The 124,793-nt window shown below is 52.8% G+C and overlaps 3 protein-coding genes across 10 annotated transcripts; 1 reads left to right on the plus strand and 2 right to left on the minus strand.

Moving 5' to 3' along the window:
• Window positions 1-5,432: 5,432 nt before the first annotated feature.
• On the plus strand, window positions 5,433-38,388 carry SLC27A1 (solute carrier family 27 member 1). 2 transcript variants are annotated; one of them, XM_064737857.1, is made up of 13 exons: window positions 5,800-6,587; window positions 15,044-15,438; window positions 16,697-16,858; window positions 17,647-17,716; window positions 18,407-18,498; window positions 19,433-19,542; window positions 22,486-22,695; window positions 26,317-26,443; window positions 30,182-30,319; window positions 33,094-33,258; window positions 35,014-35,160; window positions 36,767-36,930; window positions 37,109-38,388. In XM_064737857.1, the coding sequence occupies exons 1-12, from the start codon at window positions 6,421-6,423 to the stop codon at window positions 36,922-36,924; spliced, it is 1,941 nt and encodes a 646-aa protein (XP_064593927.1). In that variant the 5' UTR covers window positions 5,800-6,420; the 3' UTR covers window positions 36,925-36,930; window positions 37,109-38,388. The 2 variants fall into 2 exon arrangements, with proteins under 2 accessions (XP_064593928.1, XP_064593927.1); XM_064737858.1 differs by having other exon boundaries at window positions 5,433-6,587; window positions 36,767-38,388.
• Window positions 38,389-42,501: 4,113 nt separating this feature from the next.
• LOC135460891 (PDZ domain-containing protein GIPC1-like) lies at window positions 42,502-55,510 on the minus strand. 2 transcript variants are annotated; one of them, XM_064737859.1, is made up of 6 exons: window positions 55,212-55,510; window positions 53,128-53,313; window positions 49,349-49,529; window positions 47,359-47,474; window positions 45,866-45,947; window positions 42,502-43,363 (listed from the first exon to the last, which is right to left on the minus strand). In XM_064737859.1, exons 1-6 carry the CDS (start codon window positions 55,479-55,481, stop codon window positions 43,212-43,214), a joined length of 987 nt encoding a protein of 328 aa, XP_064593929.1. In that variant the 5' UTR covers window positions 55,482-55,510; the 3' UTR covers window positions 42,502-43,211. The 2 variants fall into 2 exon arrangements, with proteins under 2 accessions (XP_064593929.1, XP_064593930.1); XM_064737860.1 differs by lacking the exon at window positions 55,212-55,510 and adding an exon at window positions 54,618-54,750.
• Window positions 55,511-59,311: 3,801 nt separating this feature from the next.
• Window positions 59,312-119,532, minus strand: EVI5L (ecotropic viral integration site 5 like). Of its 6 annotated transcripts, none has more exons than XM_064737863.1 (20): window positions 119,375-119,511; window positions 113,914-114,022; window positions 109,383-109,572; window positions 104,318-104,521; window positions 100,532-100,606; window positions 98,657-98,782; window positions 96,202-96,345; window positions 89,947-90,036; window positions 87,046-87,143; window positions 86,564-86,624; window positions 86,105-86,158; window positions 84,206-84,238; window positions 79,663-79,794; window positions 77,001-77,129; window positions 74,645-74,746; window positions 73,096-73,242; window positions 70,482-70,628; window positions 67,600-67,695; window positions 65,299-65,394; window positions 59,312-64,092 (listed from the first exon to the last, which is right to left on the minus strand). In XM_064737863.1, the coding sequence occupies exons 2-20, from the start codon at window positions 114,012-114,014 to the stop codon at window positions 63,895-63,897; spliced, it is 2,223 nt and encodes a 740-aa protein (XP_064593933.1). In that variant the 5' UTR covers window positions 114,015-114,022; window positions 119,375-119,511; the 3' UTR covers window positions 59,312-63,894. The 6 variants fall into 6 exon arrangements, with proteins under 6 accessions (XP_064593933.1, XP_064593932.1, XP_064593931.1 ...); XM_064737862.1 differs by having other exon boundaries at window positions 73,096-73,224; window positions 104,297-104,521; XM_064737861.1 differs by having other exon boundaries at window positions 104,297-104,521.
• Between the last annotated feature and the right edge of the window lie 5,261 nt (window positions 119,533-124,793).

A 124,793-nucleotide genomic window follows, 5' to 3' on the forward strand; every position in this document is an offset into this window, starting at 1 on the left:
GCGCCCACCCCGGGAACAGCGACCACGCCATGCCCAGGGGGAGGGTAATTAATAATTATAATTTCAAAATAAAAATAAAAATAAAAATAAAAATAAAAATAAAAATAAAAATAATAATGGCGGAAAATGGGGGGGTTGTCACAAAAAAAAAAAATTTTTTTTAGGGCTGAAAACGGGATTTTTTTCAAGGTAAAAATGGGATTTTTAGAGGGAAAGCTGGGGGGTTTAGAGGTGAAAAAACCGGGGGTTTATTCCCGAAAAAATGGGAATTTATTGCTGGAAAAAATGAGGGTTTAGAGGTAAAGATTGTCCAGGCTCCCGCCCCGAGAACAGCGACCACGCCATCGGGGTAATTAATAATAATAATTAATAATAAAAATTATAATAGGAATAATAGGAATTTAAAAAATTATTTCAAAAAACATTTAAAGGATAATAATAATAGTGATAGTAGTAGTAATAAAATAGTAGTAGTAATAGTAATAAAAATCGCAATAATTTAAAATAATAAAAATTCTAAAAATAATAAGAGTACGAGTAAGAAGAGTAGTAGTAATAATAACAATAATAATAAAAATCAATTATTTAAAATAATATTTTAAAATAATAATAGCAGTAATAATAGCAGTAATAATTAAAAACCAGTAATTTAAAAATTTGTAAAATTAAAATGTTAATACTAAGAGTAATAAAAACAGAATCACAATAATTGAAAATGACAAAATTTTTAAAAATAATAATAGTAATAATAAAAATACAATAATTTTAAAAGAATAAACATTTAAAGATAATAGTAGTAGTAATAATGAAAACAATCAATTATTTGAAATAATAAAAATGTAAAAAAATAGTAATAGTAATACTAACAGTAATAATAATTAACATTTAGATAATCTAAAAATAATAAAATTATAAAAAACAATAATAGCAATAATTCTAGTAAGACTAATAGTGGTAATAATAGCGATAATAATAAAATTATAATAACATATAATAATAAAATAATATAATAATACTAGCAATAATAACAACAATAATAAAATTATAATAAAATAATAAAATAATAAATAATAAATAATAATAAATACAATAAAATAAATAAATATAATAAAATAATACAATCAAAATAATTTAAAATAATAAAAAATAACAATTAAGGAAGTAAAAAATGAATTTTTAGCGCTAAAAATGGGGCGGGGGGGTTTATCCCTAAAAAATGGGGATTCCGAAAAAATAGGAGTTTATCCTTAAAAAAAGAGGGGTTTAAACCCTAAGAAATCCCGGAGATTTTTTTCCTTAAAAAAATGAGATTTTTTTTTTCCCTAAAAATGAGGATTTATCCCTAAAAAATTGACATTTTATCCTTAAAAAATGAGATTTTTTTCCCTAAAAAATGGAGATTTTTCCTCTAAAAAAATTGAGATTTTTTTCCCTAAAAAATGGGGATTTATCACGGAAAAAAAATGGCCCCGTTGGAGGAAAAAGGATGGAAAAATGGGAATTTTTTCCCAAAAAATCGCGGCCAAAAGGAGCCGCAGCTCCCTCCCGGCTCCCTGCTGAGCTGGGATTAACTGCGAGCGGATTAATGAAGGGATTCATTAACGGGTTAATTAACGGCGGGGGAGGGGGAGGGGCGGGAGGGGCTGGGGGAGGGGCCCCAGGGCCATGGGGGGGCCAAAAATGGGGAATTTATCCTAAAAAATTGGGGAATTTATTCCAAAAAAATGGGGAATTTATCCCCCAAAAATGGGGATTTTATCCCAAAAAAATGGGGAATTTATCCCAAAAAAATGGGGAATTTATCCCAAAAAAATGGGGATTTTATCCCAAAAAATGGGGAATTTATCCTAAAAAATGGGGATTATTATCCTAAAAAATGGGGATTTTATCCTAAAAAATTGGGAATTTTATCCAAAAAAATGGGGATTTTATCCCAAAAAAAATGGGGAATTTATCCTAAAAAAATGGGGAATTTATCCTAAAAAATGGGGATTTTATCCTAAAAAATTGGGGATTTTATCCCAAAAAATGGGGATTTTATCCCGAAAAAATGAAATTTTATCCCAAAAAAATGGAGATTTTATCCCCAAAAAATGGGGATTTTATACCAAAAAATGGGGATTATTATCCTAAAAAAATGGAGATTTTATCCCAAAAAAATGGGGAATTTATCCTAAAAAATTGGGGATTTTATCCTAAAAAAATGGGGATTTTATCCCAAAAAAATGGGGATTTTATCCCAAAAAAATGGGGAATTTATCCCAAAAAAATGGGGAATTTATCCCAAAAAAATGGGAATTTATCCCCAAAAAATGGGGATTTTATCCTAAAAAATTGGGGATATTATCCCAAAAAATGGGGATTTTATCCCAAAAAAATGGGGATTTTATCCTAAAAAAATGGAGAATTTATCCTAAAAAATGGGGATTTTATCCCAAAAAAATGGGGATTTTATAAAAAAAATGGGGAATTTATCCCAAAAAATGGGGAATTTATCCCCAAAAAAATGGGGATTTTATCCCCCAAAAATGGGGAATTTATCCTAAAAAATTGGGGAAGTTATCCTAAAAAATTGGGGAATTTATCCAAAAAAATGGGAATTTATCCCGAAAAAGGGGGATTTTATCCCCCAAAAAATGGGGATTTTATCCTAAAAAATTGGGGATTTTATCCCAAAAAATTGGGGATTTTATCCCAAAAAATGGGGAATTTATCCTAAAAAATTGGGGGGGTTTAACCCAAAAGTGGTGAGTTTTTATCCCAAAAATGGGAGGTTTATTCCAAAAAGTCGGGGATTTATCCCAAAAAGTTGGGGAATTATCCCAAAAATGGAGATTTTATCCCAAAAAATGGGAATTTATCCCGAAAAAGGGGGATTTGATCCCCAAAAAAATGGGGATTTTATCCCAAAAATGGGGATTTTATCCCAAAAAAATGAGGATTTATCCCAAAAAAATGGGGAATTTATCCTAAAAAAATGGGGATTTTATCCCCAAAAAATGGGGATTTTATCCAAAAAAAATGGGGAATTTATCCTAAAAAATTGGGAATTGTATCCTAAAAAAATGGGGAATTTATCCCAAAAAATTGGGGAATTTATCCTAAAAAATTGGGGATTTATTCCAAAAAAATGGGGATTTATCCTAAAAAATGGGGAATTTTATCCCAAAAAAATGGGGAATTTATCCCAAAAAAATGGGGATTTTATCCCCAAAAAATGGGGATTTTATCCTAAAAAATGGGGAATTTATCCAAAAAAATTGGGGAATTTATCCCCAAAAAATGGGGATTTTATCCTAAAAAATTGGGGATTTTATTCAAAAAAAAATGGGGAATTTATCCTAAAAAATTGGGGGGGGGTTTAACCCAAAAATGGTGAGTTTTTAATCCCAAAAATGGGAGGTTTATTCCAAAAAATGGGGGATTTATCCCAAAAAGTTGGGGAATTATCCCAAAAATGGAGATTTTATCCCGAAAAATGGGGGATTTATCCCAAAAAATAGGATTGAAACCCCCCAAAAAAATGAATGGAAATCCCAAAAAAATGGGATGAATACCCCCAAAAAATGGGATTAAACCCCAAAAAATGGGATGAAAATCTCCCAAAAATGGATGGAAAGCCCTCAAAAAAGGGGGGAAAAGCCCCCCAAAATGGATGGAAACCCCAAAAAATGGATGGAAACCCCAAAAATTGGGATGGGAACCCCAAAAATTAATGGGAACCCCTCAAAAACGGGATGGAAACCCCAAAAAAATTGGATGAAAACCCCAAAAATGGATGGGAAGCCCCATAAAAAGGGGCAAAAACTCCTCAAAAATTGGGATGGAAATCCCAAAAAAATGGATGGAAACCCCCAAAACCTAATGGGAACCCCCCAAAAATGGATGGAAACACCAAAAAATTGATGTAAACCCCAAAAAAATTGGGTGAAAACCCTAAAAATGGGATGGAGATCCCCCCAAAAAATTGGGATGGAAACCTCAAAAAATTGGGTGAAAACCCAAAAAATTGGGATGGAACCCCCAAAAAATTGGGTGAAAACCCCAAAAAATTGGGTGAAAACCCCGAAATTGGGATGGAAACCCCAAAAAATTGGGTGAAAACCCTAAAAAGTTGATGGAAACCCCCCAAAAATGGATGGAAATCCCAAAAATGGGATAGAAACCCCCCAAAAAATTGGATGGAAACCCCTAAAAATTGGGTGAAACCACCCAAAAATTGGATGGAAATCCCAAAAAATTGGGATGGAAATCCCAAAAAAAAAATGGGATGGAAATCCCAAAAAAAAAATGGAGGAACCCCCCCTAAAAATAAAGGATTTTTTAAAGGGTGGAGCCACCCGGGGTCGCTTCCGGTCTCGGATTTGGGATTTGGGATTTGGGATTGGGGCAAATCCGATTAACGGCGCGGTGGGGGAGGGGCGGGACGGTGGGGGAGGGGTCCCTGAGGCCCTGGGGGGGGGCGGGATTGGTTGTGGGGTTTTGGGGAGGGGGTCTCGGTTTTGGGGTCCCGGCCTTGGGGAGGGGTCCCGGTTTTGGTTTTGGGGAGAGGGTCCCGGGGTTCTGGGGTTTTGTGTTTTGTGGGGTCCCGGTTTTGGGGAGGGGTCCCGGCCTTGGGGAGGGGTCCCGGTTTTGGTTTTGGGGAGAGGGTCCCGGGGTTCTGGGGTTTTGTGTTTTGTGGGGTCCCGGTTTTGGGGAGGGGTCCCGAAGCTTTGTGGTCCCAGTTTTGGGGTCTCCAAGGTCACGGTTTTGTCTCGAGGTTGTGGGGTTTTAAGTTTTGGGGAGGGGGTCCCCGTTTTAGGGGGTCCCCAAGGTCACAGGGGGTTCAGGGAGGGGGTCCCGGTTTTGGGGAGGGGTCGCAGGGCTCTGGGGTCCCCATTTTGGGGGGGTCCTAGGCCTGAAGAGCTCCCAGTTCGGAGGGAAGGTTCCAGGGCTGTGAGGCCCTGATTTGGGGGTCCTGATTTTGGGGGTCCCGGAGCTGTAAGGTCGCAGTTTTGGGGTCCCAAACCTGGAGAGGTCCCGATTTTAGGGTGTCCCGGTTTGGGAAGGTCCCCAAACCTGGAGCTCTCCTCATTTTGGGGGTTCCAGGGCGGTGGGGTCCCGATTTTGGGGGGTCCACAGATCTGGAGAGGTCTTGATTTTGGGGGTCCCGATTTTGAGAGGGGGTCCCCCCAAACCCGCAGGGTTCCCGCCCCCCCTGCCCCGCTAGGGGGCGCCAACAGCGCATGGCTCAGTTAACCCCGCCCCATATTTGCATAACCCCGCCCCATCTTCCATTCTAGCCCGGCCCTCTTTTCCCCTCCTCTCGCTTCACCCAATCATCTGCCCCCAGCCGCGCTGCCAACCAATAGAAATGCGCCGTTGCTCCGAACCACGCCTGTTTTGGGCGTGGCCTCTCCTGAGGCCGTGGCGGCGGGGCGGGAGCGGCGGCAGCTGCGGAGCCGCGGCCGCGCCGGGAGGGCCCCGGGGAGGCCTCGGGAGCCCCGGAGCGGGCCCGGGGAGAACCGGAACGGGCCCGGAGCCCCGAACCGACCACCGGAGCTACCGCTGAGGCCTGAACCGGCCCCGGAGCCGCCTCCCGGATCCCGCCAGAAGCCCTGAAGTCGGTGTCGAACCGATCCCCGGAGCCCCGAGCCGGCCCCGCAGCCTCAGCCCGGTCCCTGAGCCTCAGTGCCGCCGCCGCCTCTCCGAGTCCCGCTCGCTGCCGGTTCCCGGCTCCCGTTCCCCCATCCCGGTTCCCTCCCTGAGCCCCGAACCGGGCGCTCCTCCCCGTCCCAGCTCCGTCCGGGTCCCCGTTAGCGACTTCACCCCATCCCGGTCTCCGTTCCCCATCCCGGCTCTCAGAGCCCCGTCCCGCTTCCCCTTCCGAGCCGCTTCCCGTTCCCCATCCCGGTCCCCTTCCCCTCTCTGAGCTCCCGTTCCCGGCCGATTCCCCGTCGTTCCCGGTTAGTCCCTTTACCCCCCTTATCCCGTTACCCCGTTATCCCGTTACCCCGTTATCCCGGTTATCCCCGTTACCCCCAATATCCTGGTTACCCCCGTTACCCCATTACCCCCGTTATCCTGGTATTTCCGTTATCCCCATTACCCCCGTTATTCCCGTTACCCCATTATCCCAATTACCCTGGTACTCCCGGTTACCCCCGTTATCCCGTTACTCCTGTAATCCCCGTTACCCCGTTATCCCGGTCACTCCCATTATCCCCGCTACCCCGTTACTCCCGTTACCTGTTATCCCGGTCACCCCGGTCACCCCCGTTATCCCGGTTACCCCCGTTATCCCATTGCCCCGGTTATCCCGTTAGACCGGTTACCCCATTATCCCAATTACCCTGGTACTCCCGGTTACCCCCGTTATCCCGTTACTCCTATAATCCCGGTTATCCCCGGTGTTCCCGGTGTTCCCGGTGTGCCGGTGCCATGCACCCCGCGGGGCCGTTGGCGCTCTCGCTGGGCTCGCTGGGGCTGCTGCGGCTCCTCGGGGCCCCGTGGGGCTGGAGCGCGGCGGCGGCGCTGGGGCTGGGCCTGGGCACCGGGGGATGGCGGCTGCTCCGGATCCTGGTGAAAACGGCACCGAGAGACCTCTTGTGAGTCACCGGGAGGGGTTCGGGGACACCGGGGGGACGGGGCTGGGCCTGGGCACCGGGGGATGGCGGCTGCTCCGGATCCTCGTGAAAACCGCACCGAGAGACCTCTTGTGAGTCACCGGGGACACCGGGAGGGGCTTGGGGACACCGGGGACACCGGGGGGACGGGGCTGGGGACACCGGGGGGTGGCGGCTGCTCCGGATCCTCGTGAAAACGGCACCGAGAGACCTCTTGTGAGTCACCGGGGGGGTTCGGGGACACCGGGAAGGGCTTGGGGACACCGGGGGGACGGGGCTGGGGACACCGGGGGGTGGCGGCTGCCCTGGATCCTCATGAAAACGGCACCGAGAGATCTCTTGTGAGTCACCGGGGACACCGGGAAGGGCTTGGGGACACCGGGGACACCGGGGATACCGGGCGGCGTTCGGGACATCGAGGACAGTGAGGGGACACCGGGCAGGACCCCCCCGGTGACCCCGCTTTGAGCCGCGCTGACCCCTCTGTCCCCAAGGCCGGCACTGACCCCGCTGACCCCAAAGCCTGAACTTCCCTCACCCTCCTAAAATACCTCAATCCCAAATTCTGACCCCAAACCCCAAACTCTGACCCCAAACCCCAAACTCTGCCCTTCCTGACCCTCCTGAACCCCCTGACCCCAAAGCCCCAATCCCAAACCCCCTGACCCCAAACCCTGAACTCTGACCATCAGAAACCCACTGACCCCAAAGGCCCTGACCCTAAACCTTGAACTCTGGCCCTCCTGAACCCCCTGACCCCAAACCCCAAACTCTGCCCTTCCTGACCCTCCTGAACCCCCTGACCCCAAATTCCCTGACCCCAAGGCCCCGACCTCAAACCTCTGACCATCCTAAACCCCCTGACCCCAAAGCCCCTGGTCCCAAACCCCAAATTCTGACCCTCCTGAACCCCCTGACCCCAAACCCTGAACTCTGACCCTCCTGAACCCCCTGACCCCAAACCCCAAATTCTGACCCCAAACCCTGAACTTCTCTGACCTTCCTGACCCTCCTGACCCCGAAGCCCCAATCCCAAAGCCCCTGACCCCAAACCCCAAACTGTGACCATTCTAAACCTCCTGACTCCAAACCCCCTGACCCCAAACCCCAAATTCTGACCCTGAACCCCAAACTCTGACCATGCTAAACCCCCCTGACCCCAAAACCTTAAATCTGACCTTCCAAAACCCCCTGACCCCAAAGCCCCTGGCCCCAAACCCTGAACTCTGACCCTCCTGAACCCCCTGACACCAAAACCCCCAAAACTGACCCTGACCCCAAACCCCTGACCTTGACCCCAAACCTGACCCCAAACCCCTGACCTTGGCTCCAAATCTGACCCCAAACCCCCAAAACTGACCCTGACCCCAAACTCCCAAATCTGATCCCAAATCTGACCCCAAAATCCCAAATCTGACCCCAAATCTGATCCCAAAACCCCCAAAACTGACCCTGACCCCAAACCTGACCATAAATCCCCTAAACCTGACCCCAAACCCCTGACCTTGACCCCAAATCTGACCCCAAAATCCCAAATCTGACCCCAAACCCCCAAAACTGACCTTGACTCCAAACCTGATCCCAAACCCCAAACACTGACACCAAATCTGACCCCAAAACCCCAAAACTGACCCTGACCCCAAACCCCTGACTCTGACCCCAAAACTGACCTAAAAACCCCAAAACTGACCCCAAGTCTGACCCCAAACCCCCAAACCTGACCCCAAAACTCCAAACCTGACCCCAAAACCCCCACCTTGACTCCAAATCTGACCCCAAACCCCCAAAACTGACCCTGACCCCAAACCCCTGACTCTGACCCCAAAACTGACCTAAAAACCCCAAACCTGACCCTAAAACCCCAAACCTGACCCCAAACTGCAAACCAGACCCCAAAACTCCAATTCTGACCCCAAATCCCCAACCTTGACTGCAATCCTGACCCCAAACCCCCAAAACTGACTCTGATCCCAAACCTGACCCAAAAACCCCAAACCTGACCCCAAATCTCCAATTCTGAACCCAAAACCCCAAAACTGACCCTAAAAACCCAAAACTGACCCCAAAACTCCAAACCTGACCCCAAATCCCCGACCTTGATCCCAAACCTGACCAAAAAAAACCCCAAAACTGACCCTGACCCCAAATCCCCAACCTTGACCCCAAACCTGACCCCAAAATTCCAATTCTGACCCCAAATCCCCGACCTTGACTCCAATCCTGACCCCAAACCCCCAAATCTGACCCTGACCCCAAACCCCTGACCTTGACCCCAAAACTGACCCAAAACCCCCAAACCTGACCCCAAACCCCCAAAACTGACCCCAAACCTGACCCCAAACCCCCAAACCTGACCCCAAACCTGACCCCAAAACCCCAAACCTGACCCCAAACCTGACCCCAAACTCCAATTCTGACCCCAAATTCCTGACTTTGACCCCAAACCTGCCCCTGCCCATTCCATGGATTTTACCCCCCCCCCCAAAAATCAGGAATTTCCCTTTTTTTCCTCCAAATTTCCAAGGATCTGGGGCTTCCTAAAATCAGGAATTTCCCTTTTCCCCCCAAATTTAGGGTTTCTTCAGCAGGAATTGGGATTCCCTCTAAAAATCCCCTTAAAATTGGGATTTGCCCCAAAAATCCCCCCAAAAAAATCCCCCAAATCTCACAGATTTCATCCCAAAAAAACCCCAAATTTTCCCTTTTCTCCCCCTGGGAACCCCAAAAAACCCCAAATCTCAGAACAAAACTCCTTTTATTTTATTTTTTTTTGGATCCCTCAAAGGCTCCTCTGTTCCCTCTGCCAAAAAATTTCAGCTCCAAATTCCCCGGGAGCCCTAAAAAAAAAGGAATTTGGGATTTTTCCAACTTTTCTGGCCTCGACAATTCCCTGATTTTCCGGGTGGGAAGAAAGAAAAGGAAAAGGGAAAATTCCCAATTCCGGCCTTTTTTTGGGGTCCTGATTAAAATTTGAGGGGAAAAACTCGGAGGGAAAATTTAGGGGGGTGAGGTTTTGTTAAAAACAGCAAAAAAAAAGTGGGAAATCGAGAAAAAAGACAAAAAAAAAATGGAAAATGTAAGAAAGTGGCCAAAATAATCATGGAAAACACCCCAAAATAATGGAAAGTGTAAAAACTCCCAAAAATATGGAAAAATGGGGAAAACTCCTCAAAACAATTAAGGAAAATGTGGAAAAATACCCAAATTATCATGGAAAAAATGCCCAAAAATCCCAGAAAAAAAATGAAATTCTCCCCAAAAAATCATGGAAAATGGGGAAAATTTCCCCAAAAATGAGTTTATAATGGGAAAAAGGCTTGGAGAGCTTAAAAATGGGGGAAAATAGAGGAAAACCATGAAAAAATAATGGAAAATGTGGGAAATCCCCCCCCAAAATAATGGAAAATTTGGGAAAATTTATTAAAAAAAAATTCCTGGAAAATTCCCTCAAAATAATGGAAAACATTGAAACCCCCCCAAAATCAGGGAAAATGTGGAAAAGTGGCCAAAATAATCGTGGAAAACCTGGAAAAATCCTCCAAAATAATGGAAAGTGTAAAAACTCCCAAAAATATGGAAAAATGGGGAAAACTCCTCAAAACAATTCAGGAAAATGTGGAAAAAATACCCAAATTATCATGGAAAAACTGCCCAAAAATCCCAGAAAAAAATGAAATTCTCCCCCAAAAAATCATGGAAAATGGGGAAAATTTCCCAAAAATGAGTTTAGAATGGGAAAAAGGCTTGGAGAGCTTAAAAATGGAGAAAAGTAGAGAAAAAACCACAAAATAATAATGAAAAATGTGGGAAATCCCCCCCAAAATAATGGAAAATTTAAAAAAAAAAAAAATCCTGGAAAATGTGGAAAATTCCCTCAAAATAATGGAAAACATTGAACCCCCCCAAAATCAGGGAAAATGTAAGAAAGTGGCCAAAATAATAATGGAAAACCCCCAAAATAATGGAAAGTGTAAAAACCTCCCAAAAAATATGGAAAAATGGGGAAAACTCCTCAAAACAATTAAGGAAAATGTGGAAAAAATACCCAAATTATCATGGAAAAATGCCCAAAAATCCCAGAAAAAAAATGAAATTCTCCCCAAAAAATCATGGAAAATGGGGAAAATTTCCCCAAAATGAGTTTATAATGGGGAAAAGCCTTGGAGAGTTTAAAAATGGAGAAAAGTAGAGAAAAAACCCACAAAAAATAATGGAAAATGTGGGAAATCCCCCCCAAAAATAATGGAAAATTTTGGAAAATTAAAAAAAAAAAAATCCTGGAAAATGTGGGAAATTCCCTCAAAATAATGGAAAACATTGAACCCCCCCAAAATCAGGGAAAATGTGGAAAAGTGGCCAAAATAATCATGGAAAACCTGGAAAAATCCCCCAAAATAATGGAAAGTGTAAAAACCTCCCAAAAATAAGGAAAAATGGGGAAAACTCCTCAAAACAATTCAGGAAAATGTGGAAAAAATACCCAAATTATCATGGAAAAAATGCCCAAAAATCCCAGAAAAAATTTAAATTCTCCCCAAAAAAATAATGGAAAATGGGGAAAATTTCCCCCAAAATGAGTTTATAATGGGAAAAAGGCTTGGAGAGCTTAAAAATGGGGGAAAATAGAGAAAAACAAACATGAAAAAATAATGGAAAATGTGAAAAATCCCCCCCAAAAAAATAATGGAAAATTTGGGAAAAATTTAGTTCCAGCCCAGTTTAACTGGAATTAATGAAATAATTTTAATTCCAGCCCAGTTTAATTTGAATTAATTCAATATTTTACTTCCAGCCCAGTTTAATTTGAATTAATTCAATATTTTACTTCCAGCCCAGTTTGATTTGAATTAATTCAATATTTAAATTTCAGCCCAGTTTGATTTGAATTAATTCAAAGATTTTAATTCCAGCCCAGTTTAATTTGAATTAATTCAATATTTAAATTTCAGCCCAGTTTGATTTGAATTAATTCAAAAATTTTAATTCCAGCCCAGTTTAATTTGAATTAATTCAATATTTTACTTCCAGCCCAGTTTAATTTAAATTAATGAAATAATTTTAATTCCAGCCCAGTTTAACTTGAATGAATTCAATAATTTACTTTCAGCCCAGTTTAATCTAAATTAATGAAATAATTTTAATTCCAGCCCAGTTTGATTTGAATTAATTAAATATTTAAATTTCAGCTCAGTTAATTTGAATTAATTCAAAATTTCAATTCCAGCCCAGTTTAATTTGAATTAATTCAATATTTTACTTCCAGCCCAGTTTAATTTAAATTAATTCAATAATTTTAATTCCAGCCCAGTTTAATTTAAATTAATGAAATAATTTTAATTCCAGCCCAGTTTAACTTGAATTAATTCAATATTTTAATTCCAGCCCAGTTTGATTTGAATTAATTCAATATTTAAATTTCAGCCCAGTTTAATTTGAATTAATTCAATATTTTAATTCCAGCCCAGTTTGATTTGGATTAATTCAATATTTTAATTCCAGCCCAGTTTAATTTGAATTAATTCAATGATTTTAATTCCAGCCCAGTTTAATTTGAATTAATTCAATTATTTTAATTCCAGCCCAGTTTAATTTGAATTAATTCAATATTTTAATTCCAGCCCAGTTTAATTTAAATTAATTAAATAATTTTAATTCCAGCCCAGTTTAATTTGAATGAATTCAATATTTTACTTCCAGCCCAGTTTAATTTGAATTAATTCAATATTTTAATTCCAGCCCAGTTTGATTTGAATTAATTCAATATTTAAATTTCAGCCCAGTTTGATTTGAATTAATGAAATAATTTTAATTCCAGCCCAGTTTAATTTGAATTAATTCAATATTTAAATTTCAGCCCAGTTTAATTTGAATTAATTCAATGATTTTAATTCCAGCCCAGTTTAATTTAAATTAATGAAATAATTTTAATTCCAGCCCAGTTTAATTTGAATTAATTCAATGATTTTAATTCCAGCCCAGTTTAATTTAAATTAATGAAATAATTTTAATTCCAGCCCAGTTTAATTTGAATTAATTCAATATTTTAATTCCAGCCCAGTTTAATTTGGATTAATTCAATATTTAAATTTCAGCCCAGTTTGATTTGAATTAATGAAATAATTTTAATTCCAGCCCAGTTTAATTTGAATTAATTCAATGATTTTAATTCCAGCCCAGTTTAATTTGAATTAATTCAATATTTAAATTCCAGCCCAGTTTGATTTGAATTAATTCAATATTTTAATTCCAGCCCAGTTTAATTTGAATTAATTCAATATTTAAATTTCAGCCCAGTTTGATTTGAATTAATTCAATATTTTACTTCCAGCCCAGTTTAATTTAAATTAATGAAATAATTTTAATTCCAGCCCAGTTTGATTTGAATTAATTCAATATTTAAATTCCAGCCCAGTTTAATTTGAATTAATTCAAAATTTCAATTCCAGCCCAGTTTCATTTCCTTCCCCTTTAATTTAATTTTAGCCCGGTTTAATTTTAGCCCGGGGTCACCTTGAGCCGGGGGTTGAATTTAACTCCAGAGTTAAAATTAAATTCTCCCTGGTCTAATCACAACTTTCATCCCGACTAATTCCAATTTTGCTTGAGTTGAATTCCCAATTTCCCCCCAAAATTCCCATGAAATTCCCAGAAATTTGCCCAAAATTCCCAATTTCTCCCCCCAAAATTCCCATGAAATTCCCAGAAATTTCCCCAAAATTCCCATTTTTTCCCCATTTTCCAGCAGGCTCTGGGTGCTGCTCTGTCACCGGCTCCGCTCCACAAATCCTGAAAAATCCCAAATTTCAGTGCAAGACCCCCGAAATTCCAATAAAATCCCCAAATTTCACTCCAGACCCCTCAAATTTCAGCCTAAAATTCCCAGAATTTCTCTCCAAAATTAGTGGAATTTTACTCCAAACCCCTCAAATTTCAGCCCAAAATTCCCAGAATTTCTCTCCAAAATCCCTGGAATTTCACTCCAGAAGCTCCAAATTTCAGCCTAAAATTCCCAGAATTACTCTACAAAATCTTTGGAATTTCACCCCAAAATCAATGGAATTTCAGTCCAAAACCCCCAAATTTCTCACCAAAATTCCCTTTTTTCCCCCATTTTTCAATGGACTTTGGGTTCTTCTCCGTGTCCGGCACCGTCTCCAGTTCAACCCCAATTTCTGCCCAAAATCCCCATAAAACCCCCAAATTTCACCCCAAAACCCCCAAACATCCCTCTAAAATTCCCAAAATTTCACCAAAATTCCCATTTTTTCCCCATTTTTCCCAGTAGCCTTTGGGTCCTGCTCCATGTGCAGTTCCAGCTGTCCCGGCACCGCCGCTGTTCCAGGGCCCTGAATCCCCGTAAAAACCCCAAATTTCACCCCAAAACCCCCAAATTTCACCCCTAAACCCCCAAATATCCCTCTAAAATTCCCGAAATTTTACCAAAATTCCCATTTTTCCCCCATTTTTTCCCAGTAGCCTTTACGTCCTTCTCCGTGTGCGGTTCCAGCCAGTGCCGCTCGGTGCCGGGGCTGTTCCAGGGCCCTGAATGCCCATAAAAACCAGAAATTTCACTATAAAACCCCCAGAATCTCACCAAAATTCCCATTTTTTTCCAGCAGCCTGTACGTCCTTCTCCGTGTGCGGTTCCAGCTGTCCCGGCACCGCCGCTGTTCCAGGGCCCTGAATGCCCATAAAAACCCCAAATTTCACCCCAAAACCCCCAAATATCCCTCTAAAATTCCCGAAATTTCACCAAAATTCCCATTTTTTCCCCATTTTTTTCCAGTGGACTTTGGGTTCTTCTCCGTGTCCAGCACCGTCTCCGCCGGCTCCAGTTCAACCCCAATTTCTGCCAAAAATCCCCATAAAATCTCTGTAAAACCCCCAAATATCCCTCTAAAATTCCCGAAATTTCACCAAAATTCCCATTTTTCCCCCATTTTTTCCCAGTGGCCTTTGGGTCCTTCTCCGTGTGCGGCTCCATCTGTCCTGGCACTGTCGCCGGTGCCGGGGCTGTTCCAGGACCCTGAATCCCCCTAAAACCCCCAAATATCCCTCTAAAATTCCCGAAATTTCACCAAAATTCCCATTTTTTCCAGCGGCCTGTACGTGCTGCTGCGTGTGCGGCTCCAGCTGTCCCGGCACCGCCGCCGTGCCGGGGCTGTTCCAGGGCCCCGAATGCCCATAAAACCCCCAAATATCCCTCCAAAATCCCCGAAATTTCACCAAAATTCCCATTTTCCCCCCATTTTTTCCAGCGGTCTGTACGTCCTGCTCCGTGTGCGGTTCCAGCTGTCCCGGCACCGCCGCTGTTCCAGGGCCCTGAATCCCCATAAAAACCCCAAAATTTCACCCCAAAACCCCCAAATTTCACCCCAAAACCCCCAAATATCCCTCTAAAATTCCCGAAATTTCACCAAAATTCCCATTTTTTCCAGCGGCCTGTACGTCCTGCTGCGTGTGCGGCTCCAGCTGTCCCGGCACCGCCGCCGGTGCCGCTCGGTGCCCGCGCTGTTCGCGGCCGTGGCGCGGCGCGCTCCGGCCAAGGCGGCGCTGGTGGACGCGGCGTCGGGCGCGGTCTGGACGTTCTCGCACCTGGACCGGGTGTCCAACGCGCTGGCTCACCTGTGCCGGGACCGCGGGCTCGGTGCCGGCGCTGTGGTCGCCGTGTTCATGGAGTCCCGGCCCGAGTTCGTGGCGCTCTGGCTCGGCCTGGCCAAGGCGGGCGCGGAGGCGGCGCTGCTGAGCTCGCACCTGCGCAGGGAGGGGCTGGTGCACGGCATCACCTGCGCAGGTGCTCGGGCAATCGTGTTTGGGACTGAGCTGGGAGAAGGTGAGAGATGCTGGGCACAGGTGGGCAGGGAGGGGCTCAGGGTGGGCACAGGTGAGGTGGGGAAGGGGCTCAGGTGAGCAGGGAAGAGGTTTAGGAGGGGCTCAGGCGGGCACAGGTGAGGTGGGGAAGGGGCTTAAGTGGGCACAGGTGGGCTCAGGTGGGCACAGGTGGGCACAGGTGAGGTGGGGAAGGGGCTCAGGTGGGCAGGGAGGGGCTCAGATGGGCACAGGTGGACTCAGGTGGGTTCAGGTGGGTACGGAGGGGCTCAGGTGGGTTCAGGTGGGCTCACAGGTGAGGGAAGGGCTCAGCTGGCACCTGCGCAGGGAGGGGCTGCTGCACGGCATCACCTGTGCAGGTGCTCGGGCAATCGTGTTCAGCACTGAGCTGGGAGCAGGTGAGAGATGGTCAGGTGGGGAAGGGGCACAGGTGGGCACAGGTGAGGTGGGGAAGGGGCACAGGTGAGGTGGGGAAGGACTCAGGTTGGCTCAGGTGAACTCAGGAAGGGGATCAGGTGGGCACAGGTGAGCAGAGAGAGGGGCTCAGGTGGGCACAGGTGAGCTGGGGAAGGGGCTCAGGTGGGCACAGGTGGGCACAGGTGGGCACAGGTGAGGTGGGGAAGGGGCACAGGTGGGCACAGGTGAGCAGGGAGGGGCACAGGTGAGGTGGGAAAGGGGATCAGGTGAGCACAGGGAGGGGCTCAGATTTGCTTAGATGAGCAGGGAGAGGCTCAGGTGAAATGGGGAAGGGGCTCAGGTGGGCTCAGGTGGGCTCAGGTGGGCACGGAGGGGCTCAGGTGGGCACAGGTGGGCTCAGTTGGGCTCACAGGTGAGGGAAGGGCTCAGCTCGCACCTGCGCAGGGAGGGGCTGGTGCACGGAATCACCTGCGCGGGGGCCAAAGCCGTCGTGTTCGGCACTGAGCTGGGAGCAGGTGAGAGATGCTGGGCTCAGGTGGGCACAGGTGAGGTGGGGAAGGGGCTCAGGTGGGCAGGGACGGGCACAGAGGGGCTCAGGTGGATTCAGGTGAGCAGGGAGGGGCTCAGGTGAACTCAGGAAGGGGCTCAGGTGGGCAGGGATGGGCACAGAGGGGCTCAGGTGGGCTCAGGTGAGCAGGGATTGGCATTTTTAAGCAATTCCATCCCATTTTCCAGGCAATTCCCCCCATTTAAAAACCAATTTTTTTTTTTTTTTCACGATAAATCCAATTTTTCCAGCACAATTTTTCCCCATTTTTAATGAATTTTCTCCCGTTTTTTTGCAGCTCTCTCCGAGGTGAGCTCTGCCCTGGGCCCCAGGCTGCAGAAATTCTCCTGGGGCCCCCCGGATTTGGGGCCCATCCCAGAGGGGTCCCAGGCCCTGGAGCCCCTCCTGGAGGGAGCCCCCAAAACGCCCCTGGAGGACGGGCCCGGCAAGGGCATGGACGGTACCAAATTCCCACCATTTCCCCCATTTTCCCCTCATTTTTCCCAATTTCCCCTGATTTTCCCACATTTTCCCCAATTTTTCCCAATTTCCCCTGATTTCCCCTGATTTTCCCCCATTTTCCCCTAATTTTTCCCAATTTCCCCTGATTTTCCCCCATTTTCCCCAATTTTTCCCAATTTCCCCTGATTTTCTCCCATTTTCACCAATTTTTCCCAATTTTTCCTGATTTTCCCCCATTTTCCCCAATTTTTCCCAATTTCCCCTGATTTTCCCCCATTTTTCCCCATTTTTCCCCAATTTCCCCTGATTTTCTCCCATTTTCCCACAATCTTCCCTGGATTTTTCCATAATTTTCCCCGATTTTTCACTGATTTCTCCCTGATTTTCCACAATTTCCCCCTAATATTTCCCTTGATTTTCCCTGATTTTTTTCCAATTTTTCCCCTGAATTTCCCCTGATTTTTCCCAGATTTTCCCTAATTTTCCCCCATTTTTCCCAAATTTTCCCCCATTTTTCCCAATTTCCCCTGATTTTCTCCCATTTTCCCACAATCTTCCCTTGATTTTCCACAATTTCCCCCAATTTCCCCCTAATATTTCCCTTGATTTTCCCTGATTTTTTTTCCAATTTTCCCCTGATTTCCCCTGAATTTCCCCTGATTTTTTCCCAGATTTTCCCTAATTTTCCCTTAATTTCCACAATTTCCCCCATTTTTCCCCAATTTCCCCAATTTCATCCCCGTTTTTCCCGATTTCCCCTGATTTTGCCCCATTTTCCCGTCCCAGACCGTCTGTTCTACATCTACACCTCGGGCACCACCGGCCTGCCCAAGGCGGCCATTGTGGTGCACAGCAGGTGAGGGCGGGGCCGGGGGCGTGGCTATGGGCGTGGCCACCAGTGGGTGTGGTCAGCAATGGGTGTGGCTGTAGATGGGTGTGTCCATGGGTGTGGCCATTGGTGGGTGTGGTCACAGTGTGGTCAGTGATGGGCGTGGTCAGTGATGGGTGAGCTCATTGATGGGCGTGGTCAGGAATGGGCGTGGTAATTGGTGGGTGTGGTCGAGGGTGGGTGTGACCATGGGCGTGGCCATCGGTGGGTGTGGTCATGGCGTGGACAATTATGGGTGTGGTCAGTGATGAGTGTGGTCATTGGTGGGTGTGGTCATTGGTGGGTGTGGTCATTGGTGGGTGTGGCCTGTGACTGGTGTGGTCATTGGTGGGTGTGGTCATTGGTGGGTGTGGTCATTGGTGGGTGTGGCTTGTGACTGGTGTGGTCATTGGTGGGTGTGGCTTGTGGCTGGTGTGGTCATTGGTGGGTGTGGTCAATGGTGGGTGTGATCAGTAGTGGGTGTGGCCTGTGATTGGTGTGGTCATTGGTGGGTGTGGCTTGTGACTGGTGTGGTCAATGGTGGGTGTGGTCAATGGTGGGTGTGGTTGTGGATGTGGTTGGGAATGGGGTGGTCATGGGTGTGGTCATTGATGGGTGTGGCCATGGGCGTGTCCATCACCTGCCCAGCTGTGCCCAGCTGTGCCCCTCCCCCCCCAGGTATTTCCGCATCGCCGCCTTTGGTTATTTCGCCTTCCGGATGCGCCCCGATGACGTCATCTACACCTGCCTGCCGCTCTACCACTCTGCAGGTGCTGCTTCCTCATCCTCATCCTCATCCTCATCCTCATCCTCATCCTCATCCTCATCCTCGTTCTCCTCTTCCTCTTTTCCCCCCTCTTCTTCTTCCTCCTTTTCCTCCTTCTCCTCTTCTTCCTCTTTTTCTTCCTCTTCTTCTCTTGCTCCTCCTCTTCCTCCTCCTCCCCTTCCTCCTCCCCTTCCTCTTCCTTCTCCTCCTCCTTTTCCTCCTCTTCCTCTATCTCTTCTTCATCTTCCTCCTTCTCTTGCTTCTCTTCCTCTCCCTCTCCCCCTCCTCTTCCTCCTCTTCCTCTTCCTCCTCTTCCTCCTCTTCCTCTTCCTCCTTTCCCATTTCCATTTCTTGTTTATTTTCTCCATTTCCTTTCCCTCTTCCTGTCTCCTCCTCCTCCTTCCCCCTTCTTCCACCCCAAATCCATCCCAAATTTATCTCGAATTGATCCCAAATGTATCCCAATTTCATCCCAAATTTACCCCGAATTGATCGCAGTTTTATCCCAAATTTATCCCAATTTGTTCTGGAATGTTTCAGGGAACATCCTGGGGGTTGGGCAGTGCCATCCCAAACACCCCAAATATCCAAAATTTACCTCAAATGTGTCCCAAATTTATCTCAAATCCACCCCAAATTTATCTCAAATCCACCCCAAATTTATCTCAAATTCACCCCAGTATATCTGGAATTTGCCATGAATTTACCCCAATATATCTGGAATTTATCCCAATTTTATCCCAAATTTACCCCAATTTTATCCCAAATTTACCCCAATTTTATCCTAAATTTACCCCAAATCTATCTGGAATTTATCCCAATTTTATCCCAAATTTTCCCAATGTTCCAGGGAACATCATTGGTGTTGGGCAGTGCCTGATGCACCCCAAACACCCCAAAAAACCCAAATTGACCCCGAATTTTCCGGAATGTTCCAGGGAACATCATTGGTGTGGGGCAGTGCCTCCTGCACGGCCTCACCGTCGTCATCCGCAGGAAATTCTCGGCCTCCAGATTTTGGGACGATTGTGTCAAATATCGCTGCACGGTGAGCCCCAAAATCCAGGCTTTTCCCCTTTTTTCCCCCTTTTTTTCCCATTTTCCCCTTTCTCTACATTTCCCCTATTTTTTCCACATTTTTTCCATTTTTCCCCCATATTTTCTTCATTTTTCCCCGTTTTTTCCTCATTTTTTCCACATTTTTTCTCTCATTTTTCCCTCATTTTTTCAATTTTTCTCTCATTTTCCCCTCAATTTCCACTCATTTTTTTCCACATTTTTTCCATTTTTTCCCCATATTTTCTTCATTTCTCCCCGTTTTTTCCTCATTTTTTCCACATTTTTTCTCTCATTTTTCCCTCTTTTTTTCTTCATTTTTTTCAATTTTTCTCTCATTTTCCCCTCATTTTCCACCCTTTTTTTTCCACATTTCCCCCAATTTTTTTCCATTTTTTCTTCATTTCCTCCCGTTTTTCCTGCATTTTTTCCACATTTTTCTCTCATTTCTCCTTCATTTTCCCCCATTTTTTCTCATTTTCCCTGCATTTCCCCCCATTTTTCTCAATTTTTTCTTCATTTTCCACCATTTATCTCTATTTTTTCCATTTTTCCTCTCATTTTCCCCCATTTTCCCCATTTTTTCTCTTATTTTTCCTTAATTTTTCCCTCATTTTTCCTTCATTTTCCCCACATTTTCCCACATTTTTTCTCTCGTTTCTCCCCACATTTTCCCCCCATTTTCTCTCATTTTTTCCTTTATTTTCCATTTTTCATTCATTTTCCCCCATTTTCCCTCATTTTCTCAATATGTTTCTTCATTTTCCCCCATTTTCCACATTTTTCCATTTTCCCTTCATTTTCCCTGTTTTCCCTCATTTTTCCTCTTATTTTTCCTTCATTTTTCCCATTTTTTTTCTCATTTTACCCCATTTTCCACCCATTTTCCCCTCATTTTTTTTCTCCACTTTTTCAATTTTTCCTATCATTTTTCCAACATTTTTTATTTCATTTCCCCCATTTTTCCACATTTTTTTCTCATTTTTCTCCACTTTTTCCTAATTTTTCCTTCATTTTCGCCCCATTTTCTCAATTTTGTCTCCATTTTTTCTCTCATTTCTCTCCCATTTTTTTTCAATTATCCCCATTTTTTTCTCATTTCTCCCCCATTTCCCCCCATTTTTTTCTCCTTTTTCTTTCCATTTTTTCCCTATTTTTTTCCTTCATTTTTTCCCATTTTCTCCCTTTTTTTTGGGCATTTTTCCCCTAAATCCCTGATTTTTCCCCCATTTTTTGCCCAGCTGGTGCAGCACATCAGGGAGCTGTGCTGCTCAGCCTGGCCATGACACGAATCCCATTTTTTTCACCCCCAAATCCCATTTTTTCAGGGATTTTTTTGCCCCAAAATCCTATTTTTTCACCCCAAAACCCCATTTTTTCACCCAAAATCCCAATTTTTTTACATTTTTCCCCATTTTCCTGTGCAGGTGGTGCAGTACATTGGGGAGCTGTGCCAGTACCTGCTGGCTCCTGCCTGGCCGTCACACAAAATCCCATTTTTCACCCCAAAACCCCAATTTTTTTTGGATTTTTTGCCGAAAACTCCATTTTTTTCACCCAAAACCCCAAATTTTTCACTTTTCTCCCCAATTTCTCCCCCAGGTGGTGCAGTACATTGGGGAGCTGTGCCGGTACCTGCTGGCCCAGCCCGTGACTGACTCTAAATCCCAATTTTTGATCCCAAAATCGCAATTTTTAGTGATTTTTTGCCCCAAAACCCCATTTTTTCACCCAAAATCCCAATTTTTTTACATTTTCCCCCATTTCCCCATGCAGGTGGTGCAGTAAATTGGGGAGCTGTGCCAGTACCTGCTGGCCCAGCCCATGACTGACTCCAAACCCCATTTTTGATCCCAAAATCCCAATTTTTAGTGATTTTTTGCCCCAAAATCCCATTTTTTCACCCAAAATCCCAATTTTTTTACTTTTCTCCCCATTTTCCCTGTAGGTGGTGCAGTCCATCGGGGAGCTGTGCCGGTACCTGCTGGCCCAGCCCGTGACTGACTCCACATCCCATTTTTTCATGGATTTTTTTCTGAAAATCCCATTTTTTTTTTCATTTTTTCCCAAAATCCTGTATTTTCCCCCCATTTCCCCCGCAGGTGGTGCAGTCCATCGGGGAGCTGTGCCGGTACCTGCTGGCCCAGCCTGGCCATGACATGAACCCCATTTTTTTGGCATTTTTTTTGCCCAAAATCCCATTTTTTTCACCTTAAATCCCAATTTTTTTACTTTTCTCCCCATTTTCCCTGTAGGTGGTGCAGTCCATCGGGGAGCTGTGCCGGTACCTGCTGGCCCAGCCTGTGACTGACTCTAAATCCCATTTTTTGATCCCAAAATCCCAATTTTTGACCCCAAAATCCCATTTTGGGAGGGATTTTTTGCAGAAAATCCCTTTTTTTTGCATTTTTTACCAAAATCCCCAATTTTCTCCCCATTTCCCCCCCAGGTGGTGCAGTCCATCGGGGAGCTGTGCCGGTACCTGCTGGCCCAGCCCGTGACTGACTCCAAACCCCATTTTTTCATTCCAAAATCCCATTTTTTCACCCCAAAACCCCTTTTTTTTTTCATTTTTTCCCAAAATCCTGTATTTCCCGTGTAGGTGTGCAGTCCATCGGGGAGCTGTGCCGGTACCTGCTGGCCCAGCCTGGCCATGACATGAACCCCATTTTTTGGCCATTTTTTTGCCCAAAATCCCATTTTTTCACCCCAAATTCCATTTTTTCACCCCAAAACCCCAATTTTTTTGCATTTTTTACCAAAATCCTGTATTTCCCCCCCAGGTGGTGCAGTACATGGGGGAGCTGTGCCGGTACCTGCTGGCCCAGCCCGTCACTGACTCCAAACCCCATTTTTTATCAATTTTTTGCCCCAAAATTCCATTTTTTCACCTTAAATCCCAATTTTTTTACTTTTCTCCCCATTTCCCCCGCAGGTGGTGCAGTACATCGGGGAGCTGTGCCGGTACCTGCTGGCCCAGCCGCGCTCCCCGGCCGAGCGCCGGCACCGGGTGCGTTTGGCCGTCGGGAACGGGCTCCGGGCGCCGCTCTGGGATCCGTTCCGGGAGCGCTTCGGCATCGCCCACATCGGGGAGTTCTACGGGGCCACCGAGTGCAACTGCAGCGTGGCCAACCTCGATGGGAAGGTGGGGAAAATTTAGGGGAAAAATGGGGAAAAATGGGCAAAAAATCTGGGAAAAATTGGGGAAAAATGGGCAAAAAGTCTGGGAAAAACTGGGGAGAAATTGGGGAAAATATGGGGAAGTAATCAAGGAAAAATGGGAGTTCTACGGGGCCACCGAGTGCAACTGCAGCGTGGCCAACCTCGATGGGAAGGTGGGGAAAAATTGGGGGAAAAATGGGGAAAAATGGGCAAAAAATCTGGGAAAAATGGGCAAAAAATCTGGGAAAAATTGGGGAAAATATGGGGGAGTAATTGAGGAAAAATGGGAGTTCTACGGGGCCACCGAGTGCAACTGCAGCGTGGCCAACCTCGATGGGAAGGTGGGGAAAATTGGGGGGAAAATGGGGAAAAATGGGCAAAAAATCTGGGAAAAATTGGGGAAAATATGGGGGAGTAATTGAGGAAAAACAGGGAAAAAATGAGAATAAAATGGGATAAAAATGGGAGTTCTACGGGGCCACCGAGTGCAACTGCAGCGTGGCCAACCTCGATGGGAAGGTGGGGGAAATTGGGGAAAAATGGGGAAAAATCTGGGAAAAATTGGGGAAAAATTGGGGAAAATATGGGGGAGTAATTCAGGAAAAATCCCTTAAAAATGGGAGTTCTATGGGGCCACTGAGTGCAACTGCAGCGTGGCCAACCTCGACGGCAAGGTCAGAGAAAATACCCAAAATATCCCCAAAATTCCCCAAAACATCCCAAAAGAATCCCCCCAAAATCGGGGAAAATATGGGGGAGTAATTGAGGAAAATTGGATAAAAATGGGAGTTCTATGGGGCCACCGAGTGCAACTGCAGCGTGGCCAACCTCGACGGGAAGGTGGGGAAATTGGGGGAAAATGGGGAAAAAATCTGGGAGAAATTGGGGAAAATATGGGGGAGTAATTGAGGAAAAACAGGGAAAAAATGATAATAAAATGGGATAAAAATGGGAGTTCTACGGGGCCACCGAGTGCAACTGCAGCGTGGCCAACCTCGACGGGAAGGTCAGAGAAAATACCCAAAATATCCTCAAAAAATCCCCAAAACATCCCAAAAGAATCCCCCCAAAATCGGGGAAAATATGGGGGAGTAATTGAGGAAAAATGGGATAAAAATGGGAGTTCTACGGGGCCACCGAGTGCAACTGCAGCGTGGCCAACCTCGACGGGAAGGTGGGGAAAAATGGGGAAAATGGGGAAAAAATCTGGGAAAAATTGGGGAAAATATGGGGGAAAAATCTGGGAAAAATTGGGGAAAAATCGGGGAAAATATTGGGAGTAATTGAGGAAAAATCCCTTTAAAAATGGGAGTTCTACGGGGCCACCGAGTGCAACTGCAGCGTGGCCAACCTCGATGGGAAGGTGGGGAAAAACTGGGGAAAAATGGGCAAAAAATCTGGAAAAAATCTCAAAACAATCAGGGAAAATATGGGGGAGTAATTGAGGAAAAACAGGGAAAAAACAGGAAAATAATCCTTTTAAAAATGGGAGTTCTACGGGGCCACCGAGTGCAACTGCAGCGTGGCCAACCTCGACGGGAAGGTGGGGAAAAATGGGGAAAAATGGGCAAAAAATCTGGGAAAAATTGGGGAAAAATTGGGGAAAATATGGGGGAGCAATTGAGGAAAAACGGGGAAAACACGGGAAAAATGGGAGTTCTATGGGGCCACCGAGTGCAACTGCAGCGTGGCCAACCTCAATGGGAAGGTGGGGAAAATTGGGGGAAAAATGTGCAAAAAATCTGGGAAAAATCTCAAAAAAATCGGGGAAAATATGGGGGAGTAATCGAGGAAAAACGGGGAAAACACGGGAAAAAATGGGAGTTCTATGGGGCCACCGAGTGCAACTGCAGCGTGGCCAACCTCGACGGGAAGGTGGGGAAATTGGGGAAAAATGGGCAAAAAATCTGGGAAAAACTGGGGAGAAATTGGGGAAAATATGGGGGAGCAATTGAGGAAAAATGAGATAAAAATGGGAGTTCTACGGGGCCACCGAGTGCAACTGCAGCGTGGCCAACCTCAACGGGAAGGTGGGGAAAATTGGGGGAAAAATGGGGAAAAAATCTGGGAAAAATTGGGGAAAATATGGGGGAAAAATCTGGGAGAAATTGGGGAAAAATCGGGGAAAATATTGGGGAGTAATTGAGGAAAAATCCCTTTAAAAATGGGAGTTCTACGGGGCCACCGAGTGCAACTGCAGCGTGGCCAACCTCGATGGGAAGGTGGGGAAATTGGGGAAAAGTGGGGAAAAATGGGCAAAAAATCTGGGAAAAATTGGGGAAAAATCGGGGAAAATATGGGGGAGTAATTGAGGAAAAATGGGATAAAAATGGGAGTTCTACGGGGCCACCGAGTGCAACTGCAGCGTGGCCAACCTCGATGGGAAGGGTGGGGAAAAATTGGGGAAAAATGGGGAAAATGGGCAAAAAATCTGGGAAAAATTGTGGAAAATATGGGGGAAAAATCTGGGAGAAATCGGGGAAAATATGGGGGAGTAATTGAGGAAAAACAGGGAAAAAACAGGAAAATAATCCTTTTAAAAATGGGAGTTCTACGGGGCCACCGAGTGCAACTGCAGCGTGGCCAACCTCGATGGGAAGGTGGGAAAGATTGGGGCAAAAATGGGCAAAAAATCTGGGAAAAATTGGGGAGAAATTTTTGAACAATTTTTCCCCCCCAGGTGGGCGCCTGTGGGTTCAACAGCCGCCTCCTGCCCAACGTTTACCCCATTTTATTCCCTAATTCCCCCATTTCTCACCCAATTTTCTCAATTTTTTTTAAATTTCCATTTTTTTTCACAGTTCCCTCATTTCTCACCTGATTTTCCCCATTTTTGTGCAGCTTTTTCCCCATTTCTCAGCCATTTCTCAGCCATTTTTGGGCCGGTTTTCCCATTTTTTTTCCCTAATTCCCCCATTCCTCTCCAGATTGTCTCAATTTTTTTTAGTTTCCAATTTTTTAATAAATTTCCCCCATTTTTTCCCCATTTCTCACCTGATTTTCCCCATTTTTGTGCAGCTTTTTCCCCATTTCTCAGCCATTTTTCCCCATTTTTTTACCTAATTCCCCCATTTCTCGCCCGATTTTCTCAATTTTTTTTTTCATTTCCCAATTTATTTTTCATTTCCCATGTTTTTAATAAATTTCCCCCATTTTTCCCCTGATTTTCCCCTTTTTTGGGCAGCTTTTTTCCCATTTCTCAACTGATTTTCTCCATTTTTTTTTTAAATTTCCCATTTTTTTCATAATTCCCTCATTTCTCACCTGATTTTCCCCATTTTTGTGCAGCTTTTTCCCCCATTTCTCAGCCATTTTTCAGCCGTTTTTCCCCCTAATTCCCCCATTTCTCAACCGATTTTCTCCATTTTTTTTTTAAATTTCCCATTTTTTAATAAATTTCCCCCATTTTTCCCCATTTCTTTTCTAATTCCCCCATTTCTCACCTGATTTTCCCCATTTTTGAGCAGCTTTTTCCCCATTTTTCCACCATTTTTCCACCATTTTTCCCCATTTTCCCCCTAATTCCCCCATTTCTCAACCGATTTTCTCCATTTTTTTTTTAAATTTCCCATTTTTTAATAAATTTCCCCCATTTCCCCCCCAGGTGGGCGCCTGTGGGTTCAACAGCCGCCTCCTGCCCAACGTTTACCCGGTGCGGCTGCTCCGCGTCCGGCCGGACTCGCTGGAGCTGCTCCGCGATTCCCGCGGCCTCGGCATCCCCTGCGCCCCAGGTGGGCCCCAAAATCCAACATTAACCCAAAATCCCATTTTTAGCCCCAAAAAATTGGGCATTCCCCAGGGTTTGGGGTCCCAAATGGGATTTTCCACCTGGGATTGGGGGGAGGAGTTCGGGAATCCCAAAGTGCTCGGGGTCATTTTGAGTTGATCCCATAAAATTTGGGGTCATTTTGAGCTGATCCCAAAAAATTTGAGGCAGTTTTCTGCCATTTCCATAAATTTTGGGGCTATTTTGAGTTGATCCCGTAAAATTTGTGGTCATTTTGAGCTGATCCCTAAAAATTTGGCATTGTCTTGAGTAGATCCCATAAATTTTGGAGTCATTTTGAGTTGATCCCAAAAATTAACCCAAAAATCCCATTTTTATCCCCAAAAAATTGGACATTTCCAAAGGTTTGGGGTCCCAAATGGGATTTTCCACCTGGATTTGGGGGGAGGAGTTCGGGAATCCCAAAAATTTGAGGCCATGTTGAGTCGATCCCGTAAAATTTGGGGTCATTTTGAGAAGATCCCTAAAAAATTTGGCATTATTTTGAGCTGATCCCTAAAAATTTGGAGTCATTTTGAGTTGATCCCTAAAAATTTGGGGTAATTTTGAGCTGATCCCGTAAAATTTGGGGTCATTTTGAGCTGATCCCAAAAATTTGGGGTCATTTTGAGTTGATCCCAAAATTGAACCCAAAATCCCATTTTTAGCCCCAACAACAATGGGCGTTCCCAAGGGTTTGGGGTCCCAAATGGGATTTTCCACCCGGGTTTGGGGAGAGAAGTTGGGGAATTGGGGTTGTCCCAGTTTGGGGTTGGGTTGCGTTGTTGCCAAAAAATTTGGGGTCATTTTGAGTTGATCCCAAAAATTAACCCAAAAATCCCATTTTTAGCCCCGAAATAATTGGGCATTCCCTGGAGTTTGGGGTCCCAAATGGGATTTTCCATCCGGGTTTGGAGGGAGGAGTTGGAGAGTCCCAAAGGGCTCGGGGTTGGTGCCGTAAATTTTGGGATTATTTTGAGTTGATCCCAAAAAAATTTGGTGTCGTCTTGAGTAGATCCCATAAATTTTGGGGTCATTTTGAGTTGATCCCAATATTGAACCCAAAAATCCCATTTTTAGCCCCAAAAAATTGGGCATTCCCCAGGGTTTGGGGTCCCAAATGGGATTTTCCACCCGGGTTTGGGGGCAGAAGTTGGGGAGTCCCAAAGGACTCGGGGTCATTTTGAGCTGATCCCAAAAATTTGGGGTCATTTTGAGTTGATTCTGTAAAATTTGGGGTCATTTTGAGTTGATCCCAAAATTTAACCCAAAATCCCTTTTTAGCCCCAAAATAATTGGGCATTCCCCAGGGTTTGGGATCCCAAATGGGATTTTCCACCTGGGATTGGGGGAGGAGTTCGGGAATCCCAAAAATTTGGGGTCATTTTGAGCTGATCCCGTAAAATTTGGGGTCATTTTGAGATGATCCCTAAAAATTTGGGGTCATTTTGAACTGATCCCTAAAAATTTGGGTCGTTTTGAGTCGATCCTGTAAAATTTGGGGTCATTTTGAGATGATCCCTAAAAAATTTGGGGTCATTTTGAGTTGATCCCAAAAATTTGGGGTCATTTTGAGCTGATCCCAAAAATTTGGGGTCATTTTGAGCTGATCCCAAAAAATTTGAGGCAGTTTTCTGCCATTTCCATAAATTTTGGAGTCATTTTGAGTTGATCCCTAAAAATTTGGGGTCATTTTGAGTTGATCCCAAAAATTAACCCAAAAATCCCATTTTTAGCCCCGAAATAATTGGGCATTCCCTGGAGTTTGGGGTCCCAAATGGGATTTTCCATCCGGGTTTGGAGGGAGAAGTTGGGAAATTGGGGTTGGATGGGGTTGGTCCCAAAATATTTGGGGTCATTTTGAGTTGATCCCAAAAATTTTGGGATCAGATCTCATTCCCATTTTCCCATGGATTTTGGGATGGAATTCCCATTTCAATTGGATTTTGGGGTCATTCCAGGTGAACCAGGGTTGTTGGTGGATTCCATTATCCCATTCCCATTTCCTTGGGGATTTTGGGATGGAATTCCCATTTCCCCACGGATTCCATGATCCCATTCCCATTTCCCCATGGAATTTGGGATCCCATTCCCATTTCCCCTGGATTTTGGGATGGAATTCCCATTTCCCCATGAATTCCATGATCCCATTCCCATTTCCCCTGGAATTTGGGATCCCATTCCCATTCCAGGCGAGCCCGGATTGCTGGTGGGTTCCACGATCCCATTCCCATTCCCCATGGATTCCACGATCCCATTCCCATTCCCCATGAAATTTGGGGCCCCATTCCCATTTCCCATGAATTCCACGATCCCATTCCCATTTCCCCATGGAATTTGGGATCCATTCCCGTTCCAGGCGAGCCTGGGTTGCTGGTGATCCCATTCCCATTTCGCCTGGAATTTGGGACCCCATTCCCATTTCCCATGGATTCCATGACCCCATTCCCATTTCCCCATGGAATTTGGGACCCCATTCCCATTTTTCCCATGGATTTTGGGATCCATTCCCGTTCCAGGCGAGCCCGGCCTGCTGGTGGGTTCCATGGCCCCATCCCCATTTCCCATGGAATTTGGGACCCCATTCCCATTCCCCATGGATTCCATGATCCCATTCCCATTTCCCCTGGAATTTGGGATCCATTCCCATTCCAGGCGAGCCCGGGTTGCTGGTGATCCCATTCCCATTTCCCCATGGATTCCATGATCCCATTCCCATTCCCCATGGAATTTGGGATACCATTCCCATTTCCCATGGAATTTGGGATCCCATTCCCATTTCCCCATGGATTCCATGATCCCATTCCCATTTTTCCCCTGGATTTTGGGATCCATTCCCGTTCCAGGCGAGTCTGGGTTGCTGGTGGGTTCCATGATCCCATTCCCATTTTTCCCCTGGATTTGGGACCCCATTCCCATTCCCCATGAATTCCACGATCCCATTCCCATTTCCACATGGAATTTGGGATCGAATTCCCATTTCCCACGTATTCCATGATCCCATTCCCATTTCCCTGGGGATTTTGGGATCCCATTCCCATTTCCCCATGGAATTTGGGGTCCCATTCCCATTCCCCATGGATTTGGGACCCCATTCCCATTTCCCTGGGGATTTTGGGACCCCATTCCGATTCCCCATGAATTTCACAACCCCATTCCCATTTCCCATGAATTCCATGATCCCATTCCCATTTCCCCATGGAATTTGGGATCCATTCCCGTTCCAGGCGAGCCCGGCTTGCTGGTGGGTTCCATGATCCCATTCCCATTTCCCCATGGAATTTGGGACCCCATTCCCATTTCCCCATGGATTTTGGGATCCCATTCCCATTTCCCATGGATTCCACGATCCCATTCCCGTTCCAGGTGAGCCCGGCTTGCTGGTGGATTCCACGATCCCATTCCCATTCCCCATGAATTCCACGATCCCATTCCCATTTCCCATGGAATTTGGGACCCCATTCCCATTTCCCATGGAATTTGGGACCCCATTCCCATTTCCCCTGGAATTTGGGATCCATTCCCGTTCCAGGCGAGCCCGGATTGCTGGTGGGTTCCATGACCCCATTCCCATTTCCCCATGGATTTTGGGACCCCATTCCCATTTTCCCATGAATTCCATGATCCCATTCTCATTTCCCCATGAATTCCAGGACCCCATTCCCATTTTCCCATGGGTTCCATGATCCCATTCCCGTTCCAGGTGAGCCCGGCTTGCTGGTCGGCCGCATCGACCAGCGGGACCCCCTGCGCCGCTTCGACGGCTACGTCAGCGCGGGCGCCACGCGCAGCAAGGTCGCGCACGACGTGCTGGCCAAGGGCGACCAGGCCTACCTGTCAGGTGATTCCCACGGGAATTCCCGGAATTCCAGCCCCAAATCCCGGGAATTTCACCCTTGGGATGCCCCAAAGGGTTTGGGAGTCAATGGGGATTTCTTGGAGCAACAGTGAAAAATTCCAGGATTGGTTTTGGGGTTTTCTCCCCATTGTCAGGTGAATTTTTGGGTACTTTCCATGGGAATTCCTGGAATTCCCACCCCAAAATCCCGGGAATTTCACCCTGGGGACGCCCCAAAGGGTTTGGGAGTCAATGGGGATTTCTTGGAGCAACGGTGAAAAATTCCAGGATTGGTTTTGGGGTCTTCTCCCCATTGTCGGGTGAATTTTTGGGTTTTTTCCCCATTTTCCATGGGAATTCCTGGAATTCCCACCCCAAATCCCGGGAATTTCACCCTTGGGACGCCCCAAAGGGTTTGGGAGTCAATGGGGATTTCTTGGAGTCATGGCCAAAAATCCCACGTTGGGTTTTGGGGTTTTCTCCCCATTATTGAGGGACATTTTGAGGTTTTTCCCACTTTCCATGGTTTTGGGGTCTTCTTGCTGTTCCCAGAGGATGTTTTGGGGTCTTTTCCCATTTTTCATGGGAATTCCTGGAATTCCCACCCCAAAATCCCGGGAATTTCACCCTGGGGACGCCCCAAAGGGTTTGGGAGTCAATGGGGATTTCCTGGAGTGACAGCAAAAATTCCAGGATTGGTTTTGGGGTCTTCTCCCCATTGTCAGGTGAATTTTTGGGGTTTTTTCCCACTTTCCATGGGAATTCCTGGAATTCCAGCCCCAAATCCGGGGAATTTCACCCTGGGGACGCCCCAAAGGGTTTGGGAGTCAATGGGGATTTCTTGGAGCAACGGTGAAAAATTCCAGGATTGGTTTTGGGGTCTTCTCTCCATTGTCGGGTGAATTTTTTGGGTTTTTTCCCCACTTTCCATGGCAATTCCTGGAATTCCAGACCCCAAAATCCCGGGAATTTCACCCTTGGGACACCCCAAAGGCTTTGGGAGTCAATGGGGATTTCCTGGAGCGATGGCCAAAAATCCCAAATTTTCCAGATTTTTTCCCAAATCTCAGATGGGATTTTTTGGATTTTTTTTTTCTGGATTTTTTTCCCCTTTTTTGAGGGAAATTTTTGGGGATTTTTCCCTATTCTGGGGGGGCATTTTTCCATATTTTTCCCCCACTCCTCAGTGTAATTTTCCCATATTTTTGGGGTGATTTCCCGGTGTTTAAGGGATTTTCTTGTGAATAATTTTCCATATTTTTGGGGTGATTTCCCGGTGTTCAGGGGACACTCCTGTGAATAATTTTCCCGTATTTTTGGGGTGATTTCCCCATATTTAGGGGATTTTCTTGTGAATAATTTCCCGTATTTTTGGGGTGATTTCCCCGTTTTTAGGGCACGTGCTGGTGATGGATGATTTGGGGTTCCTGCACTTTTGGCTCCTTCCCCAATTCCCAGCTGGGATTTTTTGGGAATATTTTCAGGACGTTTTCCCCATTCTGAGAGGACATTTTTTGGGATTTTTTCCCAATTCTCAGGTGGGATTTTTTGGGGGATTTTTCCCCCATTCCCATGTGTAATTTTTTGGGATTTTTGGGAGGTATTTTTTCTCAACTCCCTGGTGGAATTTTTTGGGATTTTTTTCAGGATTTTTTCACCATTCCCATGTGTAATTTCTTGGCATTTTGGGGGGATTTTTTCCCATTTTTGAGGGAAATTTTGGGGGATTTTTCCCCATTCTGGGGTGTCATTTTTCAGGATTTTTTCCCCCTTCGCAGTATCATTTTCCCGTATTTTTGGGGTGATTTCCCCATATTTAGGGGACGTGCTGGTGATGGATGATTTGGGGTTCCTGCACTTTTGGCTCCTTCCCCAATTCCCAGCTGGGATTTTTGGGGAATTTTTTCAGAACATTTTCCCCATTCTAAGGGGGCATTTTGGGGCATTTTTTGGGATTTTTTTCCCAACTCCCAGGTGAGATTTTTTGGGAATTTTTTTTTTAGGATTTTTTCACCACTTCCAGGTGTAATTTTTTAGGAGTTTTCCCCCCATTTCCCCCATTCTCAGATGGGATTTTTTGGGAATTTTTCGGGATTTTTTCCCCATTTTTGAGGGAAATTTTTCTCCCCTTCCCAGTATAATTCTCCCGTATTTTTGGGGTGATTTCCCGGTGTTTAGGGGATTTTCTTGTGAATAATTTTCCTGTATTTTCGGGGTGATTTCCCGTTGTTTAGGGGACGTTGTTGTGAATAATTTCCCATATTTTTGGGGTGATTTTGCGGCGTTTAGGGGACGTTGTTGTAAATAATTTCCTGTATTTTTGGGGTGATTTCCCCATATTTAGGGGACGTTGTTGTGAATAATTTCCCGTATTTTTGGGGTGATTTCCCCATATTTAGGGGATTTTCTTGTGAATAATTTTCCATATTTTTGGGGTGATTTCCCCATATTTAGGGGACGTTGTTGTGAATAATTTCCTGTATTTTTGGGGTGATTTCCCCATATTTAGGGGACGTTGTTGTGAATAATTTTCCATATTTTTGGGGTGATTTCCTGGTATTTAGGGGATTTTCTTGTGAATAATTTTCCCGTGATTTTTCCAGATTTTTTGGGGGATTTTTCACCATTCCCATGTGTAATTTCTTGGCATTTTGGGGGGATTTTTTCCCATTTTTGAGGGAAATTTTTGGGCATTTTTCCCCCATTCTGGGGCATAATTTTTCAGGATTTTTTTCCCCCTTCCCAGTATAATTTTCCATATTTTTGGGGTGATTCAGGGGACGTGCTGGTGATGGATGATTTGGGGTACCTGTACTTTGTGGACCGCGTTGGGGACTCGTTCCGCTGGCGGGGCGAGAACGTTTCCAGCACCGAGGTCGAGGCCGCCCTGAGCCGCCTCCTGGGCCAGGCCGACGTCGCCGTCTACGGCGTCGAGATTCCCGGTAAATCCCCAAAAAAATTTGGGAAAATTCGGGATAAAATGGGTGGGAATGGGGGGAAATCCCGTGGGAATTTGGGGGAAAAAATTCTGGTTTTTACCGGGCAAAATTGGGGTGAAAAATGGAGATTTTTGGGGTCTACGGGGTGGAAATTCCCGGTAAATCCCTAAAAAAAATTTGGGAAAATTCGGGATAAAATGGGTGGGAATGGGGGGAAATCCCGTGGGAATTTGGGGGAAAAAATTCTGGTTTTTACCAGGCAAAATTGGGGTGGAAAATGGAGATTTGGGGAAGATTTTGGGGTTTATGGATTCGAGATTCTCGGTAAATCCCTAAAAAAAATTTGGGAAAATTCGGGATAAAAGGGGGTGGGAATGGGGGGAAATCCCGTGGGAATTTAGGGGGGAAAATTCTGGGTTGTATCAGGCAGAATTGGGGTGGAAAATGGAGATTTGGGGTCAAGATTCCAGGTAAATCCCAAAAAAATTTTGGGATAATGGGGTTGGGAGGGGGGAAAATCCAGTGGGAATTTGGGGGGAAAAATTCTGGTTTGTACCCAGGAAGAATTAGGGTGGAAAAAAGGAGATGTGGGGGATCTTAAACCTCAAATCCCCATTTTTAACGCCAAAATTTCCATTTTTTACCCAAAATCCCCATTTTTCTTCCCAAAATCTGGGAGCTTTTCCCAAAATTTCCATTTTTGCCCCATTCCAGGTGTGGAGGGCAGGGTGGGCATGGGGCTGTACCAAGGGCTCTACGAGGAATGGGGTCAGGAATGAGGAAATGGCAAAATTCCCATTTATTTTACCAAAATCCCCATTTTTCACCCCAAAATTCCAGGGTTTTTTTCCCAAAATTCCCGTTTTTCTCCCCGTTCCAGGTGTGGAGGGCAGGGCTGATCCCGGTGCCCGGGTGGACGTGCCCGCCCTGTACCCACAATAGGATCAGTATTTAGGAAACCACAAAATCCCCATTTTTCACCCCAAAATTCCGGGGTTTTTCCCAAAATTCCCATTTTTCTCCCCGTTGCAGGTGTGGAGGGCAGGGCGGGCATGGCGGCCATCGCTGACCCCGGTGCCCAGGTGGATGTGCCCGCCCTGTACCCGGCCCTGTGCCCACAATAGGATCAGTATTTAGGAAACCCCAAAATCCCCATTTTTCACCCAAAATTCGGGTTTTTTTCCCAAAATCTCGGTTTTTCTCCCCGTTCCAGGTGTGGAGGGCAGGGTGGGCATGGCGGCCATCAGTGACCCCGGTGCCCGGGTGGACGTGCCCGCCCTGTGCCCACCCTGTGCCCACAATAGGATCAGTATTTAGGAAACCCCAAAATCCCCATTTTTCACCCCAAAATTCCGGGTTTTTTTCCCAAAATTCTCAGTTTTTGCCTCAATCCAGGTGTGGAGGGCAGGGCGGGCATGGCGGCCATCGCTGACCCCGGTGCCTGGGTGGACGTGCCCGCCCTGTGCCCGCCCTGTGCCCACAATAGGATCAGTATTTAGGAAACCCCAAAATCCCCATTTTTCACCCCAAAATTCCGGGTTTTTTTCCCAAAATCTCGGTTTTTCTCCCCGTTGCAGGTGTGGAGGGCAGGGCGGGCATGGCGGCCATCGCTGACCCCAGTGCCCAGGTGGATGTGCCCGCCCTGTGCCCACCCTGTGCCCACAATAGGATCAGTATTTAGGAAACCCCAAAATCCCCATTTTTAACCCCAAAATTCCAGGTTTTTTTCCAAAATTCTCAGTTTTTGCCTCAATCCAGGTGTGGAGGGCAGGGCGGGCATGGCGGCCATCGCTGACCCCGGTGCCCAGGTGGATGTGCCCGCCCTGTACCCCGCCCTGTGCCCGCTGCTCCCGCCCTACGCCCGGCCCGTCTTCATCCGCCTGACGGCGCAGCTGGACAGCACCTGTGAGGGGCGGGGCTTAAAGGGGGCGGGGCTTAATGGGGTGGAGCCTAAAGGGGTGGAGTTTGATGGGCAGGTCCTAAAGGGGTGGGGCTTAACGGGGTTTGAGGAGAGGGGCCTAAAGGGGTGGGGCCTAATGTGGCCTAAAGGGGTCAAGGTTGATGGGTGGGGCTTAAAGGGGCGGGGCTTAATGAGTGGGGCTTAAAGTGGTGGAGCTTAAAGGGGTGGGACTGAATGGGGTTTGAGGGGAGGGGCCTAAAGGGGTGGGGCCTAGATGGGTGGAGTTTGATGGGCGGGGTCTAAAGGAGTGGGGCTTAATGGGGTTTGAGGGGAGGGGCCTAAAGGGGTGGGGTTTAATGAGGCTTAAAGGAGTCAAGGTTGAGGGGTGGGACTAAAAGGGGTGGGGCTTAAAGGGCAGGGCTTAAAGGGGAAGGGCCTAATGGGTGGGGTTGGAGGGGCCTAAAGGGGTGGAGTTTATAGGGGCTTAAAGGGGACAAGGTTGACGGGTTGGACTTAAAAGGGTGGGGCTTAAAGGGGAGGGGCCTAATGGGGTGGGGTTAGCTTGTGGTTAAAGGGGTGGGGATTAAAGAGGTAGAGTTTGATGGGTGGGGCCTAAATGGGTGGGGCTTAACAGGGTGAGGTTTGATGGGCATGGCTTAATGGGGCGGGGCTTAATGGGGTTTGAGGGGTGGAGTCTAAAGGGGTGGGGTTTAATGGGGCTTAAAAGGGTCAAAGTTCAAGGGTGGGGCTTAAAGGGGTGGGACTTAAAGGGATGGAGTCTGATGGGTGGGGCCTAAAGGGGTGGGGCTGAATGGGGCTTAAAGGGTGGGGTTTGAGGGGAGGGGCCTAAAGTGGCCAGGCCTAAAGGGGTGGACCTTAAAGGGGTAGAGTTTGATGGGTGGGGCCTAAAGGGGTGGGGCTTAATGGGGTGGGACTTAACAGGGGGAAGTTTGAGGGGTGGAGCCTAAAGGGGTGGGGCTGAATGGGGTTTGAGGGGATGGGCCTAAAAGGTGGAGCCTAAAGGGGTGGGGCTGAATGGGTTTTGGGTTGGAGGGTAGGGGCCTAAAAGTGTGAGGCATAAAGGGGTGTGGTCTAATGAGGGTGTGGCTTAATGGGGTGTGACCTAAAGGGCCGAGGCCCATGAGAAGAGGGCCTAAATGGGTGTGGTCTAATGGGGTGGGGCCTAACTGGGTGTGGTCCATTGGGGGTGTGGCTTAAAGGGGTAGGGATTAAATGGGAGTGCTCTGTTGAGGGTGTGGCTTAAAGGGGTGTGGCCTAAGGGGGTGTGGTCTGTTGTGGGTGTGGCTGAAACAGGTGTGGCCTAAAGGGGTGGAGACTAAAGGGGTGTGGTCTTTTGAGGGTGTATCTTAAATGGGTGTGGCCTAAAGGGGTAGGGATTAAAGGAGAGTGGTCTGTTGAGGGTGTGGCCTAAATGGGTGTGGCCTGTTGGGGGTGTGGCCTAAAGGGGTGAGAGGGGCTGTGAGGAGAATGGCACCTAAATAAGTGGGAGCCTAAAGGGGCGTGGTCTATGAGGGTGTGGCCAAAGTGGGCGTGGCCAAAGGGGCGTGGCATGCAAGGGGCGTGGCCTGCATGGTGAATTTCCCTCCCCAGGCACATTCAAGCTGCAGAAGACGCGGCTGCGGGGGGAGGGCTGGGACCCCCGGGTGGTGCCCGAGCCCCTCTTCGTGCTGGACCCCCAGAGGGGCCGGTACGTCCCCCTGGACGGGGAGATGCACCAACGGCTCTGCTCGGGCAAATCCGGGTTCTGAGCACGGAAATCCTGCTGGAAAAACCTGAAAATTGCACTGGAAAACCTGAAAATCCTGCTGGGATCTGAAAAAAACAGCCTGGGGTACTGAAAATCCTGAAAATCCCCCAGAATGGGAGATGGACAAACGGCTCTGCTCCGGGAAATCTGGGTTCTGAGCACAGAAATCCTGCTGGAAAACACAAAAATCCTGCTGGAAAACCACCCTGGGATCGCAGAAATCCTGCTGGGATTCAGAAAAAACAGCTCGGGATCCCAAAATCCTGAAAATCCCCCAGAATGGGAGATGCACAAACGGCTCTGCTCTGGGAAATCCGGGTTCTGAGCATGGAAATCCTGCTGGAAAACCTCCCTGGGATCTTGAAAATCCTGCTGGGATCCCAAAAACCTGAAATGGGAGATGCACGCCCGGCTCTGCTCCGGGAAATCTGGGTTCTGAGCACAGAAATCCTGCTGGAAAACCGGAAAATTACAGTGAAAAACCTGAAAATCCTGCTGGAAAACCTGAAAATCCTGCAGAAAAATTGGAAAATCCCACAGAAAAAACCTGAAAATCCTGCTGGGATCTGAAAAAAAAACCAGCCTGGGATACTGAAAAACCCAAAAATCCCCCAGAATGGGAGATGGACAAGCAGCTCTGCTCCGGGAAATCCGGGTTCTGAGCAGGGAAATCCTGCCGGAAAACCCAAAAATCCTGCTGGAAAACCACCCTGGGATCACAAAAATCCTGCTGGGATTCAGGAAAAACAGCTCGGGATCCCAAAATCCTGAAAATCCCCCAGAATGGGAGATGCACAAACGGCTCTGCTCTGGGAAATCCAAGTTCTGAGCCCAAAAAAACCCTCCAGGGATCCCAAAAAACTTGAAAATCCCGCTGAAAAACCTGAAAATCTCATTGAAAAACCTGAAAATCCTGCTGAGAAACCTCCCTGGGATCCCAAAAACCCAAAAATCCTGCTGGGAACCCCTCTGGATTTCCTGGAAAGCAGCAGAAATTCCTATAAAAGAGCAGAATTCCTTGGGAAAACAGTGGAAAACAGCAGAAATTCCCAGGAAAAACAGAGGGATTTCTTCTAAAACAACACAATTCCCAGGAAAAATGGTAGGATTTCCTGGAACACAGCAGAACTCCCAGGAAAATGGAGGGATTTGGAGGATAAAAATGGGATTTGACTCTAGAACAATGGCGTTCCTGAGGAATCCAGCAGAACTCCCAGGAATTTCCAGGAAAATTGTGACTTTTTCTGAGGGAAAACAGCAGAATTTCAAGGAAAACCTGAACTCGCCCTCACAGGGGCTAATTAACTCCGACAGCGTTAATTAACGACTAATTCGTGCCTAATTAACCCCTCTAGGGACTCCTTTGTGCCAGCACGGACATATTTATTGCAATTAACCCATCTGGGCTGTTTTTAACCCGTTTGGTTGTGCCTGACCGCGAGGCCATTAAAAACCAGCGACTGTGCCGCGTGCTGTGCTGCGGGGCTCGGGTGGGGGGAAAGCAAGGGAGGGTTTGTGTGGAGGGGTAGAAGAGGGCGAAGGGCAGCGGGGCCGCCGCGCTCCTCCGGGCAGCGCCGCCACGCGAGGCCGAGGCTTCACTAGGCCGCGCTAGGCCGCGCGTTGCTAAGCAACGCGTCGCGCTCTGACGCAACTTCCTGTAGCTGTCGCTTAGCAACGCGTCGCGCTGCTGACGTCACTTCCTCCTTCCTCATCGACGCCGCCATCATGGCGGCCGTGTCGGTGTTCCCGTCCCAGTCCTTCTTGATTCTCCTCAGCTCCACCCAGTCTCTCCCAGTTTGGCCCAGTTCTCCCCATTTCCTGTCAGCTTTTCCCAGTCTCTCCCAGTTTGGCCCAGTTCCCCCGTTTCCCTCCCAGTGCCTCCTAACCCCCCTCAGTTCTCCCCAGGCCCTCCCAGTTTGGCCCAGTTCCCCTCCTCAGTTCCCCCCATTTCCCTCCCAGTGTCTCTTCATCTCCTCCCAGTCCCTCCCAGTCTGGCTCAGTTCCTCCCTTTTCCCTCCCAGTGTGGCCCAGTTACCACCAGTCCATCCCAGTTGCTCCCAGTAACATTTTTAACCCATTCCCAGTTTGAACCCCCCCCCCCCCGCCCCGGCCCCCAGTTACTGTCCCAGTTCACCCAGTTTGACCAGTTTAACCCATTCCAGTCCCAGTGCTCCCAGTTTACCCAGTTTAACCCTTTCCAGTCCCAGTGCTCCCAGTTTAACCCCTCCAGTCCCAGTTGCTGTCCCAGTTTGACCCCAGGTGCTGTCCCAGTTTAACCAGTTTACCCCAATATCTGTTTGCATTTTGTATATTCAACACCTGTACAGGTAAAAGGGCTCTGTGATCACCTGGTAATTGCAGTGAGTGTCCCCAGGTGTGTCCCAGATGTGCCCAGGTGTGTCCCAGATGTGCCCAGGTGTATCAGGTGTGTAATGGGTGTGCCCAGGTGTGTCTGAGATGTCCCAGGTGTGCCCAGGTGTATCCAAGTTATCCCAGGTGTGTCTCATGTGTGCCCAGGTGTGTAATGGGTGTCCCCAGCTGTGCCCAGGTGTGTCACAGATGTGTCTGAGATGTCCCAGGTGTGTCTCAGGTGTCTCCAGCTCTCCCCATGTGTCCCAGATGTGTCCCAGGTGTGCCCAGGTGTGTCCCAGGTGTACCCTAGGTGTGCCCAGGTGTGTCCAAGATGTCCCAGGTATCCCTAGCTGTGTCCCAGGTGTGCCCAGGGTGTGTAATGGGTGTAGCCCATGTGTACCCATGTGTATCCCAGGTGTCACCAGATGTCCCAGGTGTGCCCCAAGCGTGTCCAAGATGTCCCAGGTGTGTCCCAGGTGTGCCCCAGGTGTGCCCAGATGTCCCTAGGTGTGTCTGAGATGTCCCAGGTGTGCCCAGGTGTGCAAGGTGTATCCCAGGTGTGTCCACGTGTATCCAGGAGTACCCCAGGTGTGTGCCCAGGTGTACCCCAAGTGTCCCCAGGTGTGTCTGAGATGTCCCCAGGTGTCCAGAGGTGTGCCCAGGTGTGTGTCAGGTATGTCCAGGTTTGTCATGGGTGTGTCCCAGGTGTCCCCAGGTGTGCCCAGGTGTGCCCAGATGTCGCCAGGTGTATCCAGGTATGCCCCAGATGTGCCCAGGTGTGGAATGGGTGTGCCCAGGTGTACCGAGGTGTGTCCCAGATGTGTCTCAGGTGTGCCCAGGTATGTCTGAGATGTCCTAGGTGTGCCCAGGTGCCCCCAGGTGTACCCTAGGTGTGCCCAGGTGTGTCTGAGATGTCCCAGGTGTGTCCCAGGTGTATCCAGGTATGTCCCAGATGTGAAATGTGTGTGTCCAGGTGTAAAGAGGTGTGTCCCACGTGTGCCCAGCTGTGTCCCAGGTGTGCCCACCTGTCCCACGTGTGCCCAGGTGTGTGTCCCAGGTGTATGAGGTGTGTCCCAGGTGTGTCCCCAGGTGTGTCCCAGGTGTCCCCAGGTGTTTCCCAGGTACCCCCAGGTGTGCCCACCTGTCCCAGGTGTGTCCCAAGTGTGTCACGAGGTGTGTCCCCAGGCGTGTCCCAGGTGTGCCCCAGGTGTAGCCAGGTTTATCCAGGTGTGTCCCAGGTGTGCCCAGCTGTACCCCAGGTGTGTCCCAGGTGTCCCCAGGTGTGTCCCAGGTGTGTCCCAGGTGTCCCCAGGTGTCCCCAGGTGTGCCCAGGTGTCCCCAGGTGTGTCCCAGGTGTGTCCCCAGGTGTGTCCCTCCCCTCCCCCACAGCCGTTCCCGTTTCTCTGGGTTTTTTTATCTCCAAATTTTTTTCCACGAAAATACAAAAATATCCCGGGAGGGGGGAGGGGAGGGGGGGAGGGGCCAGCAGGTGACACCGACAGGTGACAGTGACAGTTTGTGACAGTGACAGTGACAGGCTCAGATGGCACCGGGGGATTTTGGGGGGCCCCAAAAATGCACCTGGAGGTGGGGGGGGAGGGGACACCTGGTCCCTGTCCCTGGGGGGGGTCCCCAAAAATTTAGCGGGGGGGTCCCAAAAATTGAAGGGGGGAATCCCAAAAATTTGGGGGGGTCTCAAAAATTGAAAATTGACGGGGGGGTCCCCAAAAATTTGGGGGGTCCCCAAAAATCTGGGGGGGTCCCAGATAAGGGAGGGGCCCCAGGATGCTTCGGGAGGGTCCCTGAAAGATTTTTTGGGGTCCCAGTGGTTTTTGGGGTCCCCATTCCGGAGGTGTCCCAGGGTTTTGGGGTCCCCAGTGGTTTTAGGGGTCCCGGGATTTTGGGGTTGTCCCAGGTGGGTTTTGGGATCCCAATGGTTTTTGGGTTCCCAGTGGTTTTGGGGTGTCCTGGGGTTTTGAGGTCCCCATTTGGGGGTGTCTTGGGGTTTTGGGGTTCCTGGATTTTGGGGTCCCAGCAGTTTTTGGGGTGTCCCAGGCATTTGGGGGTCCCCAATCCGAGGGGTTTTGGGGTTCCCATTTGGGGGTGTCCTGGAGTTTTGGGGTCCCAATGGTTTTTGGGGTCCCAGCCAGGTAGTTTTGGGGTCCCAGTGGTTTTGGGGTCCCCATTCAGGGGGTGTCCTGGGTTTTGGGGGTCCCGGGGAGTTTTGTAGTGTCCTGGGGTTTTTGGGGTCCCTGGGCTTTGGGGTCCCCATTTGGGGGTGTCTCAGGGTTTTGGGGTCCCCATCAGGGGGTGTCCTGGGTTTCGGGGTCCCAGTGGTTTTTGGGTGTCCCAGCATTTTGGGGTCCCAGTGGTTTTTGGGGTCCCACCCAGGTGGTTTTTGGGGTCTCAGCTCTAGGGGTCCCAGTGATTTTGGGGTCCCAGGTTTTGGGGTGTCCGAGGGTTTTGGGTTCCAGCAGTTTGGGGTCCCAGTGGTTTTGAGGACCTGGGTTTTGGGGTCCCCATTCAGGGGGGTGTCCTGGGGTTTTGGGGGTCCCAGGGAGTTTTGTAGTGTCCTGGGGTTTTTGGGGTCCCTGGGCTTTAGGGTCCCCATTTGGGGGTGTCTCAGGGTTTTGGGGTCCCCATCAGGGGGTGTCCTGGGTTTCGGGGTCCCAGTGGTTTTTGGGTGTCCCAGCATTTTGGGGTCCCAGTGGTTTTTGGGGTCTCAGTGCTTTTGGGGTCCCAGTGATTTTTGGGGTCCCACCCAGGTGGTTTTTGGGGTCTCAGCTCTTGGGGTCCCAGTGATTTTGGGGTCCCAGGTTTTGGGGTGTCCGAGGGTTTTGGGTGCCAGCAGTTTGGGGTCCCAGTGGTTTTGAGGGCCTGGGGTTTTGGGGTTCCCATTTGGGGGTGTCCTGGAGTTTTGGGGTCCCAATGGTTTTTGGGGTCCCAGCCAGGTAGTTTTGGGGTCCCAGTGGTTTTGGGTTCCAGCAGTTTTGGGGATCCAGTGGTTTTGGGATCCTGGGTTTTGGGGTCCCCATTCAGGGGGGTGTCCTGGGGTTTTGGGGTCCCTGGGCTTTGGGGTCCCCATTTGGGGGTGTCTCAGGGTTTTGGGGTCCCCATCAGGGGGTGTCCTGGGTTTCGGGGTCCCAGTGGTTTTTGGGTGTCCCAGCATTTTGGGGTCCCAGTGGTTTTTGGGGTCTCAGTGCTTTTGGGTGTCCCAGCATTTTGGGGTCCCACCCAGGTGGTTTTTGGGGTCTCAGCTCTTGGGGTCCCAGTGATTTTGGGGTCCCAGGTTTTGGGGTGTCCGAGGGTTTTGGGTTCCAGCAGTTTGGGGTCCCAGTGGTTTTGAGGACCTGGGGTTTTGGGGGACCCGGGGAGTTTTGTAGTGTCCTGGTGGTTTTTGGGGGTCTCGGGGTTTTGGGGTCCCCATTTGGGGGTGTCCCCGGGTTTTGGGGTCCCAGTGCTTTTGGGGTGTCCAGTGGTTTTGGGCTCCCAGTGGTTTTGGGGGATCCCAGGGTTTTGGGAGCCCCATTTGGGGGTGTCCCTGGATTTTGGGGTCCTGGGTTTTGAGGTCCCAGGTTTTTGGGGTCCCAGTGGTTTTGGGGTCCCACCCAGGTGGTTTTTGGAGTTCTGGGTTTTGAGGTCCCAGGGTTTTGGGGTCTCCTGTAGTTTTGGGGTCCTGGGGCTTTTGGGGTGTCCCAGGGTTTTGGGGTCCCCATTTGGGGGCGTCTTGGGGTTTTGGGGTCCCAGTGGTTTTGGGGTCCTGGGTTTTGGGGTCCCCATCAGGAAGTGTCCTGGGGTTTTGGAGCTCTGGGTTTTGGGGTCCCAGTGGTTTTGGGGTCCCAGCGGTTTTGGGGTCCCCATTGGGGTGCCCTGGGGTTTTGGGGTCCCCACTCAGGGGGTGTCCCAGGTTTTGGGGGGCTCCCATTTTCGGGGCTCTCAGCACCGCCCGGCCTTGGCGTCGCCGATGGCGCCCCAGACGTCGAACACGAACTCGTCGGGGAAGGCGAAGTCGCCGAGCTGAGCGTCCAGAGCCTCGGCCAGCGCGTCGGGGTCACGGGCGTCGCGGCCCAGCTCCACCATGGTGGCGGCTGCGGGGACATGGGGACATTGGGGACAATGTAAGTGACATTGGGGACATTGGGGACACTGGGGACATTGGGGACATTGGGGACATGTCGGGGTCACGGGCGTTGCGGCCCAGCTCCACCATGGTGGCGGCTGCGGGGACATCGGGGACACATTGGGGACATTGGGGACACTGGGGACATTGGGGACACATTGGGGACATTGGGGACACACTGGGGACACATTGGGGACATTGGGGACACATCAGGGTCATGGGCGTTGCGGCCCAGCTCCACCATGGTGGCGGCTGCGGGGACATGGGGACATTGGGGACATTGGGGACATTGGGGACATTGGGGACACTGGGGACATTGGGGACATCGGGGACATTGGGGACATTGGGGACACATTGGGGTCATGGGGACACTGGGGACATTGGGGTCACAGGCATCGCGGCCCAGCTCCACCATGGTGGCAGCTGTGGGGACATGGGGACATTGGGGACACATTGGGGACATCGGGGACACATTGGGGACATCGGGGACACTGGGGACATCAGGGACATCGGGGACATTGGGGACATTGGGGACATTGGGGACATTGGGGTCACGGGCATTGCGGCCCAGCTCCACCATGGTGGCGGCTGCGGGGACATTGGGGACAGTGGGGACATTGGGGACATTGGGGACAATGTAAGTGACATTGGGGACACACACAGTGTCAGGGACATTGGGGACATGTTGGGGACATTGGGGACATGTTGGGGTCATGGGCGTCGCCGCCCAGCTCCACCATGGTGGCAGTTGTGGAGACAGTGGGGACATTGGGGACATTGGGGACATGGGGGACATCGGGGACACATTGGGGACATTGGGGACATTGGGCACTGGGGGGACATTGGGGACACTGGGGACACATCAGGGTCATGGGCGTCGCGGCCCAGCTCCACCATGGTGGCGGCTGCGGGACATGGGGACATTGGGGACACATCGGGGACATTGGGGACACATTGGGGACATTGGGGACACCTTGGGGACATTGGGGACAATGTGAGTGACATTGGGGTCACGGGCGTTGCGGCCCAGCTCCACCATGGTGGCGGCTGCGGGGACATTGGGGACACATTGGGGACACACTGGGGACATTGGGGACATCGGGACATCGGGGACATTGGGTGCATTGGGGTCACGGGCATTGCGGCCCAGCTCCACCATGGTGGCAGTTGTGGAGACAGTGGGGACATTGGGGACATTGGGGACATGGGGGACATTGGGGACACACAGAGTGTCAGGGACAATGGGGACATTGGGGACATGGGGTCACGGGCGTCACGGCCCAGCTCCACCATGGTGGCAGCTGCGGGATACTGGGGACATTGGGGACACATTGGGGACATCGGGGACACGTTGGGGACATTGGGGACATTGGGCACTGGGGGGACATTGGGGACACGTCGGGGTCAGGGGCGTTGTGGCCCACCAACACCATGGTGGCCGCTGTGGGGACATTGAGAACATTGGGGACATTGGGGTCACACTGGGGACACTGCGGACATTGGGGTCACATTGGGGACATTGGGGACACATTGGGGACATTGGGGACACTATCAGGGTCATCGGGGTCACGGGCATCGTGGCCCAGCTCCACCACGGTGGCGGCTGTGGGGACACTGGGGACACTGGGGGTACTGGGGACATTGGGGACATTGGGGACATCAGGAGCCATGGGGACAGAGATGGGGACATCGGGGACAGTCCAGGGGTCCCAGGGGGTTTTGGGGGGAGGTCCCCGGGATTTTGGGGTTCCCCAGCTCGCTGTCCCCAGCAGAGCCCAGGGGGTTTGGGGTGATCGGGGCGGTTTGGGGTGATCCTGGGGGCTCCCCCAGGATTTCGGGGTCCCCCAGGACTTGGGGTCTCAAATTTTGGGGTCTCTCAGTATTTGGGGTGCTGGATTTTGGGGTCCCCTGGGATTCTGGGGGTCTCACCCAGCTCGCTGTCCCCAGCAGAGCCCGAGGGGTTTGGGGTGATCGGGGCAGTTTTGGGGGATTTGGGGTGATCCCGGAGGGTTTTTTGGGGGTTCCCCCAGGATTTTTGGGGTTCCTAGATTTCGGGGTGCTCACCCAGTTCACTGTCCCGGATGGAACTCCCCATCAGAACCCAGGGGGGTTTGGGGTGATCGGGGCAGTTTTGGGGTGATCTTGTGGGGTTTTTTGGAGGTTCCCCCAGGATTTTGATGTTCCCCTGGGATTTTGGGGTTCCCCCAGGATTTTTGGGTGTTTCCCAGGATTTTGGGGTGTCCCAGATTTTGGGGTGTCCCAGATTTTGGGGTGTCCCAGATTTCGGGGTGCTCCCCCAGCTCGCTGTCCCGGATGCCCATGGAGCTCTCCAGCAGAACCCGGAGGGTTTGGGGCGATCCCAGGGAGTTTTTTTGGGGTAATCCCTGGGATTTTGGGGTTCCCCTGGATTTTGGGGTCCCGGATTTTGGGGTCCCGGATTTTGGGGTGTCCCAGATTTCGGGGTGCTCACCCAGCTCGCTGTCCCGGATGCCCATGTAGCTCTCCAGCAGATCGTCCACCTTGGCCACCGCGCGCTCCTCGAACGCCGATGGCTGCGGGATTCGAGATTTTGGGGATTTTGGGGGTCCCCGAGGGTCCAAGGGATTTTGGGGGTCCCGAGGGGATTTTGGGGGGGTCCCCGAGGGTCCCAAAGGGATTTTGGGGGGTCCCTGATGGAGACCCAAGGGGATTTTGGGGATCTCAAAGAGATTTTGGGGTGTCCCTGGGTGTCCCAAAGGGATTTTGGGGGGTCCTCAAGGATCCTAAGGGGATTTTGGGGGTCCCGAGGGGATTTTGGGGGCTCCTCGAGGGTCCCACGGGGATTTTGGGGGTCCTGTAGCGATTTTGGGGGGTCCCTGGAAGTCCCAAGGGGATTTTGGGGGATCCCAAAGGGATTTTGGGGGTCTCAAGGGGATTTTGGGGGGGTCCCCGAGGGTCCCAAGGGGATTTTGGAGGATTTTGGGAGGTCCCTGAGGGACCCAAGGGGATTTTGGGGATCTCAAAGAGATTTTGGGGTGTCCCTGGGGGTCCCAAAGGGATTTTGGGGGGTCCTCAAAGATACTAAGGGGATTTAGGGGGTCCCAAATGGATGTTGGGGGGTCCCTGAGGGTCCTGAGGGGATTTTGGGGTGTCCCTGGAGGTCCCAAAGGGATTTTGGGGGGTCCTCAAGGATCCTAAGGGGATTTTGGGGGTCCCAAGGGGATTTTGGGGGCTCCTCGAGGGTCATGGGCAGATTTTGGGGATCCCGTAGAGATTTTGGGGGGTCCCTGGAGGTCCCAAGGGGATTTTGGGGGATCCCAAGGGGATTTAGGGGGGTCCTCAATGGGTCCCAAGGGGATTTTGGGGAGTCCCCGAGGGTCCTGGGCAGATTTTGGGGGTCCCAAAGAGATTTTGGGGGGTCCCTGAGGGTCCCAAGGGGATTTTGGGGTCCCCAGGACATTTTGGGATTGCATGGGATATTTTGGGATCCCCAGTGGATATTTTGGGGTGTCCCAGGATGATTTTGGGGTCTCCAGGGTGGATTTTGGGGTGTCCCAGGGATATTTTGGTGTTCCCATAGATATTCTGGGGTGTTTTTGGGGTGATTTTGGGCCGTTTTGGGTCCGTACCTGCTCCTGCAGCGTGGCCTGTTTTGGGGGTTTTAGGGATGTTTTGGGGGTGTTTTTGGGGTGACTTTGGGCGGTTTTGGGTCCGTACCTGCTCCTGCAGCGTGGCCTGTTTTGGGGTGTTTTAGGGATGTTTTGGGGGTGTTTTTGGGCGGTTTTGGGGCAGTTTTGGGGCCGTACCTGCTCCTGCAGCGTGGCCTGTTTTGGGGTGTTTTAGGGATGTTTTGGGGGTGTTTTTGGGCCGTTTTTGGGCGGTTTTGGGGCCGTACCTGCTCCTGCAGCGTGGCCTGTTTTGGGGTGTTTTAGGGATGTTTTGGGGGTGTTTTTGGGCCGTTTTTGGGCGGTTTTGGGGCCGTACCTGCTCCTGCAGCGTGGCCGGGCCCCTCGAGCGCAGCCTCAGCGTCCCCCGGCCCGAGGGCACCTGGGGGGGCCCCCCCCGAGCCGAGACCCCCCCGGAGCGGGGCCCGATCCCGTCTGGGGACAGAGGGGACACACAGGGGTCACACAGGGGTCACACAGGGGTCACACAGGGTCACAGAGGGGTCACACAGGGGTCACACAGGGGTCACAGAGGGGTCACACAGGGGTCACACAGGGGTCACAGAGGGGTCACACAGGGTCACAGAGGGGTCACACAGGGGTCACACAGGGGTCAGAGGGGACACACAGGGGTCACACAGGGTCACACAGGGTCACACAGGGGACACACAGGGTCAGAGGGGACACACAGGGGTCACACAGGGTCACAGAGGGGACACACAGGGGTCACAGAGGGGTCACACAGGGTCACACAGGGGTCACAGAGGGGACACACAGGGGACAGAGGGGACACACAGGGGGACACAGAGGGGACAGAGGGGACAGAGAGGGGTCACACAGGGGTCACAGAGGGTCACAGAGGGGGACACACAGGGGACAGAGGGTCACACAGGGTCACACAGGGGACACAGACGGGGACAGGGAGGGGACAGAAGGGTGACACAGGGGGGACACAGTGGCTCCCCCTTGTGGGGGGCACCTTCAGACCCCTCCAGTCCCTCCCAGTCCCTCCCAGTACCCACCCCAGGCCCTCCGTGGTTCTGTCAGCCTCAGCCTGAAGTGGTGCCCGCGGGGCAGCTCCAGCTCCATTGACCCCAGTTCAATCCCATTGATTCCCCGTCCATCCCACTCATTCCCAGTCCATCCCAGTTCAATCCCATTCATTCCCAGTCCATCCCAGTACCCACCCCAGGCTCTCCGAGGTTCCGTCAGCCTCAGCCTGAAGTGGTGCCCGCGGGGCAGCTCCAACTCCATTGACCCCAGTTCAATCCCATTCATTCCCAGCCTGTCCCAGTTCAATCCCATTCATTCCCAGTCCCTCCCAGTACCCACCCCAGGCTCTCCGTGGTTCCGTCAGCCTCAGCCTGAACTGGTGCCCCCGTGGCAGCTCCAGCTCCATCACTCCCATTCACTCCCAGTTCAATCCCAGTCCCTCCCAGTTCAATCCCAGTTCAATCCCAGTCCATCCCAGTCCATCCCAGTCCCTCCCAGTCCCTCCCAGTCCCCCCCAGTACCCACCCCAGGCTCTCCGAGGTTCCGTCAGCCTCAGTCTGAATTGGTGCCCCTGTGGCAGCTCCAACTCCATCACTCCCATTCACTCCCAGTCAATCCCATTCACTCCCAGTCAATCCCACTCATTCCCCAGTCCATCCCAGTTCAATCCCAGTTCACTCCCAGTCCCTCCCAGTCCATCCCAGTTCATTCCCAGTCCCTCCCAGTCCCCCCAGTACCCACCCCAGGCTCTCCGAGGTTCCGTCAGCCTCAGCCTGAAGTGGTGCCCCAGTGGCAGCTCCAGCTCCATCGATCCCATTCACTCCCAGTCAATCCCACTCATTCCCAGTCCCTCCCAGTTCAATCCCAGTTCACTCCCAGTCCATCCCAGTCATTCCCAGTCCCTCCCAGTCCCCCCCAGTACCCACCCCAGGCTCTCCGAGGTTCCGTCAGCCTCAGCCTGAAGTGGTGCCCGCGGGGCAGCTCCAGCTCCATTGATCCCAATCACTCCCATTCATTCCCAGTTCAATCCCATTCATTCCCAGTTCAATCCCATTCATTCCCAGTCCATCCCAGTTCAATCCCATTGATTCCCAGTCCATCCCATTCATTCCCAGTCCCTCCCAGTTCAATCCCAGTCCCCCCAGTACCCACCCCAGGCTCTCCGAGGTTCCGTCAGCCTCAGCCTGAAGTGGTGCCCGCGGGGCAGCTCCAGCTCCATCGATCCCATTCACTCCCAGTCCATCCCAGTCCCTCCCAGTCCGTCCCAGTTCAATCCCAGCCCCTCCCAGCCCCTCCCAGTCCCCCCCAGTACCCACCCCAGGCTCTCCGAGGTTCCGTCAGCCTCAGCCTGAAGTGGTGCCCGCGGGGCAGCTCCTGCAGCAGCCGCGCCACCTCGAAGTGCCGCGTGCCCACCAGGCTGCGCCCGTCCAGCGCCTCCAGCACGTCCCCGACGCCCACCTGGGGCGTGCGCGCCATCACCGAGCCCTCACGGATCCTCTGCACACAGGGACACACCTGGGTTACACCTGGGACACACCTGAGACACACCTGAGATACCTGGGGCACACCTGGGTAACACCTGGGTAACACCTGGGTAACACCTGTGTAACCTGTGTAACCCAGCTAACCTGGGTAACCTGGGACACACCTGGGGCGTGCGCGCCATCACCGAGCCCTCACGGATCCTCTGTGTGGGGGGAAACACACCTGGGTTACACCTGGGACACACCTGAGATACCTGGGACACACCTGGGTAACACCTGGGTAACACCTGTGTAACACCTGTGTAACACCTGGGTCACACCTGGGTAACACAGCTAAACTGGGTCACACCTGGGGCGTGCACGCCATCACCGAGCCCTCATGGATCCTCTGCACACAGGGACACACCTGGGTCACACCTGGGACACACCTGAGATACACCTGAACCACCTGGGGCACACCTGGGTAACACCTGGGTAACACAGCTAAACTGGGTAACACCTGAGTAACACCTGGGTAACACCTGTATAACCTGGGTAACCCAGCTAGCCCGGGTCACACCTGGGGCGTGCGCGCCATCACCGAGCCCTCACGGATCCTCTGCACACAGGGACACACCTGGGTCACACCTGGGACACACCTGAGATACACCTGGGACACACCTGAGATACCTGGGTAACACCTGGGTAACACCTGTATAACCTGTGTAACCCAGCTAACCTGGGTAACACCTGGGGCGTGCGCGCCATCACTGAGCCCTCACAGACACACTGGAAACAGGGACACACCTGGGTTACACCTGGGACACACCTGAGATACCTGGGACACATCTGGGTAACACCTGGGTAACACCTGGGTAACCCAGCTAACCTGGGTCACACCTGGGGCGTGCGCGCCATCACCGAGCCCTCACGGATCCTCTGTGTGGGGGGAAACACACCTGGGACACACCTGAGATACCTGGGGCACACCTGGGTCACACCTGGGTAACACCTGGGTAACACCTGGGTAACACCTGGGTAACACAGCTAACCCAGGTAACCTGGGTCACACCTGGGGCGTGCGCGCCATCACCGAGCCCTCACGGATCCTCTGCACACAGGGACACACCTGGGTTACACCTGGGACACACCTGAGATACCTGGGACACACCTGGGTAACACCTGTGTAACCTGTGTAACCTGTGTAACCTAGCTAACCCAGGTAACCTGGGTCACACCTGGGGCGTGCGCGCCATCACCGAGCCCTCACGGATCCTCTGCACACAGGGACACACCTGGGTCACACCTGGGACACACCTGGGAAACACCTGGGTAACACCTGGGTAACACCTGAGTAACCTGTGTAACACCTGTGTAACACAGCTAAACTGGGTAACACCTGGGTAACACCTGTGTAACCTGTGTAACCCAGCTAACCTGGGTCACACCTGGGGCGTGCGCGCCATCACCGAGCCCTCACGGATCCTCTGCACACAGGGACACACCTGGGTTACACCTGGGACACACCTGAGATACCTGGGACACACCTGGGTAACACCTGGGTAACACCTGGGTAACACAGCTAACCTGGGTCACACCTGGGGCGTGCGCGCCATCACCGAGCCCTCACGGATCCTCTGGGGGGACACAGACACACCTGGGCACACCTGGGCACACCTGGGAGCATCTGGGGTAACCTGGGGGCACCTGTTGTTGGTGATGGTGAGCCCCTGCACTGTCCCACTGCCCCCACCCTGTTGTCCCCAGGTGTGTCTCACCTACCCAGGTGTGTCCCCAGGTGTGTCTCACCTGTCCCAGGTGTGTCTCACCTTGATGAAGGCGTAGCCTGCTCCATTCTTGCTGACAGTGAGCCTCACTGCCCCCACCCAGGTGTGTATCACTTGTCCCAGGTGTGTCTCACCCACCCAGGTGTGTCTCCAGGTGTGTCTCACCTTGATGAAGGCATAGCCTGTTCCATTGTTGCTGACGGTGAGTCTCACTGCCCCCACCCAGGTGTGTCTCACCTGTCTCTAGGTGTGTGCCCAGGTGTGTCTCACCTTGATGAAGGCGTATCCCGCCCCATTGTCGGTGATGGTGAGCCCCAGCTCTGTCCCCATGTGTTCCTATGTATCCCCAGGTGTGTCCCCAGGTGTGTCCCCAGGTGTGTATCACCTGTCCCAGGTGTGTCACCAGGTGTGTCCCCAGGTGTGTCTCACCTGTCCAGGTGTGTCTCATCTGTCCCAGGTGTGCCCCCAGGTGTGTATCACCTGTCCAGGTGTGTCCCCAGGTGTGTCTCACCTTGATGAAGGCGTATCCCGCCCCACTGTCGGTGATGGTGAGCCCCAGCTCTGTCCCTACATGTCCCCAATGTGTCCCTATGTGTCCCCTGGTGTGTCCCAGGTGTGTCCCTCCTGCCCAGGTGTGTCTCACCTTGATGAAGGCGTATCCCGCCCCGTTATCAGTGATGGTGAGGCCCTGCTCTGTCCCTATGTGTCCCTAGCCATACCCAGGTGTGTCCCCAATGTGTCCCCAGGTGTGTCTCACCTGTCCCCAGGTGTGTCCCACATGCCCAGGTGTGTCCCCAGGTGTGTCCCCAGGTGTGTCCCACCTGTCCCAGGTGTGTCTCACCTTGATGAAGGCGTATCCAGCCCCGTTATCAGTGATGGTGAGCCCCAGCTCTGTCCCTAGGTGTCCCCAGGTGTGTCCCAGGTGTGTCCCCATGTGTCTCACCTGTCCCAGGTGTGTCCCCAGGTGTGTCCCACCTGTCCCAGGTGTGTCCCAGGTGTGTCTCACCTCTCCCAGGTGTGTCTCACCTTGATGAAGGCGTATCCCGCCCCATTGTCGGTGATGGTGAGCCCCAGCTCTGTCCCTAGGTGTCCCCAGGTGTGTCCCCATGTGTCTCACCTGTCCAGGTGTGTCCCCAATGTGTCCCCATGTGTCCCACCTGCCCAGGTGTATCTCACCTTGATGAAGGCGTATCCCGCTCCGTTATCAGTGATGGTGAGCCCCAGCGCCTCCTCGGATTTCAGCACCTGCACTGTCCCCGTGTGTCCCCAGGTGTCCCACCTGCCCAGGTGTGTCCCCAGGTGTGTCCCACCTGTCCCAGGTGTGTCCCCAGGTGTGTCCCACCTGCCCAGGTGTGTCCCCAATGTGTCCCCAGGTGTGTCTCACCTGCCCAGGTGTGTCCCCAATGTGTCCCCAGGTGTGTCTCACCTGTCCAGGTGTGTCTCACCTTGATGAAGGCGTATCCAGCCCCATTGTCAGTGATGGTGAGCCTCCGCTCTGTCCCTAGGTGTCCCCAGGTGTGTCCCCAGGTGTGTCCCACCTGTCCCAGGTGTGTCCCCAGGTGTGTCCCACCTGTCCAGGTGTGTCTCACCTTGATGAAGGCGTATCCCGCCCCGTTGTCGGTGATGGTGAGCCCCAGCTCTGTCCCTAGGTGTCCCCAGGTGTGTCCCACCTGCCCAGGTGTGTCCCCAGGTGTGTCTCACCTGCCCAGGTGTGTCTCACCTTGATGAAGGCGTATCCTGCTCCATTATCAGTGATGGTGAGCCCCAGCTCTGTCCCTAGGTGTCCCCAGGTGTGTCCCCAGGTGTGTCCCCAGGTGTGTCCCACCTGTCCCAGGTGTGTCTCACCTTGATGAAGGCGTATCCCGCTCCGTTATCAGTGATGGTGAGCCCCAGCGCCTCCTCGGATTTCAGCACCTGCACGTCCTTCTGGCGCCCGCGCGTGTGCGCGAAGATGAAATCCTCGAGGCCGATCTGCCCCCCCAGCAGCTTCTCCATGTCCACCTGCGGCGTGTTCAGCGTGCAGAACAGCACCTGGGGACATTGGGGACATTGGGGACACAGGACAGCACCTGGGGACAGCACCTGGGGACACTGGGACACTGTCTGGGGACACTGGGGACATCACCTTGGGCAGGGGACATCACCTGGGGACACTGGGGACATGGGGACATTGGCATGTTCAGCGTGCAGAACAGCACCTGGGGACATTGGGGACATTGGGGACACAGGACAGCACCTGGGACAGCACCTGGGGACACTGGGACACTGTCTGGGGACACTGGGGACAAACCCTCCATCCCAATCTGCCCCCCCAGCAGCTTCTCCATGTCCACCTGCGGCGTGTTCAGCGTGCAGAACAGCACCTGGGGACACGTGGGGACATTGGGGACGTTGGGGACAACACCTGGGGACACTGGGACACTGTCTGGGGACACTGGGGACATCACCTTGGGCAGGGGACATCACCTGGGGACAGGGGACATGGGGACTTTGGCGTGTTCAGTGTGCAGAACAGCACCTGGGGACAGCTGGGGACATTGGGACACTGTCTGGGGACACTGGGGACAAACCCTCCATCCCAATCTGCTGCCCCAGCAGCTTCTCCATGTCCACCTGCGGCGTGTCCAGTGTGCAGAACAGCACCTGTGACAGGTGGGGACATTGGGGACGTTGGGGACACAGGACAGCACCTGGGACATTGGGGACAGGGGACATGGGGACATTGGCGTGTTCAGTGTGCAGAACAGCACCTGTGACAGGTGGGGACATTGGGGACGTTGGGGACACAGAACAGCACCTGGGACATTGGGGGCATCACCTGGGACACTGGGGACAGGGGACATTGGGGACATTGGGGACCACCTGGGGCAGGGGATAACACCTGGGGACACTGGGGACAGGGGACATGGGGACATTGGCGTGTTCAGTGTGCAGAACAGCACCTGGGGGGACAGGGGACAGCACCTGGGGACACTGGGGACAGGGGACACTGGTGTGCTCAGTGCGGCATCCCAGTATATCCCAGTATATCCCAGTCCATCCCAATATAACCCAGCCCAATTTCAGACCATCCCAGTATAACCCAGTATAACCCAGCCTGTCCCAAACCCCTCCCAGTATATCCCAGTATAACCCAGTATATCCCAGTGTAACCCAGTCTATATGAATCCATCCCGAGTTTTATCCCAGTATAACCCGGTATATCCCAGTATAACCCAGTCTATATGAATCCATCCCAGTATATCCCAGTATATCCCTGTATATCCCAGTACATCCCAGTATATCCCAGTACATCCCAGTACATCCCAGTATATCCCAGTCCGTCCCAGTCTCACCTCGCTGGGGGGGATCCCGAAGGCCTCCCCGATTTTCCCGTACAGCTCCCGCACGTTCCCGAACCCCTCCCAGTATAACCCAGTATAACCCAGTCTATATGAATCCATCCCAGTACATCCCAGTATATCCCAGTATAACCAGTATTATATGAATCCATCCCAGTATACCACGTATATCCCAGTATATCCCAGTATAACCCAGTCTATATGAATCCATGCCAGTATAACCCAGTATAACCCAGTATAACCCAGTATAACCCACTATATCCCAGTCTATCCCAGTCTCATCCCAGTATAACCAGTCTCACCTCGCTGGGGGGGATCCCGAAGGCCTCCCCGATTTTCCCGTACAGCTCCCGCACGTTCCCGAACCCCTCCCAGTATAACCCAGTATAACCCAGTATAACCCAGTATAACCCAGTACATCCCAGTATATCCCAGTCCATCCCAGTCTCACCTCGCTGGGGGGGATCCCGAAGGCCTCCCCGATTTTCCCGTACAGCTCCCGCACGTTCCCGAACCCCTCCCAGTATAACCCAGTATATATGAATCCATCCCAGTACATCCAGTACATCCCAGTATAACCAGTCTCACCTCGCTGGGGGGGATCCCGAAGGCCTCCCCGATTTTCCCGTACAGCTCCCGCACGTTCCCGAACCCCTCCACGCGCCCGGTGGCGCTGCCGTGCGCCAGCTGCGTGTGGAACACCAGGCGGGGCCGCAGCGGGTGGGGGGGGGGCGCCGCCCCCGGGACCCCCCCCGGGGCCCCCCCGGGCTCCCCCGGGGCCCCCCCGCGCCCCCCGGCCCCCTCCTCGTTCTCCACCAGCGGCGGCGGCTTCTTGCGGCGGCCCAGCCCCAGCGGCATCCCGGGGGCTCGGGGGCTCGGGGGAGACTGGGGGGTCTAGGAGGGGATTTGGGGGGTCTAGGAGGGGGACTGTGGGGAGTTTGGGAGGACTTGGGGGGTCTAGGAGGAGACTGGGGGGGTCTAGGTGGGATTTGGGGGGGTCTAGGAGTGGGTTGGGGGGTCTAGGAGGGATTGGGGGGGTCTAGGAGGGGATGAGGGGAGTTTGGGAGGACTTGGGGGGTCTAGGAGGGACTTGGGGGGTCTAGATGGGATTTGGGGGGGTCTAGGTGGGATTTGGGGGGTCTAGGAGGGGACTGGGGAGGTCTAGGTGGGATTTGGGAGGTTTAAGAGGGGACTGGAGGGGGTCTAGGAGGGGACTGGGGGGTCTAGGTGGGATTTGGGGGGGTCTAGGTGGGATTTGGGGGGGTTAGTGTGGGATTTGGGGGGGTCCTAGGAGTGGGTTTGGGGAGAGTTTGGGGGGATTTGGGGGGTCTAGGTGGGATTGGGGGTCTAGGAGGGGACTGGGGGTGTCTGGAGTGGGTTGGGGGGAGTTTGGGGGGATTTGAGGGGTCTAGGAGGGATTGGGGGATTTGGGGGGTCTAGGAGGGATTGGGGGGTCTAGGTGGGATTTGGGATGTCTAAGAGGGGACTGGAGGGGGTCTAGGTGGGATTTGGGGGGTCTAGGAGTGGGTTTGGAGGGGAGTTTGGGGGGATTTGGGGGTCTATGAGGGATTGGGGGGGTCTAGGAGTGGATTTAGGGGGTCTAGGAGTGGGTTTGGGGGAGTTTTGGGGAGTTTGGGGGGTCTGAGGGGTCTAGGAGGGGATTTCGGGGGGTTTGGGGGCTCTAGGAGGGGATTTGGGGGGTTTAGGTGGAGCTGAGGGGGTGTGGAGGGGTCTGGGGAGAGTTTTGGGGGGGTCCAGGAATGGGTTTTGGGGGGCTGGGGGGGCTTGGGAGGGTCGAGGAGGGGATTTGGGGGGGTCTTGGGAGGATTTGGGGGAGTCTTGGGGGATCCGAGGGGGTTTTGGGGGGATGTGGAAGGGATTGAGGGGGTCTGGGACAGGGTTTGGGGGGTCTGGGGGGTTTCGGGGGTGTCTGGGAGGGATTTGGGGGGAGCCGAGGGGGCCCGGGGGGTTTTGGGGAGCTCTGGGGGGGGGTTCAGGGGGGTTTGGGGGGGTTCGGGGCTTTCTGGGGGGCGCTGAGTTGGGTTTGGGGGGTGCCCGGGGGGGTCCCGGTGTATCCTGGGGGGATTTCCGGGGGTCCCGGTGTCCCCGGGGGGGGTCTCAGTGTTGCCCGGGGGGGGTCCCGGTGTATTCGGGCGCTTTTGGGGGGGTCCCGGTGTTCCCGGGGCTCTCTCGCTGCCCCCTCCCCGGTGTTTCGGGGGCGGTCCCGCTCTGCTCCGCTGGGGCTGAAAGGCGAGAGGGGAAACTGAGGCACGGAGCAGGGGTCGCCGAGCCCCGGTTCTCCCCCGGTTCCCCCCCCGGTCCCTCCCGCTCTCCGGGCCCGGTTCCCCGCCGGGACCCCCGGCTCGGTCCCGGTTCCGGTTCCCGCCGAGCCCCGGCCCCGCCCCCTCCCGCACGCGGTCCCGGCCCCCCCGGGCTCGGTCCCGGTTCCGTTTCCGGTTCCGGTTTCTGTCCCGGTCCCGGTCCCCCCTCACCGGCCGGGCGCTGCTGCCGGAGCGGCACTTCCGGGAGGGCGTGGCCAAACCCCGCCCGCACCAATCAGCGCCGCCGCCCCGCCCAGCACGGACCAATGAGGGGCGGGGAGGCAGGAAAGGGCGTGGCTGCTCCCTCCCTTACCCCCCCCTCCAACGCCGCCGGCAATGGGCGCGCCCGAGCTCCCAGCCAATCAGGAGCCAGCGCGGAGCGTTGTGGGGGCGGGGCACGGAGGGGGAGGGGCTAAGAGGGGCGTGGTGCGAAGGGGCGGGGCCAGGAGAGCGAAGGAGCGGGGGCGGGGCTGAGAGCCCGAAGGGGGCGGGGAGGAGCTCAAAGGGGGCGGGGCTCTGATTCCAAGGGGGCAGGGCGGAGCCAAAAGGGGCGGGGCTCACACCCCAAAAGGGGAGGGGCGGGGGTGGAGCCGGGGAGGGGATTGGGGGAGGGGTCACACATCGGGGCACAGCTGGGACACGCCCATTGCACACCTGTGCGCACTTGTGACACATCTGTGCACACCTGGGACACATCTGGACACAGCTCGGCACACTTGTTACACAGCTCTTACACACCTGGACACACCTGTACACACCCATCATGCACCTGCACACACCTGGGACAAAGCTGTGCACACCTGGGGCCCAGCCCTTACACACCCGTTACACACCTGTACACACCTGGGATACAGCTGTTGTCCAGTCATCACACACCTGTACACACCTGGGACACACCTATTGCACACCTGTTATACAGCCTTACACACATGTGCACACCCGTTACACACCTGGTATCTGTTACACTGCCCTTACACACCTGTTACACACCCATGGCACATCTGTACACACCTGTGCACACCCATTGCACACCTGTCACACCTGTTCATGCCTGTACACACCCGGTATCTTTTACACACCTGTTACACACTGTACCACCCTTGCACACCTGTACACACCTGTGCACACCTGTACACACCGTTACACCCTGTGCACACCTGTCCACACTTCACACCTGTACACACCTTACACACCTGTGCACACCTGTCACACCCTGTTAACACACCTGGACAACCCGTTACACACCCATTACACCCTGTCACACCCGTTACACACCTGTACACACCCATTACACACCTGTACACACCGTTACAACTGTCACACACATTACACACCTGTTACACACCTCTACACACCCGTTACACACCTGTCACAAACCTCTGCACACCTGTGCACACCTGTACACACCCGTTACACACCTGTACACACCTGTGCACACCTGTACACACCCGTTACACACCTGTCACACACCTGTACACACCCATTACACACCTGTGCACACCTGTCACACACCTGTACACACCCATTACACACCTGTCACACCCGTTACACACCTGTACACACCCGTTAAACACCTGTTACACACGTGTTACACACCCGTTACACACCTGTGCACACCTGTGCACACCCATTACACACCTGTACACACCTGTGCACACCTGTACACACCTGTGCACAACCTTGCACACCTGTGCAACCCATTACACCCTGTACACACCTGTACACACCTGTGCACACTGTCACACACCATTACACACTGTACACATCCATACACACCTGTCACACCTGTCACACACCCATTTACATACCATTACACACCTGTACACACCATTGCACACTGTACACACCCACACACCTGCTGAGCCCCCCTGTGCTCCCTGGGGTGCCCCGGGGCCGTTTCGGGGTCAGTCCCGAAGGTTTTGGGGCCGATCTTGGGCATTTGAGGGTCACAGAAATTTGGGGTGAATTCCCGAGGATTCCGGGGCAAATTCCGGAGGATTTGGGGCTGAACTCCCAGAGGATTTTTGGGACCAATTCCAGAGGATTTCTGGGGCGAATTCCCAAAGATTTTGGGGTGAATCCAGAGGATTTTGGGTTGAATTCCTGAGGATTTTTGGGACCAATTCCAGAGGATTTTGGGGGTGAATTCCGGAGGAATTTTCGGGTGAATTCCCAAAGATTTTGGGGTGAACTCCTCAGGATTTTGGGGTGAATCCCAGAGAATTTTTGGGGTGAACTCCTTAGGATTTTGGGCTGAATTCCGGAGGATTTTTGGGACGGATTCCCGAGGGTTTTGGGATCGCTCGGGGGGATCTGGGGGTCCCGGCCGGGGTTTTTGGGGTCACTCCAAGGAATTTTGGGGTCGACTCGAGGCTTTTTGGGATCCTGTATTTCTGTACAGCGGGGGAGGGGCGCGGGGGGGGCCCCACGATTGTCCCGGTCTGGGATCCGCCCAAGGGGGGGGGATCCATTGGGGGTCCGGGGGATCCATTGGGGGTCCAGGACGTGTCTATGGGTCCAAGGGGATCCAGGATCCATCCAGGGGATCCATTTGGAATTTGGGATCCGTCCAGGGGTCCAGGGGGATCTGACCAGGGGATCCAAGATCCATCCAAGGGGTCCATTTGGGGTCCAGGGGATCCATCCAGGGGGTCCAGGATCTGCCCAGAGGATCCATTTGGTGTCCGGGATCTGTCCAGCGGGTCCCAAGGGGTTCAGGATCCATTCAGGGACTCCAGAATCCATCCAAGGGATCCATTTGGGGTCCAAGATCCATCCAAGGGATCCATTTGGGGTCCAGGATCTGTCCAGGGGCTCCAGGGTCCACCCAGGGGATCCATTTGGGATCCAGGATCCATCCAGGGGGTCCAGGATCCACCCGGGGGATCCATTTGGGGTCCGGGATCTGTCCAGGGGATCCGTTTGGAATCTGAGGTCCATCCAGGGGGATCCATTTGGGGTCCATAATCTGTCCTGGGGATCCATTTGAGGTCCAGGATCCATCCAGGGGTCCAGGAACCATTTGAGTGGTCCAGGGGAGTCTGGGATCCGGCCAGGGCATCCATTTGGGGTCCAGAATCTGTCCAGGGGATCCATTTGTGGTCGAGGATGTCTCTAGGGGATCCATTTGGGGTCCAGGATCCATCCAGGGGATCCATTTGGGATCTGGGATCCATCCAGGGGTCCAGAGGGGTCTGGGATCCATTTGAGTGGTCCAGGGGGGTCCAGGATCCATCCAGGGGATCCATTTGGGATCTGGAATCTGTCTGGGGGATCCATTTGGGGTCCAGGATCTGTCCAGGGGGATCTGGGATCCATTTGGGGAATCCAAGATCCAGCCAGAGAGGTTCGGGAGCCCTTTGGGGGGATCTGGGATCCATCCAGGAGGGGTTCAGAGTCCGGGATCCATTTGGGGGATCCGGGATCCATCCAGGGAGTCCAGAGGGGTCCGGGATCCATCCGGAGAGCCCAGGATCCATTTGGGGTGTCCAGGGGGATCTGGGACCCATCCTGCGAGTCCAGAATCCATTTGAAGAGTCCGGGATCCATCTGCAGGATCTGGGATCCACCCAGGGGGGTCCAGAAGTGGTTTGGGATTCATTTGGGGGGGTCTGGGATACATGAAGGGATCTGGGACCCCTTTGAGGGGTCTGGGATCCATTTGTGGGGTTCAGAACCCATTTGGGGAGACCAGGATCCATTTGTGGGACCTGGGATCCATCCAGGGGGATCTGGGATCCATTTGTGGGGCCCAGGGGGATCCGGTCACGCCCTTGTTGGTCCCAGAGCATCCAGGAGGGAATCGGGCCTGGATCCACAGCCGGGATCCGGCCGTGGCCAGTGTCCAGGGCTGGCCTGGGAGTGTCCCTGTCCTGGAATTGTCCCTGTCCCATTGTCCAGCCGTGTCCTGGGAGTGTCCCTGTCCTGGGATCCGGCCGTGGCCAGTGTCCAGGGCTGGCCTGGGAGTGTCCCTGTCCGGGATCTGTCCCTGTCCTGGAATTGTCCCTGTCCCATTGTCCAGCCGTGTCCTGGGAGTGTCCCTGTCCTGGGATCCGGCCGTGTCCAGTGTCCAGGGCTGGCCTGGAATTGTCCCTGTCCGGGATCTGTCCCTGTCCTGGGATCTGTCCCTGTCCTGGAAGTGTCCCTGTCCGGGATCTGTCCCTGTCCTGGAACTGTCCCTGTCCCAGGATCTGTCCCTGTCCTGGAATTGTCCCTGTCCCATTGTCCAGCCGTGTCCAGGGAGTGTCCCTGTCCTGGGATCTGGTTGTGTCCAGTGTCCAGGGCTGGCCTGGGAGTGTCCCTGTCCGGGATCTGTCCCTGTCCTGGAATTGTCCCTGTCCTGGAATTGTCCCTGTCCCATTGTCCGGCCGTGTCCTGGGAGTGTCCCTGTCCTGGGATCTGTCCCTGTCCCAGTGTCCGGCCGTGTCCTGGGATCCGGCCATGTCCAGTGTCCAGGGCTGTCCTGGGATCTGTCCCTGTCCCAGTGTCCGGCTGTGTCCTGGGATCTGTGTCCAGTGTCCAGCGCTGTCCCAGCACTGTCCCCATCCCTGTCCCATTGTCCAGTGCTGTCCTGGAATTGCCCCTGTCCCATTGTCCAGCCGTGTCCTGGGATCCAGCTGTGTCCAGTGTCCAGTGCTGTCCTGGGAGTGTCCCTGTCCCTGTCCTGGGATCTGTCCCTGTCCCATTGTCCAGCCGTGTCCTGGGATCCAGTTGTGTCCAGTGTCCAGGGCTGTCCCAGTGTCCAGCTGTGTTCCAGGACTGTCCTTGTCCCTGTCCCAGTGTCCAGCCGTGTCCCCGTCCCTGTCCTGGCCATGTCCAGTGCTGTCCTGGGATCCAGCCATGTCCCAGGATTTGGCCATGTCCAGCGTCCAGCACTGTCCCTGTCCCTGTCCAGGCCGTGTCCAGTGTCCCTGTCCCTGTCCAGTGTCCAGCTGTGTCCCTGTCCCAAGACCTGGCTGTCATGTCCAGCTGTGTCCCTGTCCCTGTCCTGGCCATGTCCAGTGTCCAGCTGTGTTGTGTCCAGCAGTGTCCACTCGTGTCCTGGGCTCTGGCCATGTCCAGCGTCCAGCATTGTCCCTGTCCCTGGATCTGATCCTGTCCCAGGTGTGTCCCTGTCCCTGTCCCGGGCTCTGGCTGTGTCCCAGAGGTGCCCTGGGATTGTCCCCAACCCCGTCCCTGTCCCCATTCCTGTCCCAGGTGTGTCCCTGTCCCAGGTGTGTCCTTGTTCCTGTCCCCATTCCTGTCCCAGGTGTGTCCCCAACCCGGGATCCAACGGTGTCCCAGATCCAGCTGTGCCCTGGGATTGTCCCTGTGCCAGATGTGTCCCCATCCCTGTCCCTGTCCCTGTCCTTGTCCCTTGTCCCCTCTGTCCTTGTCCCTGTGCCAGGTGTGTCCCCATCCTTGTCCCTGTCCCCATTTCTGTCCCAGGTGTGTCCCTGTCCTTGTCCCCATCCCTGTCTCCATCCTGGGATCCATCCCTGTCCCCTCTGTCCCTGTCCCAGGTGTGTCCCCATCCCTGGTCCCTGGTCGCTGTCCCCATCCTTGTCCCTGTCCCTGTCCCTGTCCCCATCCTGGGATCCATCCCTGTCCCCTCTGTCCCTGTCCCTGTCCCCGTCCCTTGACCCCTCTGTCCCTGTCCTGGGATCTCTCCATGTGCGGCATCAGCCAGGCCAGGGCTGTCCCTCAGTGTCCCCTGGGTGTCCCTCGGTGTCCCCTGGCTGTCCCTTGGGTGTCACACATGTCCCTTGGTGTCCTTGGTGTCCCTCAGGTGTCACACGTGTCCCTCAGTGTCCCCTGCTTGTCACAGGTGTCCCTCTGTGTCCCCTGGATGTCCCTTGGTGTTTGGTGTCCCCTGCTTGTCACAGGTGTCCCTCAGTGTCCCCTGGTGTCCCCAAAGTGTCACAGGGACCCGGGATGTCCCCCAGGTGCCACAGGGCCCACAGGTGTCCCATTGTCCCCTGGCCTGTCCCCAATGTCCCTGTGGGTCCCTGGGTGTCACCTCAGGCTGCCCCTGGTGTCCCCTCTGGTCACGGTGCTGTCAGTGCCACCTCAGGCTGTCCCTGGTGTCCCCAATGTCCCCTGTGTGCCACGATGCCACTGGTGCCACCTCAGGCTGTCCCCAGTGTCCCCTGGGTGTCACGGTGCCATCAGTGGCCCCTCAGGCTCACTGTCCCCGGTGTCCCCGGTGTCCCCTGGGTGTCACGGTGCCATCAGTGCCACCTCAGACTGTCCCCAATGTCCCCTGGGTGTCACGGTGCCATCGGTGCCACCTCGGGCTCGCTGTCACTGCTGTCCCCAATGTCCCCGGTGTCCCCAATGTCCCCTGGGTGTCACGGTGCCGTCGGTGGCCCCTCGGTCTTGCTGTCACTGCTGTCCCCGGTGTCCCCAGCAGGTCACGGTGCCATCGGTGCCACCTCAGGCTCGCTGTCCCCAATGTTCCTGGTGTCCCCTGGGTGTCACGGTGCCATCGGTGCCACCTCAGGCTCGCTGTCCCCAATGTCCCCGGTGTCCCCTGGGTGTCACGGTGCCGTCGGTGCCCCCTCGGTCTCGCTGTCGCTGCTGTCCCCGGTGTCCCCAATGTCCCCTGGGTGTCACGGTGCCATCGGTGCCACCTCAGGCTCGCTGTCGCTGCTGTCCCCAATGTCCCAGACGTCCCCTGCATGTCATGGTGCTGTCGGTGCCCCCTCGGTCTCGCTGTCACTGCTGTCCCCAATGTCCCCAATGTCCCCTGGGTGTCACGGTGCCATCGGTGCCACCTCGGGCTCGCTGTCCCCAATGTCCCCAATGTCCCCTGGGTGTCACGGTGCCGTCGGTGCCCCCTCGGTCTCGCTGTCGCTGCTGTCCCCGGTGTCCCCGGTGTCCCCAGCAGGTCACGGTGCCGTCGGTGCCCCCTCGGTCTCGCTGTCGCTGCTGTCCCCGGTGTCCCCAGTGTCCCCAATGTCCCCTGGGTGTCACGGTGCCGTCGGTGCCCCCTCGGTCTCGCTGTCGCTGCTGTCCCCGGTGTCCCCGGTGTCCCCGATGTCCCCCGGGGTCAGGGCGAAGGGCGGCGGTGGCAGCTCCTCGTCCGAGGAGCCCAGCGAGTCCTCGTCCCCCAGGGGTGTCCCCAAGGCCACCGCGCCGAAGGACAGCGGCCCCCGCAGCAGCCGGATCTGGGACAGGGACAGGGACAGGGGATAGAGAGGGGACAGTGAGGGACAGCCAGGGGACAGGACAGGGGACAGCAGGGACAGGGACAGGGGACAGTGAGGGACAGCCAGGGGACAGGGACAGGGAGGGGAGGGGACAAGGAGGGGACAGGGATGGTAAAGGATAGGGGACAGTGAGGGACAGAGAGGGGACAGCAGGGACAAGGGATAGCAGGGGACAGGACAGGGGACAGTGGGGAGAGGGACAGGGGACAGCCAACAGACAGAGAGGGGACAGGGCCAGGGGACAGGGAGGGACAGAGAGGGGACAGACAGGGGACAGCGGGGACAGGGACAGGAGACAGCGGGGACAGGGGACAACAGGACAGCAGGGGACAGGGAAGGGACAATTGGGACAGGAGACAGTGGGGACAGGGACAGAGGGCAGGGAGGGACAGAGAGGGGACAGCAAGAACAGGGACAGGAGAGGGGACAGGGGACAGCCAAGGGACAGAGGGGAGAAAGAAGAGGGGACAGCAGGGGACAAGGGACAGAGAGGGGATGGGGACAAGGACAGGGACAGGAACAGGGAGGGGACAAGGATGGGAATGCAGATGGGACAGGGGACAGGGACAGGAGGGGACAAAGGCCAACAGAGAAGGGCAGGAGGGAGGACACAGGGGGAACACGCTGTCACCAACTGTCCCCAGGCCGTGTGGCACTGAGGGACACGGCTGGTGGCACTGAGGGACACGGCTGGTGGCACCTGGCAATGCCACCAGTGGCACTGGGGCCAGACTGGGGGTCCCCAAGTACCTCTGGGTGCCACCTGGGTGTCCCCAACCCCTGTCACCTCCCCCAGCCCCCCTGGGTGCCACCTGGGTGTCCCCCCATGTCCTCTGTATCCCCCTGGTGCCTCCCAGTGTCCCCAGTGCCTTGATGTCCCCAATGTCCCCGGTGTCCCCAGTGTCTCCAATGCCTCCAGTGTCCCCAGTGTCCCCAGTGATGTCCCCAACCTCCCCAACATGTCAGATGTCCCCACATGTCCCCACTGGTGTCCCCAATGTCCCACCTCAGCCTCGAGCAGCCGGATGTGGCCCTGCAGGTGCCGGATGTACTGCACCCCCCGTGTCCCCAATGTCCCCATTGTCCCCAGTGTCCCCAATGTCCCCATTGTCCCCAAAGCCCCTGGTGTCCCCAGTGATGTCCCCAATGTCCCCAGTGTCCCACCTCGGCCTTGAGCTGCCGGATGTGGCCCTGCAGGTGCCGGATGTACTGCGCCGTGTCCGTGTGCTCCAGCTGCCCCTGCAGCCGCCCCTCCTCACGCTGGGGACACCAGAGGGACATTGAGGGGACACTGAGGGGACACTGCGGCCACCTGGCCCCTCCTGTGTCCCCCATGTCCCCTTCCTGTCCCCATGTCCTTCATGTCCACCACGTCCCCGTGTCCCCAACTCCTCCATGTCCCCATGTCCCACCCATGTCCCCCATGTCCCACATCCCCATGTCCCCATCCCCTCCATGTCCCCATGTCCTTCATGTCCACCATGTCCCCGTGTTCCCAACCCTCCATGTCCCCTCCCTGTCCCTTCCATGTCCCCTTCTCCCCTCCGTGTCCCCTCCATGTCCCCACCATGCCCATATTCCTCTGTGTCCCCATGTCCCCTTGTCCCACCCATGTCCCCCCATGTCCCCACATCCCTGTGTCCCCCATGTCCCCCATGTCCCCCTTGTCCCACCCATGTCCCCCATGTCCCACCCATGTCCCCCCGTCCCCTCCACATCCCCATGTCCCCCATCCCCTCCGTGTCCCCAATGTCCATGTCCCACTCTTGTCCCTGTGTCCCCTCCATGTCCCCATGTCCTTCATGTCCACCATGTCCCCGTGTTCCCCAACCCCTCCATGTCCCCTCCGTGTCCCCTCCATGTCCCCTTCTCCCCTCCGTGTCCCCACCATGCCCATATTCCTCTGTGTCCCCATGTCCCCTTGTCCCACCCATGTCCCCTTGTCCCACCCATGTCCTCCTGTCCCCTCCACATCCCCATGTCCCCCATCCCCTCCAGGTCCCCAATGTCCATGTCCCTGTGTCCCCTCCATGTCCCCATGTCCTTCATGTCCACCACGTCCCGGTGTCCCCCAGCCCTTCCATGTCCCCTTGTCCCCTCCATGTCCCCCCATGTCCCCCCATCCCCATGTCCCCCATGACCTCCGTGTCCCCGATGTCCCGCTCATGTCCCCATGTTCCCCTGATGTCCCCCTGATGTCCCCAGTGTCCCTCATCCCCTCCACCCCCCCACGTCCCCAATGTCCCCATGTCCCCCCCATATCCCGTCCATGTCCCCATGTCCCCACATGCCCCAGTGTTCCCGTGTCCCCCATACCCTCATGTCCCCTGTGTCCCTGATGTCCCCCGATGTCCTCAATGTCCCCGATGTCCCCATGTCCCCACATGCCCCAGTGTTCCCGTGTCCCCCATACCCTCATGTCCCCTGTGTCCCTGATGTCCCCCGATGTCCTCAATGTCCCTGATGTCCCCATGGCTCCACATGCCCCATGTCCCTCGTGTCCCCCATACCCTCCATGCCCCCATGTCCCCTCTGTCCCCACATCCTCCTGTGTCCCCATGTCCTCATGCCCCAATGTCCCCAATGACCCTGATATCCCCATGTCCTCCCTCCACTCCATGTCCTCAATGTCCCAATGTCCCCGATGTCCCTGATGTCCCCAATGTCCCCATGTCCCCCCAATATCTCCATGTCCCTCATGCCCCCACGTCCCCTCCAGGTCCCCATGTCCCCCTGATGTCCCCATGCCCTCCACAATCCCCTCCATGCACCCAATGTCCCCATGTCCCCCCAGTGTCCCCAATGTCCCTCCTCCCCTCCCTGTCTCCAGTATCCCCAGTGTCCCCAATGTCCCCATGTCCTGATATTTCCATTTCCCCACATCCCCCAGTGTCCCCATTGTCCCTGATGTCCCCCATGTCCCAATGTCCCCAGTGTCCCCATGTCCCTGCAATGTCCCCAACATCCCCATGTCCCCCCAGTGTCCCCAATGTCCCCCACATCCCCATGTCCCTCATGCCCCCATGTCCCCTCCAAGTCCCCGTGTCCCCCCAGTGTCCACCATGTCCCCAGTGTCCCCAACGTCCCCATGTCCCAATGTCCCCACGTCCCCCCAATGTCCCCATGTCTCCCCTGATGTCCCCAATGTCCCGTGTCCCCAATGTCCTCAGTGTCCCCATCTCCCCACCATGTCCCCAATATCCCTGATGTCCCCATGTCTCCCCAATGTCCCCAGTGTTCCTGATGTCCTTGATGTCCCCTTGATGTCCCTGTGTCCCAATGTTCCCAGTGTCCCCAACGTCCCCATGTCCCCTGCATCCTCAATGTCCCCAACACCCCCAATGTCCCAATGTCCCCATTGTCCCCATGTCCCCCCGATAACCCCATGTCCCTCATGTCCCCCCAATGTCCCCATGCCCCCTGGATGTCTCCAATGTCCCCAGTGTCCCCTCAGTGTCCCCGTACCTGGATCTCCAGCTCGGCCACGCGCTGCCTCATCTCGGCCAGGGCGGCCATGCTGTCGGCCTCGCGCAGCCGCACGGCCATCACCTCCTCCTTGCTCTGGGGACAGCGTGGGGACACCATGGGGCAACGGACCCGACACCATGGGACACACGGGACACCCAGGGACACCATGGGACAGCCCCAGGGACACCACAGGGACACCATGGGGACACCGTGGGGACACACAGGGACACCCAGGGACACCATGGGGACAGCACAGGGACACCATGGGGACACCTTGGGGACACTCGGGACACCCAGGGGACACCATGGGACAGCCCCAGGGACACCAGGGACACCACGGGACACCCAGGGACACCCGGGACACCCAGGAACCACAGGGACACCCATGGGGACACACAGGGACACCCAGGGACATCCAAGGACACCCACAGAGACACCCATGGACACTGCATGGGGACACAGGGGACACCATGGGACACCCAGGGACAGCCCTGCCACCGTGGGAGCCATCACCTCCTCCTTGCTCTGGGGACAGCGTGGGACACCATGGGACACCCGGGACAGCCCTGCCAACCACAGGGACACCCAGGGACACCACAGGGACACCATGGGGACACACGGGGACACCCAGGGACACCCGGGGACAGCCCTGCCAACCACAGGGACACCCAGGGACACCACAGGGACACCACAGGGACACCACAGGGACACCATGGGGACACATGGGGACACCCAGGGACACCATGGGGACAGCCCCAGGGACACCCACAGGGACACCATGGGGACACCATGGGGACACACGGGGACAGCCCTGCCAACCACAGGGACACCCAGGGACACCCACAGGGACACCATGGGGACACACGGGGACACCCACAGGGACACCGCAGGGACAGCCACAGGGACACCATGGGGACACCCAGGGACACCGTAGGGACAGCCCCAGGGACACCCAGGGACACCCACAGGGACACCATGGGGACACCCAGGGACACCCACAGGGACACCCACAGGGACACCGCAGGGACAGCCCTGCCACCGTGGGGAGGCCATCACCTCCTCCTTGCTCTGGGGACAGCACTGTCACCACGGGGACACACAGAGACAGCCCCAAGGACACCCGGGGACAGCCCCTGGGGACAACCCTGTCCCCCCCAGGGACACCACGGGGACAGCTGGGGACAGCCCTGCCACTGGGGACACTGCGGGGACACTCAGGGACAGCCCTGGGACAACCTTGGGGCAGCCCTGCCATGGAGACTCATCCAGGACACCCCTGACAGCACGAGGACACTTGGGGACAGCCCCAGGGACACCACAGGGACACCACAAGGTCACTCAGGGACAGCCCCTGGGACAGCCATGCCACCAGGGACAGTGTGGGGACACCCCAGACACCCCCAGGGACACTCAGGGACAGTGGGGACATCCCCGTGTGCATCCCAAAGGTCCCCAAGTGTCCCCAATGTCCCAAACACCCCCAATGACCCCAAATGTTCCCAATATGCCTGATGTCCCCGGTGTCCCTGCTGTCCCCAGTGTCCCCAACAGCCCCTATGCCCCCGATGATGTTCCCAATGTCCTGAATATCCCCCAATGTCCCCAATGTCCCCAACATCCCCAAGTAACCCCAATCCCCCCAATGCCCCCAAGTGTCCCCCAACACCCCCAATACCCCCAATGGCCCCACTCCTGTCCCCAGTGTCCCCAATCATTGTCCCCACCTTGCACTGCACCTTGGTGTGTTTTCGGTGTCCCCAATGACCCAATTGCTGTCCCCAATGTCCCCAATGATGTCCCCACCTTGCATTGTGCTTCGGCATGTTTCTGGTGTCCCCAGTGATGTCCCCAATGATGTCCCCAATCATTGTCCCCACCTTGCACTGTGCCTCAGCGTGTTTGTGGTGTCCCCAAAGTCCCCAGTGTCCCACTCTTGCAATGTCCCCAATGTCCCCAATGATGTCCCCATTGCTGTCCTCAATGTCCCCAATCATTGTCACCACCTTGCACTGTGCCTCTGCGTGTTTGCAGTGTCCTCAATGATGTCCCCAATGTCCCCATTGATGTCCCCAATGATGTCCCCAATGATGTCCCCAGTGTCCCCAATGTCCCCACTTTGCACTGTGCCTCCGCATGTTTGCAGTGTCCCCAGTGTCCCCACTGCTGTCCCCAGTGTCCCCCGTGTCCTCAATGTCCCCAGTGATGTCCCCAATGTCCCCAATGTGCCCACCTTGCACTGCGTCTCCGCGTGTTTCTGGTGTCCCCAGTGATGTCCCCATTGCTGTCCCCATTGTCCCCAATGTCCCCACCTTGCACTGCGCCTCCGTGTGTTTGCGGTGTCCCCAATGATGTCCCCAGTGTCCCCAATGATGTCCCCAGTGTCCCCAATGTCCCCAGTGTCCCCAATGTCCCCAGTGTCCCCAGTGTCCCCAATGTCCCCATTGTCCCCAATGTCCCCAATGATGTCCCCATTGTCCCCAATGTCCCCACCTTGCACTGCGCCTCCGCGTGTTTGCAGTGTCCCCAGTGTCCCCAATGTCCCCAGTGTCCCCAGTGTCCCCAGTGTCCCCAATGTCCCCACCTTGCACTGCGCCTCGGCGTGTTTGCAGTGTCCCCAATGTCCCCAGTGTCCCCAGTGTCCCCATTGTCCCCAATGTCCCCAGTGTCCCCAGTGTCCCCAGTGTCCCCAATGATGTCCCCAATGTTCCCAGTGTCCCCAGTGTCCCCAATGTCCCCAATGTCCCCATTGTCCCCAATGTTGTCCCCAGTGTCCCCAGTGTCCCCAATGTCCCCATTGTCCCCATTGTCCCCACTGTCCCCATTGTCCCCAATGTCCCCAATGTCCCCAGTGTCCCCAATGTTGTCCCCAGTGTCCCCACCTTGCACTGCGCCTCCGCGTGTTTCCGGTGGCTCTCGCTCAGCTGTGCCTGCAGCCCCTGGCTCTGGGCGGCGGCGGCGCGGAGCTGCTCCCTCAGCCCGGCACAGGCCTGCTCGGCCCGGCCCAGCACCGACCGCTGGATCCGCCCCTGGAACAGAGAATAACCCGGGATAAACCTGGGATAAACCCAGCCCTGCTCCCGCAGGCCGGCACAGGCCTGCTCGGCCCGGCCCAGCACCGACCGCTGGATCCGCCCCTGAACCGGGATAGAACCGGGATTAACCTGGGATAAACCTGGGATTAACTGGGATAAACCCAGCCCTGCTCCCGCAGCCCGGCACAGGCCTGCTCGGCACGGCCCAGCACCGACCGCTGGATCCGCCCCTGGAACAGGATAAACCTGGGATTAACTGGGATTAACCTGGGATTAACCTGGGATTAACCGGGATAAACCCAGCCCTGCTCCCGCAGGCCGGCACAGGCCTGCTCGGCACGGCCCAGCACCGACCGCTGGATCCGGCCCTGGAACAGGATAAACCTGGGATTAACCGGGATAAACCTGGGATAGACCCGGGATAGACCCGGCACCGACCCAGCCCTGCTCCCGCAGCCCGGCACAGGCCTGCTCGGCACGGCCCAGCACCGACCGCTGGATCCGCCCCTGAACCGGATAGAACCGGATTAACCGGATAAACCTGGGATAGACCCGCACCAACCCAGCCCTGCTCCCGCAGCCTGGCACAGGCCTGCTCGGCACGGCCCAGCACCGACCGCTGGATCCGGCCCTAAACCGGGATAGAACCGGGATTAACCAGGATAAACCTGGGATAGACCCGGGATAAACCCAGCCCTGCTCCCGCAGCCCCGCACAGGCCTGCTCGGCACGGCCCAGCACCGACCGCTGGATCCGGCCCTGAACCGGGATAGAACCGGGATTAACCTGGGATTGATCTGGGATAAACCTGGGATAGACCCGGGATAGACCCGGCACCAACCCAGCCCTGCTCCCGCAGCCCGGCACAGGCCTGCTCGGCACGGCCCAGCACCGACCGCTGGATCCGGCCCTGGAACAGAGAATAACCCGGGATAAACCTGGGATTGATCTGGGATTAGCCCGGGATTAACCTGGGATAAACCCAGCCCTGCTCCCGCAGCCCGGCACAGGCCTGCTCGGCACGGCCCAGCACCGACCGCTGGATCCGGCCCTGGAACAGAGAATAACCCGGGACTGAACCAGGATAAACCTGGGATTGATTCGGGATAAACCAGGATGGACCCGGCACCAATCCAGCCCGGCTCCCTGCTCGGCCCAGCCCAGCACCGACCGCTGGATCCGACCCTAAACCAGGATAAACCCGGGATTGACCCGGGATTAACCCAGGATAAACCCATCAAAATCCTGGGATAAACACAAAATTAATCTGGGATAAACCCAGGATAAACCCGGGACAAACCCTGGTCCCTGCTCTCCCAGTGCTCCCAGTTCAGTTCCCAGTCCCTCCCAGTCTCTCCCAGTCCCTCACCTGTGTCTCACCTGTGCCTCACCTGTGTCTCCAGGTGCATCACTCTCTGTCCCAGTGCCCTCAGCCCCATTCCCAGTCCCTCCCAGTCCCTCCCAGTCCATCCCAGTGCTCCCAGTTTGGTACCTGTGTCTCACCTGTGTCTCCAGGTGCATCATTCTCTGTTCCAGTCCCTCCCAGTCTGTCCCAGTCCATCCCAGTCCCTCACCTGTGTCTCCAGGTGCAGCACCCGCTGTCCCAGTGCCCTCAGTTCCATTCCCAGTCTGTCCCAGTTTGTCCCAGTCCATCCCAGTCCATCCCAGTCCCTCACCTGTGTCTCCAGGTGCAGCACCCACTGTCCCAGTTTGTCCCAGTCCATCCCAGTTTGTCCCAGTGTGTCCCAGTCCCTCACCTGTGTCTCCAGGTGCAGCACCCGCTGTCCCAGTGCCCTCAGCCCCATTCCCAGTTTGTCCCAGTTTGTCCCAGTTTGTCCCAGTCCATCCCAGTCCCTCCCAGTTTGTCCCAGTCCATCCCAGTCCCTCACCTGTGTCTCCAGGTGCAGCACCCGCTGTCCCAGTGCCCTCAGTTCCATTCCCAGTCTGTCCCAGTTTGTCCCAGTTTGTCCCAGTTTGTCCCAGTCCCTCACCTGTGTCTCCAGGTGCAGCACCCGCTGTCCCAGTGCCCTCAGCTCCATTCCCAGTTTGTCCCAGTCCATCCCAGTCCATCCCAGTTTGTCCCAGTCCCTCACCTGTGTCTCCAGGTGCAGCACGCGCTGTCCCAGTGCCCTCAGCTCCATTCCCAGTTTGTCCCAGTTTGTCCCAGTTTGTCCCAGTCCCTCACCTGTGTCTCCAGGTGCAGCACGCGCTGTCCCAGCGCCCTCAGCTCCATTCCCAGTCTGTCCCAGTCCATCCCAGTCCCTCACCTGTGTCTCCAGGTGCAGCACGCGCTGTCTCAGCGCCCTCAGCTCCATTCCCAGTTTGTCCCAGTCCATCCCAGTCCATCCCAGTCCATCCCAGTCCCTCACCTGTGTCTCCAGGTGCAGCACCCGCTGTCCCAGTGCCCTCAGCCCCATTCCCAGTTTGTCCCAGTCCATCCCAGTCCATCCCAGTCCCTCACCTGTGTCTCCAGGTGCAGCACGCGCTGTCTCAGCGCCCTCAGCTCCGCCTGGGCCTGGCTCTCGCGGAGCTGCACCCCCAGCACGGCCTCGTGCAGCGCCCGCGGCTCCTGCCAGCGGCCCCCGCACACCTGGGGGGACAGGGACACCTGCTCAGGTGTGGGGACACCTGGGGACACACCTGGTCTGGTGTGGGGACACCTGGGGACACCTGCGGGACACCCTGGGGACACACCTGGCCAGGTATGGGGACACCTGGGAAGGCCTCGTGCAGTGCCTGTGACTCCTTCCAGCAGCCCCCGCACACCTGGGGGGGACAGGGGACACACCTGGTCAGGTACAGGGACACCTGGGGACACCTGGGACACCCTGGGACACACCCTGGGGACACCTGGGCACCACCCTGGGACACCTGACCAGGCCTTGTGCAGCACCTGCAGCTCCTGCCAGCAGCCCCCGCACATCTGGGGGGACACACCTGGTCAGGTACGGGGACACCCTGGCACACCTGGGGGACACCCTGGGGACAGCTGGGACACACCTGGTCAGCTATGGGATCACCTGGGGGACATCTGGTCAGGTGACACACACCTGGGGACACCTGGGGGACACTTGGGACATGCCTGGTCAGGTATGGGGACACGTGGGGGACATCTGGTCAGGTGACACACACCTGGGGACACCTGGGGGACACTTGGGACACATCTGGTCAGGTATGGGGACACACCTGGGGACACTTGGTCAGGTATGGGGACACGTGGGTGCTCACCTGGGGACAGACAGGGACAGCTGGGACACCTGCCAGGCATCCCCCTGATGTCCCCATGTCCCCGTGTCTCACCTGCCAGGTGTCCCCGATGTCCCCGATGTCCCTGATGTCCCCAATGTCCTCAATGTCCCCGATGTCCCCACTGTCCCCTCGATGTCTCCAATGTCCCCAATGTCCCCAGTGTCCCCATGTCTCACCTGCCAGGTGTCCCCAATGTCCCCAATGTCCCCGATGTCCCCGTGTCCCCATGTCTCACCTGCCAGGTGTCCCCGATGTCCCCGATGTCCCCGATGTCCCCAATGTCCCCAATGTCCCCGATGTCCCCATGTCCCCATGTCCCCATGTCTCACCTGCCAGGTATCCCCGATGTCCCCAATGTCCCCAATGTCCCCATGTCTCACCTGCCAGGTGTCCCCAATGTCCCCGATGTCCCCGTGTCCCCGTGTCTCACCTGCCAGGTGTCCCCAATGTCCCCGATGTCCCCAATGTCCCCGTGTCCCACCTGCCAGGTGTCCCCAATGTCCCCGATGTCCCCGTGTCCCCGTGTCTCACCTGCCAGGTGTCCCCGATGTCCCCGATGTCCCCAATGTCCCCGTGTCTCACCTGCCAGGTGTCCCCAATGTCCCCAATGTCCCCGTGTCTCACCTGCCAGGTGTCCCCGATGTCCCCAATGTCCCCAATGTCCCCGATGTCCCCGATGTCCCCGTGTCCCCGTGTCTCACCTGCCAGGTGTCCCCAATGTCCCCAATGTCCCCGATGTCCCCGATGTCCCCGTGTCTCACCTGCCAGGTGTCCCCGATGTCCCCGATGTCCCTCAGCGCCAGCTCCTGCAGCTCCTCCTGCAGCCGAACCACGCTGGAGTCGTCTGGGAGCAGCGGCTGCCGCTGGGGACACAGGGACAGGGACATCAGGGACAGAGGGACAGCAGGGACACAGGGACAGGGACACAGGGACAGGGACAGCAGGGACACAGGGACAGCAGGGACAGAGGGGACAGCAGGGACACAGGGACACAGGGACAGCAGGGACACAGGGACAGCAGGGACAGGGACATCAGGGACAGAGGGACAGCAGGGACACAGGGGACAGCAGGGACACAGGGACAGAGGGGACAGGGACATCAGGGACATCAGGGACATCAGGGACATCAGGGACATCAGGGACAGGGACATCAGGGACATCAGGGACATCAGGGACATCAGGGACATCAGGGACAGGGACATCAAGGACAGGGACAGCAGGGACAGGGACACAGGGACAGGGACAGAGGGACAGGGACAGGGACAGCAGGGACAGAGGGGACAGCAGGGACACAGGGACAGGGACATCAGGGACACAGGGGACAGCAGGGACAGGGACATCAGGGACAGAGGGACAGCAGGGACACAGGGACAGGGACATCAGGGACACAGGGACAGCAGGGACACCAGGGACAGCAGGGACACAGGGACAGGGACACCAGGGACACAGGGACAGCAGGGACACAGGGACAGCAAGGACACAGGGACACAGGGACAGGGGGACACAGGGACAGCAGGGACAGGGACAGAGGGGACATCAGGGACAGCCGGGACAGGGACAGAGGGACATCAGGGACAGAGGGGACAGCAGGGGGGACACAGGGACAGAGGGACAGCAGAGACAGTGGGGACAGGGACAGAGGGACAGGGACAGGGACATCAGGGACAGAGGGGACAGGGACACAGGGACAGGGACACAGGGGACAAGGGACAGAGGGGACAGCAGGGACACAGGGACAGGGACATCAGTGGGGACAGACAGACAGAGGGACCTTCACAGGCCACCTGTGACAGCTCCTGTCCCCAAGGCCACCCACGGCACCCTCCCTGTCCCCTCCCTGTCCCCAAGGCCACCCATGGGACCACCCCCATTGCATTGGGACCCTGTCACCCCAGTGCCACCCCGGTGCCACCCCATTGTCCCCGTGGTGTCACCTTCTCCATGTCCAGGACCTTGTCCTGCATCTCCCTGAGGGTCCCTTGTCCCCAAGGTCCCTCCCTGTCCCCAAAGTCCCTCCCTGTCCCCAAGGCCACCCATGGGACCGTCCCCATCCCATTGGGACCCCTGGTGTCACCCCGGTGTCCCCTTGGTGTCACCTTCTCCATGTCCAGGACCTTGTCCTGCATCTCCTGGAACCCTCCATGTCCCCAAGGTCCCTCTGTGTCCCCATGGCCACTCCTTGTCCCCAGAGCCACCCATGGGACCCTCTCTGTCCTTGGTGCCACCTTGGTGTCCCCTCGGTGTCACCTTCTCCATGTCCAGGACCTTGTCCTGCATCTCCCTGAGGGTCCTCTGTCCCCAAGGTCCCTCCCTGTCCCCAAGGCCACCCATGGGACCGTCCCCATCCCATTGGGACCCCTGGTGTCACCCCATTGTCCCCGCGGTGTCACCTTCTCCATGTCCAGGACCTTGTCCTGCATCTCCTTGAGGGCCCCTTGTCCCCAAGGTCCCTCCTTGTCCCCAAGGTCTGTCCCTGTCCCCAAGGTCCCTCCTTGTCCCCAAGGTCCCTCCCTGTCCCCAAGGTCCCTCCTTGTCCCCAAGGCCACCCATGGGACACTCCCTGTCCCCAGTGTCCCCCCCGGTGTCCCCCCTGGTGTCACCTTCTCCATGTCCAGGACCTTGTCCTGCATCTCCTGGAACCCTCCATGTCCCCAAGGTCCCTCTGTGTCCCCATGGCCACTCCTTGTCCCCAGAGCCACCCATGGGACCCTCCCTGTCCTTGGTGACACCTTGGTGTCCCCTTGGTGTCACCTTCTCCATGTCCAGGACCTTGTCCTGCATCTCCCTGAGGGTCCTCTGTCCCCAAGGTCCCTCCCTGTCCCCAAGGTCCCTCCCTGTCCCCAAGACCACCCATGGGACCCTCCCCATCCCATTGGGACCCCTGGTGTCCCCCTGGTGTCACCTTCTCCATGTCCCGGACCTTGTCCTGCATCTCCTGGAACCCTCTCTGTCCCCAAGGTCCCTCCTTGTCCCCAAGGCCACCCCAGTGCCACCTCGGTGTCCCCCTGGTGTCACCTTCTCCATGTCCAGGACCTTGTCCTGCATCTCCTGGAACCCTCCCTGTCCCCAAGGTCCCTCCCTGTCCCCAAGGCCACCCCAGTGTCCCCCTGGTGTCACCTTCTCCATGTCCAGGACCTTGTCCTGCATCTCCTTGAGGGCTCCCAGGGTTTCGCTCTCGCGCAGCCGCGACCGCTCCAGCTCCGTCTCCAGGTGCGCCACGAACTCCTCGCTCAAACGGGGGTTACCCTGTGTCACCAATGTCACCAAATGTCACCAAATGTCACCAATGTCACCTCAACGCTGTCCCCAACTGCCACAAACTCCTCGCTCAAACAGGGGTTACCCTGTGTCACCAATGTCCCCAAATGTCACCAAGTGTCACCAATGTCACCTTCCCAATGCCCACCACGAACTCCTCGCTCAGCTGGGGTTACCCTGGGTCACCAACGTCCCCAAATGTCACCAAATGTCACCTCCCCATTGTCCCCAACCTGCCACGAACTCCTCGCTCAAACGGGGGTTACCCTGTGTCACCAATGTCCCCAAATGTCACCAATGTCCCCAATGTCACTTCAACATTGTCCCAAACCTGCCACGAACTCCTCGCTCAGCCGGGGGTTACCCTGTGTCACCAATGTCCCCAAATGTCACCAAATGTCACCAATGTCACCAATGTCACCTCCCCAATGTCCACCACGAGCTCCTTGCTCAGGCGGGGGTTACCCTGTCACCAATGTCACCAATTGTCATCAATGTCACCAAAGGTCACCACCCATTGTCCCCTCTCAGCCACGAACTCCTCGCCCAGCCGGGGGTCACCAATGTCACCAAATGTCCCCAAATGTCACCAAAGGTCACCAAAGGCTACCAAACATCATCTCCCACCTGCCACAAAATCACCATTTCAGCAGGAGTTACCTGTGCCACCAAATGCCACCAAATGTCACCTGCAGCATTGTCACCTGGGAGCAGTGACACAATGACACACACAATGACACACACAATGACACACAGTGACACACAGGTGACAGTGACACACCTGCAGCTCTCTGATGGTGCTCTGTGCCCTCCTGAGGCTCTCGGTGGCCGAGCTGCAGCGCTGGCACCGGGCAGTGACACAGTGACAGTGACACACAGTGACACACAGTGACACACAGTGACAGTGACACACACAGGTGACAGTGACACACAGTGACACACAGTGACACACACACAGGTGACAGTGACACACAGTGACACACCTGCAGCTCTCTGATGGTGCTCTGTGCCCGCCTCAGGCTCTCGGTGGCCGAGCTGCAGCGCTGGCACCGGGCAAGTGACACAGTGACAGTGACACACACACAGTGACACACGGTGACACACACACAGTGACACACGGTGACACACACACAGTGACACACACAGTGACACACAGTGACACACAGTGACACAGGTGACACACAGTGACACACAGTGACACACAGTGACACACAGGTGACAGTGACACACAGGTGACAGTGACACACCTGCAGCTCTCTGATGGTGCTCTGTGCCCGCCTCAGGCTCTCGGTGGCCGAGCTGCAGCGCTGGCACCGGGCAGTGACACAGTGACAGTGACACACAGTGACACACAGTGACAGTGACACACAGTGACACAGTGACAGTGACACACAGTGACAGTGACACACACACAGTGACACACACACAGGTGACAGTGACACAGTGACAGTGACACACAGGTGACAGTGACACACCTGCAGCTCTCTGATGGTGCTTTGGGCTCTCCTCAGGCTCTCGGTGGCCGAGCTGCAGCGCTGGCACCGGGCAGTGACACAGTGACAGTGACACACAGTGACACACAGTGACACACAGTGACACACAGTGACACACAGGTGACAGTGACACACACAGGTGACAATGACACACAGTGACACACCTGCAGCTCTCTGATGGTGCTCTGTGCTCTCCTCAGGCTCTCGGTGGCCGAGCTGCAGCGCTGGCACCGGGCAGTGACACAGTGACAGTGACACACAGTGACAGTGACACACACAGTGACAGTGACACACAGTGACACACACAGGTGACAATGACACACACACAGGTGACACACAGGTGACAGTGACACACCTGTAACTCTCAAATCGTGCTCTGTGCCCGCCTCAGGCTCTCGGTGGCCGAGCTGCAGCGCTGGCACCGGGGCAGTGACACAGTGACAGTGACACACAGTGACACACAGTGACAGTGACACACAAGTGACACACAGTGACAGTGACACACGGTGACACACAGTGACACACAGTGACAGTGACACACAGTGCCCCACCTACAGTGACACACAGTGACAGGTGACACACACAGGTACAGTGACACACACACAGTGACAATGACACACAGTGACACACACACAGGTGACAGTGACACACACAGGTGACAGTGACACACCTGTAACTCTCGAATTGTGCTCTGTGCCCTCCTCAGGCTCTCGGTGGCCGAGCTGCAGCGCTGGCACCGGGCAGTGACACAGTGACAGTGACACACAGTGACACACACAGTGACACACAGTGACACACAGTGACAGTGACACACACACAGTGACAGTGACACACACAGGTGACAATGACACACAGTGACACACCTGCAGCTCTCTGATGGTGCTCTGTGCCCGCCTCAGGCTCTCGGTGGCCGAGCTGCAGCGCTGGCACCGGGCAGTGACACAGTGACAGTGACACACAGTGACACACAGTGACAGACACACAGTGACACACAGTGACACACAGAGGTGACACACACAGTGACACACCTGCAGCTCTCGGATCGTGCTCTGTGCTCTCCTCAGGCTCTCGGTGGCCGAGCTGCAGCGCTGCCTCACCAGCGCCAGCTCCCGCCGGATGACGTCGTTCTCCTCGGCCTCCTGTGCCCGCGTCACCTGGCCCTGGGGACAGAGGGGACAGTGGGGACAGTGGGGACAGTGGGGACAGTGGGGACAGTGTCACCTGGCCCTGGGGACAGTGGGGACAATGGGGACAGTGGGGACAGTGGGGACAGTGGGGACAGTGGGGACAGGGGGACATGGGGACAATGGGACAGTGGCCCTGGGCCCATGGGGACATGGGGACAGTGGGGACATGGGGGACAATGGGGACAGTGTCACCTGGCCCTGGGGACAGTGGGGACAATGGGGACATTCCTGGCTGGCATGGGGACATTGGGGACAATGGGGACACCTTGGGGCATGGGGTCATTGGGGACAATGGGGACATTGGGGACAGCAGGGACAGTGTCACCTCCTGCACCCGCGTCACCTGGCCCTGGTGACAGAGGGGGCATTGGGGACACCGTGGGGACATCATGGACAGTGTCACCTGGCCCTGGGGACAATGGGGACATTGGGGACAGTGGGGACAACGGGGACAGTGTCACCTGGCCCTGGGGACATTGGGGACAATGGGGACATTGGGGACAGCAGGGACACCTTGGGGACACTGGGGACAATGGGGACACTGACACCTCCTGTGCCCGTGTCACCTGGTCCTGGGGACAGTGGGGACATTGGGGACACCTTGGGGACATTGGGGACACCTCCTGCACCCACGTCACCTGGCCCTGGGGAGACAATGGGGACATCAGGGACACCTTGGGGACAGCAGGGACAGTGCCACCTGGCCGGACAGAGGGACACTTGGGGGCTATCAGGGACATTGGGGACATGTCACTCGGCCTGGTCACCTGGCCTGGGACATGGGGACACTGGGGACACTGTCACCTCCTGGGCCTGTGTCACCTGGCCATGGGGACATTGGGGACAATGGGCACATTGTCACCTCCTGGGCCTGTGTCACCTGGCCATGGGGACATTGTTGACGTTGGGGACAATGGGTACATGGTCACTCTGGGCCGTGCACGGGGCCATGGGGACAATGGGTACATTGTCACCTCCTGCCACCAGGGCAGAGCCAGCGCGGCTGTGGTGGCACTGGGGGGACAGTGAGTGACCCTGGGGACAGGGAGGTGCCACCAGCCCTGAGGGGTGACAATAGGAAGCAGGAGGTGACACTGGGGACAGGGGGTGACACTGGAGGTGCCACCAGCCCCTTGGGGACCTCCAGGGCCGTTTGTCCCCTTCCCCTTCCCCACCCCAAATTCCACCCAAACTCCTCCAATCGCTGCTTTCCATCCCAAAATCCCAAAATCTCAAATTCCCCCCCAAAATTTCCCCCAAATCCACCAAAATTCCCCCCAAAAATCCCCCCAAAATTCCTCAAAATTCACCAGAATTCCCCCCCAAAATCCCAAAATTTCCCCCCAAAATTTCCCCAAAATTTCCCCCAAATACCCCAAAATTCAAAATTTCCCCCAAATCCCTCAATCCCCCAAAATTTTCCTCAAATTCTCTAAAATTCAAAAAAAAAATCCCCCAAAATTTCCCCTAAATCCTCCCAAATTTTCCTAAAATTCCATCAAAATTGCTCTGAATTCCCCATAATTTCCCCCAAAATTCCATCAAAATCCTCAATATTCCCCCTAAATCCCCCAAATTCTCCAACATTCAAAATTCCCCCCAAAATTCTCCAAAATTCATCAAAATATCCCCAAATTCCATCAAATTTCCCCCAAAATTGGGGGTTGTGCGGGATGTGCGGGATCCTCCAGAGAAGCAGAAAAAAAAGGTGAAATAAAAAGGCAGAAAAAGGAAAATCCCCCCAAAAGTGGGGCTGGAGGAGGGAGGAAAATGGGGAAAAAATTGGGGGAATTGGGAAAATCAATCGGGAAAATTGGGGGAAAAAATTGGGGAAATCAGAGAAATTCGGGAAATAAATCAGGAAAATAAATCTGGGAAATTGGGAAAATAAATCTGGAAAATAAATAGGGGAAATCAGAAAAATATCGGGAAAAATATTGAGAAAATCAATTGGGAAAACTGGGAAGAAAATTGGGGAAATAGATCAGGAAAATAAATCAGGGAAATTGGGAAGAAAAACAGGGAAAAAATTGGGAAAAAAATTTGGGAAAAAATTTTGGGAAAATCAGGGAAAAAATCAGAAATTTGGGAAAATAAATTGGGGAAAAGATTGGGAAAATAAATCGGGAAAATCTTGGGAAAATATTTGGGAAAATATTTGGGAAAAATCACGGAAATGGGGGGAAAAATCAGGAAAATAAATCAGGAAAATTGGGGAGGAAAATCAGGAAAATATCGGGGAAAATATTGGGAAAATCCATCGGGAAAATTGGGGAAATAAACTGGGAAAATTGCGAGGAAATTCAGGGAAAAAATCAAAATAATTGGGGGAAGAATTGGGAAAATCAGGGAAAAAATCAGAAAACCAGGAAAATAAATTGGGAAAAGTTGGGAAAATAAATTGGGAAAATATTGGGAAAATAGATTTGGGAAATCCAGACAATCTTGGGAAAATTGGGGAAAAAAGTTGGGAAAATTGGGGAAAAAAAATCAGGAAAATGGTGGGGGGGACACCAGGAAAATAAATCAGGGACATTGGGGAAGAAAATTGGGAAAATATCAGGAAAATCTTGGGAATATTGGGAATATTGGGAAAATATTTGGGAAAATTTGGAAAATAAATTGGGAAAATTGGGGAAAATCAATCAGGGAGATCAGGGAAAAAATAGGGGAAATTGGGAAAGTATCTGGATTATTGGGCAAATATTGGGAAAATTGGGGAAATAAATCGGGAAAGTATCAGGGGGAAAAATCGGAAAAATCAGGAAAATTGGGAAAAGAATTTGGGGAAATTGGGAAAAGAATTTGGGAAAATCAGGGAAAAATATTGGGAAAGTATCAGGAAAAAAATTAGGGAACATTGAGGGAAAAAATTGGGGAAATTGGGAAAATAAATCAGGGAAACATCGGAAAAGTATAGAGAAAGAAAATTGGGAAAATCAGGGGAATAAATGAGGAAAATGGAGAGGAAAATCAACCGGGAAAATCAATTGGAAAAAGAATTTGGGAAAATTGCGGAAATCAGGGGAAAATATTGGGAAGTATCAGGAAAATTGGGGGAAAAATTGGGGAAATTAGGAAAATAAATTGGGACAACATCAGGAAAGTATTGAGAGAGAAAATTGGGAAAATCAGGGGAATAAATGGGGAAAATAGGAGAGGAAAATCAATCGGGAAATCAGGGAAATTGGGAAAATCCATTGGGAAAATTGGGAAAAGAATTTGGGATAATCGGGAAAATCAGGGAAATTGGGAAAATCAATTGGGAAAATCAGGGGAAAATATTGGGAAGTATCAGGAAAATTGGGGGAAAAATTGGGGAAACTGGGAAGATAAATCAGGAAAACATCGGGAAAGTATCGAGAAAGGAAATTGGGAAAATCAATTGGGAAAATCAGGGGAATAAATGGGAAAAAGAGGAGAGGAAAATCAAAATTGGGAAAGTATTGGGGGAAATCAATTGGGAAAATTGGGAAAAGAATTTGGGAAAATTGGGAAAGTCAGGGAAAAATATTGGGAAAGCATTGGGAAAAAAATCAGGAAAATTGGGGGGAAAATTGCGGAAATTGGGAAAAGAATTTGGGAAAATGGGGAAAATCAGGGAAAAATATTGGGAAAGTATTGGGAAAAAAATCAGGAAAATTGGGTTAAAAACTGGGGAAATTGGGAAAATAAATCAGGAAAACACCGGGAAAGTATCGAGAAAGAAAATCGGGAAAATCAATTGGGAAAATCAGGGGAATAAATGGGAAAAATAGGAGAGGAAAATCAAAATTGGGAAAGTATTGGGGGAAATCAATCGGGAAAATCAATTGGGAAAATTGGGAAAAGAATTTGGGAAAATTGGGAAAGTCAGGGAAAAATATTGGGAAAGCACTGGGAAAAAAATCGGGAAAATTGGGGGGAAAATTGCGGAAATTGGGAAAAGAATTTGGGAAAATGGGGAAAATCAGGGAAAAATATTGGGAAAGTATCAGGAAAGAAAATCGGGAAAATTGAGGGAAAAAATTGGGGAAATTGGGAAAATAAATCAGGAAAACATCGGGAAAGTATCGAGAAAGAAAATCGGGAAAATCAATTGGGAAAATCAGGGGAATAAATGGGAAAAATAGGAGAGGAAAATCAAAATTGGGAAAGTATTGGGGGAAATCAATCAGGAAAATCAGGGAAATTGGGAAAATCAATTGGGAAAATCAGGGAAAAATGATGGGAAAGTATTGGGAAAAAAATCGGGAAAATTGAGGGGAAAAAAAGGGAAATTGGGAAAATAAATCAGGAAAACATCGGGAAAGTATCGAGAAAGAAAATTGGGAAAATCAATGGGGAAAATTGGGAAGGAAAATGCACGGGAATGTCGGGATTATGGTGACAGGCAGGGCAGTACCTGGATGAGGCGATCGGCCAGGGCGGCGCTCTCCTGGGGAGGGACAGAGAGAGACCCGTCAGGGACAGACGGACAGAGGGACAGAGGGACAGGGACAGGGACAGAGGGACAGGGACAGAGGGACAGGGACAGAGGGACAGAGGGACAGGGACAGGGACAGGGACAGAGGGACAGAGGGACAGAGGGACAGGGACAGAGGGACAGGGACGGGGACAGGGACAGAGGGACAGAGGGACAGAGTGACAGGGACAGAGGGACAGAGGGACAGAGGGACAGGGACAGGGACGGGGACGGGGACAGGGACAGGGATGGGGACAGGGACAGAGTGACAGGGACAGTGACAGGGACAGGGATAGGGACAGGGACAGGGACAAGGACAGTGACAGTGACAGAGTGTCAGAGTGACAGTGACAGGGACAGGGACAGAGTGACAGAGTGACAGAGTGACAGGGACAGAGTGACAGGGACAGTGACAGGGACAGTGACAGTGACAGGGACAGTGACAGTGACAGGGACAGGGACAGGGACAGTGACAGGGACAGGGACACAGTGACAGTGACAGTGACACAGTGACAGGGACAGTGACAGTGACACAGTGACAGTGACAGGGACAGTGACACAGTGACAGTGACAGGGACACAGGGACAGTGACAGGGACAGAGCCAGAGCCAGGTCACGACAGCGGCAGCAGCAACAGAGCCAGAGTGACATTGGTGACAGAGCCAGAGTGACATTGGTGACAGAGCCAGAGTGACATTGGTGACAGAGCCAGAGTGACATTGGTGACAGAGCCAGAGTGACATTGGTGACAGAGCCAGAGTGACATTGGTGACAGAGCCAGAGCCGGGACAGCAACAGAGCTGGGGCAGGGACAGTGACAGTGACAGAAGCGACAGAGCCGGATTGGTGACAGTGACAGTGACAGTGACAGATTGGTGACAGTGACAGCGGTGACAGGGACAGTGACAGATCGGTGACAGTGACAATGACAGATCGGTGACAGTGACAGTGACAGCGGTGACAGTGCCAGCGGTGACAGCGACAGATCGGTGACAGTGACAGCGGTGACAGTGACAGATTGGTGACAGTGACAGTGACAGATCGGTGACAGTGACAGTGCCAGCGGTGACAGTGACAGCGGTGACAGTGACAGTGCCAGCGGTGCCAGTGCCAGTGACAGCAGTGACAGTGACAGCGGTGACAGTGACAGATCGGTGACAGTGACAGTGCCAGCGGTGACAGTGCCAGCGGTGACAGTGCCAGATTGGTGACGGTGACAGTGACAGATCGGTGCCAGTGACAGTGCCAGTGGTGCCAGTGCCAGAGCCGGGGCAGAGCCAGCCCAGCCCGCCCCGGCACTCCCGCCATTCCCCAACTCCCCAGTTCTCGCGGATTTGGAGGGTTTGGGTTGGAAAATGGGATTTTTTTGGTCCTTAATGGGGGGAATTCGGCCCAAAATGGGGTTTTTGGTGTCTAAATGGGGGGATTTGGGCTCAAAACGAGGGGGTTTGGGCCCTAAATGAGGGATTTGGGTTCCATGCAGTGTTTGGGGGTTTTTGGGGTTCCATGCAGTGGTTTGGGGTATTCTGGGTTCCATGCAGGTTTCAGGTTTGTTTTTGGGTTTTTTTGGAATATTTTGGATTTCTGGGGGGTTTTATGGGTTCCATGCAGTGTTTGGGGATTTTTGGGTTCCATGCAGTGTTTGGGTTATTTTTTTTTGGGTTCCATGCAGTGTTTTGGGGTTGTTTGGGGTTCCATGCAGGGTTTGGGGGTGCTTTGGGTTCCATGTGGTGTTTTAGGGTTTTTTGGGGTTCTCTGTGGTGTTTTAGGGTTTTTGGGGTTCTCTGTGGTGTTTTAGGGTTTTTTTGTGGCATTTTTGGGGGGTTTTGGGGTCCTCACCTTCTCCAGGGTCTCGATGCGCTGCTTGAGCAGGCGATTCTCAGAGCGGAGCCGCTGAGGGGACAGAGGGGACAGGGAGGGGACAGGGAGGGGACAGGGAGGGGACACAGAGGGGACAGAGAGGGGACAGGGAGGGGACACAGAGGGGACAGAGAGGGGACAGGGAGGGGACAGGGAGGGGACAGGGAGGGGACAGAGAGGGGACAGAGAGGGGACAGAGAGGGGACAGAGGGGACAGGGAGGGGACAGAAGGGACAGGGAGGGGACAATGAGTGGTAATCCAGGTGTCCCCAGGTGTCCCCACGTCCCCCAAGTGTCCTCCAGGGATGTCCCCAGGTGTCCCCAGGTGTCCCCAGCTGTCCCTGCAGTGTCCCTGCAATGTCCCTGCAGTGTCCCCAGGTGTGTTCAGGTGTCCCCAGGTGTCCCTGCAATGTCCCCAGGTGTCCCCAGCTGTGTCACCTTGATCTCGATCTGCTCCTCCATCTCTTTGCTCTTGAGGGCGGCGTATTCCTTCTCCAGCCTGGGGACACACGGACAGCTGGGGACAGAGGGACAGGGACAGGGACAGGGACAGGGACAGGGGACAGGGACAGGGACAGGGACAGGGACACAGGGACAGGGACATAGGGACAGAGGGGACAGAAGGACAGAGGGACAGAGGGACACAGGAGACAGAGGGACAGAAGGACAGAGGGGACAAGGACAGAGGGACAGAAGGACAGAGGGACACAGGGACACAGGGACAGAGGGACAGAGGGGACAGAAGGACAGAAGGACACAGGGACAGAGATGGGGATGGGTTCAGGGACAGGGACAGGGACACAGGGACAGAAGGACAGAGGGACACAGGGACAGAGGGGACAGAAGGACACAGAGACACAAGGACAGAGGGACAGAGGGGACAGAAGGACAGAAGGACAGAGGGACAGAGGCGCCCTGACCTCTTCATCTTGCGGGGGTTGTACTTGACCTGGCAGGCGCGCAGGATCAGCTTGTCGGGGCACGAGTCGAACTGGTGAGGGATCACCTTCTGGAAGTACTGCGGGGCGGGAACGGGGACAATTCACCCCGAATCGGGGACAATTCACCCCAAATCGGGGACAATTCACCCCAAAATGGGGAGAATTCACCCCAAATCAGGGACAATTCACCCCGAATCGGGGACAATTCACCCCAAATCGGGGACAATTCACCCCAAATCGGGGAGAATTCACCCCAAAATGGGGAGCTCAGAACAAATTGGGGATAATTCACCCCACAATGGGGAAATTCACCCCAAATCAGGGACAATTCACCCCAAATTGGGGAAAAAAATGAAACAAAATGCAGAAAACCAGGGCAAAATGGGGATGAACTCATCCTGTTGGCCAAACCCACCCCAAATCCCATCCATTGACCAAACCCATCCCATTGATCAGCCCCACCACAAAGTCCATCCCAAACCCACTCTGAAACCAATCCCATTGACCAAACCCACCCCAAATCCCATCCATTGACCAAACCCATCCCAAATCCACCCCAAACCCCATCCATTGACCAAACCCACCCCATTGACCAACCACACCCCAAACCACCCACTGACCAAACCCATCCCAAACCCACCCCATTGACCAAGCCCACCCCATTGACCAACCCCACCCCATGGACCAACCCCACCCCGCTGACCAACCCTACCCCAAACCCACCCATTGACCAAACCCACCCCAAACCCATCCCACTGACCAAACCCCACCCCACTGACCAAACCAATCCCATTGACCAAACCCACCCCAAACCCATCCCACTGACCAAACCCCCCTCACTGACCAAATCCATCCCATTGACCAAACCCATCCATTGACCAAACCCACCCCAAACCCACCCCACTGACCAAACCCACCCCAAGCCCATCCCACTGATCAACCTCACCCCACTGACCAAATCCATCCCAAACCCATCCCAAACCCACCCCACTGACCAAACCCACCCCACTGACCAAACCCACCCCATTGACCAAACCCACCCCACTGACCAAACCCATCCCATTGACCAAACCCACTCCACTGACCAAACCCATCCCAATGACCAAACCCATCCAACTGACCAAACCCACCCTAAACCCATCCCACTGCCCAACCTACTGACCAAACCCACCTCATTAATCAAGTCCACCCCAAGGTGACCCTAAACCCACCCTATTGACCAACCCTACCCCAAACCCACTGCAACCCCATCCCACTGACCAACCCCACCCCAACCCCACCCCACTGACCAAACCCATCTCAATCCAATCCCACTGACCAGCCCCACCCCACTGACCAACCCCACCCCAATGCCCCAAAAATACCCCATTGACCAAACCCAACCCCACTGACCAACCCTGCCCCACTGACCAAACCCATCTCGATCCAATCACATTGACCAAACCCAACCCCACTGACCAACCCCACCCCAACCCCACCCCATTGCCCCAAAAATACCCCATTGACCAAACCCAACCCCACTGACCAACCCTGCCCCACTGACCAAACCCATCCCGATCCAATCCCACTGACCAGCCCCACCCCACTGACCAATGCCCACCCACCCCAAATCCACCCCAATGCCCCAAAAATACCCCATTGACCAAACCCAACCCCATGACCAAACCCCCCTCACTGACCAACCCCACCCCACTGACCAAACCCACCCTATTGACCAACCCCACCCCATTGACCAACCCTACCACACTGACCAAACCCATCTCAATCCAATCACATTGACCAAACCCAACCCCACTGACCAAACCCATCTCGATCCAATCCCGCTGACCAGCCCCACCCCACTGACCAATGCCCACCCACCCCAACCCCACCCCATTGCCCCAAAAATACCCCATTGACCAAACCCAACCCCACTGACCAACCCCACCCCATTGACCAAACCCATCTCAGTCCAATCCCACTGACCAACGCCCACCCCACTGACCAGCCCCACCCCACTGACCAACCCTGCCCCATTGACCAAACCTATCTCGATCCAATCCCACTGACCAAACCCACCCCACTGACCAACCCCACCCCAAATCCACCTCAAAGCCCCAAAACTACCCCATTGACCAAACCCACCCCACTGACCAACCCCACCCTATTACCCAAACCCACCCCATTGACCAATCCCACCCCACTGACCAATGCCCACCCACGCCAAATCCACCCCAATGCCCCAAAAATACCCCATTGACCAACCCCACCCCACTGACCAACCCCACCCACCCCAAATCCACCCCAATGCCCCAAAAATACCCCATTGACCAAACCCAACCCCACTGACCAACCCTGCCCCATTGACCAAACCCATCTCGATCCAATCCCACTGACCAGCCCCACCCCACTGACCAACCCCACCCCAAATCCACCCCAATGCCCCAAACCTACCCCACCCCAACACCCCCCGACTGACCAACCCCACCCCAAATCCACCCCAATGCCCCAAAAATACCCCATTGACCAAACCCAACCCCACTGACCAACCCCACCCCACTGACCAAACCCATCTCGATCCAATCCCACTGACCAACGCCCACCCCATTGCCCCAAAAATACCCCATTGACCAAACCCATCTCAATCCAATCCCACTGACCAGCCCCACCCCACTGACCAATGCCCACTCACCCAACCCCACCCCATTGCCCCAAACCTACCCCACCCCAACCCCCCCCCACTGACCAAGCCCACCCCAAGCCCACCCCACTGACCAACGCCCACCCACCCCAACCCCACCCATTGCCCCAAACCTACCCCACCCCAACCCCCCGACTGACCAACCCCAAGCCCACCCCCACCCCAAGCCCCCCAGGCCTCCCCTCACGGTGGGCCGGTACCTGGGACATGCCCTCCATGTCCAGCTGCACCAGCTCGGCCTGGTTGAACTGCAGCAGCGCCATCCCCACGCGGAACACGATCTCCAGACCCTGCCACCAACACGGCCACATGGTCAGCGTGGCCATCATGGACACCATGGTCACCTTGGGGCCACCACGGTCACCCCATCCCTGCCACCAACACGGCCACGCGGTCAGTGTGGCCATCATGGACACCATGGTCACCTTGGGGCCACCCCATCCCTGCCACCAACACGGCCACGCGGTCAGTGTGGCCATCATGGACACCATGGACACCATGGGACCACCCCACCCCTGCCACCAACACGGCCACGTGGTCAGTGTGGCCATCATGGACACCATGGTCACCTTGGGGCCACTCCATCCCTGCCACCAACACGGCCACGTGGTCAGTGTGGCCATCATGGACACCATGGTCACCTTGGGGCCACCACGGCCACCCCATCCCTGCCACCACCAACACGGCCACGCGGTCAGTGTGGCCATCATGGACACCATGGTCACCTTGGGGCCACCCCATCCCTGCCACCAACACGGCCACGCGGTCAGTGTGGCCATCATGGACACCATGGTCACCTTGGGGCCACCACGGACACCTCATCCCTGCCACCACCAACACGGCCACATGGTCAGTGTGGCCACCACGGTCACCTCAGGGCCACCATGGACACCATGGGACCACCCCATCCCTGCCACCCCCCGCCTGGTCAGCGTGGCCATCATGGACACCATGGGGTCACCACGGCCACCTCAGGGCCACCACGGCCACCCCATCCCTGCCACCACCAACACGGCCACATGGTCAGCGTGGCCATCGGGGCCACCACGGGGCCACCATGGTCACCACGGGATCACCCCACCCCTGCCACCACCCACGCCTGGTCAGCGTGGCCATCTGGGCCACCATGGTCATCAGGACCCCCCATCCCTGCCACCCCCCGCCTGGTCAGTGTGGCCATCGGGGCTACCAACAGGGCCACCATAGTCACCTCGGGGCCACCATGACCACCCTGGGGTCACCATGGCCACCTCGGGGACACCATGGTCACCTCGGGGACACCATGGTCACCTTGGGGCCACCATGGCCACTCCAGGGCCGCCATGGTCACCTTGGGGCCACCATGGTCACCTTGGGGCCACCATGGTCATCAGGACCACCCCACCCCTGCCACCACCCACCTGGTCAGCGTGGCCATCATGGACACCATGGGGCCACCACGGCCACCCCACCCCTGCCAACACCACACTTGGTCAGTGTGGCCATCGGGGCCACCATGGTCACCACACCCCTGTCACCACCCACCTGGTCAGCGTGGCCATCATGGACACCTCGGGGCCACCACGGCCACCTCAGGGCCACCATGGGGCCACCATGGTCACCACGGGACCACCCCACCACCCCTGCCACCACCACACCTGGTCAGTGTGGCCATCGGGGCTACCAACAGGGCCACCATGGTCACCTCGGGGCCACCATGGCCACCTTGGGGCCACCATGGTCACCTCGGGGCCACCATGGTCACCTTGGGGCCACCATGGTCATCAGGACCACCCCACCCCTGCCACCACCACACCTGGTCAGCGTGGCCATCATGGACACCATGGGGCCACCATGGTCACCTCAGGGCCGCCATGGCCACCCTGGGGTCACCATGGCCACCTTGGGGCCATCATGGTCATCAGGACCACCCCACCCCTGCCACCATGACACCTGGTCAGCATGGCCACCATGGGGCCACCACGGCCACTCCAGGGCCGCCATGGGGTCACCATGGTCTCCTCGGGGACACCATGGTCATCAGGACCACCCCACCCCTGCCACCACTCACCCGGTCAGTGTGGCTACCATGGCCACCATGGGGCCACCATGGTCACCCCAGGGCCGCCATGGGGCCACCAGGGTCACCTTGGGGCCACCATGGACACCTCAGGGAGATCATGGTCATCAGGACCACCCCACCCCTGCCACCACCACCCGGTCAGTGTGGCTACCATGGCCACCTTGGGGCCACCACGGCCACTCCAGGGCCACCATGGTCACCTCGGGGCCGCCATGGCCACCTTGGGGCCACCATGACCACCCTGGGGTCACCATGGCCACCATGGGGCCACCATGGTCACCCTGGAGCCACCTTGGGTCATTGGGGTCACCCTGGGGCCACCCTGGGTCATGTCTGGGTCACCGGGGCCACCCCAGAGCCCATTTTTGAGGGGTTTGATCCACCCCAAACTCATTTCTGAGGGACTTCATCAAACCCAACCCATTCTTGAGGGATTTGGTTCCACAACAAAACCATTTCTGAGGGATTTGGTCCTACCTCAAGTTTTGAGGGACTTGATCAAACCCAAATTAATTTTTGAGTGATTGGATCAAACCAAACCCATTTTTGAAAGATTTGGTCAAGCCCAAACCCATTTTTGAAGGATTTGATCCACCTCAAACCTGTTCCTGAGGGACTTCATCAAACCAAATCCGTTTTTGAGGGATTTGGTGAAACCAAACCCATTTTTGAAGGATTTGGTCAAACCCAAACTCAATTTTGAGGAGTTTGATCCACCCCAAACTCATTCTTGAGGAACTTTATCAAATCCAAACCCATTTTTGTGGGATTTGGTCAAACCAAACCAATTCTTGAAGGATTTGATCCACCCCAAACCCATTTTTGAAGGATTTGTTCCACCCCAAACCCATTTTTGAGGGATTTGATCCACCCCAAACCCGTTCCTGAGGAGTTTGATCCACCCCAAACCCATTTTTGAAGGATTTGGTCAAACCCAAACCCATTTTTGAGGGGTTTGATGCACCCCAAACTCATTCTTGAGGGATTTCATCAACCCAAACCCACTCTTGAGGGACTTGGTTCCACCCCAAAACCATTTCTGAGGGATTTGGTTCCATCTCAAATTTTTGAGTGATTTGATCAAACCCAAACAGAGTTTTGAGGGATTTGGTCAAACCCAAACCCATTTTTGAAGGATTTGATCCACCCCAAACCCATTCTTGAGGGACTTCACCAAACCAAATCCATTTTTGAGGGATTTGGTGAAACCAAACCCATTTTTCTGGACTTTGATCCACCCCAAACCCATTTTTGAGGGATTTGATCCACCCCAAACTGTTCCTGAGGAGTTTGATCCACCCCAAACCCATTCTTGAGGGACTTGGTCAAACCCAAACCCATTTTTGAGGGATTTGGTCAAACCCAACCCATTTTTTTGGGATTTTTTGCCCCGAATCCCTAATTTTGGGTGGGATGTGGGGCTACCTCGTACATGAAGATGTCGCAGACGCGCGTGGCCACGGGCAGGGGGAAGGTGGTGAGGAACAGCGTCAGGAACCAGCCCAGATTTGGTTCACATCTCACATTTTGAGGGATTTGGTCCAATCCAACCCATTCTTGATGGATTTGATTCATTGCAAACTCGTTTTTGAGGGATTTGGTCAACCCAAACCCATTCTTGAGGAGTTTGGTTCCACCCCAAACCCATTCTTGAGGGACTTCATCAAACCCAACTCATTCTGGAGGGACTTGGTCAAACCCAAATTAATTTTTGAGTGATTTGATCAACCCAAACCCATTTTTGAGGGATTTGATCCAACCCAAACCCATTTTTGAGGGATTTGGTCAAACCCAAACCCATTTTTGAAGGATTTGATCCACCCCAAACCCATTCTTGAGGGACTTCACCAAACCAAATCCATTTTTGAATGATTTGGTGAAACCAAACCCATTTTTCTGGACTTTGATACTGCCCAAACCCATTCTTGAGGGATTTGGCCAAACCCAACCCATTTTTGAGGGATTTGTTCCACCCCAAACCCATTTTTGAGGGATTTGATCCACCCCAAACCCGTTCCTGAGGAGTTTGATCCACCCCAAACCCATTCTTGAGGGATTTGGTTCCACCTCAAATTTTTGAGTGATTTGATCCATCCCAAACCCATTCTTGAGGGACTTGGTCAAACCCAAACCCATTTTTGAACAACTTGATCCACCCCAGACTCATTTTTGAGGAATTTGATCCACCCCAAATGTTTTGAGGATCATCAACCCAAACCCTTCTTGAGGGAATTGGTGCAAACCCAAACCCATTTGTAGTGATTTATCAAACCCAAACCATTTTTGAGGGATTTGGTCAACCGAATACCCCATTTTGAGGGGATTTGATGCTACCCATAACTCATTCTTTAAGGATTCATCACAAACCCATCTGAGGGACTGGTTCCACCCCAAAACATCTGAGGGAATTTGGGTCCACACAAATTTTTGAGTGATTGATCAACACCAAACAGATTTTGGGGATTGGTCAACTAAACCCATTTTCTGGATTTGATCCATCCAACCCATTCTTGATGGATTTGTCAAATCCAAATCATTTTGAGGGATTTGATCAACCCCAAACCCATTCTTGAGGAGTTTGACCACCTCAAACTCATTCTTGAGGGACTTCACAAACCAAATCCGTTTGAGGGATTTGGTGAAACCAAAACTAATTTTTGGACTTTGATCACCCAAACCCATTTTGAGGTTGATCCACCCAACTGTTTGGAGTTTGATCCACCCATACCCATTTTTGAGGGACTTCATCAAACCAAATCCGTTTTTGAGGGATTTGGTGAAACCAAACCCATTTTTGAGAAGTTTGATCCATCCCAAACCCATTTTTGAAGGATTTGGTCAAACCCAAACCCATTTTTGAGGGGTTTGATGCACCCCAAACTCATTCTTGAGGGATTTCATCAACCCAAACCCACTCTTGAGGGTTGTTCACCCCAAACCATTTCTATGAGATTGGTCATCTCAATTTTGATATGATCAAACCCAAACAGATTTGAGGGATTTGGTCAAACTAAACCATTTTCTGGACTTTGATTCCACCCAAACCATTCTTGAGGATTTGATCACCCCAAACCCATTCTTGAGGGACTTGACAAACCAAACCATTTTTGAGGATTGTGAAACAAACCCATTTTTTGGACTTTGATCCAGCCCAAACCCATTTTTGACGGATTGATCAACCCAAACCTCTTCCTGAGGAGTTTGATCACCCAAACCCATCTTGAGGACTTGTCAAACTCAAACCCATTTTTGAGGGATTTGGTCAAACCCAACCCATTTTTTTGGGATTTTTGCCCCAAAATCTAATTTAGGTGGGATGTGGCTACTCGTACTGAATCGCAGACCGCGATGCCCCGGGAGGGAGGTGTGAGGACAGCGTCAGAACCACCCAAATTGTTCACATCTCACATTTGAGGGATTTGGTCCAAACCAACCATTTTTGATGATTTGATCATCCAAACCGTTTTGAGGGATTTGGTCAAGCCAAACCCGTTTTTGGGAGTTTGATCCACCCCAAACCCATTCTTGAGGGATTCATCAAACCAACTCATTTGAGGGACTTGGTCAAACCCAAATTAATTTTGAGGATTTGATCACCCAAACCCATTCTTGAGGGACTTTGATCCAGCCAAACCATTTTTGAGGGATTTGGTCAAACCAAACCATTAATGATTTGTCAGCAACCATTTGAGGACTTTCCCAAACCAAATCCATTTTTGAGGGATTGGTGAACCAACCCAATTTTCTGGAGTTTGATCCACCCCAATACCCATTCTTGAGGGATTCGATCCAACCCAAACCCATTTTTGAGGGTTTGATGCACCCAATCTCATTCTTGAGGATTTCATCCAACCCAAACCCACTCTTGAGGACTTGGTTCACCCAAAACCATTTTGAGGGATTTGGTTCCACCCAAATATTTTGAGGATTGATCAAACCCAAACCCATCTTGAGGGACTTGGTTCAACCCAAACCATTTTTGAACACTTGTTCCACCCCGATCATTTTTGAGGATTTGATCCCAAACCCAAACTCGTTTTTGGGGACTTCATCAAACCCAACCCTTCTTGAGGGAATTGGTGAACCCAACCCACTTTGTAGTGATTTACTCAAACCCAAACCATTTTTGAGGGACTTGGTGAAACCAAACCCATTTTTCTGGACTTTGATCCAGCCCAAACCCATTTTTGACGGATTTGATCCACCCCAAACCTCTTCCTGAGGAGTCTGATCCACCCCAAACCCATTCTTGAGGTATTTACTCAAACCCAAACCCATTTTTGAGTGATTTGGTCAAACCAAACTCATTTTTCTGAACTTCAATTTCCCCCCAAACCCATTTTTTTGGGCTTTTTGCCCCGAGTGCCCGGTTCTGGGTGGGATGTGGGGCTACCTCGTACATGAAGATGTCGAAGACGCGCGTGGCCACGGGCAGGGGGAAGGTGGTGAGGAACAGCGTCAGGAACCAGGAGGACGCGTACATGGAGGTGAGGAAGCTCTGCGAGCGGAAATGCACGTTCAGCTCCGGCAGCTGCTCCTGCGGGGAACAACGGGAATTGGGGGAAAACGGGAATTGGGGGAAAATGGGGTTTGGGGAAAAAAACGGGAATTGGGGGGAAATGGGGATTTGGGGGGAATGGGGGTTTGGGGTCAGAGAACAATGGGATTTGGGGAGAAAAAAGAGAATTTGGGGTGAGAGAAAAACGGGGGTTTGAGGAGAAAAACAGGGTTTGGGGACAAAAACGGGGTTTGGGGAGAAAAATGGGAATTTGGGGTCAGAGAAAAATGGGGATTTGGGGGAAAATGGGGGTTTGGGGGGAAAACGGGGTTTGGGGAGAAAAATGGGGTTTGGGATGAGAGAAAAATGGGGGTTTGAGGGGAAAAACGGGGTTTGGGGGGAAAAATGGGGTTTGGGGGGAAAAATGGGGTTTGGGGGGAAAAATGGGGATTTGGGGTCAGAGAAAAATGGGGATTTGGGGGGAAAAACAGGGTTTGGGGAAAATGGGGCTTGGGGTCAGAGAACAATGGGATTTGGGGAGAAAAACGGGAATTTGGGGTGAGAGAAAAACAGGGTTTGGGGGGAAAAATGGGGTTTGGGGAGAAAAACGGGGAATTGGGGTCAGAGAAAAATGGGGTTTGGGGAGAAACGGTGTTTGAGGTTCAGACAAAAATGGGGATTTGAGGTTGGATTTGATGAGAAAAATGGGAATCTCAGGTCAGACAAAAATGAGGATTTGGGGAGAAAAACGGGAATTTGGGATGAGAGAAAAACAGGGTTTGGGGGGAAAATGGGGATTTGGGGGAAAAATGGGGGTTTGGGGGAAAATGGGGATTTGGGGAGAAAAATGGGGTTTGGGGGGAAAACGGGGATTTGGGGTCAGAGAAAAACAGGGTTTGGGGGGAAAACGGGGGTTTGGGGGGAAAATGGGGTTTGGGGGGAAAAATGGGGTTTGGGGGGAAAACGGGGTTTGGGGTCAGACAGAAATGGGGATTTGGGGTCAGACAACAATGGGGATTTGGGGAGAAAAACAGGGATTTGGGGTTCAGACAAAAATGGGAATTTGGGGTTGGATTTGGTGAGAAAAATGGGAATTTGAGGTCAGACAAAAATGAGGATTTGGGGAGAAAAATGGGGATTTGGGGTCAGACAAAAATGGGGATTTGGGGGGAGAAACGGGGATTTGGGGTCAGAGAAAAATGGGGATTTGGGGTGAGAGAAAAATGGGGGTTTGGGGTCAGAGAACAATGGGATTTGGGAAGAAAAACGGGAATTTGGGGTGAGAGAAAAACAGGGTTTGGGGGGAAAACGGGGGTTTGGGGGGAAAAATGGGGGTTTGGGGGGAAAATGGGGATTTGGGGAGAAAAACGGGGGTTTGGGGAGAAAAACGGGGATTTGGGGTCAGAGAAAAATGGGGTTTGGGGGGAAAAAGGGGTTTGGAGGGAAAAATGGGGATTTGCAGAGAAAAACAGGAATTTGGGGTCAGATAAAAACAGGAAATATGGGGTTGGACAAAAATGGGAATTTGGGGTTGGATGTGGGGAGAAAAATGGGAATTTGGGGTTGGACAAAAATGGGATTTTGGGTTCAGAAGAAAATGGGAATTCAGGGTTGGATTCAGGGAGAAAAATGGGAATTTGGGGTTGGACAAAACCGGGCATTTTGGGTTGGATTTGGGGAAAAAAATGGGAATTTGGGGAAAAACAAAAATGGGTATTCAGGGTTGGATTTGGGGAGAAAAATGGCAATATGGGGTTGGATTTGGAGAGAAAAACGGGAATTTGGGGCCAGATAAAGACAGGAATTTGGGGTTTGATTTGGGAATAAAAATGGGAATTCAGGGTGAGACAAAAACAGGGATTTGATGCCAGATTCAGGGACAAAAATGGGAATTCGGGGTTGGACAAAAATGGGAATTCAGGGTGAGACAAAAACCAGGGATTTGATGTCAGATTCAGGGACAAAAATGGAGATTTGGGGTCAGAAAAAACGGGAATTCGGGGTTGGATTCAGGGACAAAAGTGGGGGTTTGGGGTCGGACAAAAACGGGAATTTGGGGTTGGATTCAGGGACAAAAATGGAGATTTGGGGTCAGAAAAAACGGGAATTCGGGGTTGGATTCAGGGACAAAACCAGGAATACGGGGTCAGATAAAAACGGGAAATATGGGGTTGGATGTGAGGAGAAAAATGGGAATTTGGGGTAGGACAAAATTGGGATTTTGGGTTCAGAACAAAACGGGAATTCAGGGTTGGATTCAGGGATAAAAGTAGAGATTTGGGGTCAGAAAAAATGGGAATTTGGGGTTGGATTCAGGGACAAAGTGGGGTTTGGCTCTGTCCTGTCCCACCTGCAGCAGGAACTCGAACTGGTAAATGCAGAGCCCCAGCTCGGCCATGCTGGGCTTGAAGAGCTCTCGCAGCCGATACTCCTGCATCAGGCGCACGAACACGCTGAACGCCTCCTCCTCCGGCATCTGCGGAGATTCCCAAAAAACACCGGAATTCCCAGCAGAATCCCCGGAATTCCCAGCAGAATCCACGAAATTCCCAGCAAAAACCACAAAATTCCCATCAAAAACCCCGGAATTCCCAGCAAAAAAACGTGAAATTCCCATCAAAAACCCCAAAATTCCCACCAAACGCTGAACGCCTCCTCCTCCGGCATCTGTGGTGGGAAAAATATGGGATTCCCAGAAAAAACGGGAATTCCCAGCAGAATCCATGGAATTCCCAGCAAAATCCCCGAAATTCCCAGCAAAATCCCTGAAATTCCCAGCAAAAACCACAACATTCCCAGCAGAACCCCGAAATTCCCACCAAGCGCTGAACGCCTCCTCCTCCGGCATCTGGGGTGGGATTCCCAAAAAACACCGGGAATTCCCAGCAGAATCCACGGAATTCCCAGCAGAATCCATGGAATTCCCAGCAAAAACCACAAAATTCCCACCAAACGCTGAACGCCTCCTCCTCCGGCATCTGGGGTGGGAAAAATGCAGGATTCCCAAAAAAAACCGGGAATTCCCAAAAAAATCCATGGAATTCCCAGCAAAAACCCCGAAATTCCCAGCAGAACCCCGTAATTCCCACCAAGCGCTGAACGCCTCCTCCTCCGGCATCTGCGGAGATTCCCAAAAAAACCCGGGAATTCCCAGCAGAATCCATGGAATTCCCATCAGAATCCATGGAATTCCCAGCAAAAACCCCAAAATTCCCATCAAAACCTCAGAATTCCCACCAAACGCTGAACGCCTCCTCCTCCGGCATCTGCGGTGGGATTCCCAGAAAAAACCTGGGAATTCCCAGCAGAATCCATGGAATTCCCAGCAAAAACCACAGAATTCCCATCAAAATCTCAGAATTCCCACCAAGCGCTGAACGCCTCCTCCTCCGGCATCTGGGGTGAGATTCCCAAAAAAACCCGGGAATTCCCATCAGAATCCATGGAATTCCCATCAGAATTCATGGAATTCCCATCAGAACCCTGTAATTCCCACCAAACGCTGAACGCCTCCTCCTCCAGCGTCTGTGGTTGGAAAAATATGGGATTCCCAGAAAAAATGGGAATTCCCATCAGAATCCCAGGAATTCCCATTAAAACCCTGAAATTCCCAACAGAATCCCTGAAATTCCCAACAAAAACCACAAAATTCCCAGCAGAACCCTGTAATTCCCACCAAGCGCTGAACGCCTCCTCCTCCGGCATCTGTGGTGGGATTCCCAAAAAACCCGGGAATTCCCATCAGAATCCCAGGAATTCCCAGCAAAAACCACAAAATTCCCAGCAAAACCTCAGAATTCCCACCAAACGCTGAACGCCTCCTCCTCTGGCATCTGCAGTGAGATTCCCAAAAAACCCCGGAATTCCCAGCAGAATCCATGGAATTCCCATCAGAAACCCCGAAATTCCCAGCAAAAACCACAAAATTCCCAGCAGAACCCTGTAATTCCCACCAAACACTGAACGCCTCCTCCTCCGGCATCGGGGGTGAGATTCCCAAAAAACACCGGGAATTCCCATCAGAATCCATGGAATTCCCGCATAAACCCCCAAAATTTCCCCCCAAAAAAACCCCAAAATTCCCACCAAAAAAATGGAATTCCCAAAAAACCCTCAGAAATTCCCAGAAAAAAACCCCACAATTCCCAAAAACCCACCAGAATTCCCAAAAAAACCCAGAATTCCCAAAAACCCCCGGAATTCCAAAATCCCCCGGAATTCCCACCTGCATCAGCAGCAGTCCCACGATGAAGGCGCTGCCCTGGCAGTACCCGACCTCCCGATCCACCAGCGAGTAGGCCTGAGAACGGCACCTGGGTCACACCTGTGCCACCTGTGTGCCACCCCTGTGTGTCACCCCTGTGTCACCTGTGCCACCTCTGTGCCACCTGTGCCACCTGTGTGTCACCTGTGTCACCTGTGTCACCCCTGTGCCACCCCTGTGTCACCTGTGTGCCACCTGTGTGTCACCTGTGCCACCTGTGTGTCACCCCTGTGCCACCTGTGTGTCACCTGTGTGCCACCTGTGCCACCCCTGTGCCACCCCTGTGCCACCTGTGTGTCACCTGTGTGTCACCTGTGCCACCTCTGTGCCACCTGTGCCACCCCTGTGTCACCTCTGTGTCACCTGTGTGTCACCTGTGCCACCTGTGTGTCACCTGTGCCACCTGTGTGTCACCTGTGTGCCACTTGTGTGTCACCTGTGCCACCTCTGTGCCACCCCAGTGCCCCCAGTGTCACTTCTGTGCCACCTCACCCTCTCCCTGTGTCCCCAGATGTCACCTCTTGTCCCTGTGCCACCCCAGTGTCACCTCTGTGCCACCCCCTGTGCATCTCCTGTTCCTGTGCCACCTCCTGTGCCACCCCTGTGCCACCCCTGTGTCCCCAGTGTCACCTCCTGTGCCACCTCCTGTCCCTGCGCCACCCGTGTCCTCAATGCCACCTCTATGCCATCTCCTGTGCCACCTCCTGTGCCACCCCGTGTCACCCCTGTGTCCCCAGTGTCACCTCCTGTGCTGCTCTGTCCCTGTGTCCCTTGTGCCACTCTGTGCCACCTCCTGTCACCGTGTGTCCACCTCACTCCTGTCCCTGTGTCCCCAGTGTCACCTCTGTGCCACCTCTGTGCCACCTCCTGTGCCACCCCGTGTCACCCCTGTGTCCCCAGTGTCACCTCTGTGCCACCTCCTGTGCCACCTCCTGCTCCTGTGTCACCCTACGTCACCATGTCCCTTCATGATGTTCAAAGCCCCTCCCTGCCCCGGCCTCTGTGCATGCCACCCCGAGTCCCATGTCCCAGGTCCCCCCAAAGTCCCCAGTGTCCCCATGTCCCCAGTGTCACCTTCATGACGTTGAAGGCATCTCCTGTACCACCTGGATCCCTGTTTCCTGTCCACCCAGAATGTCCCCATGTCCACCCAGGTGTCCCAGTGTCCACCTCATGACGTTCAAGAGCCCCTCCTGGCCCCCCGCATGTCCTGTCCGTCTTTCCCAGATCGTTCCCCATGGCCCTAGCCCCTTGCAGGGTCCCAAAGTTCCCCAAGTGCCACGTCCATCTTCATGGTTGAAGAGCCCCTCCTGGCCAGTCCCACCCCAGCACATGTCCCCAGGTGTCCCCAAGGCTGTGTCACCTTCATGACGTTGAAGAGCCCCTCCTGGCCCTGTCCCACCCCTGGCAATGTCCCCATGTCCCCATGTCCCCAGTGTCCCCAGTTCCCCCAGTGTCACCTTCATGACGTTGAAGAGCCCCTCCTGGCCCCGTCCCGCCCAGCCCATCCCCATGTGTCCCATGTCCCCAGGTGTCCCTAAGGCCGTGTCACCTTCATGACGTTGAAGAGCCCCTCCTGGCCCTGTCCCACCCCTGGCAATGTCCCCATGTCCCCAGGTGTCCCCATGTCCTCATGTCCCCATGTCCCCAGTGTCACCTTCATGATGTTAAAGAGCCCCTCCTGGCCCCGGCCCTGTGCCAGGGCCACCCCAGCAGTGTCCCCAGGTGTCCCCATGTCCCCAGTGTCACCTTCATGACGTTGAAGAGCACCTCCTGGCCCTGTCCTGGCCATGTCCCACCCCAGCAATGTCCCCAGGTGTCCCCAAGGCCGTGTCACCTTCATGACGTTGAAGAGCACCTCGTGGCCATGTCCCACCCCAGACCCATGTCCCCAGGTGTCCCCAGATGTCCCCAAGCCCTGGCAGTGTCCCCAAGGCCATGCCACCTTCATGACATTAAAGAGCACCTCCTGGTCCTGTCCCACCCCAGCAATGTCCCCAGGTGTCCCCAAGGCCGTGTCACCTTCATGACGTTGAAGAGCACCTCCTGGCCCAGGCTGTCCCTGTCCCAGTGCCACCCCTGGCAGTGTCCCCATGTCCCCAGGTGTCCCCAAGGCCATGTCACCTTCATGACGTTGAAGAGCACCTCCTGGCCCTGTCCCACCCCAGATCCATGTCCCCAGATGTCCCCATGTCCCCAGTGTCACCTTCATGATGTTGAAGAGCCCCTCCTGGCCCTGTCCCACCCCTGGCAGTGTCCCCAGGTGTCCCCATGTCCCCAGTGTCACCTTCATGACGTTGAAGAGCATCTCCTGGCCCACCTGAGATCCCTGGCCCTGTCCCACCCCAGCAGTGTCCCCAGGTGTCCCCATGTCCCCACGTCCCCAGTGTCACCTTCATGATGTTGAAGAGCCGCTCCTGGCCCTGTCCCACCCCAGCAGTGTCCCCATGTCCCCATGTCCCCAGTGTCACCTTCATGACGTTGAAGAGCCCCTCCTGGCCCAGGCTGTCCTGTTCCTGTCTTTTCCCAGATCCATGTCCCCAGGTGTCCCCAAGCCCTTGCAGGGTCCCCAGGTGTCCCCAACGCCATGTCATCTTCATGATGTTGAAGAGCCCCTCCTGGCCCTGTCCCATCCCAGATCCATGTCCCCAGGTGTCCCCATGTCCCCAGGTGTCCCCAGGTGTCCCCAGGTGTCCCCAGTGTCACCTTCATGACGTTGAAGAGCCCCTCCTGGCCCAGGCTGTCCTGGCCCTGTCCCACCCCAGGTTCATGTCCCCATGTCCCCAGGTGTCCCCATGTCCCCAGGTGTCCCCAAGGCCGTGTCACCTTCATGACGTTGAAGAGCACCTCCTGGCCCTGTCCCACCCCTGGCAGTGTCCCCATGTCCCCAGGTGTCCCCATGTCCCCAGTGTCACCTTCATGACGTTGAAGAGCACCTCCTGGCCCAGGCTGTCCTGGCCCTGTCCCACCCCAGGTTCATGTCCCCATGTCCCCAAGCCCTGGCAGTGTCCCCAGTGTCACCTTCATGACGTTGAAGAGCACCTCCTGGCCCAGGCTGTCCCTATCCCAGTGCCACCCCAGATCCATGTCCCCATGTCCCCAGGTGTCCCCATGTCCCCATGTCCCCAGTGTCACCTTCATGACGTTGAAGAGCACCTCCTGGCCCAGGCTGTCCTGGCCCTGTCCCACCCCAGCAATGTCCCCAGGTGTCCCCATGTCCCCAGGTGTCCCCATGTCCCCAGGTGTCCCCAGTGTCACCTTCATGACGTTGAAGAGCACCTCCTGGCCCAGGCTGTCCTGGCCCTGTCCCACCCCAGGTTCATGTCCCCAGGTGTCCCCATGTCCCCATGTCCCCATGTCCCCAGTGTCACCTTCATGACGTTGAAGAGCACCTCCTGGCCCAGGCTGTCCTGGCCCTGTCCCATCCCAGGTTCATGTCCCCATGTCCCCAAGCCCTGGCAGTGTCCCCAGGTGTCCCCAAGCCCTGGCAGTGTCCCCAGTGTCACCTTCATGACGTTGAAGAGCACCTCCTGGCCCAGGCTGTCCTGGCCCTGTCCCACCCCTGGCAGTGTCCCCAGGTGTCCCCATGTCCCCATGTCCCCAGTGTCACCTTCATGACGTTGAAGAGCACCTCCTGGCCCAGGCTGTCCTGGCCCTGTCCCACCCCAGCAATGTCTCCAGGGGTCCCCAGGTGTCCCCAAGCCCTGGCAGTGTCCCCAGTGTCACCTTCATGACGTTGAAGAGCACCTCCTGGCCCAGGCTGTCCTGGCCGCGGAAGAACTCGTGCTCGGGGTAGGTGCGGGCGATGTCGCGCCGGATCAGGCGCTCGCAGGGGGAGCTCATGCGCAGCAGCTCCGAGTACTGAGCCTTGAGCGGCAGCTCGGCCGCGCTGCACAGCAGCTGCCACACGATGGCGCGGAAATGGTGCGGGATCCCCTTCCGGATCAGCTCCTGGGGAGAGAGAAACCCTAAATGTGACCCTAAATGTGATATCAAACCCTAAATGTGACCCTAAATGTGATATCAAACCCTAAATGTGACCCCAGATCTGTGCTCGGGGCACAGCAGCTGCCACACGATGGCGCGGAAATGGTGCGGGATCCCCTTCCGGATCAGCTCCTGGGGGAGAGAAACCCTAAATGTGACCCCAAAAACCTAAATCTGATCCTAAATGTGACCCCAAATTCACCCCATTGACCCCAGATCTGTGCTCAGGGCACAGCAGCTGCCACACGATGGAGCGGAAGTGGTGCGGGATCCCCTTCCGGATCAGCTCCTGGGGGGAGAAACCCTAAATGTGACCCCAAAAACCTAAATGTGACCCCAAAAACCTAAATGTGACCCCAAAGTCACTCCATTGACCCCAAATCTGCTGCTCAGGGCACAGCAGCTGCCACACGATGACACAGAAATGGTGCGGGATCCCCTTCCGGATCAGCTCCTACATGGGACACAAAACCCCAAATGTGAACTTAAATGTGACCCCAAACCCTAAATGTGATCCTAAATGTGACCCCAAAGTCACCCCATTGACCCCAGATCTGTGCTCGGGGCACAGCAGCTGCCACACGATGGCGCGGAAGTGGTGCGGGATCCCCTTCTGGATCAGCTCCTACATGGGACAGGGAAATCCTAAATGTGACCTTAAACCCCAAATGTGACCCTAAATGTGACCCCAAAGTCATCCCATTGACCCCAAATCTGCTGCTCGGGGCACAGCAGCTGCCACACGATGGCCCAGAAGTGGTGCAGGATCCCCATTCGGATCAGCTCCTTGGGAAGAGAGATCCTAAATGTGATCCTAAATGTGATATCAAACCCTAAATGTGATCCTAAACCCCAAATGTGACCCCAGATCTGTGCTCAGGGCACAGCAGCTGCCACACGATGGCGCGGAAGTGGTGCGGGATCCCCTTCCGGATCAGCTCCTGGGGGAGAGAAACCCTAAATGTGATCCTAAATGTGACCCCAAATTCACCCCATTGACCCCAGATCTGTGCTCAGGGCACAGCAGCTGCCACACGATGGCGCGGAAGTGGTGCGGGATCCCCTTCTGGATCAGCTCCTACATGGGACACAAAACCCCAAATGTGACCCCAAACCCTAAATCTGATCCTAATTGTGACTCCAAAGTCACCCCATTGACCCCAAACATGATCCCAATCTCATTGTCCCCAAAGCCATTGTCCCCAAATCTGCTGCTCCACACGATGGAGCAGAAATGGGGCGGGATCCCCTTCCGGATCAGCTCCTACATGGAACAGGGAAATCCTAAATGTGATATCAAACCCTAAATGTGATCCTACATGTGACCCCAAACCCTAAATGTGACCCCAAACCCTAAATGTGACCCCAAACTGATCCCATTGACCCCAAACATCATCTCAAAGCCATTGTCCCCAAACCTGCTGCTCTACATGATGGAGCAGAAATGGGGCGGGATCCCCTTCCGGATCAGCTCCTGGGGACAGGGAAATCCTAAATGTGATATCAAACCCTAAATGTGATCCTAAATGTGACCCCAAACCCTAAATGTGACCCCAAACTGATCCCATTGACCCCAAACATCATCTCAAAGCCATTGTCCCCAAACCTGCTGCTCTACACAATGGCACGGAAACGGTGTGGGATCCCCTTCAGATCAGCTCTTGGCAAGAGAGATCCTAAATGTCACCCCAAAATCCTAATTGTGATCCTAAATGGGACCCCAAAGTCCGTCCATTGACCCCAAACATGATCCCAATCTCATTGTCCCCAAAGCCACTGTCCCCAAATCTGCTGCTCCACACGATGGCGCGGAAATGGTGCAAGGTCCCATTCTGGATCAGCTCCTGGGGACAGTGGGGACAGTGGGGACAATGGGGACAGTGGGGACAATGGGGACAATGGGGACAATGGGGACAATGGGACAGTGGGGACAGTGGGGACAGTGGGGACAATGGGGACAATGGGGACAATGGGACAGTGGGGACAATGGGGACAATGGGACAATGGGGACAATGGGGACAATGGGGACAATGGGACAATGGGGACAATGGGGACAGTGGGACAATGGGGACAATGGGGACAGTGGGGACAATGGGACAGTGGGGACAATGGGGACAGTGGGGACAGTGGGACAATGGGACAATGGGGACAATGGGGACAATGGGGACAATGGGGACAGTGGGGACAATGGGGACAGTGGGGACAGTGGGACAATGGGACAATGGGGACAATGGGACATTGGGGACAATGGGGACAGTGGGACAATGGGACAGTGGGGACAGTGGGACAATGGGACAGTGGGACAATGGGACAATGGGGACAATGGGGACAATGGGACAGTGGGGACAGTGGGACAATGGGACAGTGGGGACAGTGGGACAATGGGACAATGGGACAATGGGGACAATGGGACAGTGGGGACAATGGGGACAGTGGGGACAATGGGGACAATGGGACAATGGGACAGTGGGGACAATGGGACAATGGGACAATGGGACAGTGGGACAATGGGACAGTGGGACAGTGGGGACAATGGGACAATGGGACAATGGGGACAGTGGGGACAATGGGGACAGTGGGGACAATGGGGACAATGGGGACAGTGGGGACACTGGGAACACAGGGGACAATGGGGACCCAGGGGACACAGGGGACAGTGGGGACAATGGGGACAATGGGGACAATGGGGACAGTGGGGACAATGGGACAGTGGGACAATGGGACAGTGGGACAGTGGGGACAATGGGGACAGTGGGGACAATGGGACAGTGGGACAGTGGGACAATGGGGACAATGGGACAGTGGGACAATGGGGACAGCGGGGACAATGGGACATTGGGGACAATGGGACAGCGGGGTCAGGGTGACCCCAAACATGGTCAGAACATGGGGTGGTCAAAGCAGGACCCAAGCCGTGTCCTCCTGCTGGAGAAACCCCCCCAAAATGGAACAAACTGGACAAACCCACCCCAAAATGGAACAAATTGGAGAAATCCATCCCAAAACTCATCCCATTGGAGAAATCCATCCCAAAACACAACAAACTGGACAAATCCATCCCAAAACAGTACAAATGGGACAATTTCACCCCAAAACCCAACAAATTGAACAAAAATCAACCTCAAAACTCATCCCATTGGAGAAACCCACCCAAAACTCCTCCCATTGGACAAATCCACCCCAAAACCCAAAACATTGGACAAATCCATCCCAAAACTCCTCCCACTCAACAAACCCATCCAAAACCCAAGGAACTGGACAAACCCACCCCAAGACCCAACAAATTGGACAATTTAACCTCAAAATTCATCCTATGAGACAAATCCACCCCAACACCCAACAAACTGGACAAACCAACCCCAAAACTCATCCCATTGGACAATTCCATCCCAAAAAATGACCTTTTGGGACAAATTAATCCCAAAGCTCATCCCATTGGAGAAACCCCTCACAAACCCCAAGGAATTGGCCAAACCAATCCTAAACCCAAGGAATTGGACAAAAATCCATCCCAAAACTCCTCCCATTGGAGAAACCCACCCCAAACCCAAGGAATTGGACAAAAATCCATCCCATTGGAGAAACCTACCCAAACCCCAAGGAATTGGACAATTCCACCCCAAACCCCAAGGAATTGGACAATTCCACCCCAAAACCCAAGGAATTGGACAAACCCACCCCAAAACCCAACAAATTGGACAATTCCACCCCAAACCCCAAGGATTTGGACAAACTCACCTCAAAACCCAACAAATTGGAGAATTCCACTTTAAAACCCAACAAATTGGACAAACCCACCTCAAACCCAAGGAATTGGACAAAAATCCATCCCAAAGCTCATCCCATTGGAGAAACCCATCCCAAAACCCAAGGAATTGGACAATTCCACCCCAAACCCAACAAATTGGAGAATTCCACTTTAAAATCCAACAAATTGGACAAACCCACCCCAAACCCAACAAATTGGACAATTCCACCCCAAAACACAACAAACTGGACAAACCCACCCCAAAGCCAAGGAATTGGACAAACTCACCTCAAAACCCAACAAATTGGAGAATTCCACTTTAAAACCCAACAAATTGGACAAACCCACCCCAAACCCCAAGGATTTGGACAAAAATCCATCCCAAAGCTCATCCCATTGGAGAAACCCATCCAAACCCCAAGAAATTGGACAAACCCACCACAAACCCAAGGAATTGGACAAAAATCCATCCCAAAGCTCCTCCCATTGGAGAAACCCACCCAAAACCCAAGGAATTGGACAATTCCACCCCAAACCCCAAGGATTTGGACAAACTCACCTCAAAACCCAACAAATTGGAGAATTCCACTTTAAAACCCAACAAATTGGACAAACCCACCCCAAACCCCAAGGAATTGGACAAACCCACCCCAAACCCAAGGAATTGGACAAACTCACCTCAAAACTCATCAAATTGGAGAATTCCATCCCAAAACTCCTCCCACTGGACAAACCCAGCCCAAAACCCAACAAATTGGACAATTCCACCTCAAAACCCAACAAATTGGACAATTCCACCCCAATACTCCTCCCATTGGACAATTCCACCCCAAACCCAAGGAATTGGACAAACTCACCTCAAAACCCAACAAATTGGACAATTCCACCCCAAAACTCCTCCCACTGGACAAACCCACCCCAAACCCAAGGAATTGGACAATTCCACCCCAAACCCCAAGGATTTGGACAAACTCACCTCAAAACCCAACAAATTGGACAATTCCACCCCAAAACTCCTCCCACTGGACAAACCCACCCCAAACCCCAAAACTTGGACCATTCCAGCCCAAGGCCCACCTTGAGCAGCTTCTCCTTCTTCTTCCTCCACTCGTCCCACTCGTTGACGATGCGGCCCCAGAGGATCCAGGTGTCCTCCTCCAGGTGGCTCAGGTTGGACGAGGCCGACGAGCTGGAGACCAGCGAGGAGCCGCTGTTGCGCCGGGAGCCGTTCACCGAGCGCATCGACTTGGAGTCGGCCTCCAGCAGCCTGGGGAGGGACAAAATGGGCACAAAATGGGCACAGAACGGGCACAAAATGGGCACAGAGCAGGTGGCAGTGACACAAAACTGACCTGGAGAGAGAGACCAAAAACTGACCCAGAACTGATCCAAAAATGACCCAGAAGTGACCCAAAATGTGCCCAAATGACCCAAACCTAACCTGGAGAGAGTGACCCAAAACCCACCCAAAATGGGCACAAAATGGGCACAGAGGAGGCGGCAGTGACACAAAACTGACCTGGAGAGAGGGACCCAAAACTGACCCAAAACTGATCCAAAAATGACCCAGAAGTGACCCAAAATGTGCCCAAATGACCCAAACCTAACCTGGAGAGAGAGACCCAAAACCCACCCAAAATGGGCACAAAATGGGCACAAATTGGCACAAAATGGCACAAAATGGGCACAGAGCAGGTGGCAGTGACACAAGGAGCTGGAGCCGCTGTTGTGCCCAGAGCCGTTCACCGAGCGCATCGACTTGGAGTCAGCCTCCAGCAGCCTGGGGAGGGACAAAATGGCCCTAAACTCACCCAAACTGGGCACAAAATGGGCACAGAACGGGCACAAAATGGGCACAGAGCAGGGGCAGTGACACAAAATGGGCACAGAGGAGGCAGCAGTGACACAAAACTGACCTGGAGAGAGGGACCAAAAACTGACCCAAAACTGACTCACAACTGACCCAAAATGTGCCCAAAGGAGATGGGAGTGACCCAAACTTAACCTGGAGAGAGTGGCCCAAAACCCACCCAAACTGGGCACAAATTGGGCACAAAATGGGCACAGAGGAGGTGGCAGTGACACAAAACTGACCTGGAGAGAGAGACCCAAAACTGACCCAAAACTGACTCAGAACTGACCCAAAACTGACCCAAAATGTTCCCAGAGGAGGTGGGAGTGACTCAAACCTAACCTGGAGTGACCCAAAACCCACCCAAAATGGGCACAAAATGGGCACAGAGCAGGTGGCAGTGACACAAGGAGCTGGAGCCGCTGTTGCGCCGGGAGCCGTTCACCGAGCGCATCGACTTGGAGTCGGCCTCCAGCAGCCTGGGGAGGGAGAAACCGGGCACAAATCACCCAAACTGGCCAAAAACCCACCCAAAATGGGCACAAAATGGGCACAGAGCAGGTGGCAGTGGCACAAAACTGACCTGGAGAGAAGGACCCATAATGGAACCAAAACTGATCCAGAACTGACCCAAAACTGACCCAAAATGTTCCCAGAGGAGGTGGGAGGGACCCAAACCTAACCTGGAGAGAGAGACCCAAAACCCACCCAAAATGGGCACAAAATGGGCACAAAATGGGCACAGAGGAGGTGGCAGTGACACAAAACTGACCTGGAGAGAGAGACCAAAAACTGACCCAAAACTGACTCAGAACTGACCCAAAACTGACCCAAAATGTTCCCAGAGGAGGTGGGAGGGACCCAAAGCTAACCTGGAGAGAGAGACCCAAAACCCACCCAAAATGGGCACAAAATGGGCACAAAATGGGCACAGAGCAGGTGGCAGTGACACAAAATGGGCACAGAGCAGGTGGCAGTGGCACAAAATGAGCACAGAGCAGGTGGCAGTGACACAAGGAGCTGGAGCCGCTGTTGTGCCCAGAGCCGTTCACCGAGCGCATCGACTTGGAGTCGGCCTCCAGCAGCCTGGGGAGGGACAAAATGGCCCAAAATTCACCCAAACTGGGCACAAAATGGGCACAGAGGAGATGGCAGTGACACAAAACTGACCTGGAGAGAGGGACCCAAAATGGAACCAAAACTGATCCAAAAATGACCCAGAAGTGACCCAAAATGTGCCCAAAACAGGTGGGAGTGACCCAAATCTAACCTGGAGAGAGTGACCCAAAACCCACCCAAACTGGGCACAAAATGGGCACAAATTTGGCACAAAATGGGCACAAGGAGCTGGAGCCGCTGTTGCGCCGGGAGCCGTTCACCGAGCGCATCGACTTGGAGTCGGCCTCCAGCAGCCTGGGGAGGGACAAAATGGCCCAAAATTCACCCAAAATGGGCACAAAATGGGCACAAAGGAAGGGTGCAGTGACACAAAACTGACCTGGAGAGAGAGACCAAAAACTGACCCAAAACTGATCCAAAAATGACCCAGAAGTGACCCAAAATGTGCCCAAATGACCCAAACCTAACCTGGAGAGAGTGACCCAAAACCCACCCAAAATGGGCACAAATTTGGCACAAATTGGGCACAGAGCAGATGGGAGTGACACCAAACTGACCTGGAGAGAGAGACCCAAAACTGACCCAAAACTGACCCAGAACTGACCAAAAACTGACCCAAAATGTGCCCAAAGGAGATGGGAGTGACCCAAACTTAACCTGGAGAGAGTGGCCCAAAACCCACCCAAACTGGGCACAAAATGGGCACAAAATGGGCACAAAGAAGGTGGCAGTGACACAAGGAGCTGGAGCCGCTGTTGCGCCCAGAGCCATCCCTGATGCATCCACTTGATCGCCTCAGCAGCCGGGAGGAGAAATCGGCAGAACACCCAAAATGGCACAAATGGGCACAAAATGGCACAGAGGAGGTGGCAGTGACACAAACTGACCTGGAGAGAGGGACCCAGAACTGACCCAAAACGGATCCAAAAAGGACCAGAAGTGACCCAAATGTGCCCAAATGACCCAAACCTAACCTGGAGAGAGTGGGCCCAAAACCCACCCAAAATGGGCACAAAATGGGCACAGAGGAGGTGGCAGTGACACAAAACTGACCTGGAGAGAGAGACCAAAAACTGACCCAAAAATGACCCAAAATGTGCCCAAAGGAGGTGGGAGTGACCCAAACCTGACCTGGAGAGAGTGACCCAAAACTGACCCAAAATGGGCACAAATTGGGCACAAATTTGGCACAAAATGGGCACAGAGCAGGTGGCAGTGACACAAAACTGACCTGGAGAGAGGGACCCAAAATGGAACCAAAACTGACCCAAAAGTGACCCCAAAGTGACCCAAAATGTGCCCAAAGGAGGTGGGAGTGAACCAAAAATGGAGATATTTTCCCCAAAAATGAGACATTTTCCCCAAAATGACCCCAAAAATGGAGATATTTTCCCCAAAAATGAGCCTAAAAATGGAAATATTATCCCCAAAAATGGAGATATTTTCCCCAAAAAGGAGCCTAAAAATGGAAATATTTTCCCCCAAAAATGGAAATATTTTCCCCAAAATGACCCCAAAAATGGAGATATTATCCCCCAAAATGAGCCTAAAAATGGAGATATTTTCCCAAAAGCGACCGCAAAAATGGAGATATTTTCCCCAAAAATGAGCCTAAAAATGGAGATATTTTCCCCAAAAATGACCCTAAAAATGGAGATATTTTCCCCAAAAATGACCCCAAAAATGGAGATATTTTCCCAAAAAATGACCCCAAAAATGGAGATATTTTCCCAAAAATAACCCCAAAAATGGAGATATTATCCCCAAAAATGAGCCTAAAAATGGAGATATTTTCCCCAAAACACCCCCAAAAATGGAGATATTATCCCCAAAAATGACCCCAAAAATGGAGATATTTTCCCAAAAATGACCCCAAAAATGGAGATATTATCCCCAAAAATGAGCCTAAAAATGGAAATATTTTCCCCAAAAACGACTCCAAAAATGGAGATATTTTTCCCCAAATGACCCCAAATATTGAGATATTCCCCCAGCTGAGATGGGTTCCAGTCCCATTTCCCCCAATAAAGAACAGAAACCAATAAAATCCGTTCATCCCTCACCGGTTCTGCTCCTCCAGCTTGGCCAGCAGCTGCAGCATCGCCAAAAATGGAAATATTCTCCCCAAAAATGGAAATAATAACCCCAAAATTCCTCAAAAAATGGAGATATTTCCGCTCAAAATGACCCCAAATATTGAGATATTTCCCCAGCCCCACCTGAGATGGGTTCCAATCCCATTTTCAGCCCCAATAAAGAACAGAAATCACTAAATTCAGTTTATTCTCACCGGTTCTGCTCCTCCAGCTTGGCCAGCAGCTGCAGCATCCCCAGATATCCCATTTTCCCCAATATAAATGAATAAATTCAGTTTATTCTCACCGGTTCTGCTCCTCCAGCTTGGCCAGCAGCTGCAGCATCCCCAGATATCCCATTTTCCCCAATAAATCCATTTATTTCTCACCGGTTCTGCTCCTCCAGCTTGGCCAGCAGCTGCAGCATCCCCAGATATCCCATTTTCCCCAATATAAATGAATAAATCCATGGATTTCTCACCGGTTCTGCTCCTCCAGCTTGGCCAGCAGCTGCAGCATCCCCAGATATCCCATTTTCCCCAATAACTCCATTCATTCTCACCGGTTCTGCTCCTCCAGCTTGGCCAGCAGCTCCCTCTCGTCCGGGCTCAGCGGCTCCGGCCCCGCCCGGGGGGCGCCCGCGGGAACCTCGGGGCAATCCATGGCCCTACCTGGGGCACAAATTCACATTTCGGGAGCAAAATTCACATTTAGGAGCAAAAATTCACATTTTGGTAGCAGAAATTCACATTGCAGTATCACAAATTCACATCTAGAAACAGGAATTCACATTTTAGGTACAAAAATTCACATTTTGGCATCAGAAATTCACATTTTGGGATCAAAATTCACATTTTGGCATCAAAAATTCACATTTAGGAACAGAAATGTGGCACTAGAAATTCACATTTGGTATCACAAATTCACATCTCGGAAGCAAAAATTCAAATTTTGGCATCAAAAATTCCCATTGCAGCCTGAAAAATTGGTACCAAAATTCACATTAAGGAACAGAAATTCACATTTTGGCATCAGAAATTCACATTTTAGCTACAAAACTTCACATTTTGGCAGCAGAAATTCACATTTAGGAACAGAAATTCCCATTGTGGCACTGGGAATTCACATTTAGCAACAGAAATTCCCATTTTGGCATCAGAAATTCCCATTGCAGCATCACAAATTCACATTTCAGAAGCAAAAATTCACATTTTGGCATCAAAAACTTACACTAAGGAACAGAAATTCACATTGCAGTATCAGAAATTCACATTTAGGAACACAAATTCCCATTTTGGCAGCAGAAATTCACATTTAGGAACAGAAATGTGGCACTGGAAATTCACATTCGGTATCAGAAATTCACATTTTGGGATCAAAATTCACATTTGGTATCAGAAATTCACATTTAGAAACAGAAATTCACATTTTCGCATCAGAAATTCACATTTAGGAACACAAATTCACATTTTGGCATCAAAATTCACATTTCAGCAGCAAAAATTCACATTTTGGTATCAGAAATTCACATTTCAGAAGCAAAAATTCACATTTAGAAACAGAAATTCCCATTTCAGCAGTAGAAATTCACTTTTTGGTATCAAAATTCCCATTTTGGCACTGGAAATTCACATTCGGTACCAGAAATTCCCATTTAGGTATCAAAATTCACATTCTGGAACAGAAATTCACATTTTGGGATCAAAATTCACATTCGGTATCAGAAATTCACATTTTGGGATCAAAATTCCCATTGCAGCATCACAAATTCACATCTCGGAAGCAAAAATTCAAATTTTGGCATCAAAAACTCCCATTGCAGCCTGAAAAATTGGTACCGAAATTCACATTTAGGAACAGAAATTCACATTTTGGGATCAAAATTCACATTTTGGCATCAAAATTCACATTTTGGCATCAGAAATTCACATTTAGGAACAGAAATTCACATTTAGGAACAGAAATTCACATTTCAGCAAGAGAAATTCACATTTTGGTATCAAAATTCACATTGTGGCACTGGAAATTCACATTCGGTACCAGAAATTCCCATTTAGGTATCAAAATTCACATTCTGGAACAGAAATTCACATTTAGGTATCAAAGATTCACATTTAGAAACAGAAATTCACATTTTGGCATCAAAATTCACATTTTAGTATCAGAAATTCACATTTCAGAAGCAAAAATTCAAATTTTGGCATCAAAAATTCCCATTGCAGCCTGAAAAATTGGTACCAAAATTCACATTTAGGAACAGAAATTCAAATTTTGGCATCAGAAATTCACTTTTTGGTATCAAAATTCACATTTTGGCATCAAAATTCACATTTAGGAACAGAAATGTGGCACTGGAAATTCACATTCGGTGTCAGAAATTCACATTTTAGCTACAAAAATTCACATTTTGGTATCAAAAATTCATATTGCAGCAGCAGAAATTCACATTTAGAAACAGAAATTCACATTTTGGCATCAGAAATTCATATTTAGGAACAGAAATTCATTTTTTGGTATCAAAATTCACATTTTAGCTACAAAAATTCACATTTAGGTACCAGAAATTCACATTTAGGAACAGAAATTCCCATTTTGGCATCAAAATTCACATTTTAGGTCCAAAAATTCACATTTAGGAACAGAAATTCACATTTTGGTATCAGAAATTCACATTTAGGAACAGAAATTCACATTTTGGCAGCAGAAATTCACATTTCAGCAGTAGAAATTCACTTTTTGGTATCAAAATTCACATTTCGGTATCACAAATTCACATCTCGGAAGCAAAAATTCAAATTTTGGCATCAAAATTCACATTGCAGCCTTAAAAATTGGTACCGAAATTCACATTGAGGCCCTGAAAATTCACATTTTGGATCAGAAATTCACATTTAGCAACACAAATTCACATTTTGGCATCAAAATTCACATTTTAGTATCAGAAATTCACATTTCAGAAGCAAAAATTCAAATTTTGGCATCACAAATTCCCATTACAGCCTGAAAAATTGGTACCAAAATTCACATTTAGGAACAGAAATTCACATTTTGGCATCAGAAATTCACATTGCAGCATCACAAATTCACATTTTGGTATCAGAAATTCACATTTAGGAACAGAAATGTGGCACTGGAAATTCACATTTAGGTGTCAAAATTCACATTTTGGCATCAAAATTCACATTTAGGAACACAAATTCGCATTTTGGCATCAAAAGTTCACATTTAGGAACAGAAATGTGGCACTGGAAATTCACATTCGGTATCAGAAATTCACATTTTGGCATCAAAATTCACATTTTGGCATCAGAAATTCACATTTAGGTATCAAAGATTCACATTTAGAAACAGAAATTCACATTTAGGTACCAGAAATTCCCATTTTGGCATCAAAATTCACATTTAGGAACACAAATTCACATTTTGGCAGCAGAAATTCACATTTAGGAACAGAAATTCACTTTTTGGCATCAAAATTCACATTTAGCTACAGAAATTCACATTTTGGCAGCAGAAATTCACATTTTGGCAGCAGAAATTCACATTTTGGCAGCAGAAATTCAAATTCTGGAACAGAAATTCACATTTTGGCATCAAAATTCACATTTTAGGTACAAAACTTCACATTTTGGTATCAAAATTCACATTTTGGCAGCAGAAATTCACATTTCAGCAGTAGAAATTCACTTTTTGGTATCAAAATTCACATTTAGGTATCAAAGATTCACATTTAGAAACAGAAATTCACATTTAGGTATCAGAAATTCACATTTTAGCAGCAAAATTCACATTTAGGAACAGAAATGTGGCACTGGAAATTCACATTTAGGTGTCAAAATTCACATTTAGGTATCAAAATTCATATTTTGGCATCAAAATTCACATTTCAGCAGCAGAAATTCACATTTAGGAACAGAAATTCCCATTTTGGCATCAGAAATTCCCATTGTGGCATCACAAATTCACATTTCAGAAGCAAAAATTCACATTTTGGCATCAAAAATTCCCATTGCAGCCTGAAAAATTGGTACCGAAATTCACATTTAGGAACAGAAATTCACATTTTGGCATCAGAAATTCACATTTTGGTATCAAAATTCACATTTCAGCAGTAGAAATTCACATTTAGGAACACAAATTCCCATTTTGGCAGCAGAAATTCACATTTAGGAACAGAAATGTGGCACTGGAAATTCACATTCGGTGTCAGAAATTCACATTTTAGCTACAAAAATTCACATTTTGGTATCAAAAATTCATATTGCAGCAGCAGAAATTCACATTGCAGCAGCAGCAATTCAAATTTCAGCATAAAAATTCCCATTGAAGAATGAAAAATACAAAATCAGCACCAAAAATTCACATTTTGGCCCTAAAATTCCATATTTCAGCCCAAAAATTGACATTTTGGCACCAAAATCCCACAATGCAGCCTTAAAATGTGACATTTCTGCCCCAAAAATTGACATTTCAGCCCAAAATCCCACATTTTGGCAACAAAATTTGACATTCCAGCATCAGAAATTCCCATTGCAGCCCCAAAATTTCACATTTCATGCCAAAATCCCACATTTCATTTCCAAAATTGGACTTTTTGGCCCCAAAATCCCCCATTGAAACCCCAAAAACCCCTAAAAACCCAACTCCCCCCCAAAAAAAAATAATAATTAAAAAAAAACCATAAAGGGGAGTTTGAACCCAAAAAATAAAAAAATAAAAACCCCCAAAAAACCCAAAACCCCCAAAAATGAGGGGGTCAGACCAAGACCCCCCCCAAAAATGGGGTGATCCCAAATCCCCCAACAGAGGGGGATCAATCCAAATCCCCTAAAATGGGGGTGACCCCAAATCCCCAAAATGGGGGGACCCTAAAAACCCCACAAAGGGGGGTCAGGCAAAAAAACCCCAAACCCCCTAAAATGGGGGTGACCCCTCAAAAATGGGGTGAGCCCAAACCCCCTAAAATGGGGTGACCCCAAATCCCCCCAAAAATGAAAGTGACCCCAAACCCCCTAAAATGGGCTTGACCCCACAAAAATGGGGTGATCTCAAACCTCCTAAAATGGGGGTGGCCCCTCAAACCCCCTCAAAAATGGGGTGAGCCCAAAGCCCCTCACAAAGGGAGGGTGACCCCAAATCCCCTAAAATGGGGTGACCCCAAAGCCCCTCACAAAGGGGGGGGGTCATTCAAAAACCCCTCAAGAATGGGGTGACCCCAAAAAAAGGGGGGGGTCAGGCCAAAATATCCCCAAAAATGGGGGTGGTCTCAGACCCCCCCAAAAATGGGATGACCCCAAACCCCCTCACAAAAAGGGGCAACCTCAAAACCCCTAAAATGGGGGTGACTCCAAACACCCTGACAAAGGGGGGTGACCCCAAAACAGCTCAAAAATGGGGGGACCTCAAACCCCTTAAATGGGGGTGACCTCAAAATCCCCTCACAAAGGGGAGTGACCCCAAACCCCCTCACAAATGGGGGTGACCCCAACTTCTCCCTAAAAAATGGGGTGACCCCAAACACTCCCTAAACACAGAGTCAATCTAAACTACCTCAAAGGGGGGTCACCCCAAACCCCCAAAATTGGGGTGACCCCAGAACCCCTTAAATGGGGGCCACTCCAAACCCCCAAAAATGGGGGCAACCCCAATACCCCCCCTAAAAAATGAGGTGCCCCCAACCACCCCCCAAAAGGGAAGTAAATCCAAATCCTCACAAAGGGGGGGTGACCCCAAAACCCCCTAAATTTGGGGTCACCCCAAATCCCCCCACAAAGGGAGATGACCCCAAACCCCCTCAGGGCTGTCACCCCAAACCCCCTCACAAAGGGGGTGACCCCAAACCCCCCTCAGAGCTGTCCCCCCCTCACACAAAAAAGGCGGGAACCCCCTCACCCCATTGGGGGGGGCGCCTCCATTTTTCCCCTCAGGGGGCGATGCCCCGCCCCCCCATCGCCCTCATCCCTGAGGGGGAACCCTCCATTGTTCAATGACAGCTCCCGCACGGCCCCTCCGGCCCCTCGTACCTGCGGTCCGTGGCCATGGCGACCCCCGGCCGCCCTCCCGGGGGGGCTCCGCACCGCTCCCCCCTCACCGGGAGCCCCGCGCCCGCCGCCATCGCGGAGCCGCCGCCGCCGCCCCGGCCGGCACTGACTGACAGCGGGCAAGCACCGCGTCCAATCAGCGCTCGAGTTCCGCGTCTGGGACCGCCCACCTGCAGAGTCTTCGCCAATCGCAATAGAGAGCTGCAATGACAAGCCCCGCCTGCCGCTCCTCTACCCAATGGTATTAGGCATTTGTGTTGATGGGCAAGGTGTTTATCCAATGGGAGACAAGGAGGGGCTCGGAGCCCACACCCCCGTGAGAAGCGGTGGGAAGAGGTGTGGAGGCGACGGAAGGAAGGCTCAGGTGCGGAGCGCTGGGAAGCGGTGTGAGAACCGAGGCTCAGGTGCGGATGATTGATGGGTAAAGCAGCCAATCAACTGTCGCGTCTCCCTTTGACTGGCACCTGGCTGGCAGGAGAAGACAACAGACCCTGCCGCTGCACCTGAAAGCTTGGATGTGATTGACAGGAGTCTCAGTCAATTCCAGGGCAGAAGCTGCTGAGACAGGCAATGGAAGCGCGGGTACGAGGCCGAGTCCCGCCCTCCACCGCTCAGTGCTGGTCCCGCCCTTCAAGGGAGATTCGTGACTCCTATTGGTCGATGGAGATGATTGACAGGCGTCTGCTCCAATGGGGCGTCGAGGACCCGCGTGTGGAGGGGGAGCGGCGCCATTGGAGACCCCAGGGATGGAGGAGAGCGGTGAGGGGTCAGCCGGGATGGAGCGAGGATCGCTCCTTCCCTCAAGGATCTGAAAGGCGGTGAGGGCATCCCTCATTCCCTCAGCCATCTGGCGTGAGGGGATCCCTCATTCCCTCGGAGATCTGGATATGGGAATGTCCAGGGATGAGGTGAGGGGATCCCTCAGTCCCTCAGGGATCAGTCATGGGGTGAGGGGATCCCTCATTCCCTCAGGGATCTGGCAATGCCCAGGGATGGGATTTGGGGATCCCTGTTCACACAGAATGGGAATATTTCTCCAAATATCAGGAATTTCACCACCTTTCCCTGTTCTTAACAGGAAAACTTCTATTTTATATCCCACATGTGACAATCCCACCTCTTCCCAACTGATTCTCTTTTCCAGACTCCATTCCCTTCATCTCCTGATTCTTCTTTATTTTGCTTTTTTCCCGGAAATTCCTGGCAAACCACATCCTGGAGTGCTGGATTTTCTGGTCAAGCACAAGGATGGTGACTGGAAGGTGCCTTAGTGCCTCATTTTTTGGGATAAAATACTCCCAAAAATCCAAAATTTAGGATTTTTTTGGTTAAATTACCCCTCAAAATCAGCCTTTTGCTCCTCCAGCCCCCCCTTTTTTTTTTCCCGAAGAAGGCTCAAAATCCTCATACATGAGCTCTGAGTTGGTGCTTAAAATCTTCCCTGGCACTGGAAAATTCCTGCAGTTTCCCCCTCACTTTTCCCAACTTTTTCCCCTCACATTTCCCACTTTTTTCCCCTTCACATTTCCTGCCCTTTTCCCCTTCATATTTCCCAACTTTTCCCCCTCACCTTTCCCACCCTTTTCCCCTCAGCTTTCGCTCATTTCCCCTCATGTTTTCCGCCCTTTTTCCTCTCATGTCTCCCACCCTTTCCCCCTCATATTTCCTACCATTTTCCATCATATTTCCCGCCCTTTCCCCCTCACGTTTCCCACCCTTTCCCACTCATGTTTCTTGCCATATTCCCCTCATGTTTCTCACCTTTCCCCCCACATTTCCCACCCTTTTCCCCTCACATTTCCCAACTTTTTCCCCTCACATTTCCCACCCTTTCCCCCCTCAGGTTTCTCACCTTTTCCCCTCACATTTCCCAATTCTTCCCCCTCACTTTTCTCTCCCTTTTCCCTCTCATTTCCCACCCTTTTCCCCCTCACGTTTCTCACCTTTTCCCCTCACATTTCCCACCCTTTATCCCCTCACATTTCCCAACTTTTTCCCCTCACATTTCCCAACTTTTTCCCCTCACATTTCCCACCCTTTTCCCCTCACGTTTCCCGCCTATTTTCCCCTCACCATTTCCCTCCCCTTTTCCCCTCACATTTCCTGCCCTTTTTCCCCTCACATTTCCCACCCTTTTCCCTCACGTTTCCCTGCACCTTTCCTGCCCTTCCCCCTTATATTTCCCTTTCCCCCTCATGTTTCTCTCCTTTTCCCCCGCATTTCCCACCTTTAATCCCCCTCATCTTTTCCCCTCACATTTCCCACCCTTTTCCCCTCACATTTCCCAACTCTTCCCCCTCACTTTTCTCTCCCTTTTCCCTCTCATTTCCCACCCTTTTACCCCTCACGTTTCTCTCCCTTTTCCCCTCACGTTTCCTGCCCTTTTCCCCCTTATATTTCCCTTTTCCCCTCACGTTTCTCTCCTTTTCCCCCTCACTTTTCTCTCCCTTTTCCCTCGCATTTCCTACCGTTTATCCCCACACTTTTCCCCTCACGTTTCCCGCCCTTTTTCCCCTCACTTTTCTCTCCCTTTTCCCTCACATTTCCCAACTTTTCCCCCTCACGTTTCCTGCCCTTTTCCCCCCTATAATTTCCCTTTTCCCGCCCTTGTTTTTCTCACTTTTTCCCCCTCACTTTTCTCTCCCTTTTCCCTTGCATTTCCCATCATTTCCCCCCTCATCTTTTCCCCTCACATTTCCCGCCCTTTTCCCCTCACATTTCCCGCCCTTTTTCCCTCACATTTTCCACCCTTTCCCCTCACATTTCCCGCCCTTTTTCCCCTCAGGTTTCTCACCTTTTCCCCTCACATTTCCCAACTTTTCCCCCTCATATTTCCCCTTTTTCCCCTCACATTTTCCCCTTTTCCCCCCTCACATTTCCCGCCCTTTCCCCCCTCACATTTCCCGCCCTTTTCCCCTCACATTTTCCCCTTTTTTCCCTTTTTTCCCCTCACGTTTCTCCCCCTTTCCCCCCCTCACATTTCCAACCATTTCCCCCTCACATTTTCCACCCTTTCCCCCTCACTTCCCACGCTTTTCCCCCTCACCTTTTCTGCCCTTTTCCTCTTACATTTCCTGCCCTTTTCCCCCTCACATTTCTCACCTTTTCCCCCTCACTTTTCTTTCCCTTTTCCCTTGCATTTTCCATCATTTCCCCCCTCATCTTTTCCCCTTTACATTTCCCACCCTTTTCCCCTCACATTTTCACCTTTTTCCCCCTCACATTTTCCACTCTTTCCCCCTCACATTTCCAACCATTTCCCCTTCACATTTTCCACCCTTTCCCCCTCACTTTTCTCTCCCTTTTCCCTCTCATTTCCCACGCTTTCCCCCCTCACCTTTTCTGCCCTTTTTCCCCTCACATTTCCCACCTTTTTCCCCTCATGTTTCTCACCTTTTCCCCCTCACTTTTCTCTCCCTTTTCCCTTGCATTTCCCATAATTTCCCCCCCTCATCTTTTCCCCTCACGTTTCCCGCCCTTTTTGCCCTCACGTTTCCCACCCTTTTTCCCCTCACATTTTCCCCTTTTTCCCCCTCACATTTCCAACCATTTCCCCCTCATGTTTTCCATCCTTTCCCCCTCACTTTTCTCTCCCTTTTCCCTCTCATTTCCCACGCTTTTCCCCCTCACCTTTTCTGCCCTTTTCCTCTTACATTTCCTGCCCTTTTTCCCCTCACATTTCCCACCCTTTTCCCCTCACATTTCTCACCTTTTCCCCCTCACTTTTCTCTCCCTTTCCCCTCGCATTTCCCACCGTTTATCCCCATCTTTTTCCCTCACGTTTCCCGCCCTTTTCCCCTCACATTTTCCACCCTTTCCCCCTCACATTTCCCGCCCTTTTTCCCCTCATATTTCCCCTTTTTCCCCTCACATTTTCCCCTTTTCCCCCCTCACGTTTCCCGCCCTTTTCCCCCTCACATTTTCCACCCTTTCCCCCTTTTCTCTCCCTTTTCCCTTGCATTTCCCATCATTTCCCCCCCCCCATCTTTTCCCCTCCCCCATTTCCCCCCTTTTTCCCCCTCACCTTTTCCCCCCTTTTTTTATTTTTTTCCCTCTTTTTCCCCTCACTTTCACCTTCCCTCACCTTTTTCCCCCCCTCACATTTTCCACCCTTTCCCCCTCACTTTTCTCTCCTTTTTCCATCACATTTCCCAACTTTTCCCTCATGGTTTCCCTGCACCTTTCCTGCCTTTTTCCCCCTCATTTTTCCCTTTTTCCCCCCACGTTTCTCACCCTTCCCCATCGCTTTTCCTGCCCTTTTCCCCCTCACATTTTTTCTCGATTGCTAATGAAATTAATGACTCTCGCAATTAAGTGACAAATAAGTGAATATTAAGACAAACCTTATTGAACTATAATTACATTATTATCATTTACACATCCTCTGTTCTCCCCACAATCCCCTCCCCCTGATTTTCCTTATTTCGTCCTTTTGCTGTCATTTTGTTAATTTTTCATTCACCTTTGAACGTTTTCCAGGTGAGCAGTTGTCTCTCACAAATCCCTTAAAAAATTGGGTTTTTTTTGCACAAACTCCTTTAAAAAAATTAGGATTTTTTTTTTCACAAATCCCTTTAAAAATGGGGATTTTCTTGAGAAAGCCCATTAAAAAACTGGGGTTTTTTGGCACCAATCCCTTTAAAAAATCGGGATTTTTTTTCACAAATTCCTTTAAAAAATCACAATTTCTTGGCACAAACCCCTTTAAAAAATCGGAATTTTTGGCACAAATCCCTTTCAAAAAATGGGATTGTTTTGCACAAATCCATTAAAGAAATGGGGATTTTGGTGACAAATCCCATTGAAAACTCGGGGTTTTGGTGACAAATCCCATTAAAAAATCAGATTTTTTTCACAAATCCCTTTTAAAAATTGGGATATTTTGGGCAGAAATCCCTTTTAAAAATTGGGATTTTTTTTGCAGGGTTTTGGGGAACAAATCCCTAAAAAAGGGCGATTTTTTGGTGGGATTTTTGGCACCAGTCCCTGAAAAAAATGGGATTTTTTTTGCACAAATCCGTTCAAGAAATGGGGATTTTTTGTGGAGTTTTTTGGGCACAAATCCCTTCAAAACATCAGGATTGTTTTGCGCAAATCCCTTTAAAAAAATCCCCATTTTTTTCACAAATCCCTTTTTAAGAAATCGCAATTTTTTGCGCATTTTTTTTTTACCAACCCCTTAAAAAAACCAGGATTTTTTCAGGATTTTTCGAGGATTTTTTGCAGGATCCCTTCCCCCAAAAAGGGGATTTTTGCAGGATTTTTTACCCCTCCCCCCACAAAAAGCTGATTTTTTGCAGGATGTTTTTTCCCCCCCAAAACCCCCCCATAAAATTTAATTTCACACCGGGTTGGGCCTCTGGCGATCCCCGCCCCGGCTCCGAGCACTCGGCCTCACCCC

This window comes from Zonotrichia leucophrys, unplaced genomic scaffold, assembly GCF_028769735.1.
Source record: "Zonotrichia leucophrys gambelii isolate GWCS_2022_RI unplaced genomic scaffold, RI_Zleu_2.0 Scaffold_118_139670, whole genome shotgun sequence".
Taxonomy (NCBI): Eukaryota; Metazoa; Chordata; class Aves; order Passeriformes; family Passerellidae; genus Zonotrichia; species Zonotrichia leucophrys.

What these genes read in the sequence shown, in the direction of transcription:
- LOC135460891 (XM_064737859.1), bottom strand. Translation starts at nt 55,481, where the DNA reads ATGCCGCTGGGGCTGGGCCGCCGCAAGAAGCCGCCGCCGCTGGTGGAG. An exon ending in CGGGATACGCCTTCATCAAG is followed by an intron (nt 49,530 to 53,127) that starts GTGAGACACACC and finishes CCCTGTGTGCAG; the next exon opens with AGGATCCGTGAGGGCTCGGT. An exon ending in CATCCGGGACAGCGAGCTGG is followed by an intron (nt 43,364 to 45,865) that starts GTGAGCACCCCG and finishes ATGTCCCCGCAG; the next exon opens with CCGCCACCATGGTGGAGCTG.
- EVI5L (XM_064737861.1), bottom strand. Translation starts at nt 114,014, where the DNA reads ATGGATTGCCCCGAGGTTCCCGCGGGCGCCCCCCGGGCGGGGCCGGAG. An exon ending in AAGCTGGAGGAGCAGAACCG is followed by an intron (nt 109,573 to 113,913) that starts GTGAGAATGAAT and finishes GTCCCTCCCCAG; the next exon opens with GCTGCTGGAGGCCGACTCCA. An exon ending in AACCCCCGCAAGATGAAGAG is followed by an intron (nt 86,625 to 87,045) that starts GTCAGGGCGCCT and finishes GTGTGTCCCCAG; the next exon opens with GCTGGAGAAGGAATACGCCG.
- SLC27A1 (XM_064737858.1), top strand. Translation starts at nt 6,421, where the DNA reads ATGCACCCCGCGGGGCCGTTGGCGCTCTCGCTGGGCTCGCTGGGGCTG. An exon ending in CGACCAGGCCTACCTGTCAG is followed by an intron (nt 30,320 to 33,093) that starts GTGATTCCCACG and finishes GGGGTGATTCAG; the next exon opens with GGGACGTGCTGGTGATGGAT. An exon ending in GGCGCAGCTGGACAGCACCT is followed by an intron (nt 35,161 to 36,766) that starts GTGAGGGGCGGG and finishes TTCCCTCCCCAG; the next exon opens with GCACATTCAAGCTGCAGAAG.